The 142,405-nt window shown below is 44.2% G+C and overlaps 5 protein-coding genes across 13 annotated transcripts; 1 reads left to right on the forward strand and 4 right to left on the reverse strand.

Annotated features, from left to right (window-relative positions):
* Nucleotides 1–4,057: 4,057 nt before the first annotated feature.
* On the reverse strand, nt 4,058–6,179 carry DIRAS3 (DIRAS family GTPase 3). The gene is made up of 2 exons (XM_055815800.1): nt 5,192–6,179; nt 4,058–4,956 (listed from the first exon to the last, which is right to left on the reverse strand). Exon 2 carries the CDS (start codon nt 4,870–4,872, stop codon nt 4,276–4,278), a length of 597 nt encoding a protein of 198 aa, XP_055671775.1. The 5' UTR covers nt 4,873–4,956; nt 5,192–6,179; the 3' UTR covers nt 4,058–4,275.
* A 6,994-nt stretch (nt 6,180–13,173) lies between these two features.
* Nucleotides 13,174–50,281, reverse strand: WLS (Wnt ligand secretion mediator). Of its 2 annotated transcripts, none has more exons than XM_055815519.1 (12): nt 49,838–50,281; nt 34,240–34,512; nt 24,880–25,004; nt 23,550–23,711; nt 22,471–22,607; nt 21,931–22,099; nt 21,647–21,744; nt 21,426–21,489; nt 20,404–20,547; nt 18,683–18,769; nt 17,068–17,221; nt 13,174–16,536 (listed from the first exon to the last, which is right to left on the reverse strand). In XM_055815519.1, the coding sequence occupies exons 1-12, from the start codon at nt 49,941–49,943 to the stop codon at nt 16,427–16,429; spliced, it is 1,629 nt and encodes a 542-aa protein (XP_055671494.1). In that variant the 5' UTR covers nt 49,944–50,281; the 3' UTR covers nt 13,174–16,426. The 2 variants fall into 2 exon arrangements, with proteins under 2 accessions (XP_055671494.1, XP_005244541.2); XM_005244484.3 differs by having other exon boundaries at nt 18,683–18,766; nt 49,838–50,276.
* Nucleotides 50,282–77,814: 27,533 nt separating this feature from the next.
* On the forward strand, nt 77,815–91,443 carry LOC101921365 (biotin-dependent 3-methylcrotonyl-coenzyme A carboxylase beta1 subunit-like). 3 transcript variants are annotated; one of them, XM_055815337.1, is made up of 13 exons: nt 77,815–78,131; nt 78,558–78,938; nt 80,560–80,756; nt 81,881–82,059; nt 82,971–83,051; nt 83,486–83,664; nt 85,136–85,328; nt 86,362–86,453; nt 87,347–87,503; nt 88,256–88,378; nt 88,975–89,123; nt 89,609–89,690; nt 91,238–91,443. In XM_055815337.1, exons 2-13 carry the CDS (start codon nt 78,562–78,564, stop codon nt 91,319–91,321), a joined length of 1,893 nt encoding a protein of 630 aa, XP_055671312.1. In that variant the 5' UTR covers nt 77,815–78,131; nt 78,558–78,561; the 3' UTR covers nt 91,322–91,443. The 3 variants fall into 3 exon arrangements, with proteins under 3 accessions (XP_055671312.1, XP_013160349.3, XP_055671311.1); XM_013304895.3 differs by lacking the exon at nt 77,815–78,131 and having other exon boundaries at nt 78,236–78,938; XM_055815336.1 differs by lacking the exons at nt 77,815–78,131; nt 89,609–89,690; nt 91,238–91,443 and adding an exon at nt 89,289–89,602 and having other exon boundaries at nt 78,236–78,938.
* Nucleotides 91,444–91,445: 2 nt separating this feature from the next.
* Nucleotides 91,446–106,804, reverse strand: RPE65 (retinoid isomerohydrolase RPE65). The gene is made up of 15 exons (XM_005244483.3): nt 106,261–106,804; nt 100,227–101,581; nt 99,450–99,532; nt 98,937–99,087; nt 98,220–98,327; nt 97,989–98,130; nt 97,170–97,317; nt 96,812–96,893; nt 96,281–96,413; nt 96,019–96,158; nt 95,202–95,331; nt 94,254–94,368; nt 94,060–94,154; nt 93,837–93,948; nt 91,446–92,442 (listed from the first exon to the last, which is right to left on the reverse strand). The coding sequence occupies exons 2-15, from the start codon at nt 100,235–100,237 to the stop codon at nt 92,291–92,293; spliced, it is 1,602 nt and encodes a 533-aa protein (XP_005244540.2). The 5' UTR covers nt 100,238–101,581; nt 106,261–106,804; the 3' UTR covers nt 91,446–92,290.
* A 122-nt stretch (nt 106,805–106,926) lies between these two features.
* DEPDC1 (DEP domain containing 1) lies at nt 106,927–121,558 on the reverse strand. 6 transcript variants are annotated; one of them, XM_055815333.1, is made up of 12 exons: nt 121,408–121,558; nt 120,181–120,446; nt 119,368–119,518; nt 118,072–118,190; nt 117,507–117,637; nt 117,144–117,191; nt 113,735–113,875; nt 112,374–113,225; nt 111,628–111,800; nt 110,497–110,673; nt 110,036–110,221; nt 106,927–107,697 (listed from the first exon to the last, which is right to left on the reverse strand). In XM_055815333.1, exons 1-12 carry the CDS (start codon nt 121,453–121,455, stop codon nt 107,557–107,559), a joined length of 2,433 nt encoding a protein of 810 aa, XP_055671308.1. In that variant the 5' UTR covers nt 121,456–121,558; the 3' UTR covers nt 106,927–107,556. The 6 variants fall into 6 exon arrangements, 5 of the variants coding, with proteins under 5 accessions (XP_055671308.1, XP_055671307.1, XP_013160356.2 ...); XM_055815332.1 differs by having other exon boundaries at nt 112,374–113,252; XM_013304902.3 differs by lacking the exon at nt 121,408–121,558 and adding an exon at nt 120,731–120,872 and having other exon boundaries at nt 112,374–113,252.
* Between the last annotated feature and the right edge of the window lie 20,847 nt (nt 121,559–142,405).

Consider the following 142,405-nt stretch of genomic DNA (forward strand, 5'->3'; position numbering starts at 1 on the left):
ATTAAAGCAGCTGCTTGGTGGAAGAAATGAAAGACAGGGTTAAATTATTTCTGGAAATACATACCTAGCTGGTCAAAGCCAGGAATTGCTAGTCCTCGTTAAGTCCTGAGAGAGGGGGTCGCGAGTAAATGCAGTAAGTGACCCTGCCTGAAATGCCTCGGCCCTCATTCAGCTGCCCAGGCTACTGACAGGTCTCATGATTCATCCAGGATGTTGCACAGAGAAGTTTTAGTCAACTGTGTTCACCTCCTGACCCTGGAAAGATGTTATGGAGGCATTAACAGCAGCTCAACAAGTTGTATCAACATCTTCCATGACCTTGCTCACCACATCTGAACTTGTGAGGAACATTTCAGAAAAACAGAGAGTTCTGGGCCTGAATGAAGCTTGATTAAATCACGGGAAAACAAACAAAAAAACCCACTGCCCCCAAAAAAGAGAAAAACAACGAACTTGAGAAATTGCGAGTTACCATTCTGCTTGCCAGATATGAGCAGTGTGTCAAGGCATGTCTCCAAGCTGAAGAGTTTACAGACGCATAAATAGCTCCACAAAAAACATGTTGTTGCTGCCTGACGAAAAAGCATGCCGTTGGCAAACAGCAGTTGAGGACAAAGCCTGTAATACAATACAAGAGCTAGCTCTATCAGACATCAGAACTGCTTGTTTACTTCAGACAAATGATTTTACCGGAATATCTTTCATGAGAATATCTCCTGCCTTGTTTTGGGTTGGGTTTTTTGTTTTGTCTTTTTGGAGGTTTTTTGGGTTTTTTTAAAACACAAAAAAATACAAAAAGCCCCAGATCTGTTCAGTTTTTTAAACTGCACTTATCAAAAAAATGGCTAAATCATTTACTTCCAACACATACTGCTTACACTACAGAACTCTTTAACCCTTGAAGAAAAATCATTATTCCTTTAATTCAGCAAAGTGCTCCTACATGAGAAATACACTTAAGCACGCGTGCAGTGAACTCCCCAAATGCTCCCTGCAAGAGGCATGACTTCCAAGTATGGTTTTAGCAAAAACTTACCTGCGAGTCCCTAAAAACGGCAGGTCTTCAGCTATTCTCCAGTTAGTCCAAGGGCCGTTAATTCTACAGTACGCCACCGCTCCAGAACGTCAGCCCAGGAGCACTGGTTATGCCAGCACCAGAGGAATGGTGTCACCACCTGTCCCAGCACACACAAACCCACCAGATCCGCCTTACGAGGATGCAGATCCGAATACAAGCTTTATGAAGTAACCATCACTTACAAGTGGAACATGGCCGCAGTTTCGTAGCGCGGTTAATGAGCGTCCCCAAGCAGTACGGTCTTTTTCACTCTGTTACTAACTACAGTCATTCTCTACATAGCTCCCTGGAAGACTGTGCCCTGTAATTTAGATTTGTATGGAAATTCTAATAGCCAACATCCTGACAAGCGTCAGTTCAATTCAAATAAACGTCCCTTCTTACAAGAACGATAAATCACACACACAAAAATCAGACTAGTTTGGTTTACATGGAAACAAATACAATTACACAATTTATTTATTAATACAGTTTTAATTTACAATACAATTGATCTAGCACACCAAACCATAGATTATTTACACGGCACGAAAGGCAGCCGCACCCGGCATCACTTGTTCCCAGTTTGCTCTGGTTCCTAGGCTGGACTTGGGGTGCCGATGCCACCACGCACCATCCTGCATCACCAGGAGCACCCCAGCACCTGCACGGCCCACGCAGCCCTGTGGGACTCCCCTCGCAGCCACCAAAGGCAGCTGAGGGGGATCTGCCAGCGATTCCCCCAGGGGCAAGCGGGACTGAGCCTGTTTTGTTCATGTTAAGTTGTTTCTTGTGCTCTGCCGGACCCCAGTCCTCCCGTGATCTCCGTACCATGTACAGGGAAAACACCACAGTGATAATGACACATTACAGAACATTTCGGCTGTGTGAATAATTGCAGAGACACGCTGCTCTGCCGTTGCACAGGCATCTCCATGAAGGCAGTGGGAGTTGTAGAGACATTATTAGGCCCCATGACATTTTGAAAAAGCTTAAATATAAATTGTCTTATAGGGGTTTCAAAGGCTGGAATGGAACTGAAATAGTCTTTGCAATAGTAATTGCCAGATGCTAAAAACGACCCACAGAGAAGCATTGCGTAAGGGCTTAGAAACAAAGAACAGACGATCAAAATCCAGGCCCAGAGTTAGAGAGGAAAAAGCAAGAGTTATTTTCAAGCAAAGCCATTACAGCTGCTTCTACAGTGGCCCTTCAGCTTGACCCACCCCTGACTGCAACGCAAGTGAAGGTGACACACAGCACCAGCACAGAGGGCTGCACCAGCACCACCACTGGAAGCTTGTGGGGTATCATCTCCAGTAAGAAAAATCAGGTGTAGAGCCTTTGTATCAACTTAGCAAATCAGCACTTTATTTTGGCAGGTAAACGTAGTGTGTCAGTCAGCACCAAACGCTCATGCATAACTTGCTTGGGTTTCTTAAATCGTAATGAATTAAAAGGTTTTCTGCTGAATCAAACGGCGCGAGGGCTCCAGCTGTAACTGGGGCAAGCTCCCCTGGCACACGCGGAGCTAACTGACCCCCGGGTTTGTGCAGGAACGGCCTGAGGAGACTAGAAAAGCCACTCATGGACACACACAGGAGACAATGGAGCAATCAGGAGCCAGCACCGACTCTCAGTTGTTCAAATACGTGAGATACTAACATGGATACAAACTTCTTGGCTTTGTGCATGGGTCTGCAACACGTGAACAAATAACAGCTGACAGCATCTCTAGCATTCCTCTAGCATCTTACATAGAAACCCAGCAGGCATTAATAGACACTAATGCTTTCAAACTAAGAAGGGGTACGAACCTTCCAGCATCTCCCGTTCCGCGTGTTGTTCAACAATAACATTATTTCATTAGAAAAGTGCTATAAAAAGAAGCAATTCCTTTCCCCGATGTCTCTTGCGTCAAGACTACCCTGTTGTGTAAAAATCAAATCTGCAGTGTGATACTGAAGTCCTTACAGTCTTCTGCTTGGACTAACACACAAAACAGGAGATCTATGGCACAGGCTGATAGTGAATACTTGCACTTTCCTGAAATCTTTCTCAACAACACACTGCAGATGAGGTTTATCATGCTTGTCTCTAGTTAACAATAGCAAAAAAACCCCAAACCCAAGCAAAACCCAGCAGGGGGAGGGAGACGAGATAGACTAAGCCCATACCTCTAGTCCTTTAATTTTGGAGACTTTTAGCAGACACTTACCATCAGAGAGAAGTTTGCTTTTAACATGCAGCTTCCGAGAGTAGATGTTTCTTACCGAAGCAGCGTTACCTGAATCAATTTGTCATGTCTCAACTAAAACCCAAGTAACATGGATGAAGTAAGAGAGGGGGGAAAATAACACCTAAGAGAACTCCAGGAAGACTGCAAATGTAGCTTCAGCTACGTGCAAAACCAGACTGACAACTGAAAAAGGTGAATTGCAAAGACAACCAGCTACCCCATCAACTGGCACTTAAAACAACCCGATTACCTTCATGAAGGAGGCAGCTCCTGCTTAAGGATGCTGAGAATCAACCCTGAACTTGGAGCCAGAGCACATGGAACCTCCTGCCTCAGTGAACAGGGCAAGTCAGAGTAAAGGGGATAACAAAGCAAACAGCCTCATCATATGCAGGTATAGCTGTAATTGCTCACGGAACTGCAAAAGTCTGAGGAATTGCATAGCACACAGGAAAACTTCTACCATGGAAAACCTGCGTCTTTGGTAGGCAAAGCAGTTTGCCAAAACCGCAAGCATCTGGAGCTACATACATGTTCATTTGCAGGGCAAATGCCCAGCTTTGATAAAGATTTGCTCTGGTCAACAGATTTCTGAAAACAATTTTTGAAGTCTACATATTATAGATACTATGATTTCTTTTGAGCTAATAGACTGGAAATACTTAAGAACTAGCATGTACTCACTGAAATAGAGATGTTTGTTTCTGACCGACATTCTTCTCTTCTGTAAACTTCTTGCATTAAAAACTTCTAGCCACATGTCATAACTAACACTGAACATTTATTGTTTTTAAAAAACAAACATGCAGAAAGCCATCCTCTTTAAAACCAACCCATAAAATAATCCAGCTGAGATGTTAGCAAAAAGCAATAGCTCTATAAGGCATGGATTTGTCTGAAAACTCCATCAGAAACTATTTTCTGGGGGAGTCCATGCTCCGATTACACCATGCAGTGGTGCAAGTCCAGTCAAAGTCAATCACATAACAGAGCACTTGCCTTGCAGTTTATCTTTCTTTTTCTGCTGCTTGGACTTCTTTCCGTCCACCTGGAGACTGACAGTTCTCCTCTTCTCCAGATTCAAGAGCTCCTGGAAGAGCTCCTGCACGTTGTAGTTCATTTTGGCTGACGTCTCCATGAAGGAGCACTTCCACTTGCTGGCTAACGCTTGCCCCTCGCTAGCATCCAGCTCCCTCTGGGTCTCATCACTTTTGTTACCCACCAACATTATGGGGATTTTTTGGATGTCCCCTTTAATGTGACAAATCTGTTCAAAGATGGGCTGAAGATCTTCCATGGACTGCCTGCTGGTGACGGAGTACACCAAGATGAAAGCATGCCCTTTGGATATAGACAGCCGCTGCATAGCAGGGAACTGATGGCTTCCCGTGGTGTCTGTAATCTGAAGGGTGCAGATGCTCTTGTCACAGCTGATTACCTGCCGGTACGTATCTTCGATTGTGGGGATATAGGTTTCCCTGAAAGTTCCCCTTACAAAACGAAGGACCAAGGAGCTTTTGCCAACCCCCGCTGCTCCAAACACAACCACCCTGTAATCATTGCTTTGTTCAGGCATGTTTGCTGCGCTGCGATACGAGTGAAGATTTTAACTGAAAAAGCCCGAGTTCTTCAACTTTACACACCCCTACACAGAGGTGGCCTGCAGAGAGGGGAAAAGGAGGGGACAACAGGGAGAGAGGAACAAGAAAGGCAACGTTCACACCATCTCGGTAATTTTACGGTGCGTTTCTGAAATAAGCAATTAAGTCGCTCCCCTCCCACCCTTTTTTCTTGCGTTACAGAGAAATAAACCACTACCACCACCCCCCCACCACCCCCTCCTCGGCATACATCCCACGCACACTTAACGTTATGACAAGTGAAAACGAATTCACCTGTAGCCATCAGCTCCAGCGTCCAGCCAAACCAGTCTAAAATCGCCTACCGGCGGCGGGGGAGCGGCGCCTGCGGCCGGAGCCCCGGCCAGGCCGGGCTCGCCTCAGCTCGGTTCCGGGGCTGCGGGGAGAGCCCCGCTCCCGCTCGGCACCCGCGGCCACGCTGCGGCCCCGCGCTGCTGGTTTTCTCTCCGTTTTTATTCTACGTTCCATCCACCCGCCCGGGCGGGCCCCGGGGATGCCGGCGCTGCCGGGCTGGGGGCGGCGGGCGCTGCGGCGTCCCTGGCGATGGCTGGCGGGTACCGCAGCGGGACCCCCGGGCCTCAAAAAGGCACCGTAAACCTAGCCTTCCCCTCGACCCCCCTGTCAAAAAATAAAAATAATAATCGACACAACAAGTCGAATGTGTGGTTAAAGCTGTTGGAGACGGGATGTGCTCCACCCCTCTTAATCCCACACAGCAACACAAGTGAGTGTCTCCCTCCATCACGCCTCCCTCAGCCCCCGGCACCGCAGAGCCCAGGCGCTGCCGCCCCCCCCCCCCGGCTTGCTCCACGGCTCATATCTAAGGCTGATTTTATTTCAACACTTAAAATACGAGTCAGCTTTCCACCCGCGCTGCCATTAAATGCGGCAGGGCTGACCTGAGGTACTCCTGCAGCCTTTCCCCCAGAGAAGCCACCACATCTTTCGGGCTAAGGGCGCTACGGTCCGCTGCTTTGATTTGCCCCCTCACGCTGGCAAACAAAACAAGAGGCTTTAGGGTATTTCCCGCATTCATGGGGGATTTCCCCAGGCGCCCTCTCCCCACGCACCCCCTCTGACGGCGGGCCGGCTCAGCGGCGCGGGGAGCGCGGTGCCTGGCAGGAGAAGGCGCCCACCTCCCGGCTGCTGCACCGCCACAACTGCCGAGGGAGCCGGGACCGCGGCAGCCGCTCCCACCGCCCTCAGCCCCGCTCCGCCCCGGCCGCCGCCCCGGCTGCCGCCATGCTGGGCGGGAGAGGGGGCCCGCTCGCCTGCCGCCTCATGGCCCAGCGGCGGGAGCGGCCGAGCGCAGCTCCTTCCCCGGCCCCGCCGCCTTCCCCGGCCCCGCCGTCCCTATCCCGGCTGTAGCCCCCGCCGAGGCGCTGCCCTCCCTCACGCTCCAAAATGGCTGCCGGCCCCCATGGCGGGAGCGCAGGAGGGGCACTCGCCGGGCTGAGGCAGCCATGCCCAGGCGGGCTCCAGCCAGGGGCCAGGCCGCGGGCAGACCCCCAGCCTGCTTCTCCAGAGCTACCCGTCTTCACCCAGAGCGGGGCCGCTCCGGCCTCCCCCCCAGGGGCCATTCCCGGCCCTCAGACGGCCATCTTGGCCAGCTGGCCATGGCGGCCGCCACAGGGGCTGGTTGCCTTTGCTGGGCGTGCTGGGGGGGTCCGCTCAGCCCTGGCTGCTGGCTGCAGAGCGCCGAGGCCGGAGGACGCCAGCTGTGGAGCAGAGGGTTCACGCTGGGGTTGATGGATGCAGTTTGTTCAGCCCTGATTCCCTGAAGACAGCCAGATTGTACAAACAGCAGCATCTCCCACCGTGACAATTAAAATCGTCCCTGTGTCCAACTGTGGCCGGGAAGGGGGTGTTGCATTGCTTGGATGAAAAATCTCTTATTTTCTCCAGAATGGGGTGTTCTTTTTCTGAGACTGACCTTGGGCTTGGACCAGAGCTTTCCCCCTGGAAGTCTGTAAACGAAAAAGGTGGCCCTGAGGCAGCTGGCGTGGAGCAGAGCTGCCGGGGGCAGAGGGGGTCCCCAGCAGCATGCTTGGGCTGGGAGCTGAGGAATACTCCAATTTTAACATGTGACAAAGGGCATTTGTGGTGCTCCGAGGCCACAAGATTAAGCAGGAAGAGAGCAAGGGGGACAAATGTCCATGTGAAGAGCTCAGCTCCAACGGGGAGGCTTCAAAACTGAGTATTACCCTTGGCCAAGGGGTGTCTTCAGGATCTGTCTTCAGTAACTCTTGTGCTGGCCAAGACAGGGGTGTTTAAGAAACCCTTTTGCAAAGCTTTACTTTTTTTATTGTTATTAAACTGCAGCAATACAAACTGCAGCCAGAGCAGCTGGTACAGCTGCCTGAGGGCCTCCCTGTGCTGCTGACCTCAGGACGGGACAGTCCAGAGCTCTGTTCCTCGCACAGATGGTGTAAGTGAAAACATGGTTAAAGATGGTGCCTTAAATGTTTCCCCTGATTCTGTGGGCTGCAGGGCCTGGTTTGGGGAATAACAGCTCTAAAACACTTCTGAAACTCTACAGGGATGTAGTTCTCCCCAGCTTCTCTTGCAGACCACCTGCCCTGCCTCCTGTGCACCCCAAGTACACATATTTCTGCCTGGCTCTTTGGTGGCATATCTGGGACAGCAAGTTTGCCTGCTCCAGTCCCCTGCTCCTCCTGTGTAGACCAGCGGTGACTGTCACAGGTGAAACTTGCGAAGAAATTATTGCTTATCCCAACATGCAGTGCTTAATAACCCATGGTTTCAAAAGCCATAATTACATCCCAGTCACAGAAGGGCAATGCTGCTGCTTGCAGGCTGGGATGAGTGTGGAAGCTTCTGGCTGTGGTGCTTAGGGACATGGGTTAGCGGTGGCCTTGTCAGGCCTGGGTTGATGATCTTAAGGATCTTTTCCAACCTAAACGATTCTGATTAATGGGGACTTCCACAGCTGATTTATAAAAACATAATTTCTGGTGTTTATGAGGTATTTATTAGCCACAATGAAATGCTAACCAGTGATTAGTAGCTGATTCGCTATCTCAGCTAGCCACATTTGCTCAAAGGCAGACACCCCATTTTCAGATATTTTCCAAGTCTTCCGAGGTTTTGGGTGGATTACCATCCCTCAGCCACTGTCCATCTGAACCCAATTAGGTGGTTCAGGCTGGGGTCTTGCTCTTTTTGGCAGGTCCCTCTCAGCCACAGAGCCCAGCTGGGCAGCTGAGTGTTGCCCATGTTGTGCAGCCAAGGGCTGTACCTAGCTGGGTACAGAGCTGAGCCAGACCAGCACGAGCCACAGGGCAGCTCTTTCAAAGAAGTATTTGTTTGGCAAGTAAGGCAACACGAAAAACCAACAGGCTTCTGTGTTCGGGGAAGGATTTGCGTCTTTCCTGCAGTAAGAACAGTAGGAAAGGAGCCGTGAGTCAACTTAGCAGAGGCAAAAGAGTGGGAAGGTCTCCTGCATCCTGGGAGAAAGAGTGGAAAGGGGAGAGACATGTCCTGTGCAGTACCTCTGTCTTGGGTGGGACAGACCAGCGCAGGAGGGACACGGCCACGAGACACTAGCTGAATGCCCCTGTTGGCCAGGATTTGCTTGGGATGGAGCAGACAACAGCTGACAACAAGGAGAAATTCTAAAAGGAAATTTTAAATGGAAATCAGCTGTTTGCAAGAGCCCCTCCGGGAAGCAGAGCACAGAGGAATCAGGGGCGAGACACCTTGTGCTGCTTTGCCTCCTCCTCCTTCTGCCCTGGAAAACTGCCCAGGGAATTCCCGGAGCTGTGAGCTGGTGCAGGAGAGCAGTAGGGACCCGCAGAAGGTGAAGATAATCAGATCCTTTTTCTGTAGTGACTTTGCCAGATATAATTACTGTTATACAGTCACTTGGGCATCGCACAAGGACGTACCTTCCTGCGTCACCAAGCCCAGGCAGTGCTTCTCGCAGCTTTTCTATCCATGTTGAGGGTAGCAAATCCCCCTTTCCCATTGCTGAGCAAGCAGGTCGGGATTCCATCGGATTCCTTTGGAGAGGAGACTGCAGGGTCTGCTTTGACCTTCATCCTGGAGCTACACAGCTGAAATCATGCAGGTCACTGCTTTTGGGATGGAGGGGTGGCCTTGCTGCAGGCTCGCACGTACAGCCCCCGCCACGGTCTCCCTTGCACTTGCTCCCAGCAGGGAGGGTGAGTGAGGGGTGCCTGTTCCCGAGCACAGACAGGGCACCCCAGAAACAGGCTTCATTTAGAGTTTGACAGCCCTCAGCTCCATGTGGCCTCCCATGCAGCCCGTCCTTGCCCAGACCACAGCAGCAGCCAGGCTGGAATCGTGCCAGACCACGGGCGGTTGGGGCAACTCCAGATTAGAAACCCATGTCTTTTACTTCCTGTACCACTACAGAGGAAGTGCTGTGAACTCCAGTTCTGACCTCCTGAAGTTAAAATGTCCAACTTTTGGGTACCACTGGGGCATGGCCCAGCACTAACAGCTCCAAAAGGCCCTCAGGGTCTTGCTGGGGGCTGACCTGGGGTCCAGCAGGGAGCACAGCACCCCAAGGCTCAGCAACAGGCACCTGTCCTGCTTTGTCTTCACTGTGCTCCATTTCCACTGCTTTTATTGTAGAATCATTTAGGTTGGAAAAGACCTTTAAGATCATCAAGTCCAGCTGTTAACCCAGGCCCGCCTCTGGAGCCCACCGAGGCTTTCCTTTTCTTGTGGGATGCAGAGCTTGATAATCACGGCCAGTATAGCCATGCTCCTAATACTGCTTTGAGTGTCACCGATTCCTGTGCAGGGGTACGAGACAGCAGCTGAAGGCAGGAATAGAGTTTTTCTCTGGAATTACATAAATTATTATTAAACCAGAGGATGTGTGTCACTGGTGCATATTGCTTATCAGAAAGGATGTTTCCCAGTAATGCTGATACTTGGGAGTGTAGTTCAGCCTGTAAAATATTTATTAGAAAATGTTCCAGAGCCGCTTATCTATTTTTGAGACAGAACATCCATCTCATGAGCAAGCCTTGACTGTACCTGGAAGAGTGCCTTTCCTCTGAAAACTCTCAAGGGCTTTAAGCACAACAAAACAAGGATGGAAAAAATAGAAGAAACCCAAATGCCTGCTATTATAACGGATATAAACATTCCTTGACTCGAGATAATGAAACAGCCAAAGGACAGGACAATATTTAAACCATCTCGGCAAGGAATTCACTGCATGGAGCCATTGCATGTCCACTCACCTGAGTCAGAAACACACACCTGACCTGCAGCCTGCCTGCGAGCGAGCGGGGAGCACCAGCACCGGTGGCGGAGTGGGGAGCAACGCCTGCCTGGGTGGCAGCTGCAGAGGAGGTCTGGGGAGCAGTCACCCACCAACGATCTTCAGAGGGGCTCCTGGAAGAGGGCTGGACGCTGTGGAAGGGACTAATTGCATTAGCTTATCTCAGCCCAGTAATCAAAATTAATGGCAGCGAGGCAAGCTCCTCCGGCAGCACCCGAGAGGGGAATTCATGGAAATGCCTCAGCAACATGTGCTGGGGTAATGGCAGCAAATGGAGGGCCCTGGAGCAGATGCTGTCGCAGCTGGGGTTGGGGGGAAGCAGAGCGGGCGCCGCTGGAGCAGCGTGGGCAGCTGGAGGTGGCTGAGCCTCTGCCCCTGCTCCGGGAAGGCTTGCCCTGTGCAGCACCAGCTCTGGACTTACCTCCTTAGGTGTCAGAGAGGGAAAGGCAGAAGGTGCCAGTGATTATAGCCATGATGAGATCTCATTTTTTATTTAGAGCTCTAGATCTAAAGCCTGAAGTTTGTACTGATTTCCTATAATAGCCTCTGACAAGGAAAAAACTCAAAAGAGCCATCGGCTCTTGTACAGTGTAGCGTCAGGTGCTAAGCAGGAAAGCAGACCCATGACGTGTCTGTGTGCCAGCCACAGAGCAAAATCCTTCTAAAAATAAATCTGCTGCTGCTTATTGTTTGTTTTACCCCAATAAAAACGCACTGACTTTGTCTCATCTTTGAGAGCAGGAGCAACAGTCATTTGTAACATGGACCAGAGCAGACGTGAGCAGCAGTCCCCAGCTCTGCACACCCCATCTCCTACAGTTCAGTCTCCTGCAATTCTTTCCCCAGCAGTACAGCTAATCCTTTATTTTCATCATAACGAGATCCCACACAATAGCCTTGGGCTACAGGATTTGCGCTGGGAGAGGGGACGGGTTTCTGTGTCCCACAAGACACTAATTGCCTGGGGACCGCTGGGAGTGGGTTTAAAAAGGACAAGGAGGAAAGGACAGCACCTCCCTGTCCCCAGCCAGGGCTGACAGCACCATCAGACCAGGTGACAGCCTCAGATTGCTGCTGGGACACTCAAACTCACCTAGTCACCTGTTGCTTCTTCCCTTTCTAAGCTGGGAAACACAGGCCAGATCCATCCCACAAGCTGTGCTGGAGCTGGCGGCCAGCAGGTGTGCGGGGAGAGACAGCTGTGTGACCTTCAGTTGTTTTTCTTGCCCTTCCCTGAGCCTTTCCTAGATCCAATGTTCCCCTTCGTGAAAGGGGACAGGCATCAGGGTCACAAGCCCAGTTCCCCCAGTGCGTCCCAGAACATTGTGGCAGGTATCACAGCACAGACTTGCGGCTCCTTTGCTGGCCACGGGCCCCCCCGGGGGGAAGGAGCAAAGGGGGCTCCGGCAGCGCTGCCGCCCCACGCTGAGGTTCCTGTTCGTGGGTGGCCCAGCCCAGCGCTGCCCGCTGCCACCTCACCTTGCACCGGCGCGCCTGGGAGCAAAGGGACGGCAGACGAGCTGCGCCGGCATCCGCTGCAGCTCCTTGCATTGCTCTTCAGTCACAAACCAGCTTGAGAGCAGGCGGAGCCTCTGGTCCCAGACTTCCAAGAACACACAGAAGGCACTCTAGTAAGGAAAACCAAACTGTTCCAACCAAAACCCATTTGCCGACCTCAAAAATTGTGGTCCCCAGCTCACCCACAAAAGTCTGTTGTAACCCATTTCCCTGCACAAGGCTTGGCTGCACACAGCAACACCCGACAGCCTTTTAAAGAAACTCTCCAGTATTTTTCTCCCGTTCCTCTCCAGTTCTCGCCGTGTCCCTGCCTGGTGGCACAGAAGCACAAAGCTCCTGGGACAGACTGTGTCCTGAGCAGCACCTTCCAGGTAATAACAACCTACACAAGTAAATTTCCCATTTTTAGAAGCAAGGGATTTATTAATTTTTTTTTTTAATTGGCTGAAAGCCCTGTTCTGCTGGCAGCAGAGGGCAGCAAAGGTCTGCCAGGGCAGCTGCCGACAAAGAGCCTCGCAAAGAAACCTGGGGAGAGAAGCGTGTGGGAAGGTGGCGGTGGGTTTACAGTTATTTAAAATTCATGAATTTGCTCTTTTGAAATTCATTAGATCCTGAAACTGCTGTACAGCCTCTCGCTTGTCTTTGAGCAGCCCTAGCTCCTCGCTGTGGTGGAGAAGCTGTAGCCAACACAGGCAGCAGCAGAGATGGAGCCACTGGCTCTGCCTAAAACTCTGCAGCCCTGTTCCCCTCTTGTGCGCCCTTTCATCAAAGCATCCCATTTTGCAATGGGAACTTCACCTGTTGTCATCAGGTTCTCCATTACTCTAAGTGCAAGTCTTGGGAAACCTTTTTTCTCCCCCTGGATTTTAGGCAGCCAACACAGGGGAGAGCAGGCTCCGAGAGCAGGACACACCGACTTCACTTACGGCAGCAGATGGAGGATGTCCAAATTGCCATCGCAGTGGGGTAACAGCCAACAGGCAAAGTTCACAGCAAAGCTGTGACAGCTCCGGGGCTGGCAGGCAGGAACGGGCAGGTCCACAGGACAGAGCCTGAAGGAAAACCCAGCGGTTGTGTTTTGCCATGGGAAGAGACCAGCTGCCTGGGGCGGGTGGGAACAGGGGACTCAGCACCCCGTTCTTTGGGTGAAGGGAGCTGCAATCAATGCTCCAGAGACTAGGCAGAGACACCCTGCTAACAATTAGTCCAAAAGCAAAGGTTTTAAAAGTCACAAAAGCCACCAGCATTGAAGCACCATGTCTCCGCACCACAAAGCATTTGGAGAGAGAAGCAGGAAAAAATTGTCCAAGTGAGTCAACCATTTTTCTCAGCAACAAGTTGTGTGACTTGCAACTGCCTGCAGTGAAAGACCAAATAAAAGCAAACCAGATCACAGCAGAAGGCAGTCTCCATCAGTGAACCAGGCCGACGACAAATCCACAATATTGTATGTTTTATTTAAATTAACAAAACTACGCGTTTTCCAGGTTGCTTAAAGCAGTCTGTAAAAACTGAACTCAACCTAAACAAAAAAAGGATATATTTTAATAAGACCCAGGGACTATTTCTGAGACATATGAGTAGGGGTTAGGAAATAAGAAATAAAAAAAACACACACACATACACGCGCCCCATAAACAAATTGTTAGTGTTTGACACAAAATTTGGTTTTAAAGCTGCAACTCCCCATTTATAGGGAGTCTTTACAAAATGCAATGTTATAGTAAGCTGTAAAAGAAACCATGGACACATCTATCGAAACAACATAAATATCACGTAAGAACTCAACATAAAAAGGATGTTAAAGTTGCAAAGTCGAGCACTCAGCCAGGAGCATGCCAGAGTTATGATGATGTGCGTTAATGTAATTCACTTTGTAACTGAACAACCACTGCAAGTAGGAACACTGCTCGGACCTACCAACACTTATTTTCCTTCACCATCTGCGCTGAAGGTGCGGTCCCAGCACTTATTCCACATACAGTAAGTGTGCCCTCCTTTTTCTCTTCTTTTAAACCACATTTCTTTTCAGTACAGGGGCACTGTCAACCCCAAACTTATAAAAAATGGTTAGTGTTTCAGTTCAAGTATCCAAAATGACCCAAAGCTACCTCCTTAAGTACTGTTTAGGACATTTTCTGTGCTACGGTGACTTTACGTGCTCAGGCACAGCAGCACACAAGGGACTCCACACGCAGTGACGCATTCAGCGCTCCTCGGCTCTGGCCCTGCATCCTGGCTGAGATGCTGCCAGGGGCAGCTGGGGATCCCTGTGAGGGCGAACAGAACAAGGAACAGAATTGCTTTCTTTTAAGAAAAACCTGTAGTAGCTCCATTTAACAAAAAGTGAGCAGCCCTTCTGCAGATGGGGTCTGCCTGCCACACCACACCCCGGAGACCCATCTGATGGTGCACAACTTGGGGCTCCCAGCAACCAAAAGGATGCAAGGTTATCTGCACTACCCTCTTCTCCTTCATCGTGTTGAGCTCCAGTAAATGGTATTTTACACTCTACTCCACAGAGTGCTGTTCTTACTGGGATTGTAACAGCCCAGCACCTCCTGGCGCGATGCCTGGTGCAGCCAGCAGACCCTGTGAGAAATCCTCTGGGGAAAGGCTGGCGAGGAGATGGGGTGCCCAGCTGGCCCCACACGCAGCTGAGGGGCAGTCGCTAGCCTTCTGGCCCCATTCCCTAGTGGACTGGGAAAATGAGGAAGAATTATCTGAACACCTCACCCCAGCTGAGGTGTTGACTCACCTCAAGAAAGGGGAAAAGGAAAGCAAGAGGCCAGGAGAGCTGGTGCTGTGTTTTGTTACTAACCTGCCTGAAATGGCGACAGAGATGATGGTTAGAGCTGAACTGAGCGGCGGCGTGCAAACAGCGGTGGGGGTCTGCAGGCTGGGGCACGCTGGGCAGCCGCAGCATCACCGAGTGCGAGCCGTTTGCTGGGGTGGGGATCATGATGGACCAGCACCTCCCGGTACAAACTGGAGCCACAGCAGCATGGCCTCAGCTCCTGCCCAGAGCCCCGAACCCACAAACACACGTGAATGTGACAGTGAAGCCAGCATGCAATGGGCTTTCACTGCATGTCGGAATGCACACACTGGCTAGAGATGGGTTAAGGTTTCATCGGTGATCTCATGCCTGGTATTTCCCTATTATACTTCCATTTTGCAGCCTCAATACCCTCAAAATTGATGTGTAATTTCAGAAGTTGTAAGAATCTGAGGACAACATGTCCCTTCTTCCAGGCCAGTGTGCTTCTACCAGTACCTGCTACGACTGCCTGTCCAGCGGCTTTGGAAGCTTCCCCTAATCTCTGACCCTTCAGCAACAGACAGCGGTAGCAGATTCTTAGCTTTTAGGGACAAAACTGGGAGGCTGAGTTACTGTTACTAGCAGTTAACACAGATGTTTACTAATGCCAGCTAAGGAGGCCCTCTGAATCCTCCAGGCCCTGGAAGGTGTGCCCTGAGCAGCACAGACCTTTCTGGCCATGCTTCCTCCCATACGTGCCATTCAACATGTCTCTTAAGTGGTCCCCAGCATAGTCCAGTTTAAGCCTCTGCCCCGGGTCAGTTCCCATTCCCCTTGCACTGCCAACCATCTCACAGCCAGACCTGCCCAAGCACAGCATGGGGGTGAGCAACCTCATCGTCTGCTTTTGCTCCGAAAAGCAAACATCAACATTAGTGCATGACAAATACATTTTTTTTCAAGTCCGATAATCCCTGGTTGAATCTAGCTCTGCCAAGCGTGCTCCATCCCAGCAGTGCAAGGAGGAGTGGGACTGCCCAGCTCACAGGCACGGGAGCTGAGAACGCACCGTCCCTCCCACGGCCTTTCTCTTCTCCCCATGGCACCTAAGCAGCATAAAAATGAGTGAGCTGTAACAAAAAGGTGAGATGGAGGAAGACAACAAAAGCCATGGAAGCCAAAGGGGCTGAGAATAGGCAGGAGCTGGCTGTGGGACCAGTACCTATGGGAACCCGGGACAGGAGCGCTCCTTTCTCCTGCCGCTCAGCTCAGGCATCCAGTTTTTACATTCCCCTACACGAACAAACAACCGTAAAACCTACTGAGAAAGCACATTGCTGCTTCTACTAAAATCTCACCCATTACAAACCATCTACTCCTTTCCCCAGCTGTGCTTCACTTCAGTGATGACAGAGGCTTGCTGCAGAGCCGTACTAAAGACGCCAGACAAGGTTCAATACAATTCTAGATGGTGGAATTAAATGTTTTTACAATGAGACTTTAGTTCCTCTCCACAACCAACACCTTATGCAAAGCACACATGAAGAAAACTTGGAGTAGCAAATACGTGCTCCCCGACTGAGCTCCCTGCACCACCTTTATGCACAGGCACACAACAGAAATAAAAACCGCCCAGTGTCAGCTCTGCCCCTTCCTAACATCTGAACGCACGACTTTGCAACCTTAATGCTTTTCTAGTCGGTTTTTACATGCTTGAGTGTAACACAATATACATATCCCTCCCCCCAGAAATAACTACACCATATTAAAGAGTTTACAAACGTTCTGCTTGGAGTCACTGCTCTGTGAAAATACACTAGGTACGGGGTGCTCGAGAAGCAAATTAAGTCAGAGAGGTCTCCTGCCAAGGACACTGGGTTGTCCTCCGCTCCCCACCCTGCTCTGGGTCCCAGCTGAGGCCACCTCAGCGTTACTCCTGAGCCTCCTTGCGAGCCAGCTTATAAACCTCTGTGGGCCCGTCCACATGGGTGATGGTGGTGGTGAGCTGAAGCTCTTCCCCACTGTTTACTCCCAGGTCACCTGAGAAACAAAGTTATTTCATTAGCCTGGTCTCACAATAAAATATTTGACAATCAGAAAGCAAAAGATCTGATTTAGTCCCCCCAGGCTTTCAGGAGCAACCTGAGCTATGACCTACGCAACATTTCTGTAAATGCTTTTATTTACACAGTTATTTAAATACAAGCATATCGCCAAAGGATGATTTCTGTGCTACTGAAGGCTGCTGATAAATGAATCCGACAGCATTGCCGCTCTCCACTCGCCCAGATTTCTATTTTCTCCTCTCGTCGCCCCTCCATTTGAGCTATGCAATTACAACTAGGCAATGCTAAAAGTACAGAAACCGTTTAGGTTTTAGACAGCCTTGGCTGAACAATCAAACCTGTCTAACCTAGTCATTAACTAAAATGTCTGCTAGGAAAACCAAATCATCATTTGCATAACACTGCAAGGTGCTGAATGTGCACTTTGGCCAACAACAACAAAACCCAATGCACAGAAGTATCACGCACTTTATATAGAGCCTTCGGATCACTTAGAGGCACTTACCATTTGACTGGTCTTCACCGTAATTCTTGTGTGATGGTGCATATAGGAACATCAGGGCAAAGACATAGAGGTTCCACATCCCGTAAATGCCAGTGAAGAAGGCGCTGTTCACTTGTATAGTTATGTCCCCCCACTTCCAGTGGCCTTCGGTCACCTGCCCAGGAGAAAGCAGCCACAAACGGGCTGGTCAGTAAGATCAAATTCTGTAACAATACAGAAGTGACACCCTTAAGCACTAACTCTGAGTAAATCAATAAGAACAGTGTCAACTCAACAGGATCGAGTAAATGGAGTGTAACAGACTAAGTGACGCAGAAGTCAGGCTAGGATTCTCCTCTTCAGCCTCAATCTGCAGGGAAAAAATGGCCCTTAGGAAATGATCGCATCAGGATTTCTTTAACTTTGATTTATCAGTCTTAAACGTGACAAAATCTCTCACGTTCTGCAATATATTCCTGCTGTAAGCGATGCGCTCAGCAAAGACTGCCACATAAAGGGCAGTGCCTAGGAGACAACTAGTTACATCTGAAAACATTAGACTTCTATAAATAGACCTTTTATAGAAGGAAAACCATCATGAATAATGCGAAGAGCTAATGTGCTGAATACTGCCGGGCTGCTTCTGTCTTACGCGAGGGGCCTAGGCTGACAGCATCAGCCTTAGACATGCAGAGATTTGTCAAGTTTTACGAAAATATCATCAACATGAATACTACTTGAAGATACAGACTGTTCACACTGCAATGTTGGCTCTCTGTTAATGAAAAAGACGTAAGGGGAAAGACTGAAACTGTTAGCTTAAAAAGAGTCACTGGACAAGATGATTTACCTTCTGCCCGTACGCAGTGATGGTCATCGATGCTCAGCAATGAGCCGGATCGCCAAGTGGCATTGCTCAAACTGTTGCTTCAGTCCAACAGAGGTGTTTTTAAAAGTAAAATCATCTGGTACTGTATTTTGCATTGGGACCCACCACGTACCCCTGAAGCCTAAGTGGTGCAGTGAGGGAGAAACTGCTCCTGTAATTCTGCAACACTGGACTTGTGAGGCTGTACCCATGGCTCTCCTGAAGCTCCAAGCTGCCTATGCTTAGGAACAACCACAAATGGCATCTTTGAAACAGATGCCATCTGAAAAGTCACTTGGAGCAAACCATCAAAGGACATTTAAGTAGCAACATAAGATCATTTGTACAGAGACTGCATCGGAGCTCAGAATAAATAGGTACAGATATGGCTGGGAACAGCAGGGTTGCAAAGTCAACCCAGGGAAGGTTGAGTTCTGTTCTTTCTCTGTGGGCATACAAAGCCACCGGATTCTTTCAATGTGAACAGAACATTTCTCCTCTTGCTGAGTTCTCGGAAATGACTAAACTGTGTTAGCTGATACTTTGAAGAGCACAGCCCCAAACCTTGACGTGAGCTGAAGGCCTTTGAAGGCTTCAGCCCGAGCAGTTTTGTGGTAGTGTTTCAAATAAATAAAAACAACTTCTTAAAAAGCAACTTAGCAAATCTTCTTGTAACAGGCATGCCTTGTCTGGACACCAAGCAAGCCGTTGTTAGCGGCTAGGGAACTGGAGGCTGATGTTCTCAGAGGAAGCCAAGTCACCACTCACCTGGCTCACGATGAAGAAGATGACTGTCATTGCTGCACAAGCCAGGGTAATGAGCATCAGGAACTTGAACCTAAAAATCAGCCCCTGCTTAGAGAGAAATGTCACCGGTCACATTAACAGAATCCACAAAACCCATTTTTGGTTTTAGTACATACAAGACACAAGCATTAAAAAAAAAAAAAGACAAAGAAAAAAAAGGGTCCAACCCACGAAACCCCAAAGCAAAACAACCTCCACCCACTCCTCTGCGCCGTGTTCACGACAGCCCATATTCTCCGCTCCCCACACGTCTGCATTCCTCCCGGATGCTCCGAGCGGGGTGTGCATGTCTGGACAGCTCTGGCTTTCCATTACATTTGCTTTTTGTGACTGATTTACCAAGAGTTAACGTGGAAGAGCAGGCAGGTCAGTGTAAGGCATGGGTTTCACTAGAAGCCAGCCTAATAGTTCACAGCTTTTGTAAAACAAACATTGGCAGAAAGTTTGCACGGCTTAGCAAGACGCGTCGGTGTTTCTGGAGTGTGGGTACTGGGTCCGTACCAGACTAATCCTCACCTCCAGAGTCTGTCTGGGAGGAAACTGCAGCGATTTCCAGCGCTTGTCAAAACGACGCTGGCTATTACAGAATAATGTAGATAAGCCAAACTATGGCTCAGGATCACTTGGTTGGGAATCTGACTGCATACCGTACTGGCTTTTCCTAGTTTTACATTTTTACTTAAAAATTCTTTTGGTTTTGTTTTTTTGTGTGCGTGTAGTTTTTTTTAACCTGTTTCTGGAATTTTGGTGGAAATGTCAGTGTGCGTAATTACTATGCCACACTGTGACAACAAATGGCTATTAATTTAACTCTTCCAGATCAGATTCATGCTTGCCAGATGTTTGTATGTAGAGCACGGCAGCAGCAGCTCTACAACATGAGCTGAAGTCCTGTGCCTTTTGTTAAGGGAAAGATAGAAAAAGATGCTAATACTGTCTTCAAATTCTCTCAAGTCCAATTTTCTATTTTTTTTTACATGCATTCCTGATGGGTGGTAAGGGACTTGTTTAAATCAGAAGTGACCGTCATTTAACAGAACAACATTGGTGATAAATATTTACACACCCACGCAAACAACAGGCCCTCTCAGCTTAAGCCCTTGAAGTGAGCTCCTCACGTTTTGCAGCAGTTAGAGACAGCTAGGACAGAAACAACATAAAAAAAAAAAAAAATCACAGGCTAAAAGCAGAGATAAGGGGCTGAACACTTCACAGCTTGATCCTAGGAGGACAGTTTCCCTCCTGCAACTTGGTTAGGAAAAGACAACCCCAAAAATCCAAATTCAAACCATGGGAAAACAGGGTAGTCTGAGCAACACTTTCCATTAAACACAGCAATTAATATTACAGGAGAAGAACTGGAGGTACGGGGAACTGATGTGCTTACAGAACACAGTAATTTAAATGGTCATTTGGGCCATTTTCTTCTATCCTCCAACACTGTTCAGTAAGCTGGAAGATGACAACTACTCATGAGAAAGGAGAGCTAGGACTAAAGACCTGAATAAAGCAGCAGCTTCATGACAGCCAAACAGAAAGGCATTTAGGGGATTTGAGCGATACAAGAAAGCTGATACCGATCAGATCTTCCAATTTAGAATAGACAAAGTCTCAGAATAGACTTTGAGGGTCAAAAATGTGTTATAAAAATAAAGCATTTGTCCAACAAGGAGGGACATTACCTCGTAATGAAGCCGGCGAGCCTTGCTCATGGCTGGGAGGCTTGACTGCTTTCCACTGATGTTTCGGAACACTTGAAAGACCATAAAACACAGGAAGAGAAAATAGAGACACAAGCAGATTCCTGCGACTATAATAAAGGCCATCTGGGCAGCACAAGTTAAGAGAAAAACAGTATGAGCTAAACAGAAATAATAAAAAACATTATTCAGGTGATTCACTTATTTTTATATCCCGAAGATCATACTTAAACTTCTAGTGGGCAGCAATCACTCAGGATGGCAGCCTGCCCGCGATCAAGGCAGTGCTGCGTGAGACCCCGGCTTTGTGGGAGCACCAGTCCAGTGTCCCCCAGCACTTGGCACGGCAGCGAGGAGGGGTAGCACACCGAAACGCCTGCCTGGGTGGCAGCTGCAGAGGAGGTCTGGGGAGCAGTCACCCACCAACGACCTTCAGAGGGGCTCCTGGAAGAGGGCTGGACGCTGTGGAAGGGACTAATTGCATTAGCTTATCTCAGCCCAGTAATCAAAATTAATGGCAGCGAGGCAAGCTCCTCCGGCAGCACCCGAGAGGGGAATTCATGGAAATGCCTCAGCAACATGTGCTGGGGTAATGGCAGCAAATGGAGGGCCCTGGAGCAGATGCTGTCGCAGCTGGGGTTGGGGGGAAGCAGAGCGGGCGCCGCTGGAGCGGCGTGGGCTCTGCAGTTACTGCAATGACATCCAGGACCTAAATCCCCTGTGCCTTCCCCCAAATCTCGGACAACTTGAGGAGATGTTCAGTTCTCCAGTGACTTCCCTGAGCACAGCACTAGTCCCCGGAGGTACCCAGCTCCCAGCCAGCCAGGACTGCTTCTTCCCAATGACAGTAGCATCTCTCACAGCACTCGAGCCCCCCTCCTCCCCAGTCCCAGCCTGCCAAAAGGAGGAGGGCTTCCCAAACCCACAGGTATCTGGCAAGAGGGGAACACCTCCCCCTCCTATCGATGCAGACTAAGCCTGCCCCGAGCTGAGTCGAAGGATACAGCCAGCTCCGTTCCAACTTCAGTGGTCCAGATGCTGTAGAAGGGGTTCTTCAGCTGCACTCCCCTGCAAAGAGAGAAAACACCAAGCTGCCACAGAAGCCAGCAGGCTTGGAGAGCCCCACATCCGCTCTGCAGCCTGGAAAGAGCCAGCCATGCTGCTTTCCAGTGCAGGAGAGGAGATGAGATGGAAGGCTCACCCTGGGGAGCAGTGCTGCACCTACCTCTCACACATGTCAAAGATGAAGAGGCAGAAGGAGCCGACAGCTATGGGTCCAACCTGCTTCCAGTACCCCGAGAGACGATTCCGCTCATTCTGGTCCTAATCAGAGGTTCACAAGGTGGGGAGGAGGAGGAGAAAAAAGGAAAAAGCAAAGTTAGTGTGAAGTCCTCTCATGTGGTCTAAGTCCCCACAGCAACGTTTCCAGCACTCAGTAAGTACAAGGAAGTTGCCACATATTGCTGCAAGTGGGGCTGGAAACCACCTTCCTTTCCGTGTTGCACCCACCATCATGTGCTCCCCACAGAAGATGATCCAAAATGACAGCAGCATGGCATAGAAAATGCCTTGTCGAATGTCTCCGAAGAGCAGCATCCAAGTCCAGTCAAATCCAATGGAAAACCACTCCACGGGGATGTTAATGAACGTCATGGAAATTCCCAGAGCAAAGATCACCCTGGAGAGGCAGAAACACCATCTCTTTCCAGTTTGCAATGCAAGGACATACCCCCAGAAACTAAAGCTGTGCATGAAGAGCAACAGAAGAAAATCCAGCACTGTTTGGGTGGCGTCACCTCCTGCCAGCAACCCCTCCAGGACTAAGCCCCTCCGAGCAGCCACAGGCAAACAGCTCCACATTCTCTGTGGGTTTAGTGGGAAAGAAAAGAGAAGCTATTGAGATCTCCTCCTCCCAGTATGCCTGGATGGAGGCAGTGGACAGAGAAGGCACCATTCCTGCCTCCTCAAACCACCTGGGAGCAACAACCACCTTGGTCAGGGTCCTCTTGCTTGAGGGTCACCTTAGCCAGCGTGTGAGCCCCTACTCACTTCTCTAGCAGGACAGGAGCGCGTGTCATCAGCGTGATCCGTCTCCAGTACCACACCATGATAATTAAAATGCTGGGGGTGAGGAAGGTCTTCATGGCGAACCACACCTTTGTAAAGCCTCCGTTTTGGTGGATGCCCTAAGGAAAACCACGGTGGAATGCAACATCATTACTCCACACTTCTCCTCACAGGAGAGGCACACGCATGGCAGTACACGCAAGCACACACGGACACAACTACTCTTTGAAAGATGTGGTTTGTCCAGTGCAGGAAAGGGAGCAGGTGCCTACCAGCACCCAGGCATCTCAGCAGGCTTCAAAGGTCCTGGAAACAGATACCAGCACACAGAGCTTCCACTGCAAGGTGGAGAGCAGCTGCGAGAGGGGTACTCTGACACAGCGTGGGAAAGCTGGCAGAATTGCTCTCAGAAAAGTAACAACACACTCATGGAGCCAAGTCACCACTGGTGGGAAAAGCATCAGCCAAATTAATGCATTTCTCCAGACACATGCCCTCCCACTGCTGTCTGCAGCCACCACAGCCGGTTGGCTCACTGCTGCTGCTGCTGAGAGGACTGTGGTGAGAGGTTTTCCAGCTGGCAAAAGCACCCATGGTCACCAAGCCTCAAGGGAGGGCACGAGCAAGGATAGTGGACAGCCATCCCAAACAACTGCATGGCCATATCCAACTCCAAGACAGACAGGTCCCCTCTGAACCCTGCTGTTCTGTTTCTCCTCAGCTCCTACCTGCGAGAGGCTTAATCGGGTGGAGGACTCTGCACCCAAGCCAGATGGCGGTGGGGAGGAGGACCCAGGGGAGCCCTTGGAGCCGTGGGGAGAGCTCAGCTCCAAAGGTGGTCACAGGGCAGTGCAGGAGGGTGGCACTGCTCAAGGCTTGAGGAGGGCACTCAGACAGCAGTCTAAGAAAGTATTCCTTGGGAAGGAGGAAAGTTACATTTGCAGGCAGGAGCTGGCCATGACGAAGAGCAAGACCTTGCTGCAGATCAAAGGGGAGATCTAGAAAGGAGCTGCAGCAGCCCCCAGGCAGACATCGTGGACAGAAGCAAGACGGACACTTACCACGAGGCGGATATCCTTGATTTCCCCAATGCCCACGTTAATGCCCTTCCTCTCGTTCACGGGCAGACGGATGTTGATGAGGTAGTACTTGTGGGCCACGCTGCCGATCTCCATGAAAGGAAGGAAGTCACAGTCGTAGTGACGGCCTTCAGACTCCAGGGTCTAGCGAAAGGGCACAGAGCAGCACCACAGCGGTCAGCCCCGGGCAGAGCAGCACACCCTCTGCGGTGAGGGCCTGCAAAAGCCCTCAGCTGGGCCCTCGCTAGCACCGAGAGCCTGTTTGCCAACTCCAGCCTTCGTCTGAGGAGAGCCTGTGCAATCAGTGGCTTGAGGACATTTTCCCTCAAGTTTCTGATTGTTTTGGGGTGTTGAGTCAATAGCTTTTTACCTCAAGCAGGTTCACGTTTCAGGCTCTTGAATACTCTTAAAGCCAAGGGAGCCTTCCAAGACGAAAAGCTACTTTGGGATCTGAGCCTCCTCCCTCAACAAGGACAACTTCAGCCAGAAAACAGAATAAATTCTGGAATAAACCAGAATAACCCCCTCACACATGTCTGGATGTGGAGTTTCTTAAGCCCTGTTTTGCTAGCAATAGTCCCTCTGCACCTCATATGTATTTACTGTGTGTATGTGGCTGTATGGAAGAGAACAGGCATTACTGGAGACATAAGTGGGTGGCTGAAAGGGGCTGTGAAATGGCAGAACAAGACACACAGCTGAAAAATATGGCATGGTGAAGAGACACCAGATCAATTTATGCACAGGAATTACAGTCTGCAGCACAAAAAGAAACATCTTTAAACAAGATGCTCAGTTCTCAACTGCTAGCTATGCTCTCTGCTCCTAAGCTTTGAAGCTTGAGGCATCAAGAAGTTATTTTAGAAAACTCTCGCCCCACCTCTTCAGGTTCTTTGAGTGCTGCAGTGCCAATGGGGGGCTATTTCCTCACCACTCCTGAAGAACAAGGTTTTGTCCATCACAGAAGCTCAAGATGGAAAGGTCCAAGTTCTCTAGGATGGTTTGGGGTATACAGATCATGAAGCGTTTGAGTTCCAGCCAACACCTCTGCAACACCTCACACGTTTTCTTCCTAGGCTTTAAGTCTACCTCCAACTTTATCCCATTCTCTTGCATTGCCAAACAGAACCAACTGCATGTGAGAAGCTCATCAGGTTTTCAAAGATTTTGAGCCACAAGAAAGGTGACACATTTGAAAGTTATGATTGAACAACTTGGAGCTTCCAGGAAGCACCATGAAGGAAAGGAAGACATCAACTCCCACCACACTCCCACACCTCCCCCTACCTCCAGCATCATCAAAACATCTTACTTTTGGTGAGCCAAAGGTGCATTTCAGCTTCCTGATCTCTATCGCATGTGCTATTTCTTCCCAATCATCAAACACGCCATCGCGATATGCTAATGACACATCCAGGGTAATTTCTGCGTTTTCTTCTGCGAGAGTAAGGAGACATCAGGCTCGTTAGAGAGGAACGGTACAGCACATCAGAAGGGTGGGAGAGCCTCTAGACACCAAAAGGACCTCTGAGAGGCACACAGCTATGGAGGGGAACGGAAATTTTTGCATTCCAAACAATACAGATAGAGTTACCTTTTTCAAAACATTTTTCTTCTCTACCAGAGAGGAGACAGAATTTTTACTGCTCATACAAGTCTGATGTCTTTCTAACATACCATGACTTACAGCTTATGTTATGGTTGTGGGTGAGAGCATTATTTATTCATATAGCATTAGAAACAGTAACTCATTTTTATCGTTCAATAACCATAGAACTGGAACCTAGACAGCTGCAGAGGTAGACAGTAAGCCAAGAAGCAATCCAGCAGCCTTTTCAGTGTGGGTTAGAGGAGGGACAATAAGACAGGCTTCTACCTTCTGCAGGCAATGCAAGGGTGTGCAATCGGTCCTTTGCTTCGGGGAACAACTATATTACATTACAGCACTGGCTTTACATCAACATTGAAACAGTGTTTAGTTACAGAAAACCACAAAAAAGATGACGTATACAACTGTATATGGTTAGAAGAACTGTATAAAGGAGAAACCATGCAACTAATGGTGCATTTTGCTCACTTAAGCATGATAGCAGAAGTCATCTATCAGTGCAACCTTCAGTTTCTTCTGGCTGTAGGTTCACCATCCTTAAACACTGAAGCCTAACATCTTGAATAAAAAGGTCTATCTAGAATTTGCCCCTTAAAGATGTATTCTGCCAGACAGATGTGAAGTGAAAGAAACACAAAGGGTCACAGAGGCCTTTAGGTGGGATGGGAAGGGAGGAGGTAGGGAAAGGCACTGCTGGGAGAAGTCAAAATGCATCAACAAAAGTACAAATTGCTTCAAAATTGCCCACAGCTAGGGTTCTCTGCTCTGAAAAGGTAAGCCAGAGTCTCCAGAGTAACAAGAAAACGCTACACAAAGTTCCTTTAAAAAGACAATAAACACCCTGAAGTTTAGATACGCTGGTCTTGCTGTAAAAACCTCAGAAACTACCGCACACGATGGAGTTGATGTTTTCTGTACGTTTTGTTTAGCTTCAGTCATTCTACATAAGACTTTTGAATAAGACTTCTACATAAGACTCCGGGCCCACACCAGTACCGACTTGTTTCTGCCTTTACAGATGCACTGACTTGCATGTCAATAAACACACACGGAGTTTATACGCCCAGATAAGGTTGCTGCATCAAATCTGTGTGGAAACAGTTCATCCTTTCCTGGACATGCTCACAGTGACAGTATGGGATATAACTGCCCTCAGATATGCTTTTGCCAGGATGCTGCCAGGAGGTCATCGCTGCAAGAAGGAAGTGGGGCTGGAACACACTTCTTTAGGCACCATAACTGAGCAAGTTCATGAAATGGGGCAGCTGAAGCCTGCCAAGTACCAACACAAATATGCTTTGAAAACCTGAGGCAAGTCTGTACCAGCTCTACCAGATGTAAAACCCTCCTATTTACCAGGCACAGGTCCCAGAGAAGGCTCTGAAAGAGGAACACGTTCTGAAACAAGCACGTGCATACTACAACTTACCCTTTTTTCACCACCAGATCACCAAACTCCGAGAGCCACAGCTGTTGGAAAAGCATTGGAAGATGGCTACAGAACCATCCGCCGCGGAAAAGCATTGGAAGATGGCTACAGAACCACTTGTTGTGCCAACAGCAAGGCACTGGGCTCTCACTGCAACCCGCTCACGCTTGCAAGCTCCCTAGAAGCACACTGTGGCACGGTCCTCAGCTCATTCAGGTCAGAAACGCCTCTGCAGATCTAAACTGGCACACACAGACTCTCCACTGGGGCTGCGTCACTGCAGGCGCCGCCGCACGTGCTCTAGCCTGTAAGGACGCGGAAGGCGCACACAGTGCCGGTGCCCACAGCTTTTCACTGGGAACCCTCTGTACGAACGCAGGGCTGCCTGCTCTCGCAGCAGCGGCACGCACAGGGCAACGGGCAGCGGAGACATAACAAGACTTGATGAACTTTGAAGTTCAGCTCCAAGAACAAAAATAATCTGGTCTTCATAGTTCTGAAGGGAGGCTGTTTCATGTCTACAAGTAAGCATGAGTCTTTCAAGCACTGTGTCCCCCATATATTTGTCATCTTTCAGTTATATTTTTGTTGGGAATATGTGGTGGCACACTCATCCAAAATGATGGGAAGGGGTGTGGATGGTATCTGTGGTTTAGACTTGCTATTTATACAGTGTTTGGAGGTGGCTCTGTTATGCATCTGATGTGGATGCATCAAGATTTTTCTGAGCTTTTTTTTTTTCTTGCACACATGACCTTTACCATCCAGATTGATACAAAGTTCCTTTCCACAGCAGCCATTAGTTAGGTTTCCATGAAACACTAATTTGCCATCTCAGATCCGCTATTTAGAAGACCAGCAACACAGATAAATGGGAACATAAGGTTAAACTTGGCCCAGCTAAAAAGAACTACAAACTTCATTTCAGAAGCCATAAAACCAACTGGAATGCTTGGGATTAAATCCAACAAAAACAGCTTTCATTATTTCATCTTTGCAATCCAAATGTTGCTGCTGCCATCGAGTCTGAAAACCAGAAAGCAGAAGATATACTAGTATGTGCCTTTCTAGACCAAGGGATTAGAAGCTCCCTCTGAATTTCCATCAGTCTCTGCACTGGGGCAACGGCTCCTGGTAGAAGAGTTTTGTACAAAGACCCTTCAAGGCTGTCAACATAAAATACATATGTAGGTATATATACGGGCATAAACACCCACTTTTTTTTTTTTCCAGCACAGCAGACTGGTAGTCTTACCCTAGTCTACTTGCAGCCTTTCAGTAGCAGTCCTCGTTGTCCACAGTGACACACTGTTTGGCAGAGGAGTGAATTTTAAGAAGATTCATGCCTTATCCACATTAATATAGAAATGTCAGAGGGTGATTAACAATTTGGGGGTTGTGGTGCGTGCCCTTTTCGTGCGCAGCATCAATGCTCCTGCAGCTCTGTGAATACCAAGGGCAGGCGATGTGCCTGCACAGGCATACATGCACTGGGGAAGAGGGAGAGAAGCAGCAGCTGATGTTCCGCTGTGCTTGGCTTCAAGATAAAAGGTGTTTTAAACCAGTGTTATTTACCATCAAAACAGTGGATAGGAGGAGCAAGCACGAGGCAAGAGACTGACAGTCAAGTCAGTTTTTACTTCTGGAAGTGCTGAGAGACAGCAGAGTATTTTAATTATTCAAGGCTGAGCCACAGCAGAAGAGGAAGAATACATGCAAGGAAGGAAGAGAAAAAGCCACTGCAAACCCACGCTCAGCTTCTGAGGCGTTAACATGTTTGAGGAAAGCAATTATTCGCTTCATGCACGTTAATCAAGATTCTCCAGAATTTCCCAACAATAAAAGGTAGGCATAGGTAGGTAGAAATTTCTGTCTTATTCAGTACTGAGAGCTGAAATTACCCATGCCAGGAAACCTCACCTCACAAGAACCATGTCAGAGCACCTCTGCACGACATGCTCTACATTAACCTTGCCCATACAGATCTTGTAATGGCCTCTGGACAATTTGGAGCCTGGTAAATCACTTCTGGTATCAGCAGCTTAACTGCTGATTGACAGCCTCACCATATCATGAGATTATATTAAAACCCTTGCAGAAATAAGACAGGCCTGTTTAGATGATTACACATTCTAGGGATGACCAACAAGGAGACATGCTCCTGCTAGGGTTCCCAGCTTTGAGCTTTCTCGATGACTCTCCATTCACAGGGCTATGAGATGCTCTGAAGCACATCAGAGCTGTGACCCTCTGACAGCAAGGGACCCCCCGGTACCTGTCATGTTCTGAGCACCACCAATATATTATTTTTTTCACACTGGCATTTTATTGCCAGACTTTCAGTGCCCAGGATCTTTTCCATGATTCACTTTATAGTGTGATATTCACACAGGATATCTTCACTCACATTACAACAGTCTAAAAATAGAGAAGTTGTTTCAGAAGATGCCTCTGTGCCAGCTGCATACTAATACAGCAGTCTGGGAAGAAGCATATGCAAGCAAACAGAAGAAATGCTAGAATTATTTGCATTACACTTCCATGCTTCACCAGCTCTCTAAAATTACAAAACCTACCAAAGAGACCAAAATTGGACGAATCTGAACAGCAGTCTGCAGTGCTCAGCCATCTGACTGTACACAATTGCTTTCCAACTGCAGAAACCCCAGAAGTCTCACTTACTAGCAGTTTAAGTTCACTAGATATAAAAAGAGAGGAAAATGTGTGGTTTTTAGACTGTAAATTTGTCAAGGCCCTTCTATACTGTTACACTATCTGAAAAATAAAGGCGCCGTTACCCAATGCCCAGCACAGTGCAACCATCACTTTGATGCCCCAGGGACATTGCACTACTGGGTGTCAATTCAGTATTAAGAATTACAGGTTTTCTTTTCCACAAGGTGAAAAGAAAGGCAGGAAGAGCCCAGCTCTGGGTGTTCCTGAAGCCTACAGCAGTCAGGGAGCAAGCAGCACCCAGGTCCCTGCTCCAGCTAAGGACAGATACCACTGAATTATTTCTTGGCATGCAGAAGGTTGTACTGCAAAGCAGCTCAGAGAGAAGGACTGATGTTCCCTGTTAAGAACCCTGCTGCTTGCCAAATGCAGATGGCCCAGACCCATGACAACAGACCAGCCCAAAAAACAAATTAGAAGAGAGAGAAATCCCCTCCAAGCTCACAGCACATCCTCTCTGCCTTCTCCAAGGTATCCTGCCCACGAGACCCCAGCAGCAACTACTAAAGCAGGACTGAATTTTTGAAGTGACCCTGATGCGCAGGGAACAGAGATGACCACCTAACCTACTGAGGAAAGGGGACTTGCACATTTGCTACCAGCAACCCCACCCACAGATGGCCACAGTGCTGCGGAGGGGAAGGAGAGGTGGCTCCAGGAGCCATGTGGACACCCATCCTGTCTGAGAGCAGGGACTGTCCTTCCAAGGGCAGGAGCTATTTTGGAGAACAGTCCTTGATGAGCTAAACGGCCTTCATCCCTCTCCTGAAAGCACCCGGTGTTCCCCAAATCCAGTGATGGGAACCAGACCTAATTGCGTGGTGATGGAGTAACACTTGAGCTTTAGAAGAAATCTTTTGTGCACAAAGGTATTTCTTACAGCTGGAAACCAGAGGATGGCTGCTGCTCCCCTGGGGATGCGGCCGGTGGCACTGCAGATGGACGGATGGATGGATGCACACCGGCACTGCCATGCAGGGGTCTGGCTGCTGCCCTGTGCCAGCGGTTGGGCAAGCACCCGAGGGCTCCCTGCAAACAGGGCGCTTTGCACCGCAGCAGGAGCAAGTCCTGCTTGCAGGAGTCCTGCTTGCAGATGTTGCTGTCTTCGTGAGTGGCACTAAGATTTCCCATCGCAGCTTTTGCAATTGAGGTACAGGCAGTTTTAAGATAACTTCATCTCATTTCTCTGTCCATTGCTTTTGCCTGTTCTGGAAAGGTTTTTTTAATAATTGAATGCACAATGCATCAAAAAAGGACAGGGACAGCTTGGGCACAGAAACTGCCTTTTCCTCTGAGAAACAGCAAGTCTGAGTCTCTCCCGGCTTTCCGTGAAGGAGAAACACAAGGGAAGTAGCTCAGCTTCTAAACATCCGCATTTTGAAAAAACTTCTAAACATCAGCATTATGCAAGTCTGGAGCAAGTTCCCAAGACGAGTGTGATGAAGGCTGGCTCCTCCTCTGAAGGGTGCAGGTCCCACAGGGTGTTTCAGGAGGCTTGGTGCAGCTCTCCTGCTCCCTGGGGCACCTGGCCAGGGCTGCCCCTTCCCTCCACCCCTGGAGAACCCTTGCTGGTGGGATGCAGAGGGCTGACACATAGCCATGACTCCGGCTCTCCGGAGATGAGGGGAAGCATCGCCTGCATCAGACGCGTGAGTCACCCTGACAACTCCCTACAGACAGCCCCACCGCCCCGGAGCATCCCTCTCCCAGGAGGGCTGCAACAGCCAGCACCCTGGAAAAGCTGAGCCCGCAGACTGGAGGCAGATGCAAGTTTTTGTTCTGTGCATGGGCCTTGCTTACAGATTGCAGGGCAAGGGGACGACCAAGCACCTTTGAGGAGGAAAGCGGGTGACAGTTTGAGGTATGGCTCAGCAGCATCCCCAGCAAAGACTGAGAAGGGGAGCGTGGCTGAGCGCAGGACCCAGCGCATCTTGCATGAACTTCAACATTTTCAGACCACACTGCAGGGTTCCAGGAGCCAGCAGAGCCCAGGGTGTTTCACGGGGAGCCCGGCAGCCAGCTCCTTCAGGCGGGTAAGAGCATTTGCAGCTACCAGGCGGCGCTACTTTCCTAGATGGTCTGGGGCAGCTTCAAGACAAGTCATTATGACTGTGACTAGCAGAGGCTTAAACAGCCGCGAAGCCTTCCAGGAGCCATCCCTGGTTTGGCACCAGCCCCTGCCAGCATTAACTACAGCAGGATGACTGCTGGCTTTGAGGTCCCTCAAAGCTTAAGAGAGAAGAAACTTGAACTGTGTATTTAAAAGAAGAAACGAGGTTATTTCACATTTTCAGTATTGCCTCTTTGGATGACCTGATTCCAATTACTCGATTGATGAAGCTCTTAACACTAATGCAGAGTTAGCAGCAAAATACAGGGACCCATATGCAATTATTTCGGGTTTGTTTGTTGTTGGTTTTTAATCTATTACAACACAATCTAGCAACTAACAACTGTGTTACTCACTAGTTTCTCAGATTTTACACTTAATTTACATCTGCCTTCAGCTTGGCACCAAGTGTAGGAAAAGAGCATTTTAAAATACTTTCTTCAGTCAACAAAAGAAAACCTTCAAGATGTGCCAAGCAAGCTCAGACCACAAGAAGTAGTAGTGTCCCTTGCCTCCAAATGCTTCTTAAAGAAAGATTACCAGCACCTGCTGAACTGGTAATGACCAGAATCTGAGTCTTTCCCAGCTGCAGAAGTGGTACAGCTCACCGTCAAACCTTGCTTTTATTACCCAGAGGGCAGCCCAAGACAAGCTTTTTTGCTTTTAAATCCCCAAAAAAGTTCCCACCTTTAAGGACTTGGTCACTGAACAGCACAAATAATGACCTGAACGAAAAGGCTCTCTGCCCAGACAGGAGAAATACTGTCAAAAGCTTGTTTAGCATTCTAGCAACCTGCTCACAGGTGCTCAGCCAGTTACTGACTCCAGCTTAGCTGTCTGACTTTAAAAGCCTCTGAACAAAGTGTTATTTCTCCAAATGCAATCATCTCTTGAAGCCTAAGAAGCTGAGGCCCTAATAAAATCACAAAGCTACTCTCTCTGTATTTTAGACATAATTATAGGGATAAGAATAATATGTAAGCTTTATACAATCTCATCTTTAACTTATCTTAATGATGATACATTAAATAGCTAGGGAAGAACAGGTCCACGCTGAGCAGGCAAGGCAGCGAAGGAAACAAAGCTGCCATGAAAGCTCCAGCAGACCCTGGGTGACCGGCTGCAGGCTCCAGCTCCCCTGGCACCAGCACGGAGGTTCGCTACTCCCCAGCCCCAGCCCAGCAGCCAGGTTCCAAGGCAGATTTGCTCCCCGAACTGATTTGCCACACAGTTATGTGAACACTAGAGCCAGACCTCCAGGCAGGCTGCAGCCAGAGGAACAGCTACAGAAGCCCCAGTTCAACCAGTGTGGTTGAATGTTACTTATTCATTGTTAGGTTACAGCTGTTCGAGAGAGGGATTTTTCCCAAACACTTTAAAACATGCAAACACATGTACAGCTCCTCTTTCAGTAAGGGGCAGATCAGTCTTGCCCTGGCTGCTCCCAACATCCTTTTGAAGAGTTTTTGCAGGGTTATTTTTGATTTTGGGTGTTTTGGTTTTTGGTTTGGGGTTTTTTTTAATTTATTTTATCCTCTTGCAGGTACTAAGGGTGAATCCCAGTAAGACAGCTTCTTCCACAGTTCCTGTACTTATACAGTCCTCCAGTTAATTTGGACAGCTGTAGTTTCAAGGCCAGAAGCAACTTTCCATCTGCATGTATCAAATCCCAGGAAAAAAAAAAAAAAATGTATCTCACAACAATTGATGGAAGGTAGGGCAGCTATTTCAGTTGAACAACCAACCTCAAACTGAAAAGGCTGAAGTTGCTATTGCGACAAAGGTTCAGTAAATAAACATCAACTCTTCTGCAACTGCTGCCCAATGGAGAGCACGTGTTTAACAACCCAGACACGAGCATTCCTTCTTACAAGCTCCTGATATAAGCTTACAGATCAATAATTTCATTTACTGACTACTTTGGCTTGCACTTTAGAAACTTATCACACAAAAGGGCTTGGCAAAGACAGAGCAGAAGAGCATGGCTTAAAGTCTTCAGCAGTGGGAAACCAGTTTGAGTCTTGAGATAAAGGATTTTGGGGGCAGGGACATTTATAAAAATAAATAAAAAATTAAAACCCCTCACGACACTGATTTTTCACCACCTCAACACAGAGTGAGACACCCAGACTAGAGCAGTGTGAGGTGACACTGCTGCTCCGGCAGACGTGGTGCCTCCAGAAGGGACATCCCCACTCCTCACTGCTCCAGCAGATCTTCGGCACCGGCCCTGGCGCTACCTTGCATGGCAGCAACCAACTCAACCTGCTCACTGCTCAGAGAGCTCGTCCAGCCAAACCCGAGCATCCGCTGGGGAGGCTGCATGATGCAGCTCATGGCTGGGCACGTGCACACCCAGCACAAGGCATGGGATGGGAACACGTAGAAACAGGAGGAAAGAAGCAGCTGAAAGGGTTGGGCTGTATATGTATTAACAACTGTGAACTGCTGCTGTGCACTGAGCATCCTGGAGTATTTTGAAAAACTGTATAAAACCCAGGAGTGTATGCTACAAAAGCAAATTGCTGGATTGAAACCAGCGTGATGGGCTACACACTTCCACAGGGAACCTGCTCATCATTGGCTTAGCTACTCACTAGTGTGGCATGAACAGCCCTGCCTGCAGAGATATATGTTGAGATGTCTCATTACCGATTCCCACCTTTAGAACGTGCTCCTGCATCACCTCACTGCATGGAGGCACTGCAGCAGTTAACGTATGGTGCAAGAGAAAAGTGACTTTAAGAGAAACGCATTGGGAAATCTACTAACAAATGACAGAGTGACTTACTCAGGTCATTGTCCATCTTGAACGCGATGTCCAGCTGCATGATGAAAAGCATGAACTGGAACCAGGGGCTCATCTCCTTGCTAGGGAGGGGAATGTGCACGGCAAACACAATGTCGTTGGCTTCAATCTGTTTGCTCACCGCCTCGTCGAAGTCTTTGAGCTTCTCGCAGTGGTTGGGTCCCCAGGGCATCAGCCACTTGGTTTTGTGGTGGTTTTTTCTTACATCAATGCACTTCACTGACATGTAAGGAACAGCTGTAGTGGGGCTGGGAGCTGTAAATGGAAGAGAAGTGCATTTTTAGCATCTTGAGATATCTTATATAGTGGTTTCCGCACCAAAATATGCGGCTATATATTCAACTATTTGAAGGCAATTTAAAACAAATGCATTAAATTATTCTCCTTCACAGATCCTTGATCTTGCAGTTAATTACTTAAGTTTAGTGCATCTACAGACATATTACTGACTTTGTAGTGGGATCAAATTAGGATTGAACCAGCAGATTCCAGCTGCTTTAGCTAGTCTCAGATACCTTAGTTACACCAGAAATCATAATGAAAGTTACTGGCGTCTTTTTCTGTGCATACACCCTTCTGGTTTGCTCACTCAAGCCAATCCACATACATGCAAAGCACATACCTGTATTGCAGACCTAGATGGACGAACTAATCCTAAACCGTGTGGTCCTGCAGAGCAGGGCAGGACTTAGAATGATGTAAACCACGCACAGACACACATTTCCTTGAGCAGGAAGGCTTTTCTCACTGCTTGGTAAGGGAAGACAGCAGCGCCACTTTGCATCTAACCCAGCCCAGCAAACTTGCTGTGGGAGCCGTCTCAGCCTTGCTAAAACTCCCCCTGTGGAAAACACCGGGTACCCTGGCTGCCTCCATGATGCTCCAAAGATCCTTGCTCACCCACTGCTGCTAACGGTAGGAAAACCTTTTGCAGGAAGGTAGTTCTTCCTCTTCCTGCAAGTCAGGTGTGAACTAATGACTATTACAACCAAAGATTTGTCTCTCTTTCCCCTAGTTGGTTTTTGGGGTTTTTTTTGAGATATTGGGAGAAAAGAAGCTGAGCAGAGATCTTGGCTCTGAAATGCTCCCCAAACTCTGCACTGCCCCATCACCACAGCAAGCCACAAGGCTTGGTGCATGCACATCAGATACTAATTGTGATTACATCAGGTCAGTGTACAACGTCCCAGATCAGACAAAACTACGGAGGAGTATACTGCTTGGGCTTTATGTCAATGAGGAAACAGCCCAACCCTGACATACAAATAGGGATGAAAGCAGAAGAGAAACACGTTGCACCTTCAGCCAGAATTTCAGCATATAACATCTCCAAATCTCAGAGAAAAAAAAAGCTCTTAAAAACTCAAATACATTTCCAACACAGTTCTGCCATACAGTCTTCTTATGACAGCAGTTCTGCCCTGTTTCCAATATCATTTGGGAAATAAATATTTTAATGCTATTTTAATGCATCACAGAACTGGCAAACCATGGAGACAAGCAGAGCTAGAGCTGCTCCAGTTCCTTGTCTCCCCAGTATGATCCAAGGGGCTTCCACAGGTCAGAACATCCAGTGACCAGAAGGTTGATAATTCTCCTGTCCCTTACAGATCTATTCCCCTTTTGTCATAGAAAGTATTTTTTTTGCAGAATGGCCAGCTCCATATATTTCCCTGCAATTAAGCCAGAACGGTCTTATTTTTTGAAGTATTACCAGAGAGGTACCATTGACATGCTGTAACAAATTCCTTCCAGCTTCACAGCTTTGGGGAAACAGACAGAGCAGGTTAACTCTATTCAAGAGTTTTCTTGGTATTTGTTTTCACTAGAATTTGAAGAAATTAAAGTTATGTATTACCAAGTTGTGAAGTGACATTGATGAAAAACCCCGAACTATCCAGCCCTTTTTAAAATGAAAATAAGGCTTGAACTTGAAAAATTTAAGTTCAAATTAAACCTAATAATGTAAAAATGCTCTAACACAAGTGATAAGCATTGAAAGGTCCCTGTCTATGAATTAAAACAGAATTAGCACATAGAATAACAGATACCCAGGCACACAGAATAACAGATGACTTCATGTCAAAGTCTGCAGAGAAAAGACACCAAGGTGGTCATGTAAAATTGGGGATAAGCTGGCCAGCCCGTGAGCTCCTGCAGAAGGTTATTTTCACGTTGTCACCATCTTCGTCCTGACAGATGGCCCAGGTCCCCATCCCTGGAAATGTTCAAGGCCAGGCTGGATGGGGCTTTGAGCAAGCTGCTCCAGTGGAAGGTGTCTCTGCCCAGGAACCAGGTGGTCCTTAAGGTCCCTTCCAACCCATCCTATGATTCTATAACTTCCTGGACAGATCACAGCTAACCAGCAAACTCCAGCAGCAAGCAACACCACCCTACCTACAAACTTCCAAGTATTCCAATAAGAAAAAAACCTGAGCAATGCCCACCCAGCCACCCGCAGCCTCAGCCCGGGCAGGGCCCGCTCAGGGCTCCCCGGCTCAGCATGCCGACATCTGCACACGCTACACCCAGATGATTCAGACCTGGCTCCCTGGTAATTTGGACGCAGCATCACAACACCAGCTCTATTGCTTTTTGGGATCCAAGCCAGGAACCCTGCATAGCATCTTCCCTAACGTGCCACCTCGTCAGAAAGATGACATCCGCACTCCTTCCTACAGGCAGGGGAGAGATGACTCAACGTGCCAGTCGGGAGGAAGTTATTAAAAAGCAGTTGTTTATAAACTGCATTTTTTTCCAATTTTTTTGACAGCAGCAAGTTTCTTCTTGCTGAAGAGCAGCAGTGATGCTAGCATAAAGGGTGGGCTGAAAGGAAAGGGATTTGCTTAAGCAGAAATACTCCCAGATTCATACCTGCTCTCGCTATCAATCCACAGCCTAAGCACATCACAGAGATGTAGCACTGCTGCCTCTCAAACCCTCGCTGCATCCAGCAGTCCCCCAGGAACCACAGAAAGCTCATGTGTTACAGCAGCCCCCCCAGAAGAACAAATCATTGATGGGCCAGAAAGAAACAGCAAAACCAGAATAAAAAAAAGCATTCAACAAGCAAACAAAAAACCTAGCTGCAAGTCCAGGATTACAGAACACTTCAATGACATGCCACAAATGCATAAAATGGTGCAACATTCCTTCATCATGCCTGGATGCAGAACCTAGTAACCACGGCTGAAACTGCAGCTGTAAGTGAGTATTAGGAATATTGCTGTGAAATAAGCCAGCTATCCAGGCCAAGCTCTCCAAGCTTTTTAACTTTGACCAATCTCGGTGTGATTTAAGAGTGGGCATTTCTGAATTAAAAGACATTGTTACTTCTACAGAGAAGACTAATGTTTCTTGCTTTGATGCAACTCATTATAGCCATAAATACATGTTTTCATCACCGACCGATTATGATTTTAAATACTTGGCATGCTCCCTTGAGTATCCCCTCTGCCAAAGTTACAGCTTTGAAGAGCAAGAGACAATCGCTATATATATTCCTTGTTGGGAACTGCACACCAAACAAACGTCGGCACTTGGCTCCCATTACTTATTTGGCTCCAGTCCCATTAAATTCAAGCGAGTGTTGAACCAAGTGGAAAAAAATGCTTTGTGAAACTGCAGCCAAGTCAACTAACAGTATTACAAAGTGCTATGCAAAACAAAGCTAGCATCGAGGGATTTCAGTTAAAACATGGTGCCAAGCAGGCTGCTTTCAGCTATTCTGCCTGTGGGCTGGTAGATGCTTCGGCTTTATATATTAAATGATATATGTCAGCCTGTAAATAATTAAATAGCCATTTATGCATAATACAGCGGATAAGCTTCGGCCTGTGTTCCAGTCTGCTTGCTGTGATGAGAGGCACTGCAGTAATTAATGCAGGTACCATTTGGAGGGGTTAACAAAGTAACTAAAGAGCAGGGCTTTTATCAGGAAAGTTTTGCAGAAGCTGGTTAGGAACGTGGCTCCCCAAGAGGCCGCTCACTTGGGTTGGGGCTGCCTGGGGAGCCCCCGTGAAAGAGCCCCGGGAAGGCATCGGGCAGGGACCCCTCACACCAAGGGCTTCAAGCCCTGCGGTCACAGATGCCAAAAGCCGTAGGCACGAGGCTGCCAGAGCTGCTAGCACTGTCGGTGGATACTTCCAACCCCCCTACTTAAGAGAAAAAACTTCCCACAGACAAGTTTAGAGACAGGATGATTCACAGCAAACGCTTTCAGAGCGACAGGCAGGATCTCCAAGAAGCCAGCGTGCCTGTGCCCAAGGGAAGCACCTCTGTCACCCTCCTTAGCTCCGATGGGACAGACCTTCATTAAATCGTCCTTGAAAACGGTGGCAAGCACAGACATGAAAATAAAACCAACGCAGTCTGAGCAACCTCTCTTTTGCAGTTCACTGCTTTTCATACTAGTTTGGGGAGTGAGTAGTTTAGCCCCTTTGAAGTTTGTTTGCATATATGCTATAAACACAAAATGTCTTAAAGGTAGGAGGCGACCGGCTGGCACAGCCAGCCTGTGTACTGCTGGGGATCGAGGACACGGCCCACCACATCTCCTCCAGCAAAGGCTTCGGAGGTGCCCGGCTCACTGCAAAGGCCTCAAGGCTATCCCAAGTTACAGGAGGTCAAGGCAGATCCTGCTGTCCCTGCCAAGGAAGCATGGCTCCTCGTGAGCAGCCAGCGAGCCCCCGGAGATCAATGTGCCTTCTAGCAGCACAGCCACCGCTTCCCGGGGAGCGAAACCACATCAGACATCCAGGCAAGTTTCAGATGAACTTTCAAAGCCATTTCAGCTACGTCTTATGGATTGAACCAACTTTTTCATATTATGTCCAGGGAGATTTTTCTCTCTTTTCATATTGGCAGCACCATATAGCCTATATAAAAAAAGCCGTATAGCTCAAGCATATGAATTTTCTCAAGGTATGTCCCCAAGAAACAGCAGCAGTTAAAAGCAAGGGAGACTTTGGGGGGGGCAGACATAAGCTGAATTGCTTTCAGTTTTGAATGATCCAAACCCACTCAGTGTTGTGTTGAGCTGGTAGTGGTGTTTCACCCAAGGATGGCAGTGTTATAGAGCAACTCCAGCTAAAGGGATCTGAAAGAGACATCTCAGCATACTTTATAGCTAGTAGCCAGAGAGGTCAAAAATCTTATGACCTGATTCAGCAAAAGATGTCATCATTTAGTTTCTCAGCACTGGTGACCATCCTCATTGCCAAGGTAGAGAGGATTTCTCTCCCTCTTCTCAACCAGATTCAGAATTCTTTCACTTCACATAGACTAAACAGAGTACGAGCCTAGGCAAACAGCCAAAGTGATTGATCACACAGCTGAGACACCCTGAGCCATCCAACGCTGCTTCTGCTCCCCTAAGTTCTCTACAGTAAAACCCCACAGCATCCGCTGAAGGAACTCAGCATCCTACCCCAAATACCCAGCAAACTGGTAACTAGCAGGGTACTTGGAAGGGACCTGGGGGATCCAGGGCTGGCCGTCACTGGTGTCATGCTTTCTTGAATCACTGGGTTAGACCCTGGTTACCACTTTGCTCCTGAGTTTGGCTTCCAGAAATCCTCAGAAGCGGAAGTTTTAATTCCGTTCAAGACAATACTGCGGCCAACTAAATTACACAAACAGGAGTATTCTGGCGGTGGGGGAGCTGGCAAGTTTTAGTTGAGACTTAACCCTCCTGGTCTGGTTACTTCAAAAGAAAAGTAAACACCTGTTCCCCCAATCAATACAAGCATAATTAATTAATTAGAGCATCCCAACCTTTATTTTGTTAGGGTGAAGCCTCCCCATGCCAAGCAGCAATCACATTTACAATCTGTGTATATTTGCATGAGGGCACCTGCCGGGGAGCACATCGTACGGACATAAACACGACTGGTCAACACAGTTCACTTTTCCACTCTGAAAAGTCACAGCTGGTTTTCCATAGAGCTCCCAGATCTTCCGAGTGCTTTGTCCCCTCACCCCCACAGATGCTTCTGCTCTTCTCCACCCAACTCACTGCCTCCCGCTGTTGGGTGCATTTACAGCTGATGCTTGGCTGCCCCTACAGAAAAATTAGGGTCCCAAAGCTTAACTGAGTTGAGGTTAAGTACAAAGACTGACAATAAGTAACACTTGAGGAAGGAGGCCTTTTGGTGGCCACAGATCTTAGTGAGTCTTCAAGCATAGGGAAAAATGACATTTCACCTTCACATTTAAAAAAAACCAAAAGTTAAACCAGTTATGCCTTTAAGAATGGTAGAAGAAAGCAAGCCTAATTTCTCCAAACAGCTATCCATTGTTAATAAATACCTTTTCAACATCTTTGTGCCACAAGCAAAACTTATTCCCACCTATCTCTTGGTTTTACCTCTCCTGCAAAGCACGGTGGTGATGGCACATGGCGATGGGCGAGGGCAAGTGGAACAGAGAAAACTCATTTAGAGAAACTCAGCACCATTTACAGCTCACTGGACTTCCCCTGAAAGATGTCAGCAAATAGCACTGAGCAGCTATAGAACTTTTTATTATTAATTTTTTTTTAAATGCTCAAAGCCCCAGTTCAAGGCTTGACAGCTTTAACTTCTCTCTAGTACCTCAGTAAGTAGCTTTCCTTCAGTTTCAGCTATACTGTCCTTGAAGCAATCTATCTCAGGTAAGCATTCATCTGTTCTTTTCTTTTCTATTAAAAAAAAGCAAAAAAAAAAAAGGCAAAAAAAAAAGCAGCAAATAAGATCCTACCTGTAAAGAGGCTTAACTCAGGAACTATTCCTCAGAAGAAAGAAACAGTTTTTCTATATTTAGACTTAATTTTTTAAATTAAAGAAACTCTACTCTAAGTGAGCTCAATTTTTCAATATTTTACAATAATACATATGCCTAGATTGCATAAGAGCCACCATCACTCAGTTTATTAGATTCAATAAAATTAAGTAGATCTTTAAAATGCTCCCACAATAAACTCTCGAATAATTCCTTCCTTTTCCCCTCCTCCATACTCCCGCAAACAAGGCATTCAGCCCAGTTACAAGGATAACATCCCCTCTCCTCTCCCACATGAATACTTACCTCTATGATATATATTTTGTACCTTCTCATCTAGAACACCTACAGCATTTCAGATTAACTACTGACCCTTGCTCTCGCACTATAAACAAGCCCTTTAGAAACTCTCAATTGCATTGTGTCTACATTGATTAAAGCTTGAATCCTACTGACCTCATGTGGTGTTAACTTCTCCCATGCACCAGGAGCATTCTGCTTTTCTACTCAATTACCCCCTTCTGTGCAGAGCCACCACTACCCAATGAGCACACACAATGGACTTCTGCTTCATTACACTAACCAACAGCAGGATAGGAATAAACAAGCTAATTTATCATCGGACAGACTGAGCTTTTCCAACTAGAACACTGAGAACCTGAATAACATTACATATACTTATTATTTATAAATATGTATTTATTGCACTGTGAAAGTTTTCTTTCCTGACCTTGACGCTACCGGTTTAATACATTAGTGACAGTGACCACTAATGAAGTCTTTAAGTTACTGGGTTTTTATTACTAGTTACTATTTCATGAGCTACAAGAAAGCCTTTTTCTGAACACTGGCAGCTTTTATGTGCAGAATTGCTGTATATTTAAATCTCCTCACTCATCTCTAAAGAAAGCACAAAACAAAACACCTCCCCCCCCAGAAGCTCACTCCCCTTGGGGAAGGTCCTTCTTTCTCATCATTTGGCTTCGAGCTTTATCAAGGCCATAGTCCTTTAAAGCCTCAGGGCACCATTTCCATCCTTAGTTACAGTGGGAGCTGCCAGACATGCTATTGTAGCTGAACACTTCTATTTCTGTCATCTCGAATAGGATTTTTTCAATACTACAGGTTTCTCTGTCCTTTTTTGGGTTTTTTTTTGGTGGGGTTGGGTTTGTTTTTTGTTTCGGACCATGACTATGAACTTGCCCAAACCACCAGAGCCTAGTTTGGGAGATTCCTGACCCAAGCTGGTGTTCTGCATCCAGGTCCCCTGCTTTGGATGCGGAGAGCAAGCCAGCAACGGGCTGTGCCCATGCCTGTTCTAGGGACTGCACTGGCTCAGGCTCTTCTGCCTCATGTGGAAGGTGGTGGGAGTCCTGACCCAGTTCAGAGGACAGCTGGATGAAGGCGGTATTTGGTATCACGGAGGGCAGCCTAGGCCTCTGCCAAACTCCAGGTACCCTCTTACCAGACCCGGGTGGGAAGTGAGCTGCCAGGATGTGGAGGTCCCTAACCACGCACTACAGCCAGCAGAACAGTCATGCTGAGGTTTTGAGCAATTTCTATGCTTGCTTATCTCCCTATAACCATGCAGTAGCTCGAGATACGTGTGCATATTCATGTTGGAGGGCTAGCTGGTGTTGTTTGGGTTTTTTTTGCTCAAGATTTGTTCCTCAATGCTACTTTCGCAGCTTTGGGCCATACCAGCAGAAAAGTTTTCCATGTAGCACACAGCCTCTTTAGAGCAGCACAAATTAGAGATTTTCTTCAGTAAGTTCTCAAAGAGCCACAGAAGCAGCTGTGCCAGCAGCCTTTAAAACTGAAAGTGTAGTCGGGATCCCCACTGTGGGAACAGAGTCCAAGCACCCTGCAAGGCTGCTGCCACCGCGTACCAACCAAAGGGCTTCTGGGGAACAGTCTTGCTCTCGGAGATAAGGGATTATTCCCTCAGCCCCAGGCAAGTCACAACACAAGAAAATCTTTATGAGGCAGTAGAGTACAAATATATTTGCTGGGAGAACTAAATGAGTGACCTCCACGATTCATATACATATGCAACAGCAACCACAAATGCAGATGAAGAGAGCACTAGCAGTATGAGTTCCATAAAGGCAGAAATATATATTCAGAAATATTTTATTTAAAAGAAGGAGAGAGAGAAAAAAAAAGCAGAACTGATCTACTAATTGCCACAGGCAGTTTGATCTTCTTCCAAGTCGTCCTTTGTCAATTCTCGACTCAGATGAAATGCATTTCCTGCTACGCCCAGCCAAGATATTAAATCCCTGCAAACAGAGGTCTAAAATAGTAGTATGACCTGACGTTATCCAGCAGCTTTTCTCCTGAGCGACAGCCTGAAACTCCCCAAGTGGCACACTACAGATAACAAGATACCTTGAACCCGCCAATGCTCAAGATATGTAAAGAATTTCATCTGCATTTGAATAGGAGGGAGCAGATCCCCAGGCTGGGGCCAGCAGCAGGCAGTCCTGGGGCAGACTGACACCTTGCCACCCTTCAAAGGCTTTCCGAGGCTATCAGAGAGTTATAACTTGGCCTCAAAGACCATAAACGTTATTTGCTAACAAAAAGACTTCCTGCATAAGGGTTATCCCTTGCAAAGCGCAGAGAGGCAGCACGACCACCGCTTGGTAAGCGTTCAGGTCATGTTTTAAAACCAAACCTGCTTAGTTAGAATCAACACAAAAGAAAAAGAGAGGCAGCAAGAGGACCATCCTCTTCACATAAACTACAAGGCAGAGAGCTTCCCTGATGCATCTCCCCCCAGTCTAATAGTCTGGAAGTGATGCAACTGAGAGAAGAGCAAAAAAAAAAAAACCCCAGCACCTTGGAGGATTTACAGCTGTGCCACCCGCTCCTCAGGCCCCCAGTGCGGATGTTGCTGCCTGGGAACTCTCAATTTCTGGCACATTTGCCCATTCAGCTACAGTTACAGCTCTTAAAAAGAAGAATTGAGCAGACCTAAACTAAATAGACATGACCTTTCATGTCTGCTTTTTCATCGGCTCCCAGTGCTTCTGCCAAGGCTGCAGCACTAAAGGAATGTGTCTATACAGAGAAGTCTATTGGCATTCATGTCCACGGTACAGCACCGACCTATTCAGCACAGCTTGCCCATCTTCTGGAGAGGCCAGTGATGAAAGAAAGTCAGGCACATAAAAATGGTCTTTGTCCTGGAGCCCACACTCTTCCCTAAGCAGGCTATATCCACATACCTTAGAAATCAGAGTATCTCTGCCGTCAAAAGATCAGTTCAGCCCTAAGAAGGTAATGAAATCCCAGGAAAGAAAATTAAATCCTGGAAACTCACTGTTCAGGAGCCAAATCAGACATTTAGATAATGAACTGGAATTGTTGATAGCTACTCAGCCATTTATACACATGACTCATTATCTCTCTGGGCGAGACACGCAAGTAAGAGTTTTATTTGCTCCGGTCAAAACAATTCTGTTTTTTCAACCTTAAGCTGAGGCAAGGGAGCAGTGAACCTGCACCTTCTTAAATGCATCCCCCTCGCCTCAGAAGACTCATGTGCTAAATAAATACCTCCACTTTTCCAATCAGTTAAATTTGTAAAGTGTACTTTTGGGCACCAGACTTTCAGTCCTTAACTGTATGTATGCCTGCTCCTGGACTTTCTCTTCATCACAGAGAGGTTCTCCTGCATTGGCAGCTCATCTGAACTGAAACCAAGATTATCTATCTATCTGTGACTTGGGATGAGGCATCCTTGGAGTCCTGGAAGTAACTTGCATAAAATAAGTTATTGAGCAGTTGCCTTTTCAATAACTTAAAGGAACAAACCAACCAAACAAAAAAATACCAGTTTTGAAGCAGGAATATTGCTGCACAGACATCTGTTGCCCAGTTTCCTCCCGCACCTTCCATTTCAGCCTGCCCATCTGCCCAGCTTTGCTCTTTCCTACATCCTCCTGTGGTACTGGAAAACCAGGGGAAAGATACACATTGCTTTGCTCGACTAAAGCAATGGGGAAAGACAGAAAGCTGCAGGGGAGGTGGGGTAATTTCTTGACCCTGGGTTGCTAGAACAAACCACACTGTTCAGTGCAGGACAAGCTGCCTTAACAGCAAGCCAGCAAGCGTGCCAGAGGCTGCAGGTTTGTACGGCTGCCCCGCTGCTTTTGTGGCGATGAGGCAGTGGCACAAAGCCCACCGAGATGCACGAAATCCTGCCTGGGTGCCAGCAGCACCTGAGAGGCTCAGCACTCTCCAGGACTCTGCGGGAGCTGCAGAGCTACGGAGCATTATGAAAAGTGCCCCACGCTTTGGGACTTGATTAACCCAAAATTTCCTGCTATCCCCATTAACTCCAGACAGATTTGAGCAGTAAAGTCTGTTTTCTTTCTTCCCTTTTTCTTCTTCTTTGTAAAATGGTGTATATATATAAAAGAATTCCAGGATGCAAAGGAAATTAGAAAGAGGGACACCGACAACAGCTTCCCACAAGGTATACAGAGGAAGAAAATTTGTAATCAAAAGCTTTGGTTTACAGCAAACCAAGAGGCATTCAGCCCACACTAGAGTCAAGTCAGATTTCCATACAGACAACACTTCTACCACCCAGCCAGCAGTCAGGGGAGGACACAAGGTGTCCTAGCTCAGCTTTGGCCCTGGAGCAGCAGTCGTGGCGTGACCTCCATTGAAACACCCTGATCCAAACTCCCAGTAACAAGCATGGCCAGACAGATGCTGCAGCTAGTCCAGATGTGGGAAGGTTTGTCGTCATGCCGAGTCCAAGACCGTCACCAGCTAACCTGGCTTCTTATACTTGGTTAGCACAACTCAATGCCTGTTTAAGCCTGGCAGTACTCCTGGAGCCAGCCAGGATGCCAGGTATCTGGCTAAACCCCCACCATAGATTGAAAAGGCAGAGCATACATATGCATAGCATGCAAGGGCTCCTGGGACTGCCAGCATGACTGTAAATTAGCGTTAGCCTAATTTCTCACAAAGATTAATGCTGCCTTGAATGATAACAGAAAGCATTCTTGTTTGATTCCATTCTCCTGTAATACATGTACGCTAGCATTTATAGCGAGATAGTGAACACAAGGCTGTATTACAACTAATTTTATGAATAATTTTTTATCAAGTACTGACACATCCTTACTGAACACGTAACACGCGCAATCCAGAAGCATAACCTTTAAACAAGATGCTTACCACAGAACAGACACCCAAAATTCTGCAGCGTTTCAAAACAGGACAGTTTGAAGCTGCGACAGTCCCAGTTGTCTGGAGCCAACAGTTCATTACCACAGCATGACAACAAAGAAATGGCTCGATAAAATTTTCTTTTGAGGCATTTTCTGACCCCCCCATCTTTGCAAAGCCTCCTTAGACCGTCACAGGAGCTTCACCTCGGTAAGGGAATGACTCCCATACATGTACATCTCATGCTTTGCCAACAGAGTTCTAAGCAAAACCCATGTGACAGCTAATAAGACTCCCGCTTCTAGATAAAAAGAGCTGTCAGAAATGTGCAAGCAGTATTAAAACTCAGACATTTCACAGTTACCTGCTTAAAAACCAGCTAGAGAACCACCACTGGCAGAAACCCCCAGTTTCAGAAAAATGAAGCTTTGTTGTCATTGTCGTATCAGGTACCAATGCATGCATTTTTGTATTTTGGACTTGCACAAGTAATCTGTTAAAATAGAGCACTTAGTCATTGTTTTGAATTATGACCTAACTGACTGCTAAAGGAAAGGCTGGTTTAGCTTTGTAGCTGTGTTCCAGTTGTGTACATATTTTGGTTTGTCTAGACCTGAATAAACTAAAATAACTAGATCCTTGGTGCGCTGGATCAAACCAGACCAAGAACGCTATTTCAGTGACACCTCAGCTCCCATCCCACCTTGTGTCACACCTCTCTGAAAAGCAGCTGTGCCATGTCATTGCTGCCAGAGCTATCAGCAGTGTGAGCACTCATACCACCGCTTCACTCCCTACCAGCTGCCTCCAGCCACACCACAGAACATCGGCCACCGACCCATTACTCACCAGATGCCTCTTAGAAAATGCCTCGTGCTAGGAACCAATTGAAGGGGCCAGGACCCCACAGCTGCAAGCCTAAGGGTCCACCACATGCCACTGGCTCAGAGCTTCCAGGGACACAGGGACCCCAAGGGCGAGGGGAGATCCAAGGCAGCTTCCCAGGAAGTTTCATGTAGACCCCTGAGGTGCGATGCCTTGCCCGTGTGTTGCAGTGCCAGATGTGGACCACACTAGTTTACATGTAAGAACTTAAAAAGAGTTGTTTCACAGGCACATATACGCTTAAGTTTCCAGCTCCCAGGAGGAGCCCCTCAGCACTGCTGCCCCACAGCCATTACACACACCTCCACACCCTTCAGTGTATGAGCCTCTTCACTCAGAAGTGGTAAATACTGTGGATGAAAAACCAGTTTGGGTGATTGATTAGGGCAGTTTAATCTGCTAGAAGATCAGAAGTGGGGTTTTCCAGCTATTAAAGTTTGTTTGCCCACAATAACCCTTTAGGACTCGCCCGCAGATAGATGCACTTACTCCAGCTGTATGAAGTTACTCAGAGTTTGTGCAAGGCATTGAGATCCAGCCCCAAATCACCGACCTGCCTAGGCAGCTTTCCAGCCCTAACATCAGCTTGGGCCCCCCACCCAGGATGGGGATCCATCATGGATGCAGAAGCAGCCAGTGAGGGAAGGAACAGGGAAGACGGAAGACTGAACTAATAGCATCCAAGTTCTTTCATCTCGCAATCCCTACAAACTTGAACAGAAATACTTCTGTTTATTCCCTGTAAACAGAAACATATCTATTTATCACACATGCCCCCAGATGACAACAGAAACCTGGCTTTCTGATACCAACACCCTCCTTTCGTACAAGCAACTTACTTTTTTTTTAAACTTGGAAGCAACAAGCTACTAGAAAAAACACTGAAGTTGAACACCGAGCCTGGCTTCTCCACACAACACAGGCCAAGACGTTTTATCTAATGAATCAGCATCGCGTTCAGTAACCCGCTCCTGAACCAGCTCTTAAGAGAAAAAAGGAAAGGGGGAGGGAAACCCAGCCAATCCTGACAACCTCCAGTGTTGGTTCAGGCCCACAAGACGAGAAAAACTGGGTTTTATCCACTATGTGCCAGCGACAACTTTGTGATTAAGCAAAGACGAGGAAGCTAGAGAACAAGGGGAACTTTAGTTTTTCAAAATTTTATGTAGTAGTATGTCTATAGCTCTTAGAAACTGAAAATTAGAGAGGGCACAAATACAAAGCACTGGCGTGCACCAGAAAACACAGAATCTGCTTTGAAGAATGGCCACAGATATTTTTTCAATATAAAGACCACCGCTTGGACAGTCCAACCTTAGTCTCCCAAATAAGTGCAATAATTTTCCCAACGCCCTTTCAGAGCAATGGGACTTCAGCTATCCACAGCCCGTATGGAAAATGCCAGCAGCCCCCGAGAAGAGCCTGCACCAGAGGAGGGGGGGGACGGTCCCTTGGGTGAGCCAGCCCTGGCCCCGAGGGAGAAGGGAGTTGCGGGGAGGGTTTGGGGGGGCAGGATTCCTCCGCAGGAGGGTATCACCCACCCCCCTCCCCCCCGCAAATCGCCAAAGTAGCCACATATACACGAAGCTCATTCCAAGGAGCTGGCGCATAACTCAGCTGCTTTCTAGTAAAAAAACAAATAAATAAATAAATAAAAATTCCCGGGACTGCCCCAAAACCATGCTCTCCTCCATCTTTCTCCTTCCAACTCCAGGAAAAAAAATAAAAATAATAAAAAAAAAACCAAAAACCCTCGGAGGTAGAGCGATGGCAACTCCCGACTGCAAGTTTGTTGCCAAAGTTTCCACCCGTGCCAGCGCTTCCCCAAGGATTTTGTAACGCTCCCTGCGAGCTCCTCAAGAAACAAACACAATCTGGGCTTAAAAAAGAAGTTTTATGCGAGGAGGTTCGCGTGCGAAAAGCCGGGCTGCCCCAGCGGCGCGGGGAAGCGGCTGGGGGCAGGCGGGACGCGGGGGGCGCTGCCCGCCCCCGGGGCTGGGCGGGGGGCAGCAGCACGGGGAGGGGAGGGGTGCGGGTTCAACCCCCCTCCCGGGCAGCCACAAGCCCCGGCCGAACCCGTGCGGTTTCCAGCGGGGATCGGGGGGCGCAGGGGGGGTCCCCGGGAGAAACGACCCCGGACAAAAGCGCGAGTGCGGCGGCGCGGGGAGCGGCTGCTGGCGGGGGGGCGGCGGGCACCCCACCCCGGGACAGCAGGACCAGCCCTGGCCTCGCCCGGGGCAGCGCCCATTAATTTCCCTTTTTTCTTTCTTTTTTTTTCTTATTTTTACTTTTTTTTTTTGTTTTTGTTATCATTCTGGCAAGCGGCGAGGTTTCCTCCTGCGGTCGGTTCGGAGGCCGAGAAACGGGGAGGGGCAGAGGTAAGAAAAAGAGTGGAGGAGAAAAAAAAAAAATTAAAAAAATAAATATATTTTTGAAAAAGAACCCAACTTTGCAATGCAAGGCTTCCCTGCGCGACCAGTCGCCATACTGAAGATTTTTCCCCCCCCTTCCTCTTTCTTTAAGTACGGACTGAATCCAGGCCAGAAAAACTTTTTCTCTGCCCCTTCTTTTCTTGCAGGCACTAGAGTGAAATGTGCACAAAGAGGCCCAGGGAGCCGTGTTTTCTTAACTACAATAGCAGGGCTAATTAGATCATAGGAGCGAGTCAGCGATACTGTAACAAGTAGCTAAACAACGCGAGCGAGGCGAGGAGGAAGAGAAAGTTTGCACCTTCGGCACTCACCGATCAGCCCTCCCACCAGAAAGGCGATGACTTGGAAAACCAGCAAGATCCCCCCGACGATGCAGAGCTTTTTGGTGCTCATGTTCTCGATGATGGCCCCAGCCATGTTCGCCCGGCGCTGGGCGCCCCCCGCCGCTCCCCGGGCGGGGGGCCGGGCGGGCGGGCAGGCTCCGCACTGATTGCCGGGCCCGCCGGGAGCCGGCCGCCGCTCCGCCGCCCGCCGTGATTGTGGCCGCTGCCCGGCTGCATGTGGCTGCTTTAAAGGAGCTGGGAGCGGGTCACATGACGCCGCCTCCGCCGCCCCTCCCCGGTCCTGCAGCCCCGCCGCCGGGCCCGCTCCGGCCCCCCGGGCCGCTCCCCGGGCGGGCTGCGGGCGGGGCGGCCGCGGCCGGCGCTGCAGGTGAACGCCCGGGCTGCCGGGCACCTACGGGCGGTGCAGGCGGCGGCAGCCTCACGGGGGGGCAGCAGGACGCGAGGCGCCGGCCCCCGCCCCCCCCCCCGGCCCCCCGGCCCCCCGCCGGCACCCGGCTTTCCGTTCCGGCTGAAACGCGCCGTTGCCTCTCCCGGCTTGCCGGCGGCCCCGTGGCGCCCAGGCAATGCTTTGTCCTTCCCCGAGCGCTCCCTCGATGCGTCTCTAGCCCGCGCCAAGCAGTTTCTCCGAGTTTTGCCACCCTCCCTTCGACCCTATCTCCCAGGCGAGGGCTGGCAGCGGGGATGCTGCGGTCCAGCCGGGAAGATGCTTGCCGCCCGGTCTGAGGCGCTCTGCTTTACGCGCTGACCCAGGATGACTCCACTACCCCCTGCCATCGTCTCTGGTTTTCAGCGGCAGTGCCTTCCAGCAGTTCATGGGATACCACAAGGATCCGTGCTACGCCGCCCTCCTCGCCGTGCAACTTCACTGCACAGAGTGCCATCGCGCGCAACCAGACCGGGTGTTGCCAGTAACCTGCCTGAGGACAAACAAGCCATGAAAGGGAAGAACTGGTGACAAAAACATAGATGAGAACTACCAAAATGAAAATCGGGTTGAATACTCAAGAGGCACAAACCAATAATAAGCTGAAGCAAAGAGTCAGCGATGAGAAAAAAAAGTTCAGAAGAAACAAATGCAAAAAAACCCAACAAAAAATGGCAGGAAGATTGCAGAAGTGGTGGCAATGCAAGGTGGTAGCCCTGTAGCCAAACCTACTGGGCTTCCAGGAATGCGTTCGGTCAGTTTGGGATACAGAGAGCGTCTGCACGCTGATTTGCCTTGCCTAGCCTAATGGGAGCGTGGCGCATTACAACGGCATGGGTAAGCAGCACAGAAAGTGAATCTGGAAACTCAAGGAAGAGCAGAGAAGCAGAAGGCGCGGGGTTTCACTCGTAAGGAATGACTGTGCCAGACCTTGGCCATACAACCTATAGTCAACGCCAGGAGGGGAGCGCAAGAACTGTATGTACCTGGTGTTTTGTTGATAGATTTTTAGGAAGAGGTGCCCTTCGGAAAGATGGAGGGTATGTGTCCCTGCCCAAGATCAGGCCTCAAGCACTCACTTGCTTTGCACCCTTTCCCTGACCAGAGAAGGGACCACAGCTGGCAGCTGGTGTCCCCCTCAGGACGTGGGCTGATTGCCCTCCTGAGCCTCGAGCCCAGTCCTCCAGGCTCCATGCCTCCAGGAGCACTCAATGTGCTGGGCTCCCAGTGTGTCAGAGACACGCAAAGGCGTAACGCCAGAGGCCGGCCGGTGATCCCACGGGGTATTTTGGATGATGTCATAAGATGCCATGCTACGATCAAGATCCTGGCTACAACAGAACCCATCTGAAAAGCATTGCAGCGGTGATCCCCAAATGCTTATGCTGGGTTTCTAGCACTAAGTCTTTGGCATCCAAAGTTGGGCTGGAAAAACAAAATCAAATTAAGCTCATGTGCTGTTGTGGTGTTTTACTTCTGCGATCTTTTCTCAATTTGCAGAGCTAAATAATTCTTCTCTTCCGCCAATATAAGTTGGAATTATAGGTGTTAGGGATAATTTTAAACATTTTGTGACTGCAGGACAGATTAATTTTCCAGCGTATTGCAAGTTTAACTTTTTTTTTAGTTTAATCTTTACTTTTACATTACAGTTATGACTTCAATGTTAAAAATAGCTCTTAATGGACAAGTCCTTTGTACCCATTATGATCCCACTAGGATCATTCACACAGACGTGCTTCCAAAATCAAAGCCTGTTAGTGGCTTTTGGCAGAGACAATTAAAGACTTAAAATACCAAATACTTTATATTGAAATGATAATAACAAAACCAACGCATAGAGCAATTGCTATTGAATTGCTATTAAAAAGGCTTATTTTGAAATATCTAATACTAATCTAACATTTGATTCTGAGGGACAACTTTTGCTATTTTCTCCGTTGGAAATGGCACAGGCTTTTGAATTCCATCAGTTCCCTTACGGTCTGTAATCACCGCTGACTGGGAGAGAGCCTTACAAGTCCAGGCCACCCTTCAAGGTCCCACAGGTATCCAAATGCAGGGACCTGTATGACCAAACATCTTTGGAGCCACGAGTGCCACTAAATCCAATCTGCCTTAATGACTCTACAAAAGTTGCATGCTACAGTCGTCTGTTAAATGTCCTATTTGTTCCAAGCAATGTATTTCTGGGACAGAAATGTAAGAGGTAGAGCAAAGATCTTGCCATCATAAAAACTCTTAAGTGAAAAAAGTAAAATAACAAAAACATAGGAAACAATAAATTTATAAGACACTTGCCATCTCTGCCACATTCCTACATCTTTAATACTGCAAAGTTTAGAGATATTAATCACATGTGACTTTTGACACACGTCCAAAGGGCGTATAGAGCAAATACCATAGTGAGTTGGGACCTCGCTTTTGCCAGAAAATGACCACACACAAAATCATCCAAGAAAGAAACTGCCCCAAAGCATATTAGAAAGTACATCTCCAGCCATTGCTTTTCCTTTTCAGCTGTTTACAAATCACAATTTCTACCTCTGTAAGATCTCTGGAATCAATCATCTGGGAACTCATCTACTTGCTGGTTACTACATTATTTTTTCCTGACTGCTTTAGGCTGTTTTGAAAGCCTCAGCTATTAAAATAGCTATCCTACAGTCAGCCCCAGGCAGGAGGAGGAGTCTTTCCACAGAGAACTCTTTGCAGGGTTGGGCCCAAAGCCCAGATTTTCGAAGAGGTTTAGCTGCCTAAAGATGTAGGTAAGGGCTCAGCGGAATTTCCACAAACTCCTAATTTTTGGTGCTATGTGTCTGTGCTACAAGTTACTGCAAAAGTTTTGAGGAAACATTCTTTAGATGCTCAGTTTGCACAGAGATCAAACTCTCTGGAAGTTTCAGGATTTTTTCTCCTCTGTTGTCTTATGTTAATTGGATGGTTAATAGAAATAATTTGGAAAAAAAAGGCTAGAATTCAGAGGTATTTTCCAAACACAACTGTAAGAAAAGGACATATGCTTCAAATACACCATAAAGGCTCGACAGAGGAATATCTAGGATCTAGATTAGAAAATCAAATAAATCAAATGACATGCTCATAGTAATAATTTCTAGCTTTGGAAAACAAAAAACCAACCCCAACAAAAACCACCAAAAAACCCAACCCAAACCACCCCAAAATCAAAACCCCCACCACAGTAATCTGGACTTAATTCACTGCATAGCAGTCCACTATTGAGCTGCTTCATTTTTGCTTTACAAAGGCAAGTTTTTTTTAATATTAGTAGTATTGCTATTTATACCAGCACAACAGTGGACTCTGATCCCACACGTAAAATACAAAGCATAGTAGTGGACAAAAAGATGATTAAATTATGGTCATCTACCCCTAGATATAAATTTTTGAATGCTTGTTCGTACTTGCCTACTTTATTTACAACACAGCATGCAACATAACACCACCAGACCTGTGGGGATTAAGCTTTGGCTCTGGTCTCCAGTTTGTAGGCTGTATTTTTCAGCGTGGGCGTTGGTGTTGCTCGATGATATGACTGCAGTTTCTCGTTTTGTTCTGAACACACCTAATACATTACAAAGTTACCCCTAGTAATGAATAATGTGTAGTTTGCTGCTACAGGGGAAAGACGATTAAAAGCCTTCAAAAGCACTGCTTACTTCTCAGTACTCCTAACTGCTTTTATAGGTAACTTTATAGTTCTGTTCTCTTACAAATACTGATAACATGGAAAATTTTCTCATAGAACAGGAAAAGGGCGTTTTATGTTATTTCTAGTGCACAGATGGTGGGGAACATTTTATGTTTGTAAGAAAAGCCTTTTCTATGGTTTGTAAAGATACTCAAATGTAAAACTTAGCGCAGCACGCATCAAAAAAAAAAGCATGTGGGGGTTGAGATGGGTGAGTAGACAGAGATCTGCAACTTGTAACTGCCCACTGCGGTTTGGATTAGGAAGGAAATCGACAGATATGCAATATTTCATCTCAAGCAAGCCCCACTCTATAACATAAATATTTTGAGGGATTTCCAAGCCCCGTTGTAGTTCAAGGCTAAACATTCATCCACTTATTAGGAACCAGGACAGCTGAATTTTGCCACTGTTTCTACATCTGGGAAGAGAGCTAGGCTTAATTTTATTTTTTTTTTCCCCCTGCATGATGCCTTTTACTTAAGTGCCACCCAGCCTGCTAGATCTGAGATCCCGTGCTGTTCTTCAGGCTTTACATGTGCAACCCAAAGCTCCATCTCTGCCAGGAGTCATGGACTCCTTGCATGGTTTCTTTGATGACAAGATGGCAAGAAAGAAAGAAACACAATCTTAGCAAGGGAATTACCCAGTCACCCAGATTTTAATCTTAAAGCATACAATGACCACAAACAGCTAAGAAGATCTATACAGTACAGCCCCAAACATGTGCTCGCAGCCACTCTGTACATACCGGACTCCTCAGCAGCACTGGGTGAGTGGCAATGTCCCACTTAGGTCCTCCAGAGCAACTGTCTCCACTCTGCCCTCTGCTTTCTCACCAAGTCCTGCCTGTCTCAGTAGGGAACTGGGCAAGAAAAGCCATAATTCATTGGGTGTGGACCAGCATCTGAAAAACATTGAGAGAACAGTCTCAGGTTACTCTCTCTTGATGGCTCTTCTCTGATGTGCTTTCAATCAGATGGCAAACCTTGCTCGCATTAGGATGAAGCTTCAGCAGAGTCATAGAATCATTTAGGCTGGAAAAGACCTTTAAGCTCATTGAGTCCAACCATTAACCCAGCACTGCCAAACCCACCGCTAACCCATGTCCCTAAGCACCACAGCTACAAATAGGGGCATCAAAGCTTCCATTCCGCATGCAAGACAAAACTGAGCTGATAATTTGACAGAGAGCACATTTTAGCTTGTCAGACTGAAAGTGCAGACTTGTGATATCCTGAAGGAGAGGCCAATAACACTGCATTAAAATAATTTATTAAAGACACTTTAAGCTAGATTTTTAAGTTTTATTTATAGTCTTTACAATTACCATGTGGTTAAAAGGCTCAAGCCCTCCAAAGCAAATCTGTGGAAAGCCTTTTATTTGAGTCTGCCAAGCTGTCTCTTTCAACCATTAATCCAATCATCAAGAGGCAGAGTTTCTGCAATGGGATAGCTGAACAAGCCTAGGGAAGATTCATCATTAGTCTATCATTGAATTTCCAAGTTCCTCTATCCAAACCTCTTCCATTACATAACGATCATCTGGCAGTAAGTACAGCTCTACTTGAATCCTTCTATTTGATTGATTGAGTAATCATCTGGAGGCCCAGAAGACTTCTCTCATCAAAAACACTCCTAACACCCTCCACCCCCACATGACTACTTCCCACCTCTACAAAATCCATTAAAAAAAAGCCACAGCTCAAAAGCCATGTAACTCAGGTCACTTGGAAGGCTTTGCTTATCTGCAGTTGAGAGCTGACAATACACCATGCTAGCCTGGTCTAAATTTGTTGTACCAGTTCAAATGGCATCCCTGGTATTTTTGCCAAGTGTCAGTTTGCATGATCAGTGTGCAGTGGACCACATATGATCAGCCAAGGTTGTGCTCAGCCTCTCACAGCTTTCCCATGGACCACTTCACCAGTTATTCTTACCTCTTCTCAGTCCTCGTGAAAATGCAAGCTCAGAGATCTGCTCTTTTATTTTCTCTTAGGGCTCGCTCTATAGCCGGGTCTTTCCTCAGCCACCATCCCTCAGACTGAACCTCCCACCTCGCATCAAACTTCCGCAATGGCTTTTACCACAGTCACTCCACCTCTCACAGGGCTTCTCACCTTGTGTTGAATCTCCACATCAAACCCTATTCAGAACTTGCCACTTCTGGCATCTACCATAATATCATGGCTTTCCTTTACAAAGACCACACCAGTCTGGCATTTCCTTACCTACGTGTCTGTCTTTTCATCCACTCCAGTGATGAACAGCACCAATACCAGCTTAAACACGGTTAAGGGTCTCCAAGGAATTGTTGGCACCACATGCAGGAGCAGCGAACCACCAGAATGGCTTTGAGCATTCATCCAGGCTGGGAGACTGCCTTTCCCAGGTTTGTAACCTCCTCAAAAGCAAGCAAAGAAAGCTGTATTACTAATAGATATGGATACTGTAATATTAAAATAATAGATATGGATACTTTTATATTAAAAATTATGTCCAGTATACTATCTTAGGACAGTAAGACTAACAAAAATAAATTCTTTCTACTTGCTGAATTGTACAGTTGTTTATAGTAAAATCTTCATGGTTCAATCGCTCCTATCGGTGTTCAGAATACAAAAAATGAATTCCAGAGGGTTTTTTGACAGCCTCCTACCATTTCTCTGTTAAGCCTTTATACTCCCATGAATTCAATCCATTCTAAGTCCAGTGCTGAAGACCAAATTAGCAGATGCAGCTAAATTTAAAACAAAGCCATTTTTTTGTATTCCCACGAGAAGTGAACAAATGCACATGGGCTGAGCATTTGTAATGGTGGTACCTGCTTCAGAGCTGTAACACCAAGCAACACACTTTAATTCAATTTTAGTTAAAGCTGATACTAGTTAGTTAAGATGGCAGAGGCACGAGAGATTTAATCAAGTTCCAGTGGTAACAGTCTTTTAACACAGATGAAAATGTTGACAAATATGAACTAGCTTTATCATTTTATTCTTCTTCTGTTATGTTGAATAACATGTGGTTACATAGGTTGGCTGTACGGGATATTGTAAAAAAGGCCTTGCAATTCTCAATGTCTGCGCTGTGTGTACACGCAGAATTATCAGTTAATGCAATTTGAAGACTCTAAAGTCTTGAGAAATTAGAAGTAAGAAGTTAAACTAAAGCAATGCATGCACCCAGATAATGTCCTTGTGAGACATTCTCAAAATACCACCTAAAACCAAACATAAAGCTTGTATTAGTTTTAAGGATCTCCTAGAAAGAGACATCTGTTTTGGAACAATCACAAAGGGCTATCGCCAAAACTATCCCGTAATAGTTATGAGCTGTAATTTGACATTTCAGATACACATTCCTCTTGCCAAATAATATCATATTTTTGCTCTTGGCAGAGAAAATAAAGGGAAGCATATATCCAAGATGAGTAATTTAATACAATGTAATCAAGGCAAGCTGCCCCACAGACTAGGGACTGAATTGGAGTTAGCAAGATAGGGGATTTTTGTCCTCTTAAATAAAAGTGCGTGTACTAGACAGGGTAAAAATTCAGAAAGAAAAATGGTTTTCTTGTTAATCTTATTTTCCATCTGAGCCCAAGTGCAGGGCTTTTATTCCAAGAGCAGATGATGAGAGGTGGGGTGGCTAAAGCAATTATTGCCGTGAGCTGTGCTCCTTGGAGGTTTCCATCCCTGTAGCTACACATCCTAGTCAAGGAACCTTCTGCTCCTCAGCTGTCCCAGTTCACAACCCAGCGTATTTATGTTAACTGTCACTGATTTCAAATTACATCACTATATTGGGCTGTAAACGGAGCTGGCCAAGAAGTACAGACAGATCCCAAACCTGCAAGGAGGTGATCCACGGCAGAAGAGTGCAGCTGGCAGTAATAACTGCCTCAGTTGTCACAGATTAATCCACCTGTAATTAGGAGTTACAGCTCCGTGTCCCTTGGCAGGGAAGTGCCTTGTAACTGGAGTAGTAAATTGCTGTCTCTGTGTCACTGACTATTCTAGCATCATTTAACTGAGCTAAATAACACAAATATTTAATGTGGCCAAAGAACATTGCATTGCTGAACCTGGCCATCCTCCTTTTACTCCGAGTCTAAAATAGTTAATGAAGGACATGGCTAACTTAAGGCAAAAATAATCTGTGGTCTCTAGTCTTCATGCAATGATTCACATTCATATATGGCAGTCTGGGTTATTAGCGAGCCCTCTGCCTTTCTGCTCCCAAATGCAAATTGGCAAAATGGCTGCATCTCAGCTGCTCCAATTAACAGCAAACCCACCTAAACCAGCTGTAAGGCAAGTTCGTGTTACGTTACAATAGAGGGACTTGCTGGAGCTCATGTCTCAGCGTTCTTTGAGTTCTCTGCTCTAACTACAAGAAGGAATGACCCAGATACTTTTAAATATTGGTTTCTCTCACATGCTAGTGTTTTAAATTAGAATAATTTCCTTAGTTTGCTATCAGGCATTTCTTTAAAGTAAAAGCAATCAGTGTAAGTATGTATCTTGAACTCTGACATGGATTTTATATGCTATTGAAGTGCTCATTCAGTTTTCTGAGAACATGTGCCTTGTAGGCAGAAAATGTATTTGTTAAACAGAGCGTTATTTTCAAGAGGTCTTACGGTGTGTTAAAAATGCATCAATATAAGAAAAGGAAGATTACTAATGCAATCACACATTTAAATATTTAAATGTAACTTGTACTGTGACTAAGTTAACATTTCCCAAATACCATAATATATGCTGATGCCAATCGCTGTAGTCATTTTACAATAGAATCACAGACATTTCAGCTGGAAAAGACTAATGTGGCTATCTTGTGAGTTGCTGTCATGGCAAATTTTTATCCAAGTGTATTTACAAGTTCAAGCAATGGAAAACAATAAACTGAAAGGGTGAGAAAAGTAAACTTTATTCCTTAACTCCAGTGTTGCTCATGACTTGTAAGAATGAAATTCTAGAGAGACCTCTGCTCTCACAACAGCTGAAAACTATGCCCATCTCACGTCGAGGACTGATGACAAGAATGGAAAAACAGGGAGAAGGTTGGGAGAACATATACTCCTTCTTACAAAAAAAGAAAAAAGGTAGTATATTTTCAGGACATCCGATTCTGTAACAGTAATAAAGCCTGTCTGAAAGAATAATGCAAACCATGTAGAATGTGTCACAGTAAGCCATGTTTCCTCTTAAGGCAAAACAGAAACCTGAAATCATTGTCCTGGAATGCACTGAAACCTCTTAGCACGAGTTCCTGAAATATTCATGAACATTAAGAAAATAGCAAACTTTTTGGAGAGTGTGCTATTTCGATGTAACTTGCTATGTACATGCCATCCTCTAAGCGCTAAAAATATAAAAGGAAGGCTTTATGCAGAAAGTAAATGAAGTAACGGGGACTCGGGAGTTTTATCTTCTGGCTGCCACAGAACACACGATGTTGATTAATTCAGCTCCTCAATTACTCATCCTAACTGGGGAAATTCTTATGTGACGGGGTGTTTACTAGTATAGATCAGTGAGGAGTTCAGAATTTTAAGATGAGAAGATATGCTAAGTGTGTAAATTATTAATAAATAGTGAAGGAGACACTGAACTGTAATATACCGGCTGAATATAGATTTACATTAACTTTCCAAACTTCTCCTGCATTTTTGTTAGTTTTGGAAAGTTCAGAGGCAGGCACTTTTTAAACCTCAAATTCTTATATTAACCACTGCGGGAAAGGACAAAGAAGGAAAAAAGAAAGGAAAAAGAAATAACGACATGTGAACTTCAGTTGCAGGTATGTGAACACGCAGCAGCGCAGCTATCCCCGTCACCACTTCCCGTCACTTCTCTGTCTGAGTTTGTTTCTCATATTATGGGGCTACGTGCCTCTGGTTAGACAAGTCAGGAGCTCACCCAGTGTGAATTAGTCATATCGAAGGAGGTTTAGGAGCATGGAAACAGCAACTTCACATTAAGTGCTAGAAATAAGTGCTAAAGAGACCACTGTTGAAAAGTTTATGTTTTGCAAAGACATAAATATTTGGAGAATAGCAAAAGACACTGCTTGGCATAGGCAGACAGAAAGCATTTTACCTGATTACTTGGCCCCAGTTCCAAAGACATTTCTTTTGGCAGCAGCAGCAGCTCAGGCAGCCTCTCCTCTGCCCAGCCCTGGGCACAGGAATTATCCCTGCTCCATGCTCGTGAAGCTGTTTGTGGTACCGTGGAGAGATACCAAGCAGAAAGGCATGCTGCAGAGAAAGAAAGAGAGAAAGAAAAAGAGGTGGAGAGCAAATTGTTTCCAGGTGTAGCCTTAGACCATCTCACATTCAAAGGCTGGGTTTCTTCACTTCTTCTTCACTTTGTCCTGGCTTTGCACAGCATGGCACAGGCTGAGGAACTGATCTGACAGGGAAACAATTTTTATGTTGGAATGGGGATGTAGATGTTTATTTTTCCAGCTGGATTGATTTCCCATCCGGTTCATCAAGAGGTTGTGCGAATTCTTGTAGAAGTGTTTTTGCTGGGTGAACTGGATGAGGAATTCATCTATGTTAAAAATAAAGAGAGGTGTGGTGGGTGTTAGTTCACAGAATCACAGCATCAACGTTATTTTAGTGCTTCTAACCTAATTCACAGCATGGCTACACAGTTTTACCAACATTACATCATGACACAAGAAAAAGCGGGGGGGCTGTGTAATCAACCACCGTTACCAAAAGCATTGCCCCCCAGTGCTGCCGCCCCACACGGCAGCAGAGCCACCCCCAGTGCCGGCCCGGCCAGACCCTCCCACCCTTCAGAGCCTGGGTCTCTCATCCTGATCACTTTGTGCGGCCAGTTTTGTAAATAGAAAGCTACTGTGAAGCCTGGTTCTGCTTCCTAGGAGACATCTTTTAACTCTGGCACTAACCCATCCTAAAGCCCTGGACCCCTCTGTGGGGATTGTTCTGTCTCCAGGGCCACTCTTCTACCTGCTGTTGCTGGGAAGATGGGAGATGAAATGAGCATTTGCCCTAATTGCTCCAGACAGAAGAATCCCGGTTCCTCACTACCGGAGCTAGTGCTGAGGACTGTCACAACGCAGATTCCTCCTCACCGGCCGCTGCAGACAGCGTGGTAGATGGAATTAGCTTTTTGTGGATTTGGAGATAACCCAGCTGATCCTTAGGTGCAGCTAGGCATAAACCAAGCCTGTTTTATCCCTGTCCTCTTACCCCAAGCTCTTATAGGATAGATGGCAACAGTCCCGGGGCCAGGGGTGGCCCTCACCTCCCGGTTGGAGCCAGCCTAGAGCATCACCTAGACACCAGGTGGCAGCATCAGATCCAGAGACAAACCTCACAGTTGAGTTCAAAGAGATTTGCGACTGGAGGACCAGTTTATCGATTTACTACAACACCCCACGTACTGTGGGATGCATATGCAGGCAAAGCTTTCCTCCTGTTTATGATCTGCTAACCCAGAGTTGCATAAATGCAAGACTTGGAATGAAAGTATATATTCATTCTTCTTGGAATGAAAATATAACCTCATAAGGCAAAGGCAGAGTTAGTGGTCACTTGCCTTCGGTGAGTACATGACACTGCTATGCAATCTAAGAACACAGACAATTTTTTTTGTTCTCCATTGAGTCGAGTGGCTTTGCTTCTTCTATGTGTACTTGAAGATAAAATCCAGAAGACTCTTTGCAGAATGTCTGGGGCATGAACTGTACTGAGCTAGCAGGAAGCAAATGCCGCGTATGACTATTTCTAGCAACACTCTCTCACAGACATCGATCACAAATCTAATGTTGTAAATAACATTCTCATCTGGAGGTCTGTCCGTAACTGCTGTTTCTATAGGTGTAGCAACTTGCTTTTTTGATTCAGTTATTGTAAAAAATATTAGTCAAGCTTCCTAAACTGTACTCAATAAAATTATATGAAAAAATAGATATACCTAATGTTGAGTTACATCCTCGTACTGGTTCCGAGAGCTTGTTACTACCTAATAGTTAGGTGGATTAGAACTGCCTACAGATTTGCAATAAGAACTGCTGCTCATGCAGCAGGAAGCAAGAATTGCTCATGAAGCAGGACTTCATCTGACAGAATCACAGCATGGTCTGGGTTGGCAGGGACCTCCAAGACCACCCAGTCCCACCCCCCACCACGGGCAGAGACCCCTCCCCCCAGCCCAGGCTGCTCCCAGCCCCGTTCAGCCTGGCCTTGAGCCCTGCCAGGGATGGGGCACCCACAGCTGCTCTGGGCAGCCTGGGCCTCACCACCCTCGCAGGGAAGAATTTCTTCCTTGGACCTGCCCTAAATCTCCCCTCTTTCAGCCGGAAGCCATTCCCCCTTGCCCTATCGAGACATGCCCATGGGAAAAGCCCCTCCCCAGCTTTCTCGTCAGCCCGTTAGGTGCTGGCGGGTGCTCTAAGGTCTCCCGGAGCCTTCTCTTCCCCAGGCTGAACAGCCCCAGCTCTCAGCCTGCCTGCACAGCAGAGGGGCCCCAGCCCCCTGGTCATCTTCGTGGCCTCCTCTGGACTCGCTCCAGCAGGTCCAAGTCCTTCTTATGCCAGCCCCAGAGCTGAACACAGTACTGCAAGTGGGATTCCACGGAGCAGAGTAGAGGGAGAGAAACACCTCCCTTGAGTTGCCGGCCACACTTCTTTTGATGCAGCCCAGGATACTGGTGGCTTTCTGGGCTGCGAGCGCATATTGCTGGGTTATTTTGAGCTTCTCACCAACCAACACCCCCAAGTCCTTCTCCTCAGGGCTGTTCTCAATCCATTCAGCCCCCAGCCTGTATTTGAGCTTGGAATTGCTCTGACCTGTGTGTAGGACCTTATGTTTGGCCTTGTTGAAGTTCTTGAGGTTAAAGAAAAGAAAGAAAGAAAAGTCAAAATAAATAGTCCTTCTTGTGCAATGATGTTTCTAATGAATTTTGCATTTCTGTTCAGGTGTACTTGCTACTGGTGATACTGTACGGTTCAGCATGGTGTCTATTACATTTAGTTCATTACATCTTCTCAGATCAAACTTAGGACTAATCTTTAACCTAAAGCTCTCATTGCATACCATATTTGATGTGTGCAAAAGAAATAGGAATAAAAGAATTTTTTTTTTAATGTACATTTGTAAGGCTTATGACCATTTAGCAACTGAAGGCTTCATCTTCTGAGACTGTTATCAATACCTATCTCAGTCAATGGGAATAAATTAATTTTTTACAGTGGACATTCATAACCTTTAAAACAGAACTGTCATTAAGACAGACCCCTGCCAAAATATCCAACATTTAATGTACTTAAGATACATTATTCATGAAACTTTCAGAAGGAAATAGGCATCATAAGCCAGAAGAGGTCTGTTAGACAGACAAGGAGAAATAGGAACTCTCTCGTCCCATTTGCACTGTTAGTTGAGTTTCTGTGGTTGTTTTTAGCTTGCTGGTCCCCTCATCCTGCACCAGCGTCTGAGTTTGAAAGCCTGTTCACTTTTTCCTAACCTGTTGACTGTTCAAATTTGGAACATGGTGGGAGGTTCAGGGTGAAGTTACAGCAGATGGAGCGAGCTGATCTGATAGCGCTCTGATCCTTAAAGGGGGAGGAACCATGCCTCCTCCTCACAGCCATGCATTCCTGAAGCTTATCATGTGCTGGCTCTGATGCTTGTTGGGCCTCTCCAACTGCCAACCAAGCAGAAAGCACACTTTTTATCTTGCAAAGCTAAGAGTTTCTTGCCAGATGGGGAGTTAAATCAGCTCACCAAAAGGTCTAATGAGTGCTGTATTTTGAACAATAGAGTGGAAGTGGAACCATAAGGCTTGAACTAAAGCAAAGGTAGAAAAAAGAGGGAATACAACCTCCTCCTTTTAGATTGTTCACCAAATCACACACAAAGTCTTTGAATACTTGTGATCCATAAAAAGAAAAATCTGTGAAAATTAACAACAAACAGTCCACTGTACAACTAGCACAGCTATTCTGCCAGCTAGGATAGTCAGCGCTGCAAAGAGATTCAAGTGCCTTCAGCCAAAATACTTCATTAACAGGGGTTCAAATCTTGATTTTGGTGCCTGGTAAGACAAACGTAGTCACAGCTCTAGGATGGAAACCTGGTGTATACGCCATCCTGTCAAGGTTATGGGGAATTAGAACTACTCCCACCTCAGAACAGATTTTGTCAAAGCCTGAACTCCAGATTTTCAGCCCCTCTGTTCTTGTGCTTTGGCAAAGAACAGGGACCATGACTTTAAAGCAGCTTTAGGATTCCTATATGCTCTGCCATACAAGGGTCTGAAGTTGCTGTAATTACACTGGAGCCCCAACCACAGAATACTGCAGGGCTTTCCAGATACCTCTGCTCCTGTTATCTCATACTCCCCTTGACTGAGCACAGGACTGGTACAAATCCCTTACATTAATTTTATTTGACTGAGAAAGCTTCTGGTACAATTGGTATTCTCAAGTGGTGGTTTCTACCCAATTCAAAAAGACCCATATAAACCCAGATGGTTTTGATTATAGGACGCCTTGTTTGTGCCAGAGGTCTGAACCTCCATCCTCCTCTGCTGTTAGGAGTCGGTGCTGAGAAGGGCAGGTCCCTGAGCACACCCACGGTGGGCAGCCATGGGGATCCTGGCTGGGTGGGAGACTGATGCAGCCTCAGGCATCAAACAACACTAAACAGTGAAAATGCTCTCAGAGAAACAACTTCTAGAAGAAACCGAGAAAAAAAAGCACAGCAAGCATTGTCTTTGCTGCTGCACAGCTGTCCACCACTTCAACAGTGCAGGGATCTCTGACTGCTCCCCAATACCCTCCCAAAGCAGCTCTCATAACTTATGCCAAGGGTTGCAGAGGGGTCATCTGACAACTTCTGATCGCAGACTGAATGAGCAGCCAAACCAATCTGCCCTGCATTTTCTTCACCATTTCTTATCAAAATACTGACCTGATACGGGGAAGATCTTACAAAACATAATGAAGCCTGCTGCTGCCAAGGAATGATTGCTGCTGGCATTTATTTTTCCATAATTATATTCAGGGCTGTTGAGGGCTCAGTTGTCCTTTCGAGACAGACCAGATCAAGGAGTGGTTGTATACAGTACATCATCCCAGGATAAATCCGGGGAGGCTCTATGACTCAGAAATGAGTCACTGCTCCTCCTCTGTTTCTTCCAGACTCTTGGGGGCGTACCAATTTATTGTCGGTCTGTATCTGCAGTAAATTATTACCCCCAGCTCAGCTATCCTGCGCAGAAGGAATTCAGACACGTTCTGCTCATTCCTTGCCTCTTGGGAGGGGTAAACACGTGAGGAGACACACTGTACAACTGTACACCGAGACCCTAGGGCTTGGTAACCTGTGCAGAAATCTAAGAGGAAAGCAGACAAATGGTAGAGTTATTTTTTTCTTCCTTGAATGACAAGCTGCCCAGGTTAATTATTCGGAACTAGACTGTTCCTACCAAACCCCCAAAATCCCAATTACTAAACTAAGATTGACCTTTCAGAGAGTTATTTCTAAGAACTTGGATAAAATAAGATACTATGACTCAAACAACAGGAGGAAAGTGTCTGCATCACAGTTAAGCCACACAAATTGCTTTCGCTGTCAGAATCAAGTATTCTAAAAAAACCAACCCCAAGAATGATTAATCTTTTTTCTCTTTAGCAAGACAGATTGAAGTATCCCAGTGGAGCTAGACAGGAAGCGTTCAAACAATGCCCACTTAGTCTCCAGCAAGTCTTTGCTAGTAGGAATACAAGCTTTAGGTTGGAAAGGAAAACAATAACTAAAATAACAGATTTTTGTATATGCATGTACAAGATAAATACATTCAGAGAACCACAGAAAAGCATGTCAAGGTACTGAATAGCATAGGCCTGCTCAGCTCTTCACATTCAAAGTTCAGGAGCCTGAGGACACCAAGGATACAGTAGAAATGGATAAAAATACGATTTTTCCAGCAGCAATGCTGATTTAAGAATTTCTTCCCCCATGTAATTCATCTTCATTGCCGTGTTCATTTTTCTACCTCCCCTCCTGCACCCGGTTGTGTTTCCTGAGACAGTTTTCAGTGGCACCACTGGCTTAAGGTACAGCTCCTTTACTATTTCTGACTGCTTATTCCCAGCCTTGTGCCACCCTGGCACAACTATTTGCATGGCCAAGTGGTAAATGCTCTTATTCTGGAAAGACAGGTGTTAAAATGGGCCTGAAATGGTCTTTCAAATCAAACCAAATCAAATCAAATCAAATCAAATCAAAGAAAGAAAGAAAAAGTAGTTGCAGAATGGCAAATAGCAATGAAACAGAATTACAGTTTTTGAAATTATAAATGTTAAAATGTAACCAAATCCCAAATTTCTAAATAAAGACCTTGAACATGAGTATACTGCTACGTAAAATCATATGTACTCACAAATTTAATTAATATTATAAATTATATTAAATATGCATTGGTTCTCATCTTGGTAAAAGATTGCATATATATTTTTCACCACATTTCTGATTAGTCTTGGCACAGGCTGGCCCTTGAACTTAAATTGTCTTAAGAGCAATCGTTTGCAATTTTCCCCCTTCCTACCAGTTTTCACAGCCCATCATTACTGTATAGAAAATGACTCTGCCGGCCAGCTGCAGGCTACTGACTGTGATGTGGCAGATCGCTGGTGGTCAGCGCAGCAGGGGATTACTGGGGATCACTGTCTTCATGGAAGGAAACCTGGAGGGACATGTTTCGAATAATACTGCAGACCTAATGAGTGCCCAATTTTATGGTAAGATCTAGCAGTGAAGCTGCTGGGCCACTGCTTCGTGCTGTGCTGTTCTAACATTCATTTATCACAGTATTTCTGATACTTGTTTACTGTTCAATGCAGTGGAGCACTCTTCTGATAAATAAGATACAATAAACAACACGGGCACCCACTCAGTGACTCCTATGTATGATCGCAGTGCAGCTATGTAATGGTAATACACGTGGACAGCGCTGTGGGGGCTGGAGAACAGAAGATGATTACTACATATAGTGGGATTCTGTGAGGAAAAAAAAGGAAAAATTCAGTATCAGTGGGTATTTTACCACTGTGAACTACAACAATAAGTCATAACTGAACAATGACATCATTGTTCAGTTTATTATGATTCCCCATAAAAAGCTCCTTAAGAATAGCTTCCCTGTTACATCACAGAAACCTCATTTAGGAAATTTAAGATCAGAAAAAGAACAAGTGGCAAGAAGATGGGCTGTCAATAAATTCTCCTGCCCCCTGTTTCTTTGATGCTGTGGCCTAACATTCAAAACATCCCCATTCTAATTTTGTCTTAGAGAATTTGGAACTCTGAAAAACAGATCAAAAGCTGGAACAGCAAGGTGTACTTGAATTTGGATTCCTCCTGGTTCTAAACTGGCAGAGGGAAGAGGCACCCGAGCTACCAGCTGAGGCCAGTCCGTCCCCTGGAATGCAGCCGCCAGAGCCAGGCTGATGGATGCTGACAGCCCCGCTTTCATCTGGCAGTATCCTCGCCACCAGCTGCGTCAGGGAAAGAAAGAGCGCGCAGGAATTCACAGCATTCCCCCTCTGATTAATCCCCAGCTTTCCCGCTGCGCCTGAATGAATTGGGCTAGGGATTTGTAGCTCTGCTGGGGGAGATTTGCTGATTTCTTTGAGCCCCCCTGGGGGGAAGTGATATAGAGAGCAAATAACCAGTGGGCAGTGCCAAAGTGATGTAATGGGCCAGGGTGTGAAAGCCCCTCGCCTCTGCTCTCCCCACTTTTCTCTGTGTGCAACTGGGAGTGGGTGCAGAGGAAAACATCAGGCTGCTGCCACATGCTGTAGCTTTACAGGCAGTTTATAAAGCATGCCCCGACTTCCCTAGCAGAGTTCTATGCAGATTGGCCAAGTTGCAAGAAAAGGCATAAATAATGTTTAAGCCAAGATCTTGGGAGCGCAAAGACACCTTGTTTGCCACCTGACAGGTGATCTGGGGATGAAGATAGGTAGGTGCCAGGGTGCAAGGCCCTGTGGCTGGTCCCAAACGCTCTGCTTCGGTTTCCTCCTTCTTTACAGGTTGGACAATAATTAAATACCAAACTAAAGACCTGACATAGGCAGAATGGTGGGAAGGCTCTGGAAGTGTTACACTTCAGAAACTAACCTGAATCTCAGAAGAGAGTCACTAAGGGATCCAACTGATTACCTAGGGACTATGTGAAAACATGCATGTGAATTCTATCATTATATAGGCCTTACTATAAAATAACATCACTGTCCTGTCCTGATGCTTGAAGAAATTGTAAGGTCTCAGATACTCATAATGAAGATCAAAAGAGTTTGTAAGTACATGCAAAGCTTCGCATCTCTGTTTCCCCAAGCAAGTTTCTCTAAAAGAAAACTGCATTTTCTTGCAGTGTGCCTTTGAGTCAGCTCCAGTTCCTATTTTCAAGATCCAGAGGAAGAAGACATGACAGCTGATCTGTTTTTCCCACCTGTGTGATTCACACACAGCTAGTAATCTGCAATTTATAAATCAGCAAAGACCACAAGATCTTGTCCATTTTTATACTTTAGTTTTGTTACTGTTTTGTGCATGTTTTGATAGTAGGATAACTCTGAGAATATTTAGATATTACATTTACACATATAAATGTAATGAACACAATCAATAAATAATCACAAAGAAAACAGCAACTGGCATTTGGATCTTGTGGCCAATTATAAATATGAAACACCTTCTGGAATACTGCACAGAAAAAAATCACAGCAGATAACTTGTGATCACATTGTAGCAAGGAAAGAAATTAAAATGCATCATTTCAAACTGTTACAATTCAAATCTCTGCACAAAGCTGACTCGTTGGGTAAGCCATTCTCTGTGGATTAATTACTCAGCCAACAGCTTGCACTTTTGCCTCAGTCTTTTCTGTGAAGGGGTGGAGGGTGAAACTGTTACTCTGAGCAGCTATAACTAACCCCACTCTGTGTAAGCTACCTGTTCTGCAGTGCAGCCAGCTCACAGGCTCCCATTTTCTCTTTTTTAATATATTGGTACTGTTTTAGATTCAGATTACGTATCTTTTCAACTAATTTTATACCTTTACAAACGTTGCTTCTGAGTTCTGATGAATCAGAATGCTACTGCAGTTCTGGTATAAAAATTCCTGATGCAATAGCCACTCCTGTGGTACATAATTATTAATCTGGTATTAATGAAGCTGTTAAATACACTGCTGCTGTTGTGCTGGGACCAGAGAATAATGGCCAGAGACCTAAAAATGAGAAAGTTGGATTATATTTTCAAAGCTAAAAACATTTCAACTGGAAATCTCTTTGAGGTTTTTGTGGCAATATTCTCTGCTAACTGCATATCCCAGCCATGGTTTCTTGGCTTTCTAGAATATCCTCTATACAAACATTCCAAAGTTCCCTGTTTACACCGATTCTCAGGTCACCAGTGTGGACTGGATTTACTGGAGGGGCAACAAGGACTACACACTCGGTCCCCCAGCTCCATCTGCTGCAGGAAGTGCCCAGTCCCACAGGCCAGCAGAAAACCTGTTGCTCCATCGTTTTTCTGTATCGTGCCTACGTTCAGCCTTACTCATAGGTACTTCTCATCCCAGTGTCAAAACCAGAGGAAACTAAGACAAGGTAAGTAAGCGCTGTGCTTACTGTCACAAAGCAGGGCCAGGTATGTTACAGACCTTTAAGTTACAGAGCTTTCTCGGACAGTCCTGATTTTACAGTGTTGCTATAAATACTGGAATAAAGTATCTGGCAAAGAAGGAATTTAAATTTCCTTCCATTTCTTTAGCGTTGCTCATTCAGTTGCCTGGAATCACTTTTTAAAAGCACCGGGTTGCTTCCAGTTTGAAAGCCTGTGTTCCTTTTTTACTTTATTACTGACAATACCAGCTAAAAATTACTTCATTAAAATTGAGAACCCACTGTTAGGTGTTTTTTGTCATCTTAAATGATTAAATTGTGGTCATGAAGGATGAATGCTGAAAAAAGGATCTTGTCAGACAAAATGGGTGAAATTTGAAGGCCTCTTTTATGCAGCAGTGAGGCTGAGAGCTGCAAAGGAACCATAGGTGACCCTAGTTCAAAAAGATTTTGAATCAAAAGATCTATCCAGTGACTTAGAGGTTTCAAGAAGGCTTTATCCATTGCTGTGTTTTAACGGCTGTATTGAACAATCTCTGAGAATCTTACAGTCCTCACTTTGCAGCCCAGCTAAAGAGCTCCCCTGCAGTGCCGGCGCCTGCAGTTGTTGAATAAATGTTTCCCACACTACAGCTCAATTAAGTCAAGGATATCAGGGGGAAGATGATCCAAGTAATTCACTAGCCTGTATAATAGAAGTAACCCACAGGAGACGGGAGAATTCAAAACCCTTCCATCAACCTTTTAAAATGTACCTTAAGACTTTACAAGGTGTTTTGACTCCAATTTTACTTTTTAATTCTTTTTCTGGCATTAGTAGTTGTTCACTATGTTTCACAACCCGTATACATGGACCATATGCATACTTTGTAGTGCACCAAACTAAGCTAAACACGTAAAGCAATAACTAAAATTATAACAAAGCAGCGTACTGCAATATAATATTGCAAGGGAGTACATACAAACCAAGTATAAAACAATTCCAGTGTGAAGATATGACAGAATTTGATGCAAAGATTTTTAAAAAACATAGGCATCGCATAAAAGGATCTGTGATGACTTCATTAATTTTTAATCATGTTTCCATTTTAGTTGTAAATATTCACATAGGTGGTTACCAGCAGGAGAAATGTAACCTATTTGATGTGTAAGTCCATTGCTTCCTAAAGATTGTGGTTTTCTAGCCCTGATGCTTGCCACAGATTTAAATGCTAAAGTGACTTCAGAACACAGCTTCTCATCATTGTTTGTGCACTCTGTTCTTCTGTTACTGCAAAATGTTAATTCACATGTTACCAATTACTGGATCTTTGACAAAACAAGCAGCAGCAAGAAGAAACCCCTGTGGGTTTTATGATAATAGTAAGTACAAGTTAAGATAACACTTCATGCCAAGTGGATCAGGAAAGCAGTCACTGGAGAAGGATTTTATGGTATCACTGCAATATCTTCTCTGGCAATAGCTTATGTAATTTTCTATGTATTGTTGCTTAATACTCAGTTCCTTGCTGAAACTTTGCACCAAACTCGGGGTAGAGATATTCGACCAACCGTGGCACATTGCACAGAGTTCAAAGCTCAGACATGTGCTTTTGTCTTCAGAAAATGTCTTCCATGATTTCAAAACAATCTGGCTTTGCTGAGGACCGAGAACTCCGCTGTGGCAGGGTGGGACCAAGCATTTGGGAACTGGCAGCTGGCAATTGTGAGTCAGGTGCACCTATATGCACACACACATGCAGGGAATGTACTGACCACACTTCCGATATAAATTATGATCTTTCTTCTGAACAAAGATTTTTGATTACAAATAAAATAAACACTAGGGGACCAGAGAACTCATATCAGTACATATGCATATATATACACATCTCATATATATATATATGTGTATATATATATATATATGCATGCTTTTTATCTCCATTGCAACAGGGCAATTGAACATCTACTTTGTCTTCTAATTAGGCCTTCTTAATGGTTAAATCCTCAACACTGTAACAGGAATGAATAAATCCTTTACCTGGATGAACACAAACGTTGGCATTGACCATTCCGCATCGGCTTCTCTTCCTTCCTGACCAGGCTGATGGCTCCATCCACCGAAGGACGGAGTGGGCTGCCCTGGGCTCCAGCTAACGGGGTGCCCGAGCCTGAGCATCCAGAAGGAGCGTAAGGCTCTTCAAGTAGATTTAGTGTACCCACTAAGATTCTGAAAAAGTGCAAAAGAGAGGACAGAAAACCACTTGCAGGGCTTTTCTTTGTGATTTTTGGTACTACATCACTCTGGGCTCTTTATGTGGCATGCAAATCACAGTAAATGGTATTTTTATTCCTTTCTATGTTACATGGTTGGAAAAATTGCTGACAGAATCTGCCAACATGCTCCACTAATAACTATAATACTGTTTCACTGGCATAAATGCCTTTTTACATTAATGCCGATCATCTACTTTAGGGGCTTTTAATGATGCCAGTACGCTGACATTTACAGCAACGGAAACTTCTCTGGATATGACCTCAGATTAGGGGATCATATTCTAAAGGGATATGTAAAAAGAAGTGGGGTGCGTTAAAAGCTGACAACTGGTTAAGAGCCTAAACGGAGACAACATATGCATCAAGAAGGTGTGGATATGCAGATCTGGAACTACACATTTAGAATCAATTCTTCTTTCAACTAACATTTTCCTGACAACAGAAAAAAACCACGTCACATCTGCCACAAATGTGCTGTACCTAACAGCAGTTCCTACAGCATCAATATTATATTTACTTAGTGATTCATTCCCTTTCTCTGTATGTTTATCTAACTACCCTAACCACATCCAGTTACCAATTACTAGCTAGAAATGGCCTTACAAAACCATATTCAAGGGACTCTAAACAGCTGAGCACAGAGTGAGGCTTTGGTGTCACCAGTCATCGCCAAACATTTGCACAGGAGAATAAATCAATCAGCACTTTCCTAGAATAATACAGCAAGTAACCCAACTATTTGCAATTGAATCTGCATCTCCTCTAACCAATAAAAAGCTTTCTGCTGACTTCAGAAGACTCTCTATTAGGCCTTTAAAATGGAGAAACAACAGATCTTCATGTAATTGCTGCATATTGAAACTCTGAAACAGTTTTTCAGAAGCTATTCTGTGATTTCAGATAACTGGACAGGTAAAATCATCAAGTGATTTCCCAGCTCTGCCATTTCAATCTATAAAAGTCACATTTCTTTTTCTTCTGATTACATATCACTGCCAGTTACCTGGATTCTCAGAATTGAATTCTGTTCTCTTCAGCTCATATCAGTGCAATTCAGGACAGACTCTGGTCCTGCAATGGGGAACTGTACGCACTTTTAGATTATGCCTTAACTGAAACAGAATTCTGCTCTTTTCGTTCTGTGCATTTTTTGCAGTAGTAAGACAAACCAGAACTCACATTTTTCAGTAATATAAGCAAGTGTACACACTCCTTCTCTTCTCAAAATGAGCTATGTTTCCATAATTGTAATTTTTATTTAATTATTCATGGGTTTGTAAGCTCTTTGTGGAAGAGAAAATGCCAAATCAAATGGGTATGAACGGGACTGTCACTCTCATATGTCTCCAGGAGTTTGGTCTCCCAACATTTTTAGAAGAGGGGCAGCGTCTGAGACAGAAGAGTTTCCGTGCATGGACAGAGTTGCATAGTACTTCACTCTTTGGGGAATTTCTTTCCTAAAGTATTCCCAACACATGTGCAGGCCTACATAATAGTCTTTTTGCTTGAAAGATAAATTATGAAGTCTTACAAACTCTCAGGTGCTTAAATTCAAAGCTCAAACCACATACCTACCTCCTCCAGTCTCTCACTTTTCCAGCACCAGCAGATGACATTTCTCCGAATGAGAAACAAGAGAGGTGGCTACCTTTAAAAGCCCATTTCAACTCCACCAAGAACAATCTCCTGATGCTCCCTCTGCAGCCAGTGGAGAAACTGGCATTTCCATATGCCTGTCACTGGCCACCTTCCTTTCTACTCCCCTGTCTCCTGGAACTAGAGGAGGTTAGTTAGTCCTACTGTGCTGTAGGAGCACCCCAGGAGTTAACCCTGCGCAACACCCAGACCCTCTGCTTACCCACCTCTCCTTTCTGTAGGGCTGCACTGGCTGGTATCTCACAGCACTTGAGCTAATGCATCTGTCCTTGAAAAGCCAGCAGTGAAGTGACAGGAGCAGCACAGCAAGTGGTCCTGGACAAGAAGTAGCTTCCCCCTCTCACAGCAGTTTTCACGCACTTTTCCTGGGGACTGACTCAGAGTCTGGGAAGGCTAAATTAGAGTTAAAAAGCACTGTCCTCCTGTGTTTAATTATGCAATAAATAAATGTGGATAAGGGTTTGATGCTGATTTTTTTTTTATAGTTGGTGTAATACAACTACGGTCTCATATAGCTGTAATGAACAAATGTGAAGAAAACTTCCATGACTCAAGAGATTATCCTCAACTTTTCTCAACAGTTATGAATGCATACCTGGCTCTTCAGATCTCTCTTTATGCGGGGATTAATAAAATGTCAAATCAGCCAAAATAAGGAGCTAAATAACATGGAAGCATCCCTTCATCCGACGTACCCTCTGCAGAACTTATATTTACTTATGTTAGCTGAGGATCTGGCTTCCAACTTCTCCCCCATTTAGTCTCACATCTTCAGGCTAGTTCATTTAACTCCTTGTGTTCTCTTGTATCTTCCAGCAACTAAAATAAGTTTCTTAATATTTCATATTAATTCCAGACACGACGCTCAGCATACCTGGAAAGGCTCAGCTGTTCCTTTTGTATATACAAATACATCAAGTGGACAAAGAAAATTACGTTCTTGTCAAATTTGTTTTGAATCAATTGAATCTATTTCAGAATGATGTAAGCCCTGAAAAATGCTGTGGAACTGTCTGAGTCTGTTAGCACTTTTAAGTAAACAAACAAAACCTGCTTTAATTTAGACAAATTTCCAGGCCACAATTGTCAGAACACCACTAAAAGCTCTTGGGTATTAAAAAACAAAATCTAAATAAGAAACAGAAGCTACATAAGGAGGAGGGCTCTGTGGGAACCTTCCTGCCTTTGGTCTGACAATCCAAAAAGTGTGTTCTGGTTTCCCCCAGCATCCGGTGCACTCCAGCAAGTTTCTAAATAAAGTTGAGTAAAAACTTCACTCAAAGCTTTAGTGTTCCTTAAATGGCGCGTCTCATCTTTTCTGGCAGAGCTGCAGCTCATGTTAAAGTAAGCAACCACATTAACATTTTTCTTAAATGCTACTCTATATATTCTAAATGCTCAGTTCAAAAGTTGCTAAAATAAGCACTTAAAATAACAACTTCAAACACTTGCACAAGGCTGCATCCATTCAGAAGAGCTAGTTTTTCTTACCTCACCCGATTTCCCTTCAGTGTTCATTAAACAAAGGATGCTCCATGCCAAGACAAGAAAGGCTGGATTTCAGCTTGTGGACTAACATAAGTCAATTAGAATCTATTGGCTCCTAATTACAGGATTTGTTATTTATACCAGGCTGCCTCCCAGTACAAAAAAAACTGGTGACTGATGCCTTCTCTTTGTGATAAACATTCACTTAGATACATGTGGAGGCTGAAATACAATGAAGAGTATTTCTTTTTCCTTTACTCAGAGCAAGCAGTGTTCCGCTTTCCCGAGAACATTTAATCCTTTTTTAAGCCTGAGCAAAAGCAACCTGAATTACATAGAGCATATTCTGACTGTGAACTGGAAAACCTGTAAAATAATATAGAATCATAGAATTGTTTAGGTTGGAAAAGACCTTTAAGATCGTAAGTCCAACCGTTAACCCAGCACAATATAAGCAAATAAAATACATTAACTGCAAAAGGTATTTAAAAAAACCCCAAAACCCTGCCAATTAAGATCACATCAAATGAAACTGCTATGCAACACTAGCAGTTTAGAGATAATGTATCTTATGAAAGTCTAACGCTTAATTATGGAAAATGAAATAAGAAGCATGAAAATTATAATTGAAAAGTAGTCCCTCTGATACATTCACAGAACAGAGTACTAAAAATCTTATGAATCCAGGGAAATGATATATGGGTCAACTTAAAAAAAGCCCAGAAACAACAGGAAGCCCAAACCTCACTTTAAATACATATTCAAGCATTTGCATCAGCAATTCCTTCTTCAGCAAGCTGAGCACCCAGCATTTTCACTACCATCAACACCTCTTTGAAGTTCAGACTGCCTCAAATGTATTCCCCTGCTTTACATGAATTTCTGTCACCACTCTTTCCTTCCCCATTATCACCTGTGCCACAGAGAGCACCAAAATTCACATAAAATCCCACAGGAAATGCAAAAGATCTATATAAAGCTGCAAAATGTCTTCTGTCTGTCATCTTCAGCTCTTTACAAGTTTCTCAAACTGCTGGGAGAAGAGAGTTCTGGTTACACCATGGAAGGAGGGCAGACGTGAACTGAAATAAGCAACAACCACCACCATGAATGCCCCAAGCCAGCCTGAATAGTGTAGCAGGCTGCTAACTTCACACACATGCTACACAACCTCTCCATGGCTGCATCAGTGCCTACAACACACGTCTGGATCTGTGCTTGTTCAATAGTTTCATTATCAGTAACAGATGCTTGCCACTTGCCTCATTCTGGCTGGTTCAGAATTAATGAGCGGTTTAGGAGAGTGCAAATCAGATCTGGGATTCTGTTTTTTTGAAGGGATTCTTTACATGTGCAGACACCCCACCCCAGATTTAGCATGACCTTCTTCTACCCTGTGTCGCCCTTGAGTGCAACGTTTGCCTTGAGAGAGCATCCCTGCTGCTCCTCCCTGGGCTCTTACGGGGTTAAGCACAGACCTGCCACAGGGGCCGGGACAGCAGGCGAGGCTCTGAACAGCCCAGGAGGACAGCTGAAGCCACCCCAGGCAGCAGTGCCACTTCCTACAGCTCCACCTGCCTTGAGTTTCTCAATAGAAGGGAGCACTGTATCAAGGACAGTCCTATCTGCATTATGTGTAAAAGAAAAAAAATATTAAATTAGTACAGCTCAGCATATCTTAATCATTATTGTCACAATTTGTTAGTAACATACACAACTTATTTACCTAAATTCTTTCTCCTGCCTATGCTGGATACTTACATTCACAAACATATTACTCATTGCTTAATTATCACTACGAAGCCTTATTAATATGTATGGATAAAGAGCTCTCTGGCAGGAATGCATTTTAATGAAGTCGCTGAAAGGCAACACGCAGTAATTTCGAGAAGGTTATGCCATGACTAACAATAGCAAACTGACTGATGCAGCCCAGGGACAGGATGAGGTATGGAAGGAAAAAAAATCAAATTAATTTTAATATTTTAACGATAAACTTAATTAGAAACCATTTAAGCATTTTAACTGAGCAGTTACAGCTTCGAACGGCTTGCAGCCGTTCTTGAGAGGAACGGCATCACTCAAAATGTTGACTGCAAGTGCCCAGCAGCATTTTCTGTAAGACATGGAATGTGCTGCATGTAAAGGATGTTGAAAAGGAGACATTTTGTGGCCATCCTGCATTTAACGGCAAGCAAAGCACCGCGGCATTATTTCTGAGCCTTAAGTCGGGGCTGTAACATTCTCTATTACCCAACAACATGTAATTTACAAATCAAACACATATGCTGGGTATATAATCACACTTATTTCCCAGAGCAGCCAATCCCTTAGCTCCCCGTGTTGTTTTTGTAATGTTTACCCTTCTGAGGCAAAGTTACTGGTTTTGCAGCATTACCTGCACCCCCTCGAGGGCCTGGGTCCCCCCATCCCTGAGGGCCCAGGCTCCCCGCCTCCAAGGGCCTTGGCCTCCCTGAGGGGCTGAGTTCCTCACTGCATGCTCGGGTGCCCCCCTCAAGGGCCTAGGCCTCTCCTGTGGGCCCAGCTGCTCCCACAAGGGGCCGGGCCTCTCCTAAGGGCCCGGGTACCCCCCTGAGGGCCCAGGCACCCCCCCAATCCCTGAGGGCTCAGGTGCCGCCCCCCCTCCAAGGGCCTTGGCCTCCCTGAGGAGCAAAGTTCCGCCCCCCCGCGGGCTCGGGTGCCCCCCGCCAGGGCCTAGGCCTCCCCTGAGGGCCCGGCTGCCCCCCTGAGAGCCTGGCTGCCCGCCTGAGGGCCCGGGCCCGGCGTCCACCGTGCCGAAGGGGGCAGAGGCGCCCGGAGGAGCGACCCGGGAGGGGCCCCAGCCGGCAGCACCCAAGCCGGGGCATCGCAAAGCAGGCACCCGGGACCGGGTGGCGCCCAAGCCAGCACGTCCCCTCGGGCAGACAGGGGAGCCGGCAGCCGGCCAGGCCCCGGGGCAGAGGACAACCAGGGGCGGGCCGCCGTGCGGGTGGCGGGGCCGCCCCGAGAGGCGGGCCGGAGCGGAAGGTTCGGCGGCGGCAGCCCGAGTAAGGGTCGGCGGGGGCGCGGGGCAGGCCGCGGCGAGAGGAGCGGAGCGGGAAGAGCAGGCGGCGGGCGGGCAGGCCGAGCCCGGGGAACCCCGCCGGGGGGCCGCGCAGGCCGAGCCCGGAGAACCCCGCCGGGGGGCCGCCGCTCCGCGCTGAGGGACGCCTGGGCCCGCCTCCTGCAGGCCCCGCTGCCGGCAGCTCCCGTGCCCCGAGCCCTGCTCGGCCTCAGGCCGGGGCTGCCCTCCGGGGGCGGGCGGGAACCGGCGGCCTCCCCTCCCCTCCCCTCCCAGCCTGAGGCGGGTGTGCCGTCTGCTTGGCCTAGCCCGCCCGGTGCACCTAAGTTCCATTATTTTGGTGGGGGTTTTTTTGTGGGTTGTTTTTTTTTTTTTTTCGATAAATGATGTTTCTTCTCCTTTCGGTCCTTAGGGTCATGTGGAACAGGACCACCGTGTGCTCCCGCGGCAGGCTGGCCCCCAGCACCTCCTGCCCACTGCTGCCCAGCACCCTGCACCGTGTGTTCCACAGGGAGCGCCAGGACCTGTGCCATGGCAGGGGGCCGGTGAGCCCCCTGTGCCGTGGCCATGGCCCAGTGAGCCCCCTGTGCCATAGCGAGGGGCCAGCGAGCCCCCTGTGCCATGGCCAGGGCCCAGGGAGGGCACCAGCCGCCCTGCCCTGCCGTTCGCTGAGCAGCAGAGCCAGGTCCCAGCAGGCTGCAAAGCGTTACCCGCTCTTGGATGGACGGATCCGGTCCGTGTTCCGGCATGTGTTTGAAGAAAATTTAAGAAACAGTGAGGCTGTGATTAAAAGGTAATGAACTGGGTTTGTGGGCTTTAAAAAATGCTGCTACTTGTGAGACGGTGTGAGAGTTACTTACCGCCACTTTTAGGAACTTATTAACATAGGAAGACTGCTAATTAAAAAGGCCAAAGATTAAAAAAATAAAAAGTTGTTTCGTTTTTTTATGCCTGACCCTTTTGAAGTTTCAGCTAGTTCCCTCACAGCTCTTTTCTCAGGTGGCTTCTCTGCAGAGCTGAATTTGACAAGGATCAGAGCTTAAACATTTCAGCCACCCCAAAGAGGTGCCTAAATGTTGACTGAAATGCCTAAATCTGGGTGCAGACTGTATTTCAAATAATGCCACATGACAATGTTTTGCATACCTTGCCAAGAAGTATTTTTTTCTAGACCTTCATAAAATTTGTTTCCTATTTCGTTTTGTATGTAAAGACATAAGTGGTGACTCACACATTTACAGATCCCTCCTGAAGGACTAGGTGACAGTTACTGCAATTAATCGTGATTCACTGATAAAAGCAGGAAAATGTATTTTATGCATTTCTCCCTAAAGATCAGATGGCAAAAATTGAAATGCCTTTGTTCAGAGGAACCATGCATGAGCTGGAAGCAAAGCTATGGAAAACACACTGTGCCCTCCTGTGGTGGCATTTACGACATTATTCAAAATGGTAAGCTTTTTCCTCCTGAGGTTTTTCAATCTCTACAGTCTGCAGGAAGCCACAATAAGATAATGCAGTCACGTACACAGTGATGCATAAATAGTTATGCCCAACAGTATTTTTAGTTAAAGATGACACATCTTGGTGAAAAATGTTTTATTTGAAATACATGAAAAACCTGGTTTAAGACCAAAATTACTTGAGATACCACATTTGTTTACAGTTCTTTATCTGTAATTGATGCTGCCCTGACAATGACATTTGGTAATCACTTGCTCTCTTGATGATTGCAGTGACACTGCAGTAATCACTACTTATAAAGTAGATCTTCTGTGCTGTAGATTTAATAATTTATTCTACTACCAGTTACTGATTTTTGTCAGATAAACTTGTTGAAGGGAACTGAAGGAGGAAGCCCTTCACTGGATTCTTCTCTAGAGTAGTTGGAACACAGAGGTAAATGGCCATGCTGAATTAGGACTAGCAAATTATGATAGCCTTATTAATAGCTGCAAGTTTATAGGCTAATGTTGTAGGGTAGTATCTTGCAAAGTCTGCCCTGGTTGCTGGTGATCGGCCCCTTGTCAGTACTCCGCTCATGGGGTTGCTGCCAGAGATATACTGTGAAATACTGTGTGTTGAGTGTGTATGGGCAACACCCAGGGGGGATGTGGGTTTAATATGTCTTCTAGCTATGAACATAAACTACAGATATTTATATTATTTCACTCTTTTCTTGTCTTTATTAGACAATTTTACAATAACGAGACTAAAATGCTTGCTTTAAATAACATACCTGTGCTTTTTGTTACACTTTATGAGAAACAATAGTCTGAAAAGGAGATTCCATCTCCATTTACGTACCATTTTTGTGAAAGCTGTGCAATACGTTTAAGTACTGTGTTCAGTCTGCTAAAGGGTAGCTTGTAAAGGCCGGTTTTCATGAATTGAAACTTTGTTTTTTAAATCAGATACTCAGAGTTGCTAGAGATGCTCAGTAAAGGAGGGGGAGAAAATGCGATCTTGCGTCATACTCAGCGAAACAAGAAGCTGTTTGTTCGTGAACGCCTGAAGTTGCTACTTGATGATGAGTCTTTTCTTGAGCTGTCTCCGCTGGCAGGCCTCAATATGCCATATGGTGACATCCCTGCTGCTGGGTGCCTTACTGGTAATGGCTAGCAAACATCATGTTAGATGTAATGGGAAGCTGATGAAGTTAGTTTGTTTGTTTCATTGCTCATATCTTTAAATATGATTCATATTAGATCTAAAGATGGATATGGGTTGAGGGTATTGTTTTGTGCAACCCATGCTGAAGACGCAGCCCAGGAGGAGGAAGGGTTTTGAACCAATGTGATCTTTAATGTAATGTGAGAGAGGCTGTTTTTGGGTGCAGGGGTGAGTAGGTGGTTGTAGGCAGTGTATAGTAGTTGTATTCTGTATGTGCTGCACACCTTCCCAGAGTAGCCAGCCTTGCTCCCTGAAGGTGAGGTGTTTGCCCTTACTGGGAAGGGAGAAAGGATGCATGTGATAAGGTTTGTGGAGTATTTTAGTATCTTAAGAATGTGCTTTCCTATAAAAAGTGGACATCAGTCTATCCAGTAGCAGCTCCCAACATGGAAGAGTTCAGCCACTGCTGCATTATTTTTCTATGATTTTTGCTGGGAAATCTGGGAGAAACCTTTAAAGAAAAAGAAGTTATTTAATTTCTTCTAGATTTAGTAATTTATTCTACGTATCAGTTACTGATTTTTTCTCAAAAAATTTAGGATGATTTGTTGAAATAGCTGCTGTCTGTTAAATGAAAGGGGACCAAGTTACTGTGAGGCACAGGAGCTGTAACATTTATTTTGTAGTATTTTTTCAAGTATTTTCATTGCATTTTGAAGAGCAGTTCAGGTTTAAAAAGTAACTAGAAGAACAGAGTATGAAATTCTATCTTTTGTCACATATTGTTACATTTTCTAGTTTTATATAGGTAATTTTTAATCAACTTCCCCGTTATCTCAAGTGTTGGAAGTCAAACTATGTATTTTTTTTTTGTCTTACATTGTCACCAGGAGTAAGCTTGTTTCAAGTTCTGTCGTTTAGGTATTTTTTAAATGTCATTGGCTTTCAGCTTGCTATTCCAGAGAAGAGCTATAGATTTCTTCCCTCTGTGGTATTTGCAACTTAATTTGCAGCTTCTTGATATAGTATTACCGAAAGAACATCCTAGCTATAATTTGGCCTCCTTGTTTAATCTGTGGTATTTTAGAGAGTCCTGATAAATATCTGTGGTACCATTTACAGGAATTGGCAAAATCTGTGGGGTCTGGTGTGTCTTCATGGCAAATGATGCAACTGTAAAAGGAGGCACTATTTATCCGATTGGAGTGAAGAAACAATTAAGAGCCCAAGAAATAGCCATGCAGAACAGGCTGTTATCCGTGTACCTTGTTGACAGTGGGGGAGCATTCCTGCCACTACAGGTAATATTGGGACCACTTCATAGAAGAAGATACCTATATTTATCTTAATCATATTAATATTTAGCAATAAACCTCAGATTTATGTTGTGTTTTCTTGGCTTGGCTGACTTTTGTTGTCTGTCATACTTTGTCCAAAAATCAGAGTCCAGGAGATTATTTGAAGATTTATAACAGCACTGACCACTTTTGCATTTAATCACATTTTAGAAACTTGAACATCAGTGGGGGAGCAAAAGTACTGACCAAGGATGGGCATTCCTCAGCATGCCAAAATGCTTCTGTGTCTTTAATAAATTAGTATGTTGTTTGAGGTTTCTGTTTTCAACTTCAGAATCTATAAAATTACTCTGTATTTTATTGTAATGGTTGTGATAGTAATGCAGTAACCTCCATGGCCTTTAACAATGTAGTTTTTGAAATTCTTACTGTAAAAGGAGAATTTGCACAGGTTACTGTCCAATGTACGGAGATCATATTATCAAAGAGACTGTAGTTGTTCTCTCTCCACACTGAAAGCAAATTCATAGAAAAAAGTTTTAGTTTTTGATACAATTCCTTATGTCAGCTAAGTAAAAAGGGAAGCTGTGCTGAAGTCATTTCACAGGTGAAGTATGAACATGAGCTTCCCCTGCTCTGTGTTTACAGTCTCAGTTTGTGTAGAATAAATTGGTTTCACAAAAAAATTTATGAAATTTACCTCTGCTTTCGAAACACAGGGGTATTTCTGTGGAATTGCACAATGTATAAGGGGAATAAATACCATAGCAGACGCTGTATATGGGAGTTTTAGGTATGATTGTTAGTGGTGACCTTCCCAGAGTGGGTTGCAGTGTGTTTGTGAATGGAGTGAAGAGGAAGTGTTGGCTTTTGTAGTTAATGAAAGTCACTTTGTCTTTTCTCTGCAATGTCAGTCAGAGCTGTTTCCTGACAAGTTGCACGGTGGCAGAGTTTTCTACAATGAAGCAATCATGTCTGCCATGAGAATCCCTCAGGTACAGTGTCATTTGGAGTACAAGTAAGTGTAGTATATGCGATCCATAGAGTTCTGAAAACAGTTTTGTTCTGATACAGATCCTAGGAACAACTCGCGAACATGCATAACATTTCCTGAAGCTCACTTTTGCTATTTGTGGGGCAGGGAGATTCAAATAGTATGTCATATAACAGAATACTTTGGCCTTAAGGATCTAAGTGTTTACCGACTGATCATGATGGAAAAGCATCACATCACCAGGTTATTTCATAGTACACATTGAACTCTCTCAAAACAAGCATTGTTGTTCATGCTGGTATTTATATCTCTGGTTCATTGTTCCCTGAGCTGCGGTTTAGTCTTTGGGATGTTTCTGAAATAAACCTAATGGTTTTGCCTTCCCATTCTCTTCTCTCCAGCATCTTGATTTGTTTTGGTTTCTGTGTCCTTCAGGTGGCAGTGGTGTGCGGCTCCTGTGTAGCTGGAGGGGCCTATGTTCCAACCATGGCAGAAGAAGCTGTGATTATCGATAAAATCGGTACGCTCTTCCTTGCTGGTCCACCTCTGGTAAAAGCTGCTACAGGAGAATATGTCTCTCCCGAGGACCTAGGAGGAGCCAAACTTCACACTGAGTACGTGAAATAATTCTCAGTAATAGTAGAGAGTTCAGCATACTTAGCTTTAAAGAAATTGTCATTTTATTTTAAATTAGTGTTACTGAAGCTGCTCCAGTGACAGGACACAATATTGTCCTCACGGACTGAAAAACACATAGTGAAAAAAAACATGGTAGAAATTATGCATGAATTATTACAAAACTTGGTTGTATGCAGTTATATACGTGGGAGTGTCATGGGGCTAGATATAACTCTTTGAAATGAAAAAGGTAACATGGCAATGTAATTTCAGCTTTACCACTGAAGGAACTTTCCACTTCCATTGTGTATATATATAAACACACGCTGTGATAGAAATCTCCCATAAGTACAGAGGTCAGGATTGGGGCCAAAAGTGGAACCTGTTATTACACTGTTTTCCTTCTCTAGTATGGGTTTTGTGTTAGATCAGCCAAATGGAAGTAAAATTAAGTGTTGTAACAGGGTGAAGCTGGGACTGGAGAAGTCTGGTTTTGGTTCCCTGTTCCTTCCGCATACTTTCTGAACAACTTCAGGCAAGTCAGTTCCTCTGTGCCTTAGAGGGACCAGTTATAGAAGAGGGATGGTATCACTTCTTATCCTGATGTAAACATTGTCAGTATACATATATTAAAAAAATAATTGGGAGTGTTCAGATACTGTGATGATGGGGAAAATGCATAAGATATTCTTTTTTCTTCCCTAAACTGAGGGGAGAGGTGGTATGACTTCTTTCCATTTGTCTTGCCTGCTTCTAAAGACACGAGACTAACTCACCGCAGAGAAGCATCTGAATGCTTGTATAAGTACCTGAAGCAAAGAAGAAAAATGGAAAGCCTGCCTGCCGCTGCCATTAATGAGGGCTTCATAGCAGGAGATGAGCAAACAGGAAATAAACCTGATAGCAGCCATCTAGCCAGGTCTTTAATGCTGTTTTTCTATGTCAGAGCTTTCTGTAGTTCAAATAGTTATTCCCTTCTAAACAGGGAAAAAAAGGTGGCTTTACTTCTTTGTTCTTGGCATTCTGTGCTGCAAAACCAGGTTCCGTACCTTTCTCGCAAAACCAAATACCGGCGTGACAGTCAGGTGACTGTTAGGTGTAACACTGTCCTCTTTATATCCGAGCGGGAAGTGCTTATTTTGGAATGATTTTTAAAGTTTGTTTTCCCTTTATTATATCACTTGCAACAACATCATCATGAAAATAAATTCAAAGGTCTTTCTTTAATGTAGATAAACACGTAAGTCACAAAGAAGAACTTCTACTTACTGTGAATTTGTTTTGGACTTGGACTGCCCAGAAATTCCACTGCGTTGTGTTCAGCTCATTCACACAACAAAATCACACAATATTTTCAGGGAGTTGGCGGGTCACAGTATGGATTAAGGTCTTTCCTTTAGTTTGGGTTTTCTGTCAGAGTTCAGGTTTGATTAGTTCAGCACTGATTAATGTCACTTTCTCTCCTAGAGTCAGTGGCTGTAGTGATCATTTTGCGTCTTCAGAAAAGGAAGCCTATGAATGTATTCGAAATGTTATCTCTACATTAAATTATGATCCGCTGCCAGAGGAGATCACAGAGCATGACAATCCTCTGTATAGTCCTGATGAGCTCTTGGGGCTGGCACCGCGAGATTATAGGTGTACTCTTCCTGTGAAACTGGTAAGGTGACAGATGCGGTGTTCCTTCGTCCTTTTGGTCTGCTCTACCCGTCAGCTCCAGACAAACAGCTGACAGGCTGTTCTCTCTTGGAGAATCCTGAAGTACCTGAGAGATTCCATTTTATTACCGAATAAGTTGCCAAACTGTCTTGAATCTGCAACAAAGCAGAATGGCAACAGTTCTGTAGAATTACAGAAAATATTAAGGCTGAAAACCTGCTAGAGATAATTACAGATTATGGCAGTTGATCTCCATCTGTTTCCATGCACTGTTTAAGATGCTGATATGTCAGTATGTCTTGTACTGTGTTGGCTGCCTTGAGAATGTTACACCCTTTAGTCTCCTCTTTTCCTCTCCCCCCTGCTTTTTTTGTTTCCCACCCCCCACCCCCCCACCGCAAGCAGTCAAGCCTCCGTCTTGTAGTGTAAATGCCTAATGAAAATAGTGACTGAAAAAACAACAAAGCTTAAATTAAGCTTGTTTGAAGTTGGGACAGATGCTAATACATAAGCAGAGACATGCAGAGCTGCCCACGCTGTTTTCATTGTGGCGTTCTAGAAGAGATTTAGTTTCCAAGGATGTGAATCCAGTATCTTTTCCAGGGGTAGATTCCCACAGTTAAGCAGATTGACTGTAATAAGCAGCGTAGCTTTGAAGGCAGCTTTCAAAATGTGTTTGAAAAAAGGATGAGCAATGTGCAACTGTTTCTTATGCACACAAACCATAACTGCACACACTGGGTTTGTTACAACATTGTTATGCACGTGAATGACTGTGCTCCGTAACACCAGAATTATTTCGGAGTTGAACTTTGGCTCAAAATATATGGCTGGTAATCAAATGTAAACAAAATTTCGATGTTTTAGGCGTATTGAGTATTTCGTAGAGTGTAAGACATAAAAGGGCCTTCTATGCTCATGTAGGTTGACTTCTTGCATGATACAGGTCTACTATATGAACCAAGCATATCTTTTAGCAGAACTATCCCATTTCACTTAAATATCTTTAGTAAAGACTGCCTATTTCTTTACAGATTCTGAGCCGTCTGATGGATGGAAGCAGATTCCAGGAATTTAAGGCTAATTATGGAACAACATTAGTGACAGGATTTGGCCACGTGGAAGGGTAATTTCACTATCACTACGGATGTATTTGTCTAAATAGCTTTCATATCATCATCAGGTTTTACAGTATTCCAATAACAATGTTTGTGAAGCTCTGAGTCAGTCAACTGATGATAAAATACTTCTAGAAAGCCTGATCTTCTGCCCCTGAGCTCTGAATACACCATGTCTCAGGCCAGTAGCAGCAGAGAGTGATTACAAATGAATGGTTTTCAGGACTTCCTCAGATGATTTGTTTGTTCACAAAAACTACTAGCCAGGTATTTGGAACATTGAAGTCTCAGCAGGTTCCTTAATAAATAAGAAACAGCATCTTTAAAAGTGTTCCTTCCCAAACTGACTTGAAAGCTATCGTCCCTTCTCGCATGTGATGGAGATGGGATGGACCTTGTGTAATTCAGATCAGCCTGTATTATGAAGACATTCATGAAGCATACAACGCTCCAGTCAAATCATATTAGGAAAAAAAAGGTAGCAAAATACATATTTTCCAGCCTCTTTAGGTTGAAAGCGATAACTTTTCGGATTGACTGTTACATTATCTGTTAGAGGAATTGAGAGTCCTGGCACCTTGTATGTTGTCTTGCAGTGTAAACTCTGGCAGGTCATCTACAGCTTCACCTGCCCTCTGGGTATTGGTCTGTGTTCATACTTGCATGCTTTACGTATCAGGAGTGCTGTAAGTCTTCTTGTTTGTTAGGTTGGGGGGGGGCCTTGGATGAAATGACACGCATATGTGCATCCTTTTACATTCCCAATTTCTGTAAAGAGCGTATCTGTGTGTATGTGTGCGCACGCAGGGATATTTATGTTTCCATGCTTCAGAACATTATGAGCTACAGTTTCATAACTTCTAGGGTTCACAAGTGAAAACGTTCATGTCTTGTTTTGTAGGCACTTGGTGGGGATTGTAGCTAACAACGGGGAGCTGTCTCATGATGCTTCTCTCAAGGGTAGCCATTTTGTACAGCTGTGCAGCCAGCGGAGCATTCCAATCCTCTTTTTCCAAAATACTGCCCCGCCTACAGCAGAGCCAACCAGCATCTCACAGGTATGGCACTTTTAGTTCAATATGCTTACTTCGAGCAATTCCTAGCTTCTTGTGTTTAAGGTTACATTTTGAAAAGTACTAATTGCTAGGAAATCTTTTTTTAAAGCACTCTTGATGGTTTAATCATGAAGCTTCATAATTACTTTGTTCTTAAATCTTTCCATTAGCATTCTCTCTTTATTCCAATTTTAAGCAGGCCTGTATGCTTATCTAAAATGGTACTGTCCAGCTGGCAACACAAGCTGTAAAACTTGGAATTTATAGTGCTTTTTACATTGAAATACAGCCTACTGACTCTTCTGATGCCACTGTGCTCCACAAAAAAATAGGTATTTCTCTTTTCCAAAGGTGAAGGCAGCGAGGTACAGTATGCTTTGTCCTGCGCTGCAGAGAGCCTTATTGTAGAGCCTATGTTCAGTTCCGATCTGTTTTCTGCAGTCCTGTTCCTCCCAGCTGTCACCAGCACTTAAGACAAAGCCTGGCATAATTGTGTTGTATCTGAGCTTTGCTTATACCTGGGAGAGCTAGGGTTGCTCAGTATGTGCGCACTGGTTATAACTGTTTTGCTGATTTACATTGTAAAATAAGTGCATAATGGGCTATGGTAGTTAATGATGCTGTCATACTGTTGTGGAAGAAATGATCATACAGAATTGTAAAGAAATAAACGTTTTAGAATTACAAATTTGGTGGGAGCAGAGAGAATCTAAAAGAAAGACTTAAAGGATCTAAACTCTTTATTTTCATTTCAGGCAGAGGCTCACTCCAACAGATTAAAAGCCCAGGCCTCCATGATGGCTGCTGTTGCTTGTTCTGCTGTTCCCAAAATAACCGTTGTCATTGGCGGCTGTTATGGGAGCGAAAGTTACGTGATGGTACGGGTGGCATAAATCTCATGGGTTTGGTAACAGGCTTTCTACACTGTAGCAAGGTTTCACAGCACTTCATTTTTAAAACAAAGTTGGCTGTTGTGACAAACATTTAACTTAATCTTAAAGTAAGAAAAGCATCATGAGATGTGATTATGAAAATTTGGTCTGAATCTAAGAACCTAGAGCCAGGTCTCAAAAACAGATTATCTGAAAATGTCCCTTCTTGGGAGCCAGTCCTGCCTTTTTCTCAGCACAGGTTTTCAGTGATCAAGGAGCATGTCTCCTTTAGCTGTTACTGTGTGCGCTGTTCAGGCTGCTAGTAAGTGCAACAGGGCTCTTTGTTTGCTTGGGATTAAACATATAAGTGCTTGGAGGAAAAACTGAATTAATAGAATAGCAATAGTGAAGGCAGCGGGGATTGTGATGGCTGCTACCACAGGATGCCTGTACTGATACAGGAGCTGTAGCTGTGATAGTAAAGGACACGGTAAATGCTTTACAATTTAAACTGTATTACATTCTGCCTTGAACTGTGTCATCTACAGCCATCTTTTTGTGATTAATTTTAATGAGTTTGTACTGTGCATTGCTTTTTGTAGTGTGGGAGATCGTTCAGTCCAAACTTTCTGTTCTTGTGGCCTAATGCAAGAGTTGCTCTTATGGATTCAAGACATTTCTCCACAGTCCCACAAGCTGGGGACAGTGACTGTACAGGAGATGAATCAGAGCTAAAACATCTGAAGAAAAAGTAAGGACATCAAATGTAAACCCTTGCAGTTACACTGGGATTTAATATAGTTAAATTACCTACTTCTGTTCATCTTACTGATCAACACATCCCAAACAAATAAAGCAAATGTGAATCTAATGAAAAATATTTTAAATTTCTATGTAATTCTATGTCTGCTCTTAGGATCTTCCTAAGGAAACACAAACGTTTGACTGACTTAAAAAAACAAGCAACCCCCCCTGAAACCATACAACCCCAAATCAAGATATTCTGCTGTATGTGAAACTGGCCATCACCTGAATGTGGAAGATGGTCTGCACTGCAGAACGATCGGAACTGTTATGTATCATTTGCTGGATTCTAACAGATTTTAACAGTAGTACTGCACATTTACTTGAGATTGAAGTATATTCCTTTTTCATCTATGATTTTGTTTTACTGGCCTGATGTTTTTTATTACATTTTTGTGCTTTTAAGCTTGTTTAATTCTCTGCCTTCTCCAGGCTAGAGGAAGAAAGCAGTGCATTTTACTCCTCTGCCAGACTCTGGGATGATGGTGTAATTCTACCTCAAAATACTAGAAAGGTAGGACTTTTTTCCTTACAGTACATTTTATTCTCGCATCTCAAAAGGATCTTACAGTGAGTGTGTAAGCCTGTGACTCACTCAAGGTCAGCAGCATGCTGATTCCCAGAACTGGGTCTCCCACTTCTCACTCCATTTTCTGTGGAATTTTGTTTTGTAATTCTTATCCTTTCCCCATGAGTCTATCCCGAAAGTTTCTGTTGAATTCTGGTTACTTGAGTAGACAGTTTCCTCGTTGAACCTCTTAACTGACTTTACCATTTGATTCTATTTTGGTCTTGCATAATCACTTGTATCTTCACTCTTTTAAGTTCAAGCTCTTCACTGTTCACATGGTTTCCATTTTGTCCTAGGATGTGTCTTTTTGTGACCTCTTCCTGCTTGTAATCTGCTGCTTACATTTGGGATGCCCCTCCCCTTTTAATTTATGTTTTAAAGCTGGCAGACATCCACTTCATTAGATTTTTCTTCTGAAAGCTTCCGCCTTTGCTCTTCTGTCTTTCCTTGTTAGATTATTAGCAATACTTAAAATGTTCTTTGCACTTCTGAAGCTTGTTTACTTAAGCTCACAAATACAGCCTGCTGTCAATGAATCCCTCTAAATATGGTACACATTTGTGGTAGAGTAGATGTTAAATATTTTCAGTGGTGTTTATGGGAACTTTGATAATGGGAGAGCACCGAGAATTATTTTCTAGCACTACAGCCCTGAGACTACCAATCTCTAGGAGCTACACATGAAAAGAAAATATGTGATAGTTGAAATGAGTCATTGTTACTCTCAGGTAATTTCTACCGGCAAGCCACAATTCCTGTTTGCATGTGTAGCTGTTTTTTGGGGTTTTTTTTGTTTGGTTTTTTTGTGGTTTTTTTCTTTATATACAATATAATTTTGCTACTTTTTCCCAGTTCTGGCTGCTAATAGATAGAATTTATGTTTAGCTTTGTCTGAACTGACAGCCTGTGCTCATTCAGATCCTTAAATGTGCTTTTTTTTACAAGCAGGCTTTTAACAAGCAGTGTGTGCTCCAGTAGCAGTGGAACATGGAGAATTATCTTGTTTTTAGAGACCAAACCCAGTTCTTTATTTTCAGTCCCTGTTGTCACAAGACACCGAGAAAGATGACTTCTTAGAAAAAGATGAATCTGGAAGAGTAGGATGTTTTGCTAATTTTTTGATATGTGATTGGGAATTGTAGGAGCATAGCTACGTAATAACAGAAACGGATTGTCACATAATATATTTTCATTGGCGTTTTACAGCAAAAGAGCATCCCAGTGTTCCAAAAGCAATTTTCTTGTCACCACAGTGCTGTAGTGGTGTCTGTACGCGATGAGGGCTTTTCTTCCTTTACTTTCCCCCCCCCCAGTGGTACGTTACACTGATACCTGTTTCCCCCAATGCTGTATCCAACTTCATTTTAAATGTTCACTGTTTTGAAAAGAGTAAGAACAAATGCATTACTGAATGAGGGCATAACTAGTAAGTTCTACTAAATTTTTGTTTTAGAGGTTCATTGCTTATATTGGTTTTTGTTTTTAATTAGGTAATTGCACAGTGCTTAGAGATTATGGAGCAGCAGAAGTACCAGGTCGTATCTCCGTGGCAATATCCTGTCATCAGAGTGTAACTGCAGCCATTTTCAAATAATCAGCCTTTTAAAGTTAGCACCATGTACGAGGAGTCTTTAATGTAAATGATTTTCTAATTCTTCGATACCATTAATAAAAATGTTAAACCATTGCAGACCAACAGGAATCCTGGATTTTAAGTCTATAAAGCAGTAAGTTTGTATTTTGAATCACAGCCTTTTAGTACATTAGTTTAAAATTTATTTTTTGAAAGGGAAGGCTTAAGCTGAGAGTCTGTAGCACTCTAAGGAAGCAAATTCATCCCAAGCTGTAACAATTGCTTGGCTCTGTTCATATTCATGTTTTAACATTAAATCCAAACCCAAGAAACTGCATTTTGACAAAAGAAATGGGAAAGGGAAAACACATAAGCTAGTGTGTGCGGTATTCAGCCTTAGTAAAGGACAAAATGCTGCCTGCCACGCAGCCGTGGGCCTGCCAGTTCAGATTTCCAGAGCAGCTCTGGAAGGGCTCCACTCAGGTTGCTCTAGGAGATAAGGGAGTGACCAGGAGCAGATTTAAATCCATACTAATACTTCAGTATAAGCTAAAAATTACTTTTTCTCAAAGCACGTAACAGTGCATAGAAGCTGGTCTACATAATGGTACCATGTGAACAAGTATTGAGTTTACACCGTGCTGTCTCATGCGTATTTCCCTCTGCTGCAGCTGCAAAGTTTAACTTTGTGAACCCCAAAACCTCCCTGCTGCCACCCAAACTTGTGTTGTTTTAACTGTATAGTTCTTAGCACTGTATGTGTGGGACTTAGGGCCAAGAGTGTATTTGAAAAATATCTGGTTAAGTATTTTAAATAATCATCAACAAAACTGAAATACATGATCTTAATTAAGTAACCATACAAATAAGAAGTGATGTTGAAGGAGTTTAGCTTGAATGCTTGTGAACGGAGACTGCACCTTTTTGGAGCTGGAAGGAACCTAACGCGCTGTGTCGCAGGCAGCAGCGGTCACGCTCTTTTGAAGAGTCCGTGGAAAGTCACGGGGATGTTCACCTCCACTTCAGCCCTGGCCACCTCACTCATGTCTTTGGCGCTCAGGATCAGGAGGTAAGCGGGCTTCGGCCCTGTGCCCGGGCTGATCACGATGCTCAGCACAACCCCTAGAAGGTGAGAAAAACAAGCAGCCTGTCCCAGGTGCGCACACGCTGTGTCCTTCCCTGGGGCTGGGCAAGGTAAGCGTAGCCACCGGCACATGGGGCACCAGTAAATCCTGGTGTTACTGCATGATCAGCAGTTCTGAAGTAGACTCAGATTATTTATTTTTCATACTATTTTGGGTTCTTGCTGTATTTGCCTTGCCAGCCGGGGGTGCTGCAGCACACTAGCTCCTCTAGAGTTTCCTTTTTAAAACAGTGAGAAATGTTTTTATTCTGAAAAGGAATTATGAAAAGCTATCGCAGGGGCTGAAGAAAAACATTGCTTACTGGAATAGATATCAAATTTGTCCATTAAGTTTTTCAACATTATGAATTAATTCATAAATTACTTTATAATTCTGCTTCTGAGGTTTAATGTGAGAAGATACCCGTTTCTGGACCCTGGTAGCCCTGTGTGGAATGGATGGGACATCCTAGCTCTTAGGTTGCTTGTTCGTTTGCGTACTCTGGGTCTGTCATTGCAGGAGAACCTGGGAACCACCACACACCATAGCCCGTGACAGCGTCAGGCAGCCCTGGGGAAGGTGACAGAAAAGTGAGCATGGAGCCCACTGTTAACTCAGCTTTCAGAGAGGGCTTAAGTCCCAGGAAGCAAGAACGGCTTAAACATTTTCCTAAAATGCATGTTGTCTACTTCAGTTAAGGAAAGCCTTTAAGAGCAAGCTTAAAACCTCTTCATTTCAGTGGGACTTAAGGCCCTGCACAAGCACCTTCCTGAACTGGGAACAGGTAATAGGAAATTTGGTTCTGTATAAACTGGCTCTTAAATTCAGCAGGGTCAAGACCTCTCTCAGCTTCACGTAATCCTGTTCAGGGATGAGGAATTGAGGGAACAAACGGATGTGCTCTCAGGCCGAGTGCTGCCGCTCACCCTCAAAAATAGGTACGGGGCGGGGCTGGGGATGCATGAAGAAATGCGTACGGTGCTTGGCATGAATAACTATGTGTCCTCAAGTGACAAAGCCTGAATTCACTTCTGTATAAGGAGGATGGGTTGGGAAGAGAAAACACATTTGGTTTAGAAGAGGTTCAAATTTTACAAAGTTCTGCCACCTGGAATTTCTTAAATATTGTAATTTGTGATGGAAAAAGGCTAGGAAATTAGGACAACAGATCATCTAAACCTAGAGGTTCTTTCTCCTTTGTTTTCATTCAGTCTTAATTTTCCCAGATTTCCTCAGAAACATCCCACCAGCGTTAGGACAAGGCACATCTCGTCTGGAAGCTGTCTGCAGGCCCTGCTCCTGCTGCCTCTGACACAGCCTTGTAGACAGCCCCCAGCAGGCAGGCACCAGCTTTCCAAATCCCGATGCTGTTGACCAAAACATGGGTATTACCATCATCTTCCTCCAGGGCATCTGGATGGGAAACGAAGATTGGCTCCGATGGGTAGGAATCCGGCTCCTGCCACACCCAGGTCTCCTTTGTTTTAACATTCAGCTTGCAAAGCTAAAGGGGAGGGGAAAAACCAAAACCCCAACATTTCAGAAATACTCTTTGTTGTCCTTAAACTGAAAGCTGATAGAAAAGACATGCCTCAACCCCTTCACTGATAGTTACCCTGTCTGGGACAAAGTGATTCAGCCCCAGCCCATATGTATACGTGTAAGGTTTCCCACCGTATTTCTTGTAATTGATCTGTGGAAATTCAAAGGCTACAAAAAAAAAAAAGTATATGCATGAGGATTAGTGGAACGCAGAGTGCAGGTGGTACTCTCATTGCTGCTGGCTGTGCTTCAGGCTTGTCATCGTACCATGGCGCGGCCCTGAGAAAATAACTTCTGGCTCCAGCCAGATGGTCTCATCGCTGCGCAGCGTTGCTGTAGCTGTCGTGTAGGGCAGGGTGACCAAGTTCTTGCCCGTGTCAGCCTGAGACAAAGTAAAATATAAAAGAGAAATGAAGAGAGAAATTCCTTAGTCTATTTGCACAGATCAGTTGCAAACTGCATTGTGAAGGCAGCCATGCACAGCAGAGCCTGGTCCGGCTGCAGGGCGGCAGCATGCTCCGGCATGGCTGCGGCTTCCCGTGTAGCAACAGTGCAATAAGAGTGCCTATTGCTAAAACTGTCCTGTACGTCAGCCTTGGCTGTGCTCATAAGCACGCGCATCCCTTTTTACCCCTCATTAAGACATTCAGAGGTTGTAATTAAGCACTGCAATGTAGGGTTGTGCTCTTTGCTTGATCAGCGACCCAGGCAGCTTTGTAGCTCTGCAAGTGGCTCTGCTGACCTACACTCCCCACCCCAGCAGCCCTTGACCCACCTGCCAGTGACCACGAGCGGGGGTCACTGGAAAAAAACCCCAGCAGTTGCACGCCAGGAGCATTGCACCGGGCTGGCCGCTTAACGGACCTCACACTGAGTTGGGGCTGGAGGATTTAAGCACACATGCTTGGGCTGCAGCTGTTCCCTTTTCTGCTCCCACCAGTGGCACCCTCTGGGATTAACTGCTTCCCTGCAGTCTGTGCTTTGAACAGTAATGTAGGGAAATGGAATAACAATCAGCTAAAGAAAACAAAAAGTTTCTCTGCACACTCATATTTTTTATAAGTTCCGCTCCCCATTAAAGTGTTTAATTTGAATTAAACGGGGTCAGGCAGAGCACCAGTGGTGCTTGGCCATAAGCCCTGCAGGGGAGTGGCGCAGACACAGGCATCTCTGAGCCCTGCTGGCAGCTGCAGTGGTGCAGAGCCGCGCTGGTACCTTGTCAATGTTCAGGGGCAGCACATATCTGCGGGCTTCAGGCTGCGGGGCTTTCTCTGCCTGTCGTTTCACTTCATCCCAGTTTGCTCGCAAGTTGGCTAAGTAGAGGTAATTGTAAACAAACTCGAACCTGCAGAAAAGTGGCATTACAGACAGAAACAAAGATGGTATTTGCAAGTGGGGAGAATGTCAAACGCAGGTGGTTTTTTTTCCTAAAACCAGGTAGAATAATATGAGTCCTGGTCCAGCTCCTTGGCAGAGCGAGCCGTGTGTGTGTACCATTTCCCTCCTGAGGAAAACCCAGCATGTGCTCGTTCACACTGAGCACCTGGCAGCAGCCGCCAGTATAAGCTCAGCTCAGGGTGTCCCAGGGGTCAGGCATCGCCATTTCGGTGCTACATTTCTCTTGTTTACATGAAAAGCAGCATTCAAACCTCAACCAGATCCTGCTCCTTGGAGCCCCAGGAGCCAAAATAGCATCAGCCCTTTGGCAGTCTCTAACATTTATTAAAGGTAAAGGCAAATTAAAGATAAAGATCAAATTTTTCTTGGACAATGGGTTTCAAACAGGCTCTCTGCACCTCTGGATAACTTCCACACTGTGTAGTTTACGCCTCACTATATGTTAATATTCAGACAGGTTGGAGGATGTTGATGCGAGAGCCAGAGATGACTGCAATGGGGAAGGGATGTGCCAGCACAGGGACTGGTGTGTCAGGCACTGGGACTCCACTGGCCCCCCATCAGCTCATGCAGGTGGAGGCGCGATGCCGCAGGGACCCTCGGCCGCCTCCAGCTTGGCATTGCCAAGACTCACCCCTTCCAGGTGCAGAGGTCAACGATCAGAAATCCGTTATCTTCATAGGTGTTAATGTGATGGAAGAGGTTGAAGGCCGAGGTGCGGTATTTGATGTTGAGGAGCCTGCCTTTCTTTTTCTCTGCCACATGAAGCCAGACCTGAAAAGCAAGCACCAGCTTGGTTTAAGCTCAGAGAAACGAAGGTGGAACCAATATGATGGACCTCGCAGTCCAGGGCTGGCTGCCCAGTACAGCCCAGTTCAGTACAACCAGCCACTTACCCCCATGGTTTCGTTGGACTCAAAGCAGTCCATGTAGTTAGCTCCCCAAAGACTCCAGGAGGAGAGGAACTTGAGGAGGTTGATTTTCACTGGTGTTTCAACAAAGACTATGTAGTTTGAAGTCAGCCCAAAGCTGTTTGGAAACATATGGGGAGCACATCAGGCTCACTAGTTAGTTTGGGCAAAAGCCATGTAGTAGTTTGCCTTACGCGCTGAATACATGTGGATCATCACTTAAAACAACAGGAATATAAACATCCCAATTTTGATAAATCAGCTGATTTTAGTTGCTGATTACATGCGAGAACAAGCCCTGTGAGCCATTTTGTAGAGCGTGCAACGCCAGCAACACTGTACACGCGTTCCCCACCCATGTGTGCTTGCAGAAATAACAGGACTCCGTCAGACTGCGCTCGCTTGCTCCGAGCAGCTGCGTTGCCGCGGGAACACGCCACGTGGCACATGTGAGCAGCATCCCTGCCATCTTGTCAGTTGGCCTGCACTGCTGTCCGCTGACCCACGAAACATTACCTGTGAACGTAAGAGGGCTTAAACCTGTCGCTGCAAGGGAACTGCACCACCACCTCCGACTTGTTCATCGGGTCTTCCTTGTCTGGAACGGGACAGTTGAAGGGTTATGGAGGGTTTCACCTGCACTCAGTCTGTATTTATAGTGTTTACCCAGCAAGTTTCTGCCTTTAACACAAAGGAAGTTCATGATTTCAAAACCACTTTGAAGTGGTTTAAAGATAACATTTCTGTTACTTAGAAAAGCAAAATTTAAATAAGATTTTAAAAAGTTAACTTGATGAAAAAACTGTTTGAAGGACAAAACCCCATGATTTATAGCAAGGTTTTCTCAGTTTGCTCAGAGCTGGGATTAACAGACCTGCCTGAAGTGGAGGAATCCGTATGATGTTATAGGCAAGCGCAAAGTTTTTTCCAAAGCAATTGCCAATGTTGTAAACCGTCCCGTCGTTTTCAATGTGGGGATGAGCAGTTGCCCCATTGACGGACACGTATTTACAGAGATCCACCTGAAGAACAAGATGGAGAAAGTCAGGACTTTCTTGGCAGGAGGTAGGAAGTCACCGGCTCTGCCGGGCATTGCAGGTCCATACACCCGTGCTTCAGATGTGGGAATTTCTTCTCTAAGCCCAAATCACCGTCTGTTCTGTGAAAAGGAGAAGAGCGGCAAAGCCAAGCTATTTGAGACGGTCAGGTGAGCTGATACGGTGGCAGGGAGAGGTTTGGGATCCTGGGGTCCAAAAGGAAAGGCTCCACAGGCTGGACGTTAGTAACACAGCAAAGAAAAAACATCAAAACACACATTCTGCATTACATACAGTTCTTCAAGGTAAACACAGCTCAGCTCCAGTATCAATGAAGGCAGCTCTGGTAGGAGCCCTCCAGTTGCAGTCCCCTTTGGCCAGGCTGCATCTAGCTCCGGTTTGCTAAGCCTAACCCAAGCATGAGGATATGGACCCCAGCCCCCCATTGCTTCCTAATTAAATATTACTAGAGCAGCAGCAGGTTCATTTACAAGCTCATTCTGACTCTGCTCTCATTAATCCTCACAGCTGGCTTCGTTTCTGCATCATCTCCCTCACAAACCCCAACTCTTGCTGTGTCGTAAGAGGCTGCTATTAGAAGTTTTCATTTTTATCTTACTCCTCCACATATTTAGAAGCACAGTACAAAGACCCACCTGCTTAATTGTCTCTAACGTATCTGGGTTAATTTTGGTTATGAAGTTGGTCTCAGTACAAGCATAGTAATCTTCACCAACAGGGTAGACATTAACGAGGGCGTTATCAGTGACCTCCACACCTTTGAAGTATGAGAAAAACCTGAGCAGAGAAAATTGACAGGGAATCAGCATCTTGGAAGTGGAAGCACCGTAGGACATCGCTGCAACATCTACACAACCCCAAGGTACCTGGAAAAGATGTTCTTGCATGGGTCTGGGTATGCATAGGTGCCAAATTCTGTTATCACGATCCTTTTTTCGGTCATCGCTCTCACGTAAGCATCAGTCCTGACAAACCTGGGGAGGGTGGGGACAAGAAGGCACGTGACAGGTATAGCTGTAAAACCACAATGGACTGTGCAATTAAAATACGAATATTCTTGCGATGAGTCTCATAAGACCTCTGAAAGCTGCAGGTCGCTGCAGCCTCACATTGCACCTGGAGCACGTGGGGTCCAGCAGCCACCCCCGCACTGTGGCACCAGGAAGGGATGGCTGGTGGAGAGCTGAAGCTGATGGGGAATCCAGTGTTTTCTCTAAATATTCTGCTCCAAACACCTGAAAGCTGATAGCTCAGCAGCTTTTAACTGGAAACACATTCTGGTTTTCAGACAGTGATGTCATTCTGTCACTGACTGCAGCTACATCAGCCCTCCCTGCCCTCCTCTTCCAGATGTTTTGTAATCTGCACAAAAAGTTGCATTTCTGCTAACTACGAGAAAGTTTCAGTTATTTTTGGCTGGTTTTAGTGATCTCACCGTTAGAGCTCTTCCAATAACCGCACGGACTTGAAATAACTGGCACCTCCCACATGCTGGGCAGCAGAGCCTGTCCCCAGCACTTACAGTTAAGCAAATGCTTCGGTTTGGGGTTTGTTTTTTTTTTTCTTGAAAAATTGCAACGTACCTTCGGTGGTAGGTAACGTGCCCCTCCTTGAAGTCGAACTTGTGGAGGAGCGCCTGGCCATCGAAGAGGTGGTAGAAGGGCTCTGCACCCACCTCGAACAAGCCAGGACCACATCTTAGGAGGCTTCCTCGCAGCCAGGTGGGAATCCTGCCTGCAGAAGATGCAGCATTGGTATGTGCACAGCCCACGGCAAATCAGACCAAGTAATTTTTACTCCATCAACAAAAAGAACAAGACTTCAAACTTTTTTTTTATATGTATCAAACTTTGTTTTTAAACATGCATGACCTCTTTGGTTTTCTTCACCTATGCACCTACTGTAGACCAAGACGGTCAGTATTGAAATGCCTAAAGATCCCTCCTCCAGCCTGTCCTTTCTCTACCCCAAAATGCACCAGCCCCGTTATGTTCTTCACCGCCGACCCTGTGCTTCTGAAGCCTCCCAGCTCTGATGGCCCACGAACTCCCAAGAGCAAAAGCTGGGCAGAAGCAGCCCAGGGAGCCCACACCAACCTGTGACGTGGGCGGTCACTGGAGAGGACAGCTCCTCCACGGTCTCAAAGAGCTTCTTGTAGCCTCCAGCGGGATGCTCAACTCTGAAAGGGCCAGTGGACCTGAGGTTAGCCCAGTGGCGGGATAGCTTTGGAAACCCTCTCCCTCAGAGGTTTTGTTTCTGGATGGACTGATCTGTGACTTGCAAATAACGTGAGAGATCAGGAGGGACAAGCACCAGCCTTCATGGGGGAAAGGCTCTGAGGGCTTTGACCAGCAATGACAGCTGCCTACAAACTGTCCTCAGCACATGGCAGAACAGGGAACACCGATGGAACAGCCTGTGCTGCAGCCCTGCAGGCAAACATCCTCACCCAACGGACAAATTCAGGATATTCTGAATCGTCAGGAAGCATAATCCAATTTGTATCTTCCAGGACTTGGATAAACATGGTTTCCCCCCCTTTTTTTTTTTTTTTTTTCTTTAAAGCAAAGTATAGCTGAGAATTATGTTCCAATTTTATCTACTGCAGAGCATGCAAAGACACACCAGACACAGGCCGCTGTACTGCAAAGTACAGACCATCCTCTGGTACCCAGAGGTGAGCCTGTCCCCAGGCCAGAATCATGCTTTGGCACGGGCTGTACCAGCACGGACACCAGTGCCCCCCCCCCCCCCGAGCCCTCCCCTGTGCACTGCACTGACCCCCAGCCTCGCAGCAAGCCCCCGGCCAACGCTGCACTGTGACAGCTGCCAGAGACTTGCTCCTACAGAGAGAAGCCCATAGGAATACTCACTGGCTGTACATTTTCTCCCTGATGAAGGGCCTGGGCCTCCAGCAGCCAAGCACGCAGCGAGAGCTGTGTGTGGGGTATTTATGGGGTGCTGAGCCCTGCCGAGGGGAGCCCCGTATCTGAAACCACCCCCACCAATGAGCGCACCCTGGGAACAGAGCGAGCTTTCACCACCAAAATCCTCCCTGGGCTTTGAGAGGTTTTGTTTTGCTGTTCACACAAAAAAGGGCTTTGAATGTTTTTCTGAGACCTAAATTCTTCCCAAGCAGAAGTGATTACAAAGGAAAAAAAACAGCAGAAAGGAGTGAAATGGAGCGAGCTGGAGTCGCGCCGCTGGGCGCTTGGCATGGCCGCCCAGCCCTTCACTGGCACCCTGTGCCACGGGGAGACCTTCCCAGAGCCGGCACAGGCTGAGGGCAGCAAGGAACCGATCTGTCCTGCCAGGGCCCCGCAATCCCGTGTAACAGAGCACTCCCCTGCACCTGGCCGCCTGCCAGCTGAGGATGGCGCTTCGCCTAGGAGCCACACGGTATTAGAGACACCAATGAGAATGTGTCAGTGTCAAAATGATCATTCCTAGCTCCCGTACACATCAGCCACCAGCTTTTCCCTCTATCCTGGGCTTCTGTAGAAGCCTCTCTTTGCCGGCTTCAGCACATTGGCACGAGTACAGCAAGACTTAAAGTGCTACCTGCCAGCTGGGAGGGCATCAGGGAGCACCGTCACCCACTGCTACTGTACATCGCTGTCCACTTACCACCACTGTCTCCCCCTCTCCTCCCACTCCTTTTATTTAGCAGTTTCAGTGCAGTGGCATGTGCTGGCAGCTCCAGTTGCTGCACAAGGCAGATTTCTTACGACTTAATGCACATAAAGTAGTGTTTTTACACGGGTTGTTAACAGCCCTACGCGCTCAGAAAGATGTCAAACCTGATGGTTGTTTGTTTTACACAAAGCATAGTGGCCACTGTCAGAGGTGGCCCGAAGATCACTTTAAGAAACGGCCTCTAGTAAGAGTAAACATTTATGAAAACAACAGTGCGGTAAAGAGTAATTTCAAAGATTAACAGGATTAGAAAGATTACTGCTCCCCCCCTCACAGGTAGCCTGTAGTACGGGATGGAGATATTTCCTAATACCACGTACATTCAGGTAATCTTCCCATACAAAGAGCAGCTGGGCTCCGGTGATGAAAACTGTGGTGAAAGGAGAAAACTGGACATTAAACAGCCCCCGTGTTCTATCAGCCACCACAGCCGTGACGTGAAAGGTAGGCTCCTTCCTGCGTTGCTTTTGTATGTTTTCTTTTTGTGAGGGAGTGTTTCCTTCTGGCCTGAGGGTTCATTTAAGGCTTCCAACTGAAAAACAAGATATCGAATTGAGCATTCATGAGCTCTTTGACTGAGGCCTCCAGTTAACCCTTTAAATTAAACCACCATAATTACATGGTAATTTGTCTGTGGAAGCATCCCAGCAATAAACATATTCAATATAAACCCGTGTGCAAACTCAAGGCCTCATAACAGTGCAAATAATGCGGAAATTTTTAATTAACCCCCGGATAAAAGCTCAAACCAGCATCTTAATCTTTAATGTCATGAAAATTCAGTGTTTCCATGGCGACGGCATCTTCCCAGGCCCCATCCTTCTCCAGTGAGCTCCGGAGGCAGACATCCAAAAATGTTGCTGGCCCCCCACACCAGCAGCACGGTTTTCGTCCTGCATCTTACCAGCACCAAGAATGATTCTCAGACTTGGTGGCAAGTTAGAAGAAGGATGGCCAGCACAGGCAGAATCCAGCCCCCACGGCTCTCCTTCCTTTTTGCTCAGCACTGCTTGAACAGCATCTGCCCACCAGGGCCCCCTCCCCAGGACCCCGACCAGAAAGGATGAGCCGGATCGGCTGCTCAGACAGGTTTGGCCTTGATCCTTTAGACTGGTATGGGAAGATACGATTCAAAGAGCACTCTGCTATTGTATTTCCTGTTGCAGAGCCTGGAGGTATTCAAGACTCAACGTGGCCCTGAGTAACCCAGTTTAGTTAGACCCATTTTAAACACGTTTGGGGCTAAATCAGAAATCAGACTAGAGATAAAGAAAAAAATTTTTTACACGGAGGGTGGTGAGGCACTTGCACAGGCTGCCCGGAGAAGCTGTGGGTGCCCCATTACTGGAAATATTCAAAGCCAGGCTGGACTGGGCTTGGAGCAACCTCGTCCAGCAGGGGTCCCTGCCTGTGGCAGGGGGTTGGACTAGATGAGCTGTAAATGTCCCTTCTGACCCAAATGATTCTATGATTCTATGGTAAATGACCTCTGAAGCTCCCTTCCCATCAAAATTATGAACCTATGATTTTCAGTCTTTCCCCCTCCCCTTCAAGTATTAAATTTGCCACTTCTCTCTGTCTGCTGCCCACATACAGTCAGATTTGGAGTACACAGTTGCATCACAGCTCAACACTGAGATTACCCATTAACATTTTATCCATGTAACATCCTGGGTTTTTTCTGCTGGTTGCTTTCTTGGAATTACTGGGTGCCACTGCATTATACGGCTACCAATGCATTATAAAACTGTTCTTCCTTGCAACTAATACAATAAAAATAAGTTATTGGCACTAATTAGCAAAAAAAGGTGCTGCTAAGCACAAGTAGCAGCATCTCATCCTGCCTTTCTCTGCAGGAAAGGGAGGCAATAGGTTTGTTTACACCTGACTGCCAGCAGACCAGGCGGTATTGCAGAGGGCAATCACAAATAATAGCTCTAAAACACTTAAGCAAAAGAGAAGAGAGTTTTGAATCTGTGTATGCAAGACAGTAAGTACATGTCAAAATCCCAAATGGCCAACTGTAACTGCATCTGAATTGGTCACGTGCTGAGGGAACAGCTCCTGGTTTGCCCAAGACAGCATTTATGAGAGCTAACCAGCACTAGGAATGACACCTCTACTGAACATGGTTTTGAATAAATATAGTCCATTGCAAGTGAACAAAAATACTCAAATGAAAGCCAAGGTAAAAAAGTCTAAACAGTTCATGTGAGCTTGCTTCTCATGTAATAGAATTATAAAAGACTGTGTACTGTGGCTTTTTAATTAAGAGACTGGAAATTGTGAACCAGCCCCAGGCCCCTTGACCCACCCCAGCCTACCGCCTCAGAGGAGAGAGAGGGAGCAAAGCCCAGTAAAACTACTGCCTAAGTCCCCAGCGCGAAATCCTCACCAGCACCACATACGGTTTGGTGCTGGACCCTGACAACGTTTTCTTCTCTCTAGTCAGTGTAAGGCAACCATGAATCCTTACAGTGCTGGTTTTCACAGGCAATTCCGCTGCACCACATTGTGCACAGCCAATAGATTGCAGACAACTGCGCGCTCACTGCTGAACTGTTCCCCATGCAGAATTGCAATGTGGTACTTAAAAAAAAACAACAAAGGCTTCCATAAAAAAAATCAATACATAAATATTTATACAAATATAAAAGGCTTCCATAAAAAAATTAACTCAGAAGAAAATGATAGCTTGAAGAAAGGTTTCAGTTTAAATTTAAATTTGTATCTGTCATTTATTTGGAATGTTTTAATTGTCCCACAGCTAGTCAATTTGTCTATTTATTCACAATTTTGTTAAGTTCCGTCAAAACCCCAGACGGGAACATTAAATAACATGGATCAAGAACTCTGAATAATGAGAATAGTCCTTTGAAAGCTAAATCCTAAGAAACGCGAGCTTCTTGCCTAATAAGTTGCTTAACTAGAATACATAAATAAATAAAGCATTTATGCAACACTTAACAGGTTGAGTTATTAGAAGCAAGCTTAGACAGGTACTGGGTTTTTAAAAGTAATTCCTCTTCTGTACACCTGTAGTCAATGTCACCTACTATATGACTATTATCTACAGGACATTAAAGCATTGCTAATACAGGCTAAAACTGGGCTAATCTTGGTTTCTCACTTACAAAGCCTTCCTCCCCAGGAGAAAGAGCAAAATGATACATTACAAAACATGCATGGTGCCAGAAATAACCCAGTTAGCAGAAAGTTTCCGCACTAACCCCCTACTCCTGCAAAGCTAACATAAGACTAATTTAGTATAAACAAAATTGTGTGTATATATTTAATGTACACTTAAGTATCACATGCAGAATGGGAAGGTGTGTTTGCCTCATTTTCCAGGGAAGGTAACCTGAGAGAACAGCAGTGCAGTCTCATGGTTGCAGACCATAGCAGTTACATACCAAGATGTCACAGAATCCCAGATTGGGTTGGGTTGGCAGGGACCTCCAAGACCACCCAGTCCCACCCCCTGCAACGGGCAGGGACCCCTCCCCCCAGCCCAGGCTGCTCCCAGCCCCGTCCAGCCTGGCCTTGAGCCCTGCCAGGGATGGGGCACCCACAGCTGCTCCGGGCAGCCTGGGCCAGCACCTCGCCACCCTCACAGTAAAGAATTTCTTGCCAATATGTACCCTAAATCTACCCTCTTTTAACTTAAAGCCATCCCCCATCATCCTATCCCTACATGCCCTTTGTAAAAAGTCTGCCTCCAGCTTTCTCGTAGCTCTCGTTTAGGTTTTGTCAAGTGTGTATCAATTATCAAAGTGACAATCCTCAACCAAAACCCTCATCTGTAACACCAAAGTATCTGACACAGTCTATGAACTTGTACGAAACTACTGTGGAGCCTCCCCATGAGATGCCAAAATTACCCAAACCAGGTAAAGAGATAAGTAGCCAAGATCTGCTTTAATTTTAATTTTGATGACTGGTTTTACGACAGTTACTGTAAGAGCCTGCGCGTGCAGGCACAACAACAATTCGGCATCTTGTCCTAGGAATGAGCAAGACATCACAACAAAGCACGAAGGATTCTGCCTGCACTGCACAGCCCAGAACTCTGCAAGGTAACTGAACAAGGTAGCAGATAACCAAACAGCTCTCACAAAGGAAAAGCACTCATCTCTCTAAAAGACCTAATTCCATAAAGCACAAAACTGCTTGATGTAGAGGAATGAAGGCAGAGGGTTGATCAGCACTGATAACACGCAGCTGTGGCCTTGCCTCAGCGGCAGTGGGTTGGTGGACATGGATGATGTGCAGCTGTAGCTCCTTCCTAAGTGGTTAAATAGCCCTGAGGAGTGTGGGAGAGGGGGTCAGATGGAGGAGTGGGGTGGTCTGACCTCTGGAGGAAGGAGCTACAGCACAGACAGTAGAATCTGACCAACAGTAAAGCCTTGTTGCAGCCTACTAGTCTGTTTGTGCTGCAACAATTGGTGCCCCATGTGAGGCTGACCGAGTTGGACTCCGACTACAACAGCTTAATAAAAAATAAAACCCCCAAAACCCTAAAGTGAAAACAGTCGGACTTCAGTGTGTTCTCCAGTCCAACACTTGCAGCGCATCCCTTCCATTTTCCTGCAAATACAGCCAAAACAAGCAGTTTAAAAATCATCTCAAAGCAGTATTACAACTGAAGTGTAACAGAGACACAAATTCCTCACAACAAAACCCGATTTCGACACTGTGCCAAATGCAGAATAATTTCAGTGTATGGCACTTTACCGATTGTGATGATATGAGCTTAAAGAAACCCTTAACTGAAAAGCAGTGGGAAAGCATTATGCAGAAGAGGAGGAATCCACCTATCAGCCCGGTTACACGAGGGACAGGTCACAGCTTGGACAGGGCCCTGACAAGCGATCAGACCAACCTGAGAAGTTCAAGCACAGCAAACATCTGAGACCTGGAATTGTGTATGTATGGCTAACAAAGCCCAGCACAGCCAGCACTTCATAAAGGAGACAGACATTGTTCCTCCCTTTGGCACGGTATTGGAATACACAAAAAATACTGGATATTAACAGAATTTACAGAAATTATATATTTTATGCAATAGCCTCATTTCCTCCAAGGACCTTCAGCTCATGACAAGATGAGAGAATGTGCTCAGAGCAAGCAGCAGATCCATTAGTGCTCCTACTTGCAGGATATGTTCTATAAAAACCTCCTCACACAACTTGAAATTGTTGCGGTACATACTAGTCATGTTTCCAGATCACATGCAACAGCATCCACAGGTCTCATGGCAGAGCTTATGCTTGGCATGTTGGCAGACTACAGCTCCAAATCACATCTTTCCAAAACAACAATACTTTTGATATATCAAGGAAGCCTTAAAGGTGCATTCATCTTTTTGCCACTATTTTTAGCCTGTTAAGAGGAAAGGGATTTTTTTCATTACATCTTATTTAAAATTCTCTTGGGCACCCAGGCTATACACCTACATACTATGAGCATTTCTTTGGGAAAAAACAAACAACAGGATTTCAGGCTTTTTTTTTTTATGGATGCAAATACGCAGGAGAAAAGCACCCGTTTTTTTCCCAGCCCAGTACCAAACACTAACATCACTCACCACTTGTGACTAATTAGATTTTTGCTTGGATCATATCTGTCTAAATATTAAGCTGGGATCTCCTTTATGAAAACACTTTGAATTATTCTCTCACAAAAATACTCACAGATTTATACTCCTCTGTGGGAGCCTCGGCTCCACCAGAATTAATAAACAGACTCTTAATTCTGAAAACAAAATAGGAATATTTAGTGTATTCCAATTCTATTCATTGTCATTCACATATCATCCATCACTTTTTCATTTTGAGAAATATACCAATAGAGCCAAAACAAAATTTTCCACGAATGTTAGAAATATATCTAAGACTTTTAATAAAAATAAATATACAGAAGCTTATGTGAATTTTACAGATGAGATAAACAGAAGTATTTTACGGAGTCAGATAATCATTTATTGATAGTGAATTTCTGGCTCCCTTAGAAATCACAGGACCAACTTTTAAATTAGGCCCAAACTCAAAAAACATTGTTTAAAGACAAGTATTTTGCAACTGCAAAGTCAGCAGTTATTCACAACATACAGACATTTCATAACCTACAGAAACTATGATAATTGGCACAAATTCCTGAACAGACATTAAAAAAGTTATAATACGCATATCATTAGTTTTCCATATGAAAACCATATATAAATTTTTGGTTACTAATAGCTTCATGCTTATTTTCACATTTATTTTACCAAGCACAATATATTGTAATAATTTTTAAACAGATAAATATTTATTACTCTCTTAGCAGTCATTCAAGAGTTATCTACACAAAAAAAAAAAGTTATTTTGGCACCTTTAAACATAGTGTCCATGTAAACATTTCTTGCTTCTACACACAGCCACCATCAAATTTCTGTAGCAAGTGCCCTTTGGTAAATCATTCATACATCCATCCAGCAAATAAATAAGCAGCTGAAGTGTGGTTAAGTTAGTATCTTAGGCTACGAAATCTTGGTTTGCTTAGGCTAAGTATTGGTTGTTTGATGGTAGGTTTGTTCTCAAATAGCATAGCTTCCTTTTCTGTAGTTGGAAATCTGTTCTGGTAGATCAGAGGGTATTCCTTCTGAAACTTGAAAACACAAAAAGCAAAAATTAAGATAAAATACCAGACCACAAAATATTGTAGTGATAGAACAAGGAGGAATAGCTTTAAACTGAAAGAAAGCAGATTTAGATTAGATGTTAGGAGGAAACCCTTCTTCATGGTGAGATGGCGAGGGGCTGGCCCAGGCTGCCCGCAGCAGCTGTGGGTGCCCCATCCCTGGCAGGGCTCAAGGCCAGGCTGGACGGGGCTGGGAGCAGCCTGGGCTGGGGGGAGGGGTCCCTGCCCGTGGTGGGGGGTGGGACTGGGTGGTCTTGGAGGTCCCTGCCAACCCAAACCATGCTGTGATGACCCCACCAGAAACTCCAGCTGTGCAGGACTTGAGCACAAATTGCCTCATAAGGATGCATATCAGCAGGAGGAACAAGGCTATGGGCACGTAAAGTAACTGCTGTGACACTTGAGCAAAGCTGTAGCTCTTTGTCCTTCGAGTTCACAACTGGTAAACAATGAGTCGAGCAGAGATTGTATCAGGCACTTCACCTTCTGTTGAAATGAGAAAAGCTTCTAATCTCATTTTAGTCCCAATGATTTTTAGGATTATTCTAGTCACAGCAGCTACGAGCAAACACTGTAGGATTCTATCTGCCTTTTCTCCATTTGCAGTGACAGCCTGTGGTTGCTCACCGTGCCGTTCATCAGCGAAGTAACAGCAATGATGCATACTGTTTGAACAGCATGACCAGCATGACCAGCATTCCACCAGCCTCCTGAGCAAGGCATGGCAGTCCCCCCTGTGAAGCCACGCTGTCCAGCCAGCATCGGTATCTATTCTGTTTCTGCTTGGAAAGCTGTCTTTCAAGAATCACAATAATAAATGTTTTACCTAAATGGAAACTAAGATTCAGCATATTTTGAAGGTCTTCTCTCAGGAAAACTTACTTTACTTAACCAAGGGAGTTATTTTTCCATTCCTGCAGATACACAACTAAACAAAAATATCTGGTTTCAGAGACATGTTTCTGACGTTTTGCCTGTTTCCTATTTAAGGCTTCCATAAGGAATGAAAAATAGTAAGTACATCTATACACCAGCCAAAGCTTTCTGCTGATGGATTCAGCCTGTGGAAAATGACACCACTTGTAACTTTTGGTGTTGATGCAAGTTGCGCCTAACCCTCTAGGAAGTGACATGTATTTGGCTTTCCCCAATTCAAAGTATCAAAACCCAATAATCCCCCAAGTTGTGATTTATCACACTACTAGCTCTCCCAGCACAAACTGCAAGACTGTAACGATATAGCTCCGTTTAAATTTTTAAAATTTACTTTCCTAGCACATGGCCCTTACAGTACAAGCTGCTTCTGGAATTTAGTGGGAACCGATTAAAAAAAAAAAAATTAAGTATGTACTTCAAGTTTTACTTTAACCTTAGAGGATTTTAGTTTATTTTCTTCTTCTCCACTTCACCTGCTTTAAGTGCTGCTGGGTATCACTTCTTACTGCTTACTAACTCCCAAGTTTTAATTGACTGTAACTAGTCTTCTTTACATGCCAGAAGAATGAATTTGAACAACAGTCCAGCCTTCGCTTCTACAGGACCAAAAAGTTTTCACAACACATGAAAGTCAGCGTCGCAGAAGCTGGGGGAGGGGTACCAAAGAGAAAAATGTGCTTGCTCTGAAAAGCTGCTTTTTCAAATTTGAGTCACAAGACTCGCTTAGGAGATTCTAGGACAAGTACAATACTATTCAATTGGTCAGAAATACTTGCCAACGGTTTTCCGAAAAAGAAAAACCCCTCCAGTATTAAATCCTGCCAGAATTGCTGTATTTTAGCTTTAGTATTAGGCAATACATTAGCAGGCCATAGAAGTGCCAGATAATCTTGAGCAATATACATGTTACAAAACACAAAGCTAAGTCCACAGGAAAGAATGTTTCAGAGCTGTGAACAGATAGAGCTTGACCTCTTAAAGCAAAGCACTGCTTTTATTGCCTATCGACTTTAAGCCCACCTATGGCATTTTAATGGGAACTTGTATGGCTGGTTCTCCACAAGAAATCATGCTGTAATTCTATCACATATTAGTCCGCAGAGAGCTGTATCTCAGAATAATTTTACATCAGTTTTAAACTACTGTTTGAACACTGCTGCTGCCAGATAGCATCAAATGCTGTATTAAACGGTCTTTAAAATCCTAGTCAGAGCATGCAATCAAAAAACCCTTCAACGGGTCTCTTCCTCAAAATAAGCATGTTTCTCTATACAGCCTGCTCTTGTTCTGTACCAGGGTCTAGTGACAGGGATCCCGCCCTCACAGAGGCATTTTCTTAATTAGATGATATATCTGCCAAGTTTCTTACCTGTTTTAACTTTTTCTTTTTGTCTTTCACAGACAAGTTTTTATCTTTGATAATGTTCTCCAGGAGCTCTGCCACTGCAGCTTGAGAGGTAGAAACCTTTTGTTCTTCAAACTCCTGAGGAGTTATTTGTTTGCAGTATGAATATGTTGGCAGTATGGCACAGATTTCTTCCTTTGGGTATTTGCACTGAAAGAGAAGTTGAAGGGGTCTGCATATACTCAAATGATTATGCACTATTTCAGTAAGAAAGTACCTAACAAAAATCTAAGCATACTGACTTAGAGTGATATCACAAGTTGCAAAATATTATAACATAGCTAATATCTCTGATTGCACCAACAGTTTAATAACAGTTTGCATTCAAAATATGGTTTTACTTGCAGTTTTCCCTATCCCACTTTCAGAAGTAACACACATGCTGCAATTGGCAAATGAACTCAAACTTCTATCACGCCACCAACCTCTGCCATCTTCATGTATTCTATGTGATCTTGAACTGCAACCTGCAGGTAGGTTGGTACTTTAAATATTTCTTGTTGATGGTCCATTAGAAATGAAACTAATCTTGTAGAAAGTAGCTCATCAAGATCTACTTCTTCTGCACAGCATAGCACGCATCGAGAGAAAGTCTGTATCATCTAGAAGCATTTAGCAGATTGTTAGTACGCGCAGGTGAGGGATTTGCTGCCTTTGCAGTCTACACAGTAGCACAATGAATTCTCCAACACCAACTTTCACTACAATCTCTTGCCTGCACCACTGGTCAAGACAGGAGGTAAACTGATTACAATTTTTTCCTCATTTGAAATAAAGGAACTTCTTATAATATTAGACTCGTATTTGATTCGAACAGTACTTTCAGTTACATATTTCAAAGAGGTAATAATAAGAGAAAGTCTTACCCTGCAGAAAAGCGTACATCTTCAGTTAGCCATCCTGAGACAAGTAAGATGATAAAAAAACCTGCAGAGCCAGCCTAGTCAAGATCTAATGCACACCAAGCTCCAGTTTTAAGTAGCTTTACAAAACATTTTTACAGCTTTCATATGTCCAGCCTTTAGTAGGCTTATTTTAACTTAGCATGTGCAGGTACTTTGTTGTTTTAACTAATCTTGTTTGACAAAAATCTTTAGTCATTCCAATGAAAGCTGAAATCCAGACTTCAAGGGTAATCTTTAAACCCACTAGGCAGAAAATTTACTTTTTTGGAACTGATTTTGTCGTCACTTCACACGCACAAATGTTTAGCCTGACAAAGGTTTTCTACAGACACTTTGCCAACACCTTTCAAATTAAATGGTATTTGGGTGAGAAGCTAGTCTAAATGATCATCTGTTTGCATTCTGTTAAGAAATTTCCCTTCTCCTCCCGAAGGAAAGCAACACCAATATTTGAAATACATTAAGATGGAGACAAGAAAGTGCTTGCTTCAAGTCAGATTTTTGTAAGTATTCTGGAAATGAAAAATCCACCCATTAATCACTATTTATTTGCAATGAGACAAGAACCTCAAGTATGGAATACTGCTAGTATTCTCAGCATTACTTCAGCAATGTTCTTAAAACAATACACTGCACTCATGATTCTCTTACCAAAGAACGTGTACCCATTGCATCATGCAGTCGTGGCATATCAACGTTTTCACTGATCCGAGAGATCATACGCATTAGGAGCTGAATCTTTCTACGATTTGGGGGTGGAAGTAACAAACAACATATTTGTAGTGCTTCAACAGCAATTCTTTCTAAATGAGGCTGAAGGAGATCTACAAGTTAATTATAAAGATAGCTGTCATTAAGGTTTGAACCAATTTTCAGGATATTTTTATCTCAGAGCAAGAATTATTTTTTTTTCCCCCCAATGATAACCACATTTCATAGAAATCATCTGTAACATAGGAAGTGTTATGCAGCCTTTTCTTGTGCGGTCATCTTCAACTTGCTGCATTATAATAAAACTGCTGGTACAATTAAGACCAAAATGTGATTAAGAAATGCCACCAATGGTATTCCCAGAAGTATGTTTGTGCAAATTCCCTGCCTCACTTTGAGACAGCGTCTAAGTCACTTATCACTTACCTGAGCAGGAAGGTGATTTACTGACACATCAAGTTTAAGACTCCAAAGATACTACACACTACTGTATGTTAGCAGAGGTACAAAGAGCTACCTTTAAACAGCACAATTTAGACCCAGATTCTTTTTTTTCCTAAAAAAACCCCACAGATCATGTCAGATGCATATCAAAAAACCTAGCAACAGTGCCAGAGATTAAGGAAGCAGAGATTAGTTAGTCAACACAATAAGCCAATACAACATGCTTTAGAAAGCCATCTTACTTTGCGTGCCAGTCAATACATAAGAAGAATGAGTGAAAGAGTATTGTGAGAGTTCTGTGGTACTTTTGTAGAGTTTCTTTTTGACGGTGATATCAGAAACTTCAGTCCTGCCATCCATTGAAGCAGCAACACCAGAGGTATTTGGTTTTCCTTGCCCACAGAGTTGAGGCCTTGGCTTTACTGTGATTTCAGCAACCGGTATATTAATGCTAGCGTAACTTTTGGAATTCCACTTGCCATGTAAACTCAGAGACCTGCATATTTCCTTCAATCCCTGATTTTCATTAAATAGCTCTTTATCCTGAAGAGTTGAAGCAGACACCCCCTTGATACCATGGGTTTGTTTTTGACATGTGTTATCAAAACCCAGCTCCAGTACAGAATTAGCTTTATGCTCATACAGCAGTGATTGTTTTCGATTTCTTGTACTCAGGATGATGTTCACATCACTTTGGCTGAGGAAATCTGAATCCCCTTTACTGTGTATACTTGAAGTAGGATCCCCAATTCTTTCCAAAGAGTAACATCTTGTCCTAAATGTTCGCAGTGGGTCTTGTTCATTCCTGAAACTTGAAAGATTTTGACAACTTCCTCCTATTAGATTATCAGCACTACCTTGTTTACATGTCAGTTTATATCGCTGCAATTTCTTTACACATGGGTTTTGAATAGTTAGCTTTTCTGAAGAAGTCTTCCTGGAAGCTTTATATTCTTCCCTTTTTTTGTCAGGCTCTTTGCAGAGTAGGCTTAAAAGAAGACACTCAGTTGACTTGAAAGAGTTCAAGTGAGGAATTTTTGAAGGTTGTGGGTCACATTTCTCATCTTGGACAGAATGTTTTCCACTGCATATATCTGGAATTGTGATGTAGCCACACATAACTATCAGAAAATGAAATATAAGTTAAGATGCCAGTGGTATGAAACTGAACAAGTTCAGAAAGTTGCTAACTGAACAGAGACGTCAACAAACATAAGACACTGATTTATAGTTGACTGTTAGTAAAACTTAAGAAAAATTTAGCTCAGTTCAAAAGCAATCTAACAAGATAATTGCAACCAACATGCAAGAATAAGGAAAGTTAACACACTGCAATAGTGAGGGACAGGAACAAGCACATATTTTTAAGTTTTTGTTATTGCATATTTAGAATGTTAGCTCAGACAGAAATTTATATAAGACATTATAAGACAGAGCTGCATTTCAGTTAATATTGTAATACAGAACGATAGCATTGATGACCTTCAGGTGACTGAAGCTGCCATACCGATTAGGGGGTCAAGGTCTGCTTTGAATTACACATTTCTTCCCCAATCGATACAAACTTATAACTTGCAGTGATTATTTCTGAATTCATACATACCTAAAATATTAACAAAAAGTTCATAGTATTCAAAAGTAAGCAACGGTTCAGGGAGATTGAGAAAGTAATCAGCAACTGTTCTGAATACATCTCGTTCAAACCCACTGTAAGTTGGTTGGCTCATGTCATTATTTCTAGGCCCTAAAAAGAGGTAAAGAAAAAAATTCACAAAAAAAGTTTCATAATTCTATTATAAAAATAATAAATAAATAAAAATCAAGTTTATTCTTGTAGGAATGACTTTCACAAAGAGAATCATGACAGCAATAGACAAATATTTAATTTAGTTTAGCACTGTACCATTTGTAAGCAAAACCAGTAAAATATTCTATGTAGCCATTGAAGAGGTGTGCTCAGTTTCAACAAGCTGTTCCACACCAAGAAAATAAATGAAAACTTTATAGGTTTCTCAGCAAAATAATAACGAACTCTTAGGATTTTCCTTCATTTCCAAAGTACAGTTATCCCCGTTCTCCCACAGGGAGCTCTACCTTCTAGATCAAGGCACTCATCCTATAACATACTGTGAACAGCATGCAGACTGAGAAGCCGGCCAATACAGAATCAATATATACACATTGCTTTATGCATAGGCCAAGCAGAGCTGGTCAGTGTCTTCCCTTTGTGGGGACCTCCTCAGTTCCTCTATTCAAATGGTTCACCAAGAGAAAGTTTTGTTCACCGCTACTCCCGTGGTGAATCACAGCTACAGGCAACTAATTTTCTTCAGAAGACAGATGAGCAACCCAATAACCTAAGAATCTAGTTAATAAACCTTGCCCGTGTTGCTACAGGCAAGAAAAGGAATGAACGGAAGTGGTCCTAGTACAAATAAAATTTGATGTTTTCTAGATCTTTTAACCCTGATGTTATCATACTCCACTGAACTCCTACAAATGAAATACACTACCTTACAAAGCCAATTCTAACAAATTAGGAGATGGCAGTTTAAATTGCACATAGAACCAGGGAAAATTTAACTTTTGATACAACCAGATTTTATAATCACAATCACATTAGCATACAGTACACTAAAAATATAGCAGAGCAGTATTAACCCTGCCAGTTTCAGTATTTTTAGTGTTCGCTGTGCAAAGTAACTACCACCTTAATCATTTCGTTACAGTATACCTAGCAGATGCAGAGATAAAATCTCCACCTGAACTAATTCACTCAAATTAGAAACTCAGAATTCAAAAAACCAGAAAGTTTGCTTGCAGTTTTCAACCCACAAATACAAAGACCTATTAGTTCCAAATAGAGAACTGATGTGGGGATTAACATATTGCAATGCTCAAAAAACAGTGCTCGGCTATATTTTCCTCCTCAATTTAAATCCACTCACCAAGCTCTCCCCTTTCCTGCTTTTCCTAATAGTGCTCTTCATGTAAGAGGCTCTATGTTTTTGCAAATGCAGTTGAAGAAAAAAAAAAGAAAAAAAAAAAAGAAAAAGGTCATTTTCACAACAGCGTATGCTTCAAACTGAACTTCTGAAGCCATACTAACCCTGGAGGGACACCTACCACAGTTCCACTGTGCAGCTAGGCATATATGCTAATGTATAAACACACACCATCCAACCATGTTAGAGCTACTAAAGCTTTGAGAGGAGCTAATGAAGGAGATTGCCAGGAAAAGGGGCAAAAGTTAAACAGCAGGGCAAGCACACATAGGAAAATAGCTCGTCATCTCTGATTTCATTTGAAAGGCACTCATCTAACTCTAGCATGCCCTGTTAGCCATTTAAAGAGGCAGTTGTGGGCAGTGGGGGTAAGAGAAAAGTCAGTCCGTCCTCTGCTTCTCCAGAATCTTTTCAAAGCCTGCTTCATAGACATGCAAAGCTTACATCAGTGCAATCTGTATGTGTTTGTAATACTATTTCAAACACATATGACAAAGGAAGCCTTAAAGATGGATTCTGTGAAGTTTCATAAAAATCAATGGCACTGCAAAGGAGAAAGACTATTAGTACCACACAGGTCTGCTACAGCACATGCTGAAGAACAAACCCACTCCTTTAGCAGCAAGAGAACCACATCAGACTCGGCCATTAAACTGAACTTCATTGTATTCACCGTGAAAGCACTTTTTTCCCCCCACTAATGTGTGAAAACCTGTGTTAACTGCATTAGTTCAAGGTAAATACTTTCCCAGTAGTTCCAAGGCAGCCACTCAAGTACACGTAACACTGATGCCTTGGGTAACAGATTTGTCTTTTCTGAAGGTTTAACATCATGCCTTTCTAAATTTTACATTTAACAAAAAAATCCAGAGAAAACAAAACACAAGCACTAAGTTTTCAATAATTTGTAACCACTTGTAGTTTTTCTGCTTGATATTTCATACATCAATACCAAAACAAGGGATAACTGCAGACTGACTCTTAAGCCTGCAGACAATGACAGTTCAGCTGTCAGAAAACATGTTCAACAGCTAAAATGTCTGACTTTAAAAATCCATCTCATCTACTAGGCAGTGATTGGTAAGATACTGAAGGCCTTTGTTTTCCACAGATGAACTGTAACTGTAAAAGGTGTCTTACAGAGTTTTAAGCATAAGATTTTTCTAAAGATTGCTTGGAGAAAGAGGTTGGGAAGCAGATAAGGAGGTACTAGAGGAGCTATACTCCAAGTCTGGGATCCAGGAACAAGTCAGAACTTTCTGTTGTCATGACAAATTTAGTAGACGATAAAACTGACTATCCGTGCATGCTTTTACGTGAAACCCTTTGCAAAATTTTATTTGATTCCTTTCAAGACAAATTAAAAAAAACCCCTGTGAATTGGCCTCCCTGCTTTAATATGAAATGTAGAAACTGTTTTAGTCCAGCTCAAAGCCAGTAACTGGAAAAAGAAAGTAATTTTATTCCTGAAAAAAAACATTTTAGAAGAAACCACACAGAGGTTCTGCCCAGCCACTCAAGTTTTCTCCCTGCCTGACTCTGTTACTAGAAATTATTTTTGTAAAAAACCCCAGTTCTTAGCTTTTTCATAGCCTTGGACAGAATGCTTTCACCAAAAGCTTACAGAGTTTAGTTAATTCTCCTGTACATTTCATGGATTAAGGAAAATTGAAGCTCCTCTTTTTCCACTAATTTAATCTGTTGCCAAAAATTCATAACACAGAATCAGACGATGCAGCCTAAAAGCAGAATAACTAGCCTGATTACTAAAGGACTGATACCTTGATTACCTGAAATATAAAACCTTCAACACATATTAACTCTTTGGTAACATTTCTGTTCAATAATTTGATACGGATTGCTGTCATTGCTTCTTAGCATATCAAGGCACTTGGATTACTTGTAATGTTTGATTCTGGAAATTCAGTTGATCTTAACATACAAGTATATTTCACTTTCAACTCTCAAAATACCTTTCTGGAACTTAAAAACTATTCAATGACTTACAGTATGAGAGGCATTTCATAGCTGACAACACCCAGTGTGGGAGGTCTTCTAAAATAAACAAACAAGTACATTATTGATAGATAAGTCCAAAGACATAATACCAGACACAAATAATGGCACAAATTTATTGAATAATACCTCAAATACAAAAGATAAAGTTTAAAGCTAATTTTAAATATTGGTACATGTAATATCAAAGTGAATGCAATATACCTACAAAACCTTCTGGACAAATATACTGCACTGTGCCTTCATTTGGGAGAAAAGTGTAAGAGAGACTACGAAACATGTTACTTCAATTATTATTTGTTGTAATTACACCATATAGAATCTTTAAGCAAAACCAGAAAAAAAAAATCTTACCTGATTTGTTCTGCAAAATAACAACACCATGTCTGCTTACGTTAGTCATGTTATATATGACATACTCAGGAACTATCTGTGTTGGCTGCAAAACTTCTTCCAAAGATGGGAGGCCTAAAATGGTTTGCAAACTGTGGGGAGTAAAAGAGCAGATGTTGTCCAGAAGGTTTGCTAGTAATGAATGAAAACAAGTTATTTCTGTATCTATTCAAACAACAGTTACTTGATAAACTAGTTTGCTGTTTAATAAGTTCTCACTTCCAGAAGGACTACTTAAGGACATACTTTTTCCTTGGACAAACAGCAAAAATCAGTAAGAAAGAGCATCTATGGTACTTGAAATATACCTCAACTCCAACAATAACAAATATCTATAAATTTCTTAAATGCAACAATCCAATGTTAATAAATACACTAGAAAGCTTATGTAAACAATAGCTAGTAAAAATACTCAACTTCGAACATAATTTTTAAAGCTTAAAAAAACTTGTAAGTGAAAAGCTTGATTGGGCCATTACACACACAAAGCATATATACAAGAAGGTCCTTTTTATAATGTGCTTACTGTATTAGAATTATATTTCTCCAAGTTTCTTGCACATATTCCTGGCTTATTTCCCTCCCATGCAGTGTGTCTTCCTTGTTTTCTTCTATTATATCACGTTTTGTTTTTCCTAAATTTTCCTGAAAATAAGTGGTTTATACCATAAGATAAACAAGCCTCTTAAGATAATTAAAAATCAAGTAAAAATTGTTCTGGACTGATAGGTCATTCGGCAAAACATTAAATTCCAAAACATGAGCCAGGGTGTGACTTCAGCAGTCTCAGGACTGAAATGTAAGCATACCCAACTAAAAAGCCAGAGCACACTATGAAAAAGAGACCTAATAACTCAGAAGTCAGCAGTTTAAAAGGTAGTAATACATTTGGATTTGATGTGTTTCTAAGTGCGGTATTCTCCTTTAGGATCACAATCTAAATTTAGAAAGTACGCGCGCGCACACACACACACAAATCTCAAAAGAGTAAAAGGCCAAACACATTCTATCTTTTTCATAAAGCAAAAGAATTAAAGAATGTGTGCCTTTTTATTTGTCCTAAATAAACAAACAAACAAAGTTTCAACAAGGACAGATTGCCCAGATCATTTCTGCAACTCCACCTTCCAGCACTCCAAATATTTTAAAATACTGTAGCAGGAATAATTCTGCACTGAAGGACACAAAACCAAATCCAAAAGCAAACAAAAAACCTCCCATACTGATGACCTAAGATGCTCAATTGCTTATACATATAGATATAATTCAAACTACACTGATGCAAAATTACCCCTATACTGCAAGGGGTGTGTGCAGTGACCTTTCTTTCTGATGAAGTAACATGGCTGCGTTAAGAACACTCTATCCCTCCACTAACATCCCAGTAACTATTGCCAGTAACTTTAGAAGAAACAGCTTCATTTAAAAAGCGTACTTAATTTCTTCTGTCAAATGCACAATCCCTTTCACTTGCTGCCAACATTTCAAAAATGCCATGTTACAGTTACAGCTATGATTTTGCACATATGTATTTTGTTTAATTATGTACAGGTTATTTAATAAAATCTTGTTTTGTACATTGGAGAAACAGCACACATCACCAAGACACTTCATTATCAAATATAGCTACATCTTCCTATTATGCCTAATAAATGTTCTATTTCGCTGTCTAGGAGAACCTACCAATTTATTTCTTAAGCAGGAAGGGAAGATGACACAACAGAACAATGTCACTAAAAGGTGATCGCTTATAGTTCTGCTTTGTTTGTTTGTTAGGAATAAAGAAAATACATGGCAATTGTAATTATGTAAGAAACATTACCAGAGACTGTAGTGACTCATGTTTCTTAAGAGCTCTCCTGGATAAATGTGGCAATTTAAAAAGTCTTTCTTTGTCTCTAGAGAAGTTTTCCAAGCTCTCTTTTGGTGGACATGAGCTTGGTAGAGGTTTAACTGGAGATGTCGAAGGAAACCTGTTACGAACATGAGAGATGTTAAAAACATTTACAATAGATTAGAAATAAGAGGTTACTTAACCAAACCCATACCTTATGATTCCATAAGATTCTTAAGTAATACAGGAAATTAAGAAGAAAAATACTGATTTTTTTTTCCTTTTGAATGTCATTTAACATACATTAGCTTTGGGCTAGTGTTCTTGGTTCCAAAGTCAAGCTGAACATACTCAGATACTTATTACAGCACTGAGACCAGAATTCAGGAGGCAAGGGCCATTAATACCTTTAATTTTAGAACGCATGGTAGGCTCTGTTTCCCATTTAAGATTTTTTTGTAAAATATACAAGAAAAGTAAACACAGGACTGGTGGCATAGGGCAGAGCCACAACAATAAATTCTCTTTGGCTCTCCTCCAAAGCCCTTGAGCATAGCATGCAAGCCAGCGAAAAGTTTGGCTAGACAAAAGCATGGAAACAGCCCTCAGCATACAGGCTGTATGGTCTATACTGCAAGTCAGAGCAAAGTAAAATGGTGAGTGGAGTAAAACAGTGCTAATAATGAATTTTTGGCCCAACTGCTCAACCCAAAGCAAAATACTTCTGTGGATCTGAGCATAAAATTTTAAAATAAAATTCTCAACCTGAAAAGCTCTGCTAACTGGTCTTCATTTCAGTACCTGTATAGTGCACCATTGTCTTCTAAATTTTCAGATCCCCATCTCCCTTTTATATCTTCAATTACATGATTCTTGAGAAACTTTCTCAATAGCTGAATAGTCTGCTGCCTAGTAACTTCAGGACCAAAGTTACTATTATCCCTTAATACTTCATGCAGCCAGTCTATGGCTTCCGATGCAGTAAAACAGCTTCCATGTTTTTTTAAATGTTGCCTGTGTTTCCTTAATGGCATGCCTGCTCGGAAATATTTTGTAATATCGTTCCACTGCATGGGAAACAAAACAACAAGGAACATTAAGATTAAAGTCTGAGGTTGATCATTGTAAGTCTCAATTAAAACAACATTCTATTATAAGCATATACATGAAATTACATTAATGCTAACAAATACTGATAGTTATACTGCCTAACGTAGCAGCATTCATATAGAAAATTCAAATCTAAAGTTCAGAGTAAAGAATGCACGTACATTTCATTTAGGTTTTTATCACCTCCTTCTAAAACTGAAAATAAGGTTGGCGTTTCACAGAGATAACGAGTTTTATTGACCTGGTCTGCACATGCCCAGCATTTTACATCAGCTCAGTCTCCTGAGGCACTGGCAAACCACAGCCTTCAAGTTTGCAGCAGCTCTCAGACACGAGATGAATCCAGCCGTCAGAGTGCACAAACACCAGTTTTAAAGTATTTTCTTCCTTTCCTATTTACTCGCACAAAACTGGATGGAACACTACAATTAGCAGGACCCTCTTATTAGGCTGTCGCTCAGTTCCACGGAGCAAGGCCGTGCCGGGGAGGGAGCAGGGCGCCCTGCGCTGCGTGACAGCGCTCAGGGTGGGCAGAGGGCCATCTCCACCCACAGCACCCACCTTCCCACGCCGCGCACCCGCACAGCGGCGACTGCCGTCACCCCAAAAACCCAACGGCCTCACATTGCTCCAGGTACCCCTGAAACTGAACCTGGTCAGCGGGGGCCGTGGATGGTCAATATTAATTTGCACTTTACCCCTGAGGGAGAGGCCGAGGCTGGCGAGAAGACCCCTGAGGAAGAGACCCCCTGGGGGAGAGCCCGAGGCTGGCGAGAACCCTCCTGAGGGAGAGGCCCCGGGCGCCGCGGCAACAGCCGACTTTCCTCCTCCCACCCCGCAAACTCGCCCCAAGCCAGCCCGCAAAGCGGAGCCCCCCGCCGCCAGGCCGGCTCGGCGCCCCCAGCCCGCCGTCCTCACCAGCTTGGTGGCGCGGTAGGGCCCCGGGCCAGCCGCCCGGCTCGCCATGTCGCTGGGCACAAGCCCTCCGGCCGCCGGGGCGAGCACCCACCAACTCCCACGCAGCCCAACGGCCGCTGCCGTTTGAATCAGCGGCGCGAGCCGCCCGCGGGCGCTGATTGGCCGAGCGCGGCGGGCGCGTTGCCGCCTGACGTGAGGCGAGGGCGGGCGGCCGTCTGAGGAGAAGGGCCGGGGCCGCGTCCGGCGGGCGGAGCGAGGCCGGCCAGGTGGCCTGCGTCCTCCGAGCAGGCAGGCAAATGTCTTCCGAACAGCTACAGGGGTATAGCGGCATCCGCCTGGCCTTTGGAGGCGGGTATTGAGCCGGGTGTTTGGTTTCCGTGCCGTTGATCCAAGCTGTCCCTCGGAGGGCCGCGGCCGTTCGCGCCACTGGGTGTGGCCTGGCCCGGTGGCAGCGGTGGCGCAGCCTGCTCAGGCGGGGGCTGTACGCCTCGGCCCAGGTCCCTGCCTCCCCTGCGGGTAGGGTGCGGTAGGAGTCACGCACAGGCACACAGGTCAGACCTTAGAAACTCACCTTGGTTGTTTGTTAAGATGAGGGGAAAAAAGCCAACTCGCATTACAGGATTTAACTCGGCTTTCAGGGCGTTTTCACAGACACTTAAAGAGGCAGGTGTGCTTTATGCATTTCTTGAGTCCTGTGAGACAAGCATGTCACTTACAACTACCTGAAGACATTTGTTACTCCAACTCTGGGTTCCTCACCCGGTGTGTAAGAGCTGATCCGCACTCACAGCCGAGATTACTTGCATATCCATGAGCGCCAGGTGATAATCTACAAAGCCAGCACACCTCAACAAGAACTTCTCATACACTTTGAACAGTTGTTTCAAAGAACGTCTTCAGAATTTCTTAGTGATTAAGTATTCTTTATTGTCGGCGCGGGGTGTACGGGGGATCCTTCCACCAATCGTACACACCCAGAGGGGCAGATTATCTTATATTTATATAATGAAACAATGAATATTCCATTAACGACTATACATATTCATTACCTGAACCCACCTACCCTCGCTCCGTATGCTAATTAGCTTATCAGTCTTTCACGCTTGCGCAGATTCTTCCAAAAATTGTGGGCCGGGGTCTTTAGAATGTGGGCAGTGGTCTATGGGAGGAAGGCCGTAGGTCTTCCTCATGGTGTACTTTTCACCTTAGGTCTCGGTCTCAAAAGTGATGAGTTGGCAGACTTGTAGAAATCTTTCCCAGGGTTTTTACAATACCCCTTGTAATTTTACTCAAGGCCATCCTGCTGTCCCGTTATCTCCTTGGTAGGGCAGCTTGCTTTGCAGATAAGGAGGACAGCTCCCCTTGCAGAGATTTGCAACTTTCTTGCCAGAACAGTCTATATGATCTTTCAGACATTTTAACCCCTTTGTCGCTATACAATTACAAGTTTATTTATGCATTAAAATGAATATTGGTTTATGAATACAAACTTGACCATATTATTTACAGCTTATTCACATCACAGTTGTTTACAAGTATGTTTAATCACAATTCTCACTGTTCTTACAAATGTTGTCTCTGTTTAAAGGTACTGATTTTTTTTATTTTTACCCCCCAGGCTTTATAGGGGCCTCCAAGAGGGTGGATATTTGGTGTGCTAATTAGGATAGTTCATGCATAGTTCCACTAGTTTTCCGCTTGCTCTCATCAACTATTTCGGTCTCCTTGACCTTATCCTGTGCCTCAGCTTGACATATTTATGGTGTCTGTTCCTTCTCCTAAGGCCGCGTTTTGGTAGCTGTTGGTAAGCATTTAACTAACATCCTCTGTTTTTCAAAATCCTGCTTGTTTTTCACTATATATATATATATATATGTTTACTCTTCCCCTCCACACCCCCCCCCCCAAGTAAATATCACACACACTATCTGCTTCCAACAGAAAGCACATTCTTTCAACTACCTTGTGTCATCCTGTAAAATTCCTACAGATATACTACTACAGGTATACTGGAGACCACCCCCCCAAAAGAAAAAAAACCCAAACAACAAAACCCAACCCCAACAAACGTTGCATAGGTTTTGCTGTTTGTTTTGGGGTTTTTTTAAGTGTTCTCTTTCTCAGGACTTGTAGACCAAGTACACTTGTAACCTGAGGAGTTATAAATACCCCACGAGCATTTTAGCTCATCTTGATACAGCCATACATTGCTCAGACATTTTAAGCTCATCACTTAAATTTCTTTTATAGTCAATAAAGATGCACAAATTCCTCAGACACTTTTATAAGAAGGGATAAAAACTTCAATGTTGTGAGAAAACACACCAGCATAATAAGGAGTTTTAAGCAATAAACTCCAAAGCTGCACGCCAGGAAAAAGACTAAAAAGCCCAAGTACCAAGACCCACAGCTACCTAGCCAGTACTAGAACAGTACCAAAAACCCCAATTTCTCAACTCCTTACCCTACTAAAAGAAGGGCTGTTATGCTTTTTATGCCTAACAAAGTAGTTGAGGGAGCCAATCAAAGCTGCAACTCCTGGTAACTTCTATCAACTGTGTGAGCTGTAGCACCTGCTGGTAAGCCAGCAGCTGTTGACTTATGAGTCAGTGTAGTAAACAATTAAAAATTCAGTGAAACTGTGTTCCTTCACTTACATTTTGCATCTGATTAGAAGAGGGTGTGTATTCTCTCACTAGATTAAAAAAAACTTTAGAGATGTTCTTCCTCACATATTTCAACAACTCACTTCCTGGTTTCCTTTCTAACAAAATTGCCTGATAACTGGTTGCCAAGACATAAAGTGGTATTGATTTTTCCAATGATCCAAGCCTAAACCTGTTCAAGAGTATAAATCAGTTTACTGATTATCTTAGGGAAATCTCTGTGAGTAAAACCTGCAGAAAGTGATGAATGCAGCTGTTTCACTTACACTTATTACTTCCCGTACTACTCTCAGGTAATGAAAAAAAAAAAAAAAGTTTGGTGTATTTGCAGTCAACCTACTGCCTATAGATGATTAATTTGTAAAACTTTATATCTTAGATCAAGTAAAGAGATTTTAGGGACACGTGTGGCAAATACAGTAAAAGTGATAATTGAAAACATTACAGCTTATCTACTTTATACAACTGTAAGCAGTGTTATACTGTTGTAGCCTGGAGTGTTTTAATTGATTTCCTAGAAGACAAAAATTAGAGTTCTTTCTGCTTTTACGAATCAGTTTAAAGTGTACTCTTGCTAGTAGGTTTTCCCTACTTAAAAAAAAATACACAGAGGCAGGTGTTCTGTATTTTTATCACTACAGTTTTGAATAGATGCAATCAACTGGGAATATAAGCAGTCTTTTAAAATGATTGGAGAATACCTTCAGGTCACTAAAAATATTTGTAGAGCTGGTTTTATGGTTTTACAATGAGATTTCCTTATCTTTCAGTATTTTTTTTCCTCCATTTATTCTCATTAGAGTGTACCAAATACTTAGTGCATATCTATACAAATACCAACCCAGCTTTGCTATACGAGGGCATCAGGGTAACTCCTCTGATATTGAACGAATTCACTTTAGGATAGAATAAGCCTTGTAGTTAAAGTATAATGAATATAAGAAATATATTCTAATGAAATTAATAGTTGCACAACAAAAGCTGCTATGAAATCTTCTATACAACCCTGTACCAAGGCTAAGAACTTATATTTACTCAAAGAATGTAGGTATAGTAATTAGGTCATGTAACCCTAGTCTGAAAGAAATAATTAATGAAATAACTGATCAAAGAAGGAGTCTGTTTCTCTTTCTTTAACTTTCTCTAACAAGGGCCTGCTTATAAGTTATCTAGAGGAAGCAATTAAAAGAAACAAGCAGAAGAAACAGATGGTTGACAAGGACATAAATTAGCTCAGACCGATAAGAGCACTGCAAACTGGCAAGATCATCACATACCAGGCAAAAGGTGAAAAGTACACCGTGAGGAAGACCTACGGCCTTCCTCCCAAAGACCACCGCCCATGTCCCATCCCGACCCACAATTCTTGGAGGAATATGCACAAGCGCAAAGGACTGATAAGCTAATTAACATACGAAGAGAGGGTAGGTGGGATTAGGTAATGAATATGTATATGCATTAATTGAATATTCATTGTTTTATTGTGTAAATATAAGTTAATTAGTTACTTTAAACATGCACGTTATGCGGAAGGATCCCCCGTGCATCCAGCGCTGCCAATAAAGGATACTTAGTCACTAAGAAATTCTGACTACGTTCTTTAAATCACTTTGCCTACAAAGGTCTGCAAAGCACATGAAAGAAAGTAATGGGAAAAGTAAAGCTTTATTTTCTGCTTTCCATTTATAATTGTTTGATGTTGGTGTCTACTATGAGTAACAATAGAAGGTCAAATAAATAGATGTTCATGAGTTATTTAAAATATCAAGGTTATGGCTGACCCTCTGGATTGTTTTTCACTCTGTGTGTCACTAAGCGGAAGAAGAGGGGTGCACTGTATGTGCTGTAATTATTTTACTGGTTTTAGACATAGGAATAAAGCTAATTGGAAGTACTTAATATTGATCTGATGTTTAGTGCAGCTGAATTAACATTCTTGCCTTTAAGTTCAAATAGAAAGTGATTTTTAAAACATAAGGGAATAGATTGTGGAGAGTGCTAATGGTAACATAAGCTTTTTGCATTTGTCATTAAGGAATTAATAATGAAGAAACCCTTCCCTGTGAGGGTGGCGAGGCGCTGGCCCAGGCTGCCCGGAGCAGCTGTGGGTGCCCCATCCCTGGCAGGGCTCAAGGCCAGGCTGGACGGGGCTGGGAGCAGCCTGGGCTGGGGGGAGGGGTCCCTGCCCGTGGTGAGGGGTAGAACTAGATGATCTTTTTAAGGTCCCTTCTAACCCAGATCATTCTATTGCTGTATGAATACGAATGCATATACATTTACAAATACGTATTCCACTTGGTTTGTGAGGATGGTGCTGTAAATGGGGTGTTCTTCCTCTTGGAAGTGTTGCAGTGGCCAGAGACCTGGAGCCTCAGCAGGACTTGGCGTACTAGCCCTGCATGGACTGTGTTCTTTGAGCTTCCAGTGAAAGAAAATTCAGTTGCCTGTGTCCAAAACAACACAGCTATCAGGCCCACATCCCAAAACAGACACAACAGTTGACCTTGCAGGGCTTTGGCCCCTATGTTTATGACTTTCTCTTTACCACAGCTAAGTGTTGGTTTTGATCACTGGTAAGGTAAAGTATATATGATTGTAATAGCAGCTGTGACAATACTGCTGCTGGGACATCAGGAGCAGTGATGAATAATTGAAGTCTTTGAATTTGCGGGTGTAAGCACAGTTGGCAGGAAAGCTAAGAGTGGAGCACAGCGCCATGTTTGTAAAGCTCTGTGAAGATTTCAGAAGCATGCTGTTAATGTACTGGTGCTATTCTTTCATGCATGTCTCTTTAAATTTTTATTTTCGGGGGATGGCCTCTGTGCTTACAGTAGGGGAAATAAATTGCCTGGTATTTAGTGAAATGAAACAAGCATAAAAACGTAACAGTTGAAAGACATGTGGGCTCTTAAGGAAGAGTTCTTATTCTGTCATTGAGATAACAAGATAAGAACTCAACTGTTTACATTTCTGGATGAAACATTTAAGCATTTTTTTTTTTTACTCCAAGAACATTATGCATCATTCTTTGAGGATACTAAAAAATGAGGGCTAGATTATTTGTATTTTTCCCGTGTGTAGTACAGATTTTATAGGAGCAACGTTTTATATACAAAGAATCTAATCTAAGCAGGATGTGCCTGGGGGAAAAAATCCACACTGAAGACAAAGTGCAGTAATTGCCATCATTTCATTACAATAACTTTTTTTTTTTTCTCTTAAAAAAACCCCAAACAATTCTGTGGAATTTACTAGCTTTCAGATAACATTTCAGTTCATTTGCTGGTTTGTAGAGATGGAATGACTTGTACTTCTGTAGTAACAGCGCAGACAGTTTTTGGAAGGATTGGTGTGGGAAGAAGAATAGAGGGAGAATGCCTGTGAAGGTTATCATGAAAACATGTGCATGAGAATTAAAGAGAAAAAAAGACTCCACATTTGGAACTATATCTTCTTTTACTCCTTCTGAACTTTACCCCATATAGAGTCAGTCAGTAGCTTGTTCAAAAAGCTACTTAGAGAGGAGGTTTTATGCAGTAGTGTAGAAAACCCAAAACAAATAGAATAAATCCTGCTTTGTTCAGCCTTGAATGATTACTCAAGGTCCCCTGCTTTACCCCTCAGTAGCTCAGCATCCCTGAGTGGCTTTCCTCTCTCCCACAAATGTTGAGAAATTCTGTGTAGTATCACCCCCTAAACTCAAGCAACATGAGTACTGTGTTATTTTCTTTCCTCTAGAACAATGATAGGTAAATCCTGTTCTGCTTGTACCTCACAGATACTGAGAGGTACCCTGTGCTTTTTCTTGCTATATTTTCATACCATCCAATATATTTACCTAGTCCCCCATCTCCTCCCTTCTTAATGAGCTAATGAGCCTTGTGAGCTGCTCAGGATTCTGCCAAATAAGTTAGAATCTCATCAGCGGAGGTCTTTTCCCTGCTAGTGTGTTGGTCAACAGAAGTAACACACAGTCTGTGAAGCATGCCATCTGCCCACAGATCTGCTTGAAATGTTTCCTGACAAGGTGCTCTGAGCAGTTTGCCTAAGAGCAATCCTGAGATCACTAAGTGTTGTGATGCTAGGTAGGAAATTGTTACTTGGTTCCTTGCATTGGTCTTAGTCCTGTTTCTACAGCACAAGGATCTAGGTAGTTTTTCTGCAGCAGTTTACAAAAGTATGAAAATGTGCTGATGCTTTGTATAAGTCTTAAAGAAAAACCTTGAAGTCTTTAATAATGTCAGGTTTTATGGATATACAATCCCTTAACCTTGTGGAAGATTAATTTGTATTTATAGTATTACTTTAAGAATGGAAGTATCTCTTAAAATGTAAATAGCTTTTAATTTTGAGCTACATAAAAATGTCAAGAAGACATGTTTGGAACACTGTTAGTGTGGAAATAACAATTACTGAACAGCCATCTATTTGTTATTATTGCTGTAAAAGAAAAAAATTATCAAGTGGAAGAGAGGGTTGTGTATAACTGAGTATGAGTAGCAATAGCAGTAGTTGTAACATGAGTATTTATTAGTATAGGGTGATGTGGATAAAGAGCCTTTTTGCAAGAGAAAATTCATGCAATGTTAAATATGTGCAAACAATTAAAATGTGTATGAAGTTCTGTGATCTTTGAATTTTCAGAAATTCTAAGCTTGGAGCTCAGTTTATTTGGGTTGGTTTCAAGCACAGTTTCAAAGTCTGGCAGGACTGTTTAATCTATAATTAACAACTAGTGCTTGCAACCATCTTAGATGAATGCTGCAGCTTTAATGAAAGCCTGTTTTATTTTTAATAGGATTGAAAGATATTGCATACAAAAATGATATAGCAGTATCTATTTCTGCTGCTATGCCTGACATTAAGTATTGATACTAACCATATATAAGAAACTCAAGCTGTAAATAAAGCCTTTGCATGTATAGACATGAGATGTCCTGGCTTCAAACATGCTTAATTAACACAGGCAGTGTGAGGCTTGAGGTATTTTTGAACCAATCCTAAATTAGACCCCTTTTGCTTTGTCTTTCATATATTATTTATTATCCTGTCAAAGGAGCTTTTGGATACTACATCATGATATGTTAATTAATGTGCTTTTTCTCTGCCAGTCATTTAGCTTACGACTTAATTAAATAGTGGATGTTAAGTATAGTTTAGTGAAGAGATTCAGCTGAGTTTGCTTCTTGCTAGTTCAGGTGCATGGGATGAGCACCAGAGCCAGTTGCTCACTCCACTATCTTGGTAGTACCTATTCCCTTGGTGTGGGATCCAGTTTGTTCACTAAGGCACAGATCTGTCTGGATGGACTCTTCCCTCCAAACAGGTGCAAATTCCTCTGGATATTTATCTTCCCTCTGAAAAGTATTTCTCAAGTAATTTTGGTAACATCTATAGTAATAAAAAAAGTTCTTGTTACTTGGATGGTTTATGGAAATGTCAATGCCTTTTGCTGTTCTTGCTTATGCTAATCTATTAGCTTTTTGGAAATAGATGATGAAATGAAATACTGCCAATGTCTCAAATTATCCAACAACTTCATCCAGGAAGGCTGGACATCCTTTTACTATCAGAGTAAAAGAAAACAGATGAAAATAAAGGGAAAACAGCTGACTACGTGGGCATTTAATCCGTTTTTGTTCTGGGAGGAGGGAGTAAGAATGAGTAGAGAATTGGAGCTCGTTATAAAGTGAAGAAAGGAAGGAAACTGCAGAATCCTGCACCTGGACTAGGCTGACCTCATACATCAGTACAGCATGGGCAGCCTCCTAGTACATGAGACATGGCCTTATTCCTATGGCAATCCATTAAGGGGCAATCCATGTTAAGGGGTTACATTCTAAATAATAATCAATGCTGTTTCAATTCAGCAAGGACTCTTTCAATGGAATTTTTTTTTCAAGCTCATCTTGTAATTTCTATTGATCCAACATTATGTGTGTCTGTATGACTTGGGTTTGGCTTTACTTAGTGGAAGTATACTTCTGAACTGATGAAACAGTATTATTTCAACTCTATCTTTTTAATATATAATTTTAATTGCGTGCTCTCTTACTGATAATTTTGGCATGGTTACCTTTGTATGGCACTTAATCTGCAGTAATCCATTGGCATGTGCTTCTCTAAGGGCTTTGTGCAAGTGTTGTGTCTCCTGTATTGTGTGACATCTACTCTTGAGGTGACTTTTAGAAGGGAAGGTGTAAACTGTGGGTTCCTTTTGGGTGTAACAACAAATGAAAGTTTGCTCTCATGGTTTAATATCTGTACTTAGTATACTAAAAACTTTGATTTATGATGTTTCTCTGGAAAAACACAGAATTTGCTTTCAACATGTCTTGTTCACACAGTTTTTATTGAACTTAGTTGAATTACTCCTGTACTTTAAAAGAAAACTGATTTTCTGACTGCTACAAACCTTTAAATAGCAGTTACTTCAGATATAGGCATTTTCTGCCTGGTTCCCTTGTCTGCCAAACTATTTAACTTATAAAAAAACCCCACGCCCCATCTCCAAAACCCCACAAAACCCAAACCCAACTACATGCAGTTTTAGTGAAGTTGGTCTGAAAAAGAATTCTTTTTATGCAGTTGCTTAGTTTGTTGCTTTTCGTTTGTGAGATGCATCACAGCTGTGCCCAGTTTTTCTCACAAATTAGTTCATCAGATCTATTATTCTACAAATGTGTAACAGCTGTTGCTCAAATCCAGCCTGATTGCACATGCCCTCTGCAGTTTTACTCAATTGGTTTACTCCAAACATTTTGTTACTAAATCATTCATTTGGTTGTAACCATTCGTACAAAGTATACATTAAAATGCTTCATAGTGTGACAATTTGGAAGCCAGTTGCTCATAAGATCAAAGGATGGGATCACTTGTGGAGTATGGTTGTCTTACCATACGTATTCACAACTCCTGGCTGTTAGTAAAAGGCAGGTACTTATATCAAAAGGGGTGAATGCTCAGACTAGAGTTTTCATTGTAACGATATTAGGAAGCAGTGGGGAAACATGAATATTGTACACGTTTTCAGGCATTCATGTGGATGATTCTTGGTGCTTCACTCGTTCTCCACAAGTCTCTGAAATGCAGATGTTCCTTGAGTGGAAGGCGGCAGCTGTCAGGCATGTTAAACAACAGTCGGGAAAAGGGTATGTTGGCAGGAACCAAGGAACAAACTGTCTTGATCACTAGGAAATAGAACTAAATATTTACAAAGATTTTTTTTCCCCCAGGATTTTCCTAGATCTTCTGCAGCATCTGAAGGACTCCAGCACAAAATGAGTAGCTTTTGCAGGCACACAGCCTTAAGGTTGTTACTGCTGCTGTAAGTTGTGCGGCTTCCGTCACAGAATCGTTTAGGTTGGAAAAGACCTTTAAGATCGTCAAGTCCAACCATTAACCCAGCACTGCCAAGCCCACCACTAAACTATGTCCCTAAGCACCACATCTACACATCTTTTAAATACCTCCAGGGTTGGTGGCTTGGTCACTTCCCTTGGTAGCCTCTTCCAATGCTTGACAACCCTTTCGGTGAAGAAATTTTTCCTAACATCCAATCTAAACCTCCCCTGGCACAACTTGAGGCCATTTCATCTTGTCCTATCATGTGTTATGTGGGAGAAGAGAGCAACTGCCACCTCACACTATTTTAACTAAAAATTTGAAATACAGTTATCTCTTGACCTAGTAAAAAGGCTCAGAAGAGCCAAACAGCTTGAAAAAAAACCCCAACAACTATAGAAGAACATATAAAGTAAACATAAAGTACAAATTGTTCTTGGGAATAATCCATGGTCTTTTCACATAAGTTTGGGAAGCTCATGCATGAGATAGGAAATCACTAGGATTTACTGCCTGGTTAGTCTCCTGGGTCCAACCACATCAGAGTATGTTTCACACTGGTGAGTAATTGCTTACTGGGTCTGAGTCAATGTACATTCTAGCATGTGAGGGCTCAAGAAGTTGCATGCAGGCAGCTTTACCGTTAGCTCTGGCTGGAGGGGAGATGCATGCCCAGACAGACAGAAAACTGTCTCTGTTGAAGAGGGAAGGGGAAATTGCACTTCCTGGGCACTCTGCTATAGATGGAGCTCCTTAGAAGCTGACCCAAAGCAAGCCTTCTGCCTGGGACTGCTGCAGCTAGGAAAGCTCAATTCCTAATTACTTACCTGGGTGTGAGCTGTTGTTCCCATCTTGCTCACAGAATGCTTTATTGCAATTTGAAACAAAGCTTTGAAAATAGCCTGTTTCTTACCTGGCTGGTTGGAAGAATGTAATAAATATAAAGATCAACTGGTGAACTATAGGGCTGCAGTCTACCCTGCTCCAACCTTAAAACTCCAGTGGTGTTTATTTGATAGTGTATGTTCCTTATTTCCCCCAGAGGTAAGGTGTAGCTTTGTACGATAGCCGTGGTCTTGTGTCTATTAATACCTGAAAAAAAGTAATGAGGACTGGGGACAACTGCAATGTAAACTAGAAGGTCAAAGCAGGCAAGTGATCCATGACACTGCATTTAAAGCATCATGTCCTGTACTGCACAGGGAGAAAATAGCAGAAGTCCATATATACCCATATGAGACCTTGCTTTCTCCAAGTGAATTCAGGAACTTGCTGTAGGATGCCTGACTAGTTAGAAAGAAAATGGAGCAAGCCCTTGCTTCTCTGGATTCAGGTCCTATCTTTCCGTTATCACTTTCTTGTGATGGGATTGATGTCTGCCACACGGTGGTGGTGTTGCTTTTCTTTCTAATCCTGAAAAGCTGTTTCTAAGAGCAGCCGGAGCAATGAAAACTGCTTTATTTGTTAAATGCAATTTAGTGATAACATGTTGATTTTAATAAGTGTTCACGCAATTTTCATGTTACTTTTGCAGTCAGGGTATAATAGTACTGTGTCATCAATACACAACAGATCTGTTGTACAGTAGCAAGGCTGTTATTGCTGGCTTCCCAGTCCTTCGCATCTGATATTTTGCCTGGATTATGTGGTCTATTGCTGCTTTGTCCCTGTAAGGAAGAAAAAAAAAAAAGAGCCCTTTTTTTCACATAGAACTTTTGAACGCTTTGAGTCATCAGGCATTATTTTATAAATTAAAGTTTTTGTTTGCAAAAAGGTGGTTTAGGCATCATGTTATGAGGAATGTATTAGTTAAAGTTCATGTTGGCACAGGCTGGAATCTGCAAAGACACCTTGCTTGGCAGCCTGGTAACAGTCTTGCTCAGGGAGAGTGATTCGTGCAGTGATGCTTGGTAGCAGTCAGAGGAAAGTAGTAGCTGCTGTCTGGTGCCTGAGCTCCTGAAATAGCTGGTATGGTCCAGATCTCCTTGGCCAAATACCTTGCAGGCCCTGTAAGGATATGAAAGCCTTTCTGAAAGTCTGGGAAGTAGCCAAAGATGACTATGAGAAAGAGGTAACTGCAAAGTCCTTGAAATCTGAGTCTGTGTTTACTAGCTGTAATTTAGAGCAGGAGCTCAAGCAGTAATTTAAAATTAAAAAATGTTGGTTCTAGTCAATGGAAAAAAACCTGTAAAATTGACATGGCAGAATCTTTTCTGTCCCTTGCTAGTCTAATTGAGACATGGGAAGTTCCATCTGAGTACGAGGAAAACTTCTTTACTCTGAGGGTGACAGAGCACTGGAATGGGCTGCCCAGAGAGGCTGTGGGGTCTCCGTCTCTGGAGACATTCAAAACCCACCCGGAAATCACTCTGTGCAACCTGCTCTGGGAGACCCTGCTCTATTAAGGGGTTAGACCAGGTGGTCTCCAGAGGTGACTTCCAACCCTGACCATTCTGTGAAAGCTTCTTGTGTGCTGGAGCTTAGTGGTAAGGGCAGGGGCCGCTTCTGTTTGGGTTTCTCATGAGCAAATGTCCTTGAAGTAGTCCTCTGATTTTTGTCCTACTTGGAAATAGAGTACCTCCTTGGACAAAAGCAATGGAAGCAGTAGCGACAGTGAAAGCCCTTGCATCACTCCTATCCCCTCCCCTGTTATGGAGCCTCCTGAAGAGGAGGAGGGGTGGCCAGGCAGGTCAGGACCATGTGGTGAGAGCCCCAGAGCATCAGTTGAAGTGGCTGTCTGGGCTCGAAGCGCTGGCAGAAGATAAGGGACAATACAAAGAGTTTCTATTCCGTAGCAGCCAGCTCTGTCAATCTCTTTTCTCTGTGATTTTGGCATGCCTATTACTATATTTCTTCCTGATCCATAGGTGATGCGTATGCAGAAAGCTTCTAGAAAGTAACCATACTTATGCAAGTATTTTCTTGGAGGGCTAATGCAGAAAAAGAGGAAGTCTTTTAAATAGAAAGGAAGCCACTTGAAAATCACCATGATTTGATTAGAAACAACAGGCTCTTAAGAAAAATGCTGGAGGGAAGACAGAAGGAACAAATTGGCCATGTGAAAGAAGGACAGGATTAATACACTGAGGAAGTGAGAGGCTTGATAAACATTCACACAACATACCAGTACTCCTACTTTTGATGAGAGAGGGCTGCTGTTGAGGGTTTTGCCACATCTTCTCCCTTGCCCTGTCATCCCAAGGAAGCCATTCACTTGCACTTTCATTGCATTGCCTAATGATTCTGGTCTTCATAGCGTATGTGTTAGTTCTTGTAAAGGAAAAATAAAGCATTATGCAGCTGATGATACTGCTTGTCATGTGTGCTCTGTTGTGTTAATATGAAAGTTCATTTCAATATACATTCAGAAAAAAAGGCATTTTTGTGCATGTTCCCTGTTTGGGGTCAGGAACTGCATTATCCTCACTTTGCAGGCTCTAGCACTGACAGTATGTTTCCATGAGCATTCTGTCAATGCAGCTCTTGCATACATGCCACAAACTCATAGCAATGCTACAGTCATTTACCATGAGTAGGGTTTGAGTTAATTGTATGGAGTTAATTTTTTTTCAAATTTTTGTACTGAATTTGCTTGTAAGCTATAGACAAAAATGTCAATCTTTTTAATTTTTCTAGATCGCTATACACTATTATCAGCTGGTATCCTTTGTGTCAGATTACAACTATTCAGTTTCTAGCCAACAATTTTTTTTAAAAATAAATATTCACTGACTCAAAGAGGAGATGCAATGCTAAAATTGTTAGAGCTTGTTGTTAAAGATGACCTTCATACAATAGTAGGCTATTTTGTTTAAATAGAAGGCTAAATATAAGTTCTCCATTTCAGCAGAGCAGATTTTGATAGACTGAAAGAATTGCTCTACCATTAACTGAGCCGATGAGCTTGAGAACATGAAGAAATTTTAGGACTGCTCCAGGTTTAGTGTCAGCTGTTGGGGCAACAGAGTAGAGAAGGTGAAGGGCTTGGCTCTATCTGTGTGAGTAAAGGGGTTAGGAAGAACCTTGCGAATAACCAGAGAGCCTAAGAAGGATGGGAGGAGAAGGTTCGATCAGCAGAGAGACCAACATGATGGAGCTGGGAACTGCTCCAGAGGACAGCAGGAACTGGTGGTAGTCTCACGTTGGACCCCATTTGACAGTGTATCCTAGTAGACGTGAACCTTTGTGTCCAACTCTGAAGTCTGCCTCCCCTCACCTTAGGCATATGTCTCAAGTGCGTTTTTTCCTTCAAAATTCTGTTGTTCCAGTCTTTGTCCAGCCAGTCTGTGATATTCATGCTGTGGTTTTTCTTCAGCTTCTGTTTCTGGCCTGGTGAATATTTATGAGCAGTAAAAAGACATCCTTTCCAGAATAGTTAGTAGCATAGAGATTATGGTATATGGAGGTCATGTCCTTGGTCCACCTAGGAGCTCTCATCTATCTCATACAAGTGCCTGAACTCCAGGTTAAATGCTGCTTTAGGAAAGTGAGGTTTTTCCCTCTGGGCTTGTATTCAAAAATTATAGGCAATTTCTTTTCTACCTGAAGTAGAATGGGAATAGTAATGAAATACCAAATGTTTTCTGATGAGAGACCAGTCCTCAGTGTTGAGCAATCTCTATACCAGAACATTCAACCAGCCCCATCCGTAACTAGCTTGGTATCCATTCTTTTCAGCCAAATTACACCCCTCCCCCCCCCGGCAATGTACTTACAACAACTCTAATTTTAGACTAGATATATTTACACAGATTCAGCAATGTCAGAAACAGTATAGTAATATGCTGAAAATTTATTTGATTTAAACTTGAATGATGCTAATGGAAATGTGCCCAACTACCCACATTTATATAGTCTAAGAGCAGTCTGAGGGAGTCATGCTTTTGCATTGCCAGTTACGTATATTTTCAGTGTTGTGTGTGCAGAACAAATGTCTGCTTACCCGACTATTTGTCATAGAAGTCCATAGGCTGATCGCTGCACTGAGCTCTGCTTTTCACCCAAAGGGGTCTGTTTCTCCATTTGTGCGATAACTTCTTTCATTGATGTTAACATGATTGTTGGCAGGGCATTAACGTTGCTGTTAATGGGAGTTGTGCATAGGAGCTGACAGAAGTGCTCCTTAAATCTGTAATCTGAATTCAGGCTGGGTAGAAGCTACACAGTGTGTTAAACACTTTTCTAGTCAAGATCAGACAAAGCTGTGCAGTACTTACATTAATCCTGCACTTTCAAAGCGCGTGCAAGGCTTTAGCTTTGCAGTTACTCTTGATTTCAATGCAAGTTAAACAGTGTACAACACTTGGAATATTTCTTCTTAAAGTGCCAGATTTGGGCAGTTCGGCCTCTGAAGGCTTTAGATCATGACTCTTCTGTCCTCATAGATGAAATTTCAAGAAAATAGGAAGCTATGGGGAGGCTTTCCCCACAAGAGAGTGGCAATTCCTAAGCCTGCGTTTACCTACAATCCTGTAAACGTGGGAGAAATTACTGCAGTTTAACAATAGAATTTGCTTGTTTGGATGATAAAAAGCTTTTCTTCTGTTTGGGCTATAGCTGTCATGGAAAATCAAACTCTTCCCTTGGCAGATGAGCATTTTAAAGGTAGTTTACTGTGTTTTGAAATTTAGGTAATAGTGTCTTTTCTTAACTGTAGAGAGTAAACAGATGTGTTATGAAATGATTGTAAAGCTCTTGCTTTACTGAATTTAGATGTTTTTCAAACTTAATTGCTGTCTTGTTATTTTCAAAGGAGAGTATAGAGGAACCAGATGTGGGAAGGGGTGATGTCCAGGACTCCCAGCAGCAGGAACACGCAGCTTTTGGTGGGGGGCTGGAGAGCACTGGTCAAGAGACAGCTGGGCTGTGTTGCTGTTACTCATCTCTTCCCAGAGCAAGAGGGCCTGTGCCTTTTGTATAGCTCCCTGTAAATGTAGCTGCAGTAAATGTGTGTGCATTTGCATATGGAGCACCTCTGGTAGCATATTCAGGCCTGTTGCCTTTGGCTCTCTCAAATCAAGATCATGAGAATTCAGCAGCACTGCATTCATGTCTGAGTGTATTTTTATTACTATATTTGCGCTGTTGTATCACAGCACAAGAAGGGGAATGTTATGAAAGTAGGCAACCTGGGCTACATCCTGCTGTTCTGGGGTTGGCAACATTTGTAGGACAGGGTCCTGCCTCCTCCAGATGGAGAGGTGGATGCTATTCCCACTAATCTGTGAGGAGCTGCCTGGTGACATGGGGAACGGAGGACAAATGAATGTACAATAGTTCATTTTTCCTAAAGGCTTTGTTTAGGTACTGTCCCTCACTGGTAGCAGAGATGAGTTCAGAGTGTATAGCTCAAACCTGGACTTTGAACACTAGAAATCTGAGGTCCTGAGTAGATCCAGGCTTTACTGCTGCATATATATAAAGAAGGGCACAGAGACAAAATTGGGTTTAATCCCAAATACAGAACTGGAATTGCACAGGTTTTCAGAAATGCTTCATTTCAGATCTGCCATTTGGCTCAGATCCATCTCGTTTTAAAAAACAACCAAAAAAGTTTTCCTGGAATTTTCTGATGGCATATTATATTAATAATGATAAATGGCATTAATATAATCTGGTTTCTTATATAGGGACTCCTTGAGAGTTCTGGCAGAAACCATGAAGCAAGTGGGTACAATGACCAAATGATCTGATCTCCCAGCTCTCAAACCTACCCCTTTATCATGTGTGCTCTGTTTCCTTGCTCTTATACAGGCAGGGTGAATAAAAATCTGTCGATCCCTTCCAGACTATCTGTCTGTCACCTGTAGACAGAGTTCAGTTTCTCCATATGTGCTCTGATTAAAATCAGGAAAGTATTTTGACAATACTTTAGAGCTTGCTATGTTTAAAGTGCCAAGAAAACTTCTGAGAAGCAGTGGATCCTTGAAACATATATGGGTAGAGATTAGATTCAGAGTATGTATTTAGGCCAGTATTTAATGTGGGGCTAGGACTCAGCCACAGCTTTGATGATGTAACACTTAATGCTCTGCTCTTATAAAATGGCAACAACTTTCTGCAATTTAGCGAAATTCATTACATAATTTCTGATGTCTTCAGGAATATAACTTGCTGGTTACACAAGATCTCTGTGAAAATGATTTTAAACTAATCCAAACCCAGTTGTTCCTTCTTGTTCTGATTCTGGTAGACACCAGTCCAGCCAACCCCAAGAGCAGGCTGAGCTATCTAGTCCCAAACCCAGCAGTGACAAGCTGAAGCAGGCATGCTTCAGGGAAGGTGCTTTGGGGAACTTGCTGTCCCTGTGTCATCAGCCCTCAGTGCTCTGTAAAGCTCATCTATTCAACTGCAAGTTCGAGCAGCAGATACTTACTGTGGCATCTGAAAGGGATTGTTGTTGTGCTTAGTTTTGCTACTACATGTCTCATCTCATCTGCAGACTGCAGTTGCCTTTTGTTTGTATTGTTAGGCTTAATTCCTACAACTTGTTATTCATCAGACAGTCACAGGATGTTGAGCAAATGTACATGGGATACTTCAGCAGTACCCTGCAATACAGAGCAAGTGGTGCAGCAAAGGTGTGTGTCACAAACTTATATGTGATATGGAGAAATAGTGTGAAATAGGGACAATGGACATCGATTGTGATTGTATATGTCTGCCCAAAGAATGTGGGTATGGTGACTGGTCATGGGTGCGGTGTCTGGTCACGTTGCCGTACAGCTTTGAGGAAATGCCTACTCTTCTTCCTCTAACAAAGGAGCTATTTATAAAAAGGATGAGAAAAGGATGAGAGACATTCCAATGTTATCTAGAGGGAGGGAGCGCTCAGTCTCCTTGCTGGAGAAGACCGGATGGTCGACAAGGACATGAATTACCTGCAAACCTGCAAGACCACCACATTCCAGGCAAAGGACTGATATGCTAATTAACATACGAAGCGAGAGTAAGCGTGTTTAGGTAACGAATATGTATAGGCGTTAATTGAATATTAATTTGTTTTATTGTATAAATATGAGATGGTTCGTCACTTCGGGCATGCACGCTTGTGGTGGAGCGATCCCCCGTGCATCTGCGCGCAATAAACATACCTACTTTGTAACTTTCGAGTTATAGAGTTTAATTCTGTACGTCATATGGGTATATAAAATATTTTTGCAAAGGTATAATATGCATCCCGAACAGTTACAGTATGGTGAATCATGCAGCACAAACTATGATTAAAAAGAAGGTACTCTGCAAAATTGCTTCATTATATAATAATTCTCAGTGATTTCTCAGGCTCAGTCCTACAAGATATTGAACAATTCTAACTTGAGAAATACAAAAAGTTGATTTATAATTAGCTACCTGTATTTGCTGACAGTGGTTTTGAATAATAGTTCTTAAACGCTGTTTTCTTGAAAATTCTAAAACCAAGGGGTTGTTATTTAGAGAATTAGCCTTGCTATAGAAGTACAAATTAAAAGAAGCATTTCATTAGAGTTTTTGATCACTCGTTATTTTTGTTCTTTTCTTAACTGAAATTCCCTCAAGTTTAGAGGGTTCACCTCTGTGTGAGTTGTAGTTGTGGTAATGATTACTACCTGTCATACAGATACATTACCTACTGACATTAAAGCTTTCAGAAATTATAATGGACAAGGACAGATGTTGCCAGGTTTAAAAATAAAATTAAAACAACGGAAACAGTGTAGCAGCTCATCAGAATTCATCAGCAATTGGGGCTTAATTCCATGGTACTGTACTGTTATCTGTCAACCATTCATGCAATTAAGAGAAAATATCTCCCAACGTTTCCATGGTGCTAAAGCACTCCAGGAGAACAGCCAGCCCACACAGGACCCAGGAGCGATAAAATATTAATTCAGTACAAGCACATGTTCGATAATCTCAACATTTAATACAGGCTATAGTAATTCAGTCCTAGCAAATTATTCAGTTAAACAGAGCAGAGCCAGATAGTATACTACTTGGCAATGACTTTATTTGAAAAAAAAAAAAAAAAAGCTTATTTATTGTGATATTAGGGCTATAGATAGGGAAGTGGTGCTTTGATGTTAGCAATGTGGATATTGCGGATGATGAGTGGCAGGCCCAGGCTGAATGGCTCCAGCAGAGGTGAGCATGGAAAGCTCAGTTTTCAAGTTGTATATTCATTTGCTGGATGAAGCCCAAATAAAAAGGGAGTTTGAAATTATGTATCAAGCAGAGAATAATTAACCTGCATGGCTCTGAGATGCCAAATGACACTGATCTCAATGTCTGTTGAAAGGAGTTACATTCACAGAGTGGAGTTTGGGGGAAGTTGTGCCTTCTCCATCAACACAAGTGCTCATCCCAAACAGCATGATCCTCTCCAGCTGGTGGTGTCCACCTTTGGAGTGTGCCGAACCTGTGCTTAAAATTAGAAAAAACATTTCCTGAACTGGAAATGCCCAACCGACCTCTCTAAGGGCATGGGGGGAAGTTATATTTGGTAGTAGCATCTTGTAAATATGGGCTCAACACTCGTGGGGTTTTAGTGAGCTGTCAGCTATTCCTGTGGGGACAGCAACTTGCGGTGAAACCATGTTTTCCAATTAAAGTGTGGCATGAGCTGCCTGTGTGATGCATGCAGCCAGGGACGAGCCCTGCAGCGCCAGGCCTGGAGCCAGGGGCATGGGAAGGGCTTCAGTTAGGCTTCTGCCTCTTCTCCATTTCTGGGTTGCCATCTTCTCTCTTGAAAAGAAATCCCATCCTGACTTAAACTTTTCAGAAGAAAACTTCCCCTAAAAAGCTTCAAGTGGGATGTAATATCTTCCAAATTCCATCCCACGGTACTGCCAAGTCTGTTCTGCTGCTCTTAGTTTACAGCACAGAGCTGCTGCTGAGGCTGATGTTGCTTCAGGAGGAATCAGAAATATTTGCCCTACAGATATTTTTTGAAGACCTGCAGATGAAAGGGCTGTTGCAGCCCGTCAGTTTTCCTTTTATCTGTTCTTTATAACATGATGGCTTTTTTTTTTTTTTGTCCTATGTTGTTGCTGGAAAGGGAGAGCAAGCTGGCAATTGTTAAGGGAAAGTCCCACAGTGAGATTTCAGAAGACAATTTTACAATTAGCTGGATAACTTTATTTGTTATCAGTTCCCTTGTACTAAAAAAGACAGGCTCACAGCTAGTCTGGAAATACCATCAGTTCAAGGTAATTTTCCCAGAATTGATGATACGTTTCCAACATGAGCAAAGGGCTGTGAGAATGGATGCTTATAATGACAAATCATAGGAAAACTGAGACATTTATTCTCTTGCTTATTTAATGTCTAAATATCTTGAAAATAGGGTCCTGTCAGCTCCCTTAATAAGCTAGACCATGTGACGAGTTGGATATTAGAATCATAGAATTATTTAGGTTGAAAAAGACCTTTAAGACCAATTGTTAACCCAGCACTGCCAAGCCCGTCTCTAAGCACTGCATCTATGTATCTTTTAAACACCTCCAGGTGTGATGACTCCACCAGTTCCTTGTGATGGAGTGTGTTCCAATTCTTGACCGCTCTTTCAGTGAAGAATTTTTTTCTAATATTTAACCTAAACCTCCCCTGGTGCAACTGGAGGCCATTTCCTGTTGTCCTGTCGCTTGTTACTTGGTAGCTGGAAAAAGGCTTTAAGAGGCTGAAGGGTATTTATTTTCAGCTTCTTAGGTGTCTACAAAAACCTGAGAAAATATGTGAAGATAAAGTTTCAAGAAGAAAGGAAGTGAAAACTCTGTGTTTAAAAGGGAAATGTTGAGAGGGAAATACTGTGAATTTCTCCCTTTTGCTTTTTTCCTCTTTTTTTTTTTTTTTTTTTTCTCCCCCCCCCCCCCCCCCCCTTAAGTGACTAATTAATATTTTGGAGAAAGGAAAGCCTTGCTAAAAATCCAACATCTCCCCTTAAGGCTTGGCTTAAACATATGTCCTTGGGATCTTCAAGAATTGTGTAGGAAAACAGGCTAATATTGGCA

Source organism: Falco peregrinus, chromosome 10 (genome assembly GCF_023634155.1).
Source record: "Falco peregrinus isolate bFalPer1 chromosome 10, bFalPer1.pri, whole genome shotgun sequence".
In the NCBI taxonomy this organism is placed as follows: domain Eukaryota; kingdom Metazoa; phylum Chordata; class Aves; order Falconiformes; family Falconidae; genus Falco; species Falco peregrinus.

What these genes read in the sequence shown, in the direction of transcription:
- DIRAS3 (XM_055815800.1), bottom strand. Translation starts at nt 4,872, where the DNA reads ATGCCTGAACAAAGCAATGATTACAGGGTGGTTGTGTTTGGAGCAGCG.
- WLS (XM_055815519.1), bottom strand. Translation starts at nt 49,943, where the DNA reads ATGGCTGGGGCCATCATCGAGAACATGAGCACCAAAAAGCTCTGCATC. An exon ending in ATCTTTGACATGTGTGAGAG is followed by an intron (nt 21,490 to 21,646) that starts GTAGGTGCAGCA and finishes CTCTCTTTGCAG; the next exon opens with GGGAGTGCAGCTGAAGAACC. An exon ending in CTCGCCGGCTTCATTACGAG is followed by an intron (nt 18,770 to 20,403) that starts GTAATGTCCCTC and finishes TTTCTCTCTAAG; the next exon opens with CAGGGGCTGATTTTTAGGTT.
- LOC101921365 (XM_013304895.3), top strand. Translation starts at nt 78,529, where the DNA reads ATGATGTTTCTTCTCCTTTCGGTCCTTAGGGTCATGTGGAACAGGACC. An exon ending in AGTGAGGCTGTGATTAAAAG is followed by an intron (nt 78,939 to 80,559) that starts GTAATGAACTGG and finishes TTTTTAAATCAG; the next exon opens with ATACTCAGAGTTGCTAGAGA. An exon ending in TACCTCAAAATACTAGAAAG is followed by an intron (nt 89,691 to 91,237) that starts GTAGGACTTTTT and finishes GTTTTTAATTAG; the next exon opens with GTAATTGCACAGTGCTTAGA.
- RPE65 (XM_005244483.3), bottom strand. An exon ending in AGTGACCGCCCACGTCACAG is followed by an intron (nt 99,088 to 99,449) that starts GTTGGTGTGGGC and finishes CATCTTCTGCAG; the next exon opens with GCAGGATTCCCACCTGGCTG. An exon ending in TGCCCTGGAGGAAGATGATG is followed by an intron (nt 92,443 to 93,836) that starts GTAATACCCATG and finishes CTCACCTTCTAG; the next exon opens with GGGTTGTGCTGAGCATCGTG.
- DEPDC1 (XM_055815332.1), bottom strand. Translation starts at nt 121,455, where the DNA reads ATGGCGAGCCGGGCGGCTGGCCCGGGGCCCTACCGCGCCACCAAGCTG. An exon ending in AGAAATATAATTCTAATACA is followed by an intron (nt 117,638 to 118,071) that starts GTAAGCACATTA and finishes TACTCCCCACAG; the next exon opens with TTTGCAAACCATTTTAGGCC. An exon ending in TATTTTGCAGAACAAATCAG is followed by an intron (nt 117,192 to 117,506) that starts GTAAGATTTTTT and finishes TGTTTATTTTAG; the next exon opens with AAGACCTCCCACACTGGGTG.